The 144,179-nt window shown below is 35.3% G+C and overlaps 3 protein-coding genes and 1 long non-coding RNA gene across 11 annotated transcripts in view; 1 reads left to right on the top strand and 3 right to left on the bottom strand.

Annotated features, from left to right (window-relative positions):
- Positions 1-2,538, top strand: part of LOC136038805 (harmonin-like) — a 156,489-nt gene extending 153,951 nt beyond the window's left edge. For all 4 annotated transcript variants that reach the window (XM_065722187.1, XM_065722188.1, XM_065722190.1 and 1 more), the window contains one exon: positions 1,228-2,538. In XM_065722187.1, coding sequence (XP_065578259.1) covers positions 1,228-2,226 — 999 coding nt within the window. In that variant the 3' untranslated portion in view covers positions 2,227-2,538. The remainder of the gene's footprint in view (positions 1-1,227) is intronic.
- A 4,280-nt stretch (positions 2,539-6,818) lies between these two features.
- On the bottom strand, positions 6,819-10,583 carry LOC136038806 (uncharacterized). Its single transcript, XM_065722191.1, has 2 exons — positions 10,510-10,583; positions 6,819-7,728 (listed from the first exon to the last, which is right to left on the bottom strand). The coding sequence occupies exon 2, from the start codon at positions 7,713-7,715 to the stop codon at positions 6,879-6,881; it is 837 nt and encodes a 278-aa protein (XP_065578263.1). The 5' UTR covers positions 7,716-7,728; positions 10,510-10,583; the 3' UTR covers positions 6,819-6,878.
- A 6,490-nt stretch (positions 10,584-17,073) lies between these two features.
- LOC136038808 (uncharacterized) lies at positions 17,074-24,491 on the bottom strand. Its single transcript, XR_010620309.1, has 2 exons — positions 24,420-24,491; positions 17,074-18,008 (listed from the first exon to the last, which is right to left on the bottom strand). It is a non-coding gene; the product is annotated as an uncharacterized LOC136038808 (long non-coding RNA).
- A 3,779-nt stretch (positions 24,492-28,270) lies between these two features.
- Positions 28,271-67,773, bottom strand: LOC136038811 (uncharacterized). Of its 5 annotated transcripts, none has more exons than XM_065722192.1 (6): positions 67,654-67,744; positions 52,366-52,702; positions 47,347-48,393; positions 43,696-43,878; positions 41,048-41,191; positions 28,271-34,971 (listed from the first exon to the last, which is right to left on the bottom strand). In XM_065722192.1, exons 3-6 carry the CDS (start codon positions 48,343-48,345, stop codon positions 34,759-34,761), a joined length of 1,539 nt encoding a protein of 512 aa, XP_065578264.1. In that variant the 5' UTR covers positions 48,346-48,393; positions 52,366-52,702; positions 67,654-67,744; the 3' UTR covers positions 28,271-34,758. The 5 variants fall into 5 exon arrangements, with proteins under 5 accessions (XP_065578264.1, XP_065578265.1, XP_065578266.1 ...); XM_065722193.1 differs by having other exon boundaries at positions 67,682-67,712; XM_065722194.1 differs by lacking the exon at positions 52,366-52,702 and having other exon boundaries at positions 67,654-67,773.
- Between the last annotated feature and the right edge of the window lie 76,406 nt (positions 67,774-144,179).

The following is a 144,179-nucleotide window of genomic DNA, read 5'->3' on the forward strand; positions in this document are numbered from 1 at the left end:
CAACTGGTGCCGCAACTCGTCTTTGAGTGCCTAATTTGGATTCTATGGATTTGTGCCACTGGGATTTTAGGAGAACCAACAGTACTCCTTTTAGGAGGGCTTAATCCATATTCAGCAATAGGCCTAATACTTTATTTGTAAATAGGGAAACTATTGGTGGATGGTAACAAGGCTCTTGTTACCACCAAGTGGTATAAAAGAGTCTCACTCGGCTTTCTAGCAAAGGTGGATTAGGTCTGATCAACATGTATGCCCAGAGAGAGGTCAGATGAGCAAAGAATTTCAAAAAGACTAAAGTTTGTCAGCCCTCTGGATAGCTTCATCCTTAAAGATAAAGTTGGGATGTCGACTTAAAGCCCACTATTAGATCAATTTGGTGAATTTGTAACACATTAGCCTTGGACGAGTTAAAGCTGACTATCCAAACATCATATCACTTTATATCCCCGGGAGATCAAATTAGGTACAAGGGGGACAGCAGCTTGGACCGTGGTGTTGGACCCAAAATGGTGGGGAATGTTAATGGGATTGCTTCTTGTATCGTTGAAGTGCAACACCAAAATCGTGGGTCATAGGTTACTATCCTGATGAACCCCTGACTTTGATGGATACTCTCTAGAAGTAAGACTATTTAGCACTATTCAGAGGTCCTACACTAACATACACTAACACAAATACAATCCAAAGAGAGCTGGGTTCCAACCACCTGGCGTAGATCTCAGAACGCCACTTGTGCTGCACTATTCTGCCGCGCCTGGAAAAATTCCACCACGCTTGGAACACCCTCTGAAACGCTTGACACGCTCTCCAAAACACTTGACTCAGTTATGATACGCTCTGCACGCACCATATTCTATGCATGATTTCTAATAGAGAGTACTCCCTTGCAAAAATCCTACCATCTATTTTTTTATTTTATTTGATGAGTATTTGATTTTATGTACACCATAGTTGTCAAGCTGCTTTCCTGATTTTCAATCCCATACGCCACTCACTTCGTACCGACAGAAATAAATTTTTTTTTGAGCATTTAGTACTATTACTTCCACATAAAATCGGCCCCCAAACCCCATTTCATTTCCTAGCTCAAGGGCATGAAACGTAGATCAGCACCATCGGTAAAGACTGTCTTAGTTCAATGTTGTGTATTTCTTACACGTAAAATACCTTGTATATGCTAGCCAGTATGATTATACAATTTTCTTCTAAACGCTTCTTTTCTTTCAGCCATTAAGAAGAGTGTCTGCTCCGACAAGAATCTATCTTTCAAAGCCAACCACTTCATCCCCTGACCTAGTGGACCCATTTGCAACTCCAGAAAAAATGCCACCGCCCCCTCAGCCACCATCTACCTACTTTGATAGTTTCAAAAAATCAAAATCAACAGTTCAAATTTCGTTTGGGGAATATCCTAATCCAGGTCAGCTACCACCTCCAACAAAACTTGAATTCTTACCGCCTAAAGAAATGTCTGAATTCAAATCTGGAGAAGCACATACACAGAATATGCTTAAAGAAGAACTTAGCGAAACTCTTTCACGATCTAAGCTTAAGCAGAGAATGAGTGCGTACATGATTTCTGGTGAAGATGGACCAGATACCACTGCGGATAAAAATAAAAGAAGCGTGAATGGTACTCACAAGGAGGCTGCAGAGCCCAAAGCCCAAAGTGAATGTAAAACTACTTCATCGAACTATATTGCCAACCAAAATGGTTCACAACCATATAATCAAAAAATGTCAATAAACAAAACAGCCAAAATAGCTGAGAAAACTGTGTCCACTAGTTCTCTTGAACAGCAAAATGGAGCCCAGCAACAAGGTCAGCTGATACAAGAAGTTTTGCAGAAATTTAAAAAAAATGAAGGAAGACTTTTAAGTCGTACCGGTGAATTAAAGGTGTCAAAATTGAAAAACGATGATAATAAGAATTCTAATTTAAAGCCCAAAAGTGGAGCTGATGAAAACGTAAGTTTGAAGCAAAATGGTATCGAAGCAACGACATCTGCCTTGAGATCAAGCAGAGGAATTGAAAAAGGTAGTGAGAACACTGTGAAGAATCGACCCGAATTAAAAGATTTAGTGCCAAAAGTAGATATTTCAAATTTTAAAATTCAAACTTATGATTCAAGTAGTACACCTCATGTTAAAGAATTAGCTGGAAAGTTTGAAAATGGTGTTTTGAAAAAATCTGGTGAAAAGGTCACAATCATCATTAAAAAATAGTGAAATAGATAGTCTTTTAAGTTATTTCGTTGTATTTTCGATTCCGCTTGGAAGAAATTATTATAAAGACTTGTTTGTAAATTAAAGCAGCATGGAAAGTTCTAAATTTTTAGATATTATATTATATTTCTATTTATTCGTAAGTTTAAGCAGTAAGCATTACCTGAAGAAATCTATAAAGCAAAAAGCTGTAACCAAGCTCAGGCTTTGGCAAAGGTGGGTTATGTAAATTCCAGGTAATATTAAGTAATTAGTTAATTTATCAATTTTCATAGAAAATTAATGAATTACAAATAAATTTTGAATGAGTAATAGGAAGTATCAATGTTGAATCCGAACCACTTATTTATCTTCTTCTTTTTTTACATGTGAGGAAATGGCATTTTTTTTTAGTTTTGAACAAAAGAAAATACCTAATGAAAGTGTTTAGCTAATTGAAAAGCCCAAATATAACCCAAAAAGATGCTTCATATTCATCAAAGTATCAATCACTGCGTTGTGGTGTTATTAAATTTTGTTAATAGCAAATAATACCAGTAAGTTATTATTATTAAATATCTATTGTCACTACTAATAACTCCTGGTCGTTTCAAGCGCAATAAAACCAAAGGCAACAATACAGCCATTGCATTAAGAAAAAGAAACTAGAGTTGACGCTGTTAGAGACATGTTATTTAAAAAATTTTTGACCAAAACGTTACTAATACTTTCGATGAAAAAAAGGTAAAAAATACAGTTGTAGTTTGTAGTTTATTTCTACGCACAAAACCAAAAAAAGTGGAATACAAACAGTGATAAATTGAGTAGGTAAAAAAACATAAATCAAAACAAAAAAGACTTCAAACATTGCAGAAAAAATGTAACTAGCCTACTTCAGTAAGAAATAACTCAAAAAAGGGTCATACTCAGAAGTAACATTCAAAGTTCTCACGCCTGGAGCTTCATTAAGACAACTTATTTGTTTGAACCAAACGAAAAACTCATATAAACTCTTTGATACTAGTTGTCAGGTGATAGAATCAGTTCAAAATAATTTTTTGAAAAAATAGCTGGAAAATTAGAAAATCCGGAAAAATCGACAAAAATTGGGAATAATTTCTGGAACAAATTCAAAAAAAATTATAAATATTAGCAGGAGAAACAAATGTAATTTGATTCTGGCTTTACACCTAATAAGCTCTCACAATTTAGGCTAGATCAAAATACCAAGGCTTTAAAATTTTTATTGATAACAGATAGAATGTGTATCGATATTGTAAATTAAGAAAAATATTAGAAATAACAATATGTCAAAAAAAAAATACAACTAGTATCCAAGATGTTTTAAATCGGTTCAGTTAGGACTTGAAAGCCCCCATAAAAAGTTTATTTTTGAGTTTTTGGGTTTCATGTGGATTTGATCCAGCAATCAGTTATCTCATAAGCTACAGGCTAAAATCCTACATGCTTGAAAGAATTGTCGAAATATATTCAAATAGAAACATTTTGAAAAATAAATAATTTTCTTATTCTTTGGAATTCAAATTGCTTAAATTAAGTTTTTAGCAATAAAAAATCCAACCCTGAGACTAAATACCCAATTTCAAAGAAACAGTTACTGTTTTAGTGCAGTTTGCAGGGAGTTTATCTGGCAGATACATAGATTCTAATTGGATGTACCAGTTTAGGACGGGGGGGGGGCATTTCCACGTCCCAAAGATTGACAAAGGGAGTCAAAACACCTGTTTTTGTTTCTTCCTAAAAATCTCCTCACCCCACCCATGTTTTTGTAAATTGGCGTCCCTGAACCTAATTTACTGTAAAGTGGCGTTAAAATAGCCAGAAATGATTTATTCCATAAGTTAAAATTTTTTATCGACACACTCGACTTCTTAAAGAAATCCAAAGAGCTTTCTTTGTTCTTTTTTTACTGCGTACCGATTAATAATTCATGAAGCTTTGTCAGTGTTTGTCAGTCCTTGGGTGAGATTCTCCAGGATATTGGTCATCGGACACCTTTTCTGTAAATATGCAGTTGCGTATCTAAGTAGGGGGGGGAAGCAGGACAGTTACCCTCGGGAACGGCCTCTGAAGAGGGGCATGAACTGAGTGGTTGTTTTTTAATTATATTGTGGTAGTGATGAGGGGGTAAGATGTATGCGAAGCTAAAAAAAAGTGGAGTATATGCTGCCAAGAAGATTCACATTTAGAGGATTTATGAGATATTTCTCGAGTAAAAATATTTTCATGAATAGTCAAAATAAAAATTTTCATCTTGGATTACTTAGTCACGAAAAATGAGATTAAAAAAAAAGAATTTTGGCTAAAAAGAAAATTTAAAAAATGATACTTTGCATGTGTTGGAAAACTCATGCAACTCTAGAGGGCCCACCCCTCTAGAGTCTCAGGTGAGTGACCCAATTTGTTAGCTCAAACATAATAATTAATTCTGTTAAATGAAAATATGCCAAGTTTCTCCAAACGGAAGATGGCGCTGATAGTTTTTTGTCGATGCTCTTACCAGTTTCCACTTTTATAAGTTATTCATGCTCTTTGGACTATTCAATCAATTATATTGAATTATTCATGAAGAAAATAAATACAATAAAAAAAGGAAGCAAAAGAGCAAAGCATGCCCCCCCCCTGTATTGTTTCTTCAACCACATCCCTTAATTGTTGAAACTGAACTAACGTGGAAAATTTTATCTCCATTGGAAGGATTTGTGGATTCCAAATCGTAAAAATCCTATAAAATATAACTTATATGAATATCACTTGGGAAATATTGGTTCTAGGGCAATTTCTGTAACCGTCATAGCAGGTTTTAGTGTAAGTTTTCTTTTACCGCTCTTAGAGTATTCACTCCCTCCCCAATTGTGTGACTACGAATATACATTGTAGCTTATTCAGATGGCTGAGAACTAGAATCATCAATACTCCGGAAAAGTATTCATACCGAATTACGTGACTTTGATGCATCAACAAAAGAGCTTGAAGCCCTTCATGGTGGAAGACAATTAGTATAAAATGAATTTCCGTATAAAATTATGTCAATTGCATTTCTCACAGATGTATTTGTTGCAACAACTAATTCTTACATATTTAAAATACTTTAAAAAAAGTAGTGTCAAGCAGGGGTAAATCTCCAGCATTTTTGTTGGGGAGGGGGGTAAGAGGGGTCCATGTTTTACTGCTGATGATTGACACTGTATATGTGTCCGAAATATCAGTTAAAAATTTTATATTTGTTTCAAGTTCAATTAAAAGTTTTCGTCCCTATTTTGAACTGTTATATTTTCGTCATGGAAAGGCAGTGTGGTCTTCGAAGTTATCTAGACATAAAATAACTTTTTCTCCACTTTCTTGGGGATAACTGCCCCCCTCACTTCCTATCAAACGACGCCCCTGTCAAGAACACTTTCTACTACGGTCAGTCAAACGGGTACCCAAAACTACCTGTAGCCAATTCCTTTTGAAGACAGCTAACAAATCTTCCTCTGTCTTCTAAAGCAACCACTTTTCAGAACCATGCTTGACCACTGTCAATAATATAGCTTCCAATAAACATGTCCTGGTTCACAGATATAACTTCCTTTTTCGCCAAACAAAAAACCTGGACCTTCGCTATTTAGTTTTTTATATCTCCCCTACATTTACCATCTTTACTAATGTTATTACCCAGGTAAGTGACGCTATCCACTGGATAGATCTTCTAATTAACGAACATTAATTCTTCAGTTTTATTTATTCGTAGTCTAAGCAACTTAGTCTTCTTAACATTAGTTTTCTTACATATGCTTGCACCCCAAACTCTTAATACAATAGCCTTCATCACTTTTTCAATTTGTGCTTAAATAAAAAAGCTGAGTGTTAATAATAATAATTTTATTATTTTATTAATTTATTAATTTAATAATTTTTCTTTTATTAATTTAAATAATAATAAATAATTAATTTAACATTAAATAATAACGTTTCTTTTATTAATTTACTGAATTGTCACCTAGTTCAAGCTAGTAATTCTGGATATTCAACAGTTGGAAGAAAAAAAAATCATTTGGTAAAGGAAGTAGTTTAATTGTTGGATTCTTTAGCGCAAGAGTCTCTACTCTAGATAGGGACTGCAGGGGACTTCAGGGAGGCATTCCCAAAACAAAAATTCAAGGTTTAGTGACTTTTTGAAAATTTTTCACAGTCTTCATACAAAGTTTCTGTTCTGAATTTTTAAATGTTGAGCATCCCAACCACCGACCCACCCCTCTACCCGAAATTTAGTGTGCATTTCCTTGATATGATTCACTCTCAAATATGTATATTTTAATTAATATCATTAAAATTAAATAGTTATACCATAAAAGAATGTGGAACTGAATACCAAACAGAGGAAAAAGTATACCTGATTGATGTAGTATATGAATTAATCGATGTTTTAGGAAGAAAGTACCTGATCGAGATAAGAACTGCAAGGGACTTCAGGTTGGCACTTCCAAAACAAAATCCAATGTTCAGTGACCTCTCTATTATTTTTATATTTTTCATATTAATTAACTGTTTTCCAAGTCTTTATATCTTGTTTGTCTCCCCCCCTCCTGAACCAAAAATTTAACTTACACTTAAAAAAACAGATTTAATTTGAAAAGACAATCGAAAGCTTCTTGTTAGGAATTTAGTGGTTAAAAGAAAACCAGCAATCTATCGTTCGAGCTCAAATCTGACGCACATTTAACTTCTGCATTAATGTCAGCTAGTTTAAACATCAAAGATAGATGGTTAGGAATGTTAAACCGCCCTCTTATTTCATTTTGGAACTCTTGCCACCTCTGTGGATCATCACCTAAATTAATAATGGAGAAGCTGTTTGGAGAATTATAAGCCGCGACAAAGATCCTCTTCTGAACTTCCGGCTGAGATTCAATTGGCTGCTGAATAACTACTTGTCTACTTCCAACTTCCTTATTACTTCGTCTAAGCTCCCGGATCAGATCCGCTACTTCTGCTGGATTATCAACTATCAGAAGTGCTGTCGTTGACACAAACTGTAGCCTCACTTTAGATACCCTAAATATCGTACAGCCTTGGCCTCTGTTATCAACACCTACTTCCACAATGTTTTCATAATAATATTCTCCAGAATCAAGTCCTGTTGTTTGCGAACAGCAGCTACAGGGTGGGGAATATTCTTCAACAGAAATAATAAGTCGGTCGTTTGTGATGATATACAGGGTGTTTTTTAAACATTCTTTAATATTTGAAGCGGTGAAGCAGAGACACGGACCTACACAAATGAGGTGTGGCCAAAAGCAAGGAATAATTGCGAATGTCTTTAACTGAGCATAAGCAACAGTATTAATGGCACTTTCACTCGGACGAAGGGCAGCATGGATAATAGAGTCTGGCCCAACTAAACTTCGTGCTTTTATCATATCTTCCTCGGTTCCAAGAGTTTTCAGCTCAGGTGACCTCATACTTTGGTCGTAAGTAGGCGGGGCTGTTGAAACAGAAGACTTCATGTTGCTGTTAGACCTAAAAAGTACTAATATTTTTAATCATTCAAATTACATCATAACAATGATAATAAAAAGACGAAGATAACACTCAAAGAGGATTGCTCCAGAATCAAATACTTCACGGTAAGGAAAAGAGGGTGTGGGCTTACAAAATGAGTTTTAAGCCAAAATTATTTAATCTAGCCCAAAAAGAAGAGTGTTCTTCAATTGGGGAGAAATTTACCCCTTATCCTGCCTAATATGGAACTAAATATAAGTAATGGGAACTCTTATCTATCTAGTATCTTATCTTCCTGCCATTTTTTTGTGATAATTAACATCTATTTAAAGCTAGGTTAGCTTCATTCAAGCTAGGTCAAGTTTCATTAACCATACTAAGATATCTAACTAACGCGTGCACGCCCAAGACTTAACCATACTCTCATGGTACAATGAGCGTATGACAACAAATTAAAAAAAAATTAATTTTCCTTGTTATTAGACTGTTTATTATTTATTTCTTTTTTGCGTAGTTTTATTGTTTGTTTCTTAAATTTATTGTTTTTTATTGTTTTTGTTTCCTAAGTTTAATTTTAAGCCTTTTTTAAAGGTTTTTTTCTTACTTTCCCTCCTGAATACTTGATAAGCTGATTTAAAAACAAGAAATGACTACAACTGAATTGCTATTATTTTGTGTCTAAGAAAATCAGTTACGATTTTATGGTAATTTAATTGAACAAAGAATCAGCTTTTGATGATGCAGTTTTTTATTGAATTTGTTGTATTTCTGCAATCAATTGATTTCAGCTTAAAATAATACCAAAACAAAGCACTGTTATTATAATTAAATTCACTACCAGTTTTGAGGAAGTGCTGTAGCCAAATAGGTGGGGTATTAGCCATTCCCAGCAAAAACATATTCGAAGACCTTTCCTAAATTCAAAAGAATTGAATAGGACCCCCCTTCAAACAGCGCTGAAAATTTTCAACCTTTTTAGTCTTCAGAATGTCTTTTACAGCCTTTTGGATGTTTATAAAGTCCAAAATGATGGACAATTATTTTTGTCACATCAAAAGGGCTCTAGAACTTTTAATTTCTGGTGAAATGAGCCCTCTCTCGATATTTTAGAGTCATTGGTCGGATTTTTTCTTTGAATTAAAAAATTATAAACAATATTCTGTGACTACGGGCTAACCCTACTCAGTGACAGGAGTTACGAAATGGTAACTAGAAGAAATGTCAAATATCGACGGTAAAATATTAGAGCAGCTGTGATTGCAGAGGGTAAAATACTTGAAGTTCATTGTAGTTCAACCCCAAACGCATTCCTCTCTTCCCTACACCCTCAACGACCAGTTATAAACTGCCTGAATAAAGCGACCTATTACTTCTTAAACTGTTTCTCCTCCAAGTATGAAACAGGACATTTTTCAAAAATAGGTACTCGTCCCGAAGGGTATTCTAAGTTGGTCCCCTGCAAAATAACTCCTCTATATCTTCTATCATAATTTCAATGCGAGTTCAGGAGAAATTCCGGAGGGATAAAGCCAGATGTAAGTTTCCCTCCAATGTTTATTTTTCGTCTTCCCTTTTTCATAACAGAAACATTTCGTTCCAGGGATGGTTTTAAGGTGATTTGGAAGTTTGATACAAAATCAAACAAAAAGAAAGAATCATATCCAAGCATGGGGAAAGCAGGGGACTTAGTAGAGAGGTTTTTACAGCTATGATCGCGATCTTAAAAAGACTAGAAAGGAATTCTTTATAGAAGTATGGAATCTATTTAAAGCACTTTTAATATAAGGCGTAATGTTTGTTTATGACTTTGAACACAGTGATTAGCTGTTTTGTTTTATCTAAATATTTATTTTAACAAGGATAATCTGTTTATTTGAATTAGCCAAAGCATTTCACACTTTCAATAATTGTATGCACAGGGATGAATAAGCCATGCATGGTACTGCACAGTGGAGCTGCACTATGCATGGCACACCCTCAAGTGGTGTTTTCAAGATTTACACCAGGTGGTGAGGAGCGGGTCACCTCTCGCAATCACCGAAAAACTGTTAAAAAGTATTAAGGCTTCCATATCATAATAATTTTTTAGTTCATATTATAACTGTTTATTTTCAAAACACATTACACCCAAAAAGGCCAGACAACCCTCAAAAAAATCTTCCATCAATAAACCTGTTTTGAGCTGTTAGGAAATACATTTTTTTTTTTAAATTTAATGAATCGGTTAATAATGTTGAGACGGCTACATGCTAGTGAGGTCGTGAACTCTTTTACCCACTCAATCTACATTTCACTAGCAGCTACGTGTAATAGGTGTAATGAGATGTTCGTTTCGAGATGTACACCATGTGGTGAGAAGTGGGCAACCCCTTAGTTAAAGCTGTGGAGCTAAATCACTCAGCAGCATCAGCTTAAGTTTCAATATTAAGGGTTAAGTTTTGGAAAAAGGTTTTGAGTCTTAACATCAAGTTCTAAGTGTTTTAATAGTCACCTAAGTTTTTTTTACGAGTTTCAGGAACAACGGAACAAGACCGTTGTGCATAAGAACGTTGTCTCAAAACAAGAACGTTGTCTCAAATTTGGAGTGCCATATAATACTTATCGTACATGTAACATTATTTTTTGAGCAGAAGGTAAAAAGAAGACTAGAATATTGCAAAGTATTCATATTGAACTATAGCTAATGTACATAAATAAAGGTCATAGTCTGTTGGCCTCTTAAGTATTAACATGAACGAATAGCTAAGATCCTTACTCTAAAGTAAGGATTTCAGCGCATAATCAAAATGAAAACCATACCTCAAATGTTTCAGTTCAATGATTTTGTTCGCTTGAATTTCGACTGATTTTTCAACTTCTGCTTATTGCATTACTTGGCTTTGTTTACTCAGCTTATCTTATCGTAATATGTAGGATTGGAAATAGTGACTACATACACTAGTTGACATCATACACATTTACAGATTAGATCACCAAAAAAGTGGTGATATTTCCCTTGGAAATGTTTTTCTGTTGGGAAATGTTCATCTTTACTTATGGCGCTAGACATGGCTACCAACCTATCCTACCCTCCCTCACACTACTCTCTTTGTAACACTGCTAAGTTGTAGGGAACAATTGATGGAAGACAACAATTTTAGCAAAAGATATAGGCCTATTAATTATATTTTATTAGACGGTGTTTTATGGAATGAAAAATTCAAATAGCTGATTGATTTTGGTGAGGGAGCGTTGACTTCCCGTTTTCTGGTGTACATCTCGCAACACCACAAGTTCCGCATAATTCCACCACGTTTGGTACCTGTCTCAAAATGTTTTGGAGTGAGAGCGGTGCCATAGACTTTGACTTATTAAAAAAAAAAGTCCAATTCAAGGTCAAGGAACCATTACAGTAAGGTTTACTGTCCACAAGGAGTGGGCGTTATTCTTTAGACATTATTACTCTGCGGACCTTTTCTTTTTTTATGAAAAAAATAGTTTTCTCTCAGAATTTTTAACGGAATCCTGATTCGTTTGAATTATTTCGACCGTTTCGTTAAAACGAAAATGAAAATAAATTTTTGACTTTTTGAACCTGAACAAACTTTGCTTCGATTTTGAAAAGTCGACTTCTTGTTGTGGCACTCAGCTATGACTATAATCGACTTATTGAAACTGAAGGCCCATACAAGCGACAAATAATACAGGCTATATATGACACTTTGAAGAGAAGGTCATTAATAACTCATGTGCTACAATTTTACTTCACATAACCAGAAACTAAACTATTGTTAAGTTTTTGTGACACAAATTCGAATGAAAAATCCTGTCTGCTGGTTCTTCTAAAATGAAATTAGACAGACACAATTCTAAGGGACGAAATTAGGCAAAAAGTTGACCAGTAGTATATTCTACCCAAGGTTTTTAGGGGCTAGTGCTATGAAAGACATCATAAAAAAGGAGAACGACCTTGTCAATTTGTTCTGATTTTTTCCTCTCTTCCAACAGTTTTGTATTATGATAATATTGAATTAAATAATATAAAACGGGCTATGTAGGACACCTTGATGAGAATACCATTAATAACTCTTGTTCTACAATTGTACTTCAGATCAGTGGAAAAAACAAATTTGAATGGAAAATCCTGTCTGTTGCTTCCTTTAAAGTGAATTTCAACAGACACAATTCTAAGGGAAGAAACTATGTTAAAAATCAACCAGTAGCATATTCTGCCCAAGGCTTTTAGGGGTATAGTGCTGTGAAAGACATGGTAAGAAAAGGAGAACAAATTTGTCAGTTCCTTCCGATTTTTTCTTCTTTTCATATAGTTTTGTATAATGTTAATATTTGTACCACTGTACTCAGTTGTAAGGAAGGTATTCACATTCAAAGACGAAAATTTGAGGTCATAAAAGCCCAATTTCATCGGCAAATGAGCCAATATTGCTATGTTAGCTCCCCTGCCCCCCGCTTGTGTTTTGAATATGAGAAAGTTTAGTTTGAAAAAAGACTGGTAAATTGTGTCAAAAATAATGTTAAGCAAAACGTTTTGCACGATATTTCGCACGTGTAATCTACGACTAGTCTTAATCCTCAATCATCCAAAAGTATACGGTACTCTGCTTGTTTCTGATGCTTCTGATTTACTGGCAGTTTCTGATTCGTCCACAAATTCTGATTCTTTGACATCGCCAGAGTTAGGTTTTTTGTCAGGGGGGGGGGGAACAAGCACCAAGAGCATGCCACCCGAGGTGCTTGCCTCCTATAGCCCCTTAGACTTGGCCCTGGTCGTCGGTCTTGGGCTAAGGACGCTACAGTGTAAAAGAAGACCAGCATATGAGAGCGACTATAAATCGCGATGATCTTAACAGTTGTTACTAAGTCTCCTTTCTTTAAAGTGACTACGAATTTCCCATTGGAAACTCTTTCAGACGTACTGAAAGGAGTATCTATAGCTATAAACCAAAAATTAGAGTAAAACAGCTATGGCAAGGCTTTTTGACATGATAACTTCTTAGTGATGGACTAGTGAGAGCAAGCATTTCCTGACAGATTATTCACGTCTCTATCGCAGCTTGTGAGCATATCACAAACACATTCTCGAGTGTCTATTAAGCATTATTTCGGTTAACATAAATTTTCTTAAACTAACGTTGGAAAAGAGCGACATATCCAAAAATTGTCATTTTTTAAATATTTAGTACTCTAATAAAACGAGTGAGCTCCGAATAATATTTTTGTTCCCAGAGACAATGATTCCTCCTCCCTCCTGGGACTACTTTTGGTAGAAAGGGCAGAGATATGATTGTCATTTTAAAGACGACAGCGATTAATCAGCACTCTTAGATCTTTAAACGAAAGATGCAGTCTCTCTGAATCTCAAAACTAGATGTTTTTCCAAACATAGGAAAAATAAGCTCTAAGGGCTGTGAGAAGTCTAAAAATGAACGAAACAATCTTGAAGTTGCCAATCAAAGGTCAATCTTAACCTTTCCGGTAAACTAATTTGGAGTGCCGCGTTTGACTTTTTGTCAGTGCAGTGAAAATTATAAAAAAGCATGATGAAGTCGCGAAGAGAGCAGCCCAGTTTTTTCCAGGAAAACGACATTATGAAAGAAAATGAGATTCTATGGGAAAAAGCGAACTGTCCTTTATAGCAAAGAAGGTTGCTGTGAGTGACAATGACAACGACAATGTGTAGGAAATGATCAAACTAATACAGACTTGCCATGACGATAAAGTTACTCTGCCTACATTCCTTATTTTTGGTCTAAAAGAAGTCCCCTCAATCCCAGGTGAAATTACAGCACATGTTACACGGAAGATTACGGCAATGTGCAATAAATTGGTCATTTTGATGGAACATAACTTCTCGAAAAGCCTACAAATTACGAAAACGAACAGTCTGATGTCTGAACATGTCTGAACAGTCTGAGTTTGTACCCACCTTCAAGCTTTTAGGTTAAGTTCTTAAAAAAAGTAGCCTCTCAAAGGGTTATCGTCGGCGGAGATTTTAACGTAGATCTAAGAAACGCGATGTCTCCCTGGTAGCAACTCTTTTGGGGCTGTGTTCCTTCCGACTGTTGTGCCTGGCCTAAAAGTGATAAATTTTCATATATTGGGCTGTTATCCTCAACCTCTAACATAGAACATGTTGTTGTTTTGTTCAGTAGTCACTAGGTCAAAGTTACAAAAAAGGATTCTATTCGGACCCCCTTCCCATCTCTACTTGCTTTCTATCATCCCTGCCTATGGCTGAAAATAAAGAATCGCATTGGTTTTTATACTGAGATTGGAAAAATGTATCGAGAGAGACTTTCTGTAGAGTCTGTGAAGAGACACTGAGCAAAATCAAAGTGCTTTTCAATCTTTTATGCGATCATGCTGTTGTGCCTCAAATTGAAAAGAATACCTCAATTGACCTCACATCCTACTTGGCACAAATAAATTCCGGGCTGAAACTTGCTCAAATAAGAGCTGTTCCTCTTCGATGTGTTCGTAAAAAGTCTCAGGTCGAAGACTGGTCAAAAAACGGAGCTCTAGTAAATGAGCGTAATTCTGCTAAGCTCTAGCTTTCGATTTAAAATGATTATGGTCGCCCGTGAGATGGCTTAGTAAATGACCTGAGGCTCCATACGAAACAAAAATGTGATCGGTGTTGTTAAATACCACTCCAAACTCTGGAAGTAGAATAAGCCTGCAAAAGCCAACAGTACCAGTGTGACTGAAAAAAAAGTGGGAAGAATATTTCGAGAGCGAGTTTACGGTACCCGACAGAAGCAAAGAGGTGCTTAATGAAAAACGACTACACCTTGTTCTTTCAAATAAGACGAAATCTTTACTATTTGTGTCGCCAAGTGCTGTTCACTCTTTGATTCTAAAATTAAGAGACGAAATCTTCTTCTGGTGTTGATTTTATTTCAGCAAAGTACCTGTAACTTGCAGTTCCTTTAATCGAGCAACATATAGCTCTAATGTTTCACATGATCCTGGTCCACGGTGTAATCCCAATGCAATTTTGAATCGGACGAATAAATCCCGACCTTAAAAAGGGCAAGAAAGACGCTTCCATGTACAGCCCTTATCGTCCCCTTTACCGTCTCGTGTACTATGTTTAAGCTCTTCAAGTCATTTACGATAAAAGACATTGAAGTAAAATGTTCCACCCCATCTCGCCAGCATGGGTCCCAGCGAGGCTTAAGTAGAGATCACGCTTTCTTTCTAGTTGTAAATGTGCTAAAGGATATTGAGGACGAAATGATTTCTTGATTCTATGTGCCCTTGATGTTGCAAAGCCTTTTACTCGGATATGTTTGACCAGGTTTCACGTGAGGCCCATATGAAAAGTGCAAATATCGTGGAAATTATTTGTATAAGATATATGTATAGAAATCTGAAAGTTAAAATTAACGATGGTAGTCTGCTATTTCTGAGCTTGTAATTTCTACGCCAAGGAGCTCAGACTTCTCCAGCTTTGTTCAATAATTGTGTTGCTGGTGCTCAGTATAAACTGAACTATACATTTATCTTCAAAGGAGTTGATCTCTCAAAAATTACGTTTGTGGATGACTTACTGAACCCTTCCTGCACTTTCCAAGGATGCTCTTCGACTTTTGAGCTTTTCCAAGAAGAGTATAAGCACACTGGTTTGAGGTTTATTACTTATAAAACAGTTCTTCTGCCATTTAACTATAAAGGATATCAAAGTTTATTAAGTCTATCTGGCCTTGAAGATCCTTCTGATAGCATCTTTGCTTATCTGGGCATGCCCATTGGAGCAAATCTGAAAGAAACTATTTCGTATAGCACAACATTTCGTATAGCACAACTATTTCGTATTTATTTCGTAGAATTTATTTTCTGAATTATAACATTAGAAATAGATTGCTGGTCCAGCTGTATAGGGCGTAGTTCCATTGGATGGAAAGGACTCTTTGGAACCCTAATCGGGGCAAAATCATTAGAATATAAAAGTATTTTGAAAAAAAAATACCTTGAACAAAAAAGCAATCCCCCAAAAAAATTCTTAAATTCTTATGTAACGCTGAAGTGTGTACCGTCATTACGTAACATACCACGCATGTGCTGTCATAACGTAACACCCCACGTGCGCACTGTCATTCCGTAACACTCACTTTTGCCCCCCATCATTAGTTAATATTGGCCTGTAAGATTGCGCCATATCCCCCATGTGCACCGTCACTAAGTAATACCCCATGTCTGCGCTGCCATTACGCAACACCCTTGTATTCACCGCCATTACGTGACAACCACATATGCACCGTGTTCCGTTACAAGCGGGGCCCCCATGGGCCCCAGGTCTAGCTTTTCACGAGAGACAGCTTCACTCCCAATAAATCCATCTGTCATACAAGATAAATAGGGCAAATTTTCTCAGGCTCGTAACTTTTGATGGGTAAGACTAAACTTGATGAAACTTATATATTTAAAATCAGCATTAAAATGCAATTCTTTTGATGTAGCTATTGATATCAAAATTCAATTTTTTATAGTTTTGGTTACTATTGAGCCGGGTCGCTCCTTACTACAGTTCGTTACCACGAACTGTTTGATTTACTGAAGAGTCACCTAGTTCAAGCTAGTAATTCTGGATAATCAAGATTTGAAAAAAAAAAATCTTTTGGTAAAGGAAGTAGTTTAATTGTTGGATTCTTTAGCGCAAGAGTCTCTACTCTAGATAGGGGCTGCAGGGGACTTCAGAGAGTTATTCCCAAAACAAAAATTCAAGGTTTAGTGACTTTTTCGAAAATTTTTCATAATCTTCATACAAATTGTCTGTTCTGCATTTTTAAATCTTGAGCATCCCAACCCCCCATCCACCCCTCTACCCAAAAATTATTGTGTATTTCCTTGATATGAGTCACTCTCAAAATATGTATATTTTAATTAATATTATTAAAATTAAATAGTTATACCATAAAACTGAATGCCAAACAGAGGAAAAAATATACTTGATTGATGTAGTACATGAATTGATCGATGTTTTAGGAAGAAAGTACCTGATTGAGATAAGGACTGCAAGGGACTTCAGGGTGGTGCCTCAAAAGCAAAATCCAAGGTTCAGTGACCTCTTTATTATTTTTATATTCTTCATATTAATTACCTGTCTTCCAAGTCTTTATATCTTGTGTGTCTCTCCCCCTCCCTGAGCCAAAAATTTAACTTACACTTAAATATGTATATTTTAAAGAACTTCTTTGTCATAGACAAGGTCAATGAGTAGTGAATTATTTTTAGAGGTAAATTTTAAAAATACCCTCCCCCCTCTCCTCAAGAAAAGAAAAAAACAACCAAATATTAATATACCAAATCGGTTAATGTTTATTTTTCTTGCTGATTAATGTGCAAGTAAAAAGTTTAAGCTATCCATTCCCTAAATTGTATTTACAATATTTAAGAACAAAAATAAAACATATTTCATTTTAAAAGAAAATCGAAAGCTTCTTGTTAGGAATTTAGTGTTTAAAAGAAAACCAGTATTCTATCGTTCGAGCTCAAATCTGACGCACAGTTCACTTCTGCATTAATGTCAGCTAGTTTGAACATCAAAGATAGATGGTTAGGAATATTAAGGCGTCCTCTTATTTCATTTTGGAACTCTTGCCACCTCTGTGGATCATCACCTAAATTAATAATGGAGAAGCTGTTTGGAGAATTATAAGCCGCGACAAAGATCCTCTTCTGAACTTCCGGCTGAGATTCAATTGGCTGCTGAATAGTTACTTGTCTACTTCCAACTTTCTTGTTGCTTCGTCTAAGCTCTCGGATCAAATCTGCTACTTCTGCTGGATTATCAACAATCAGAAGTGCTGTCGTTGACACGAACTGTATCATGACTTTAGATACCCTAAATATCGTACAGCCTTGGCCTCTGTTATCCACTGCTACTTCCACAATAGTATTCTCCAGAATCAAGGCCTGTTGTTTGCGAACAGCAGCCACAGGGTGGGGAGTAGTCATCAACAGAAATAATAAATCGGTCGCTTGTGATGATATATAGGGTGTTTTTTAAACATTTTTTTATGTTTGAAGCTTCGTGTAAGCTACAGGGAAAACAAAGTAAAAATGGCCAAAAGCAAGGAATAATTGCGAATGTCTTTAACGGAGCATAAGCAACAGTATTAATGGCACTTTCACTCGGACGAAGGGCAGCATGGATAATAGTGTCTGGCCCAACTAAACTTCGTGCTTTTATCATATCTTCCTCGGTTCCAAGAGTTTTCAGCTCAGATGACCTCATACTTTGGTCGTAAGTAGGCGGGGCTGTTGAAACAGAAGACTTCATGTTGATGTTAGGCCTAAAAAGTACTACTATTTTTAATCATTCAAATCTATATATATAAAAATAAGTTGTATGTATGTTTGACGACTGACGTCATTATAAGGATTGAGCATTATGACGTCATGTATGTATTTTGTATGTTTGTATATGACGTTATTATAAGTTGACGTCATTATAAGTATATAAGGATGTGTATATGACGTCATTGTAAGTATATAAGGCTTGTGATTCAAAGAGAATAATTAGTATAAATCCTACAATGGCAGAAGAAACAGCCGAGGAATCAAATCGTGCGAGAAATTTTAGTATAAATCCTACAATGGCAGAAGAAACAGCCGAGGAAGCGGCTCAAAGAGATAATGCCAAAAGGATTGCGGCTAAAAGAGAAAGTAACAAAAGAAAGCGTGCCGAGGAATCACAAGAACAACGTGAAAACAGGCTTGCGGCTCAAAGAGAAATTACCAAAAGAAATCGTGCCGAAGAATCACAAGAGCAACGTGAAAACAGGCTTGCGGCTCAAAGGGAACTTACAAAAAGAAAGCGTGCCGAGGAATCACAAGAGCAACGTGAAAACAGGCTTGCGGCTCAAAGAGAAATTACCGAAAAAAATCATGCCGAGGAATCACAAAAACAACGTGAAAACAGGCTCGCGGCTCAAAGAGATAATGCCAAAAGAAAGCGTGCCGAGGAATCACAAGAACAACGTGAAAACAGGCTTGAGGCTCAAAGAGATATTGCCAAAAGAAAGCGTGCCGAGGAATCACAAGAGCAACCTGAAAATTATCGCCTGGCATTCAGGTACAGCCCAGTCGATGATTATAGCTTGAGTAGATGGGTTCAAATCGGGACTATGTCTAAAATTTGTCCCTATTGAGAGGCCATGAAATTTAATGGTGAAACAATTGGAATGTGTTGCGCCTCAGGAAAAGTTAAACTTCCTCAACTGGCTGCACCACCAGAGCCATTGAAGACTTTGCTTACTGGACCTACCGCAGAATCTAAGCGTTTTTTATTAAACATCAGAAAATATAACTCATGTTTCCAAATGACGTCGTTTGGTGCCCAAATCGAAAATGAAGATCAATTTATGCCTACTTTCAAAGTAAAAGGGCAAATTTATCATAAATTTTTACAACTGCACTTCATCAGTGATAGCAACTCTGAATTGAATGCACGTTACGAAATTTCTCCCGACGTTGAAAGGACTATCGTTTCCCAATTGGGACATCTTTTCCACGAAAATAATGATTTAGTGCGCCTATTCAAAACAGCAATCGATTTGATGCCTATTGATACGCATAAAATTGTTATTTCCGCTGACAAAACGCCTACTGGCGAACATGTGCGTATATACAATGTTCAAACTATCGACGAAGTGGCAATCGTTATGGTCCTGATCAGTTTTCACCTCGAGATATTATTCTTCATAAGCGAAATGCTCAGTTGGTAAGAATTGCTGAAACTCATCGATGCTACGGTACCCTACAATATCCTATAATTTTTTGGGATGGAGCCGATGGCTATCACTTTAATAATAAATTGATAGATCCATCCAGTAACAAACAAACGGATAAGAAATACAGCGCAATGAATTATAATTTATAGACTAATTCTGAATGAAAAATCACCATGCATGGCCAAAGGAAGGTGCACAAAGCAATATCCTCGACTTTTAGTACCCAACACAATTACTGGCAATGATGGTTACCCACTATATAGAAGAAGATCTATTGAAGATGGCGATAAAACAGCAATAATAAAGAAGTATAACGGTACCACCATCGAAATAGATAACCAGCGGGTTGTTCCATATTCACATTTATTATCAAAAACATTTAATGCACACATAAACGTTGAATACTGTAAGTCCGTGAAGGCAATCAAATGCATATGTAAATACGTCAACAAACGCAGCGACATGGCAGGTTTTGGCTTGCAGTTCGAAATCAGTGATATCGACGAAATCGTAGAATATCAGGCTGGAAGATACATAAGCAGTAATGAAGCTGTTTGGCGAATTCTTTCATTTTCGATACATGAACGAAGTCCAGCTGTTGTTCACTTAGCGGTACATTTACTGAATGGTCAACGTGTTTATTTTTCGGAATCCAACGTGCAACAAAGAGCCCTGAATCCACCGGATACAATGTTAACTGCTTTCTTTTCTTTATGTCAAAATGATTCCTTTGCAAAAAAATTGCTGTATACTGAAGTGCCTTCGTATTACACGTGGTATTCTAAAAATAAATCATTTGAACGTCGAAAACAGGGTAGTTCAGTCGACGGCCAACCTACGATCTTCAAAGATACCACGATAGGAAGACTCTACACCATTCACCCCAATCAACATGAATGCTTCTTTCTCCGCCTGCTTTTGGTGAATGTACCCGGTCCGACGTCCTTAGAGTATTTGAGAACAGTAAACGGTACTATACATGACACTTAACGTAGTACATGCCAAGCTCTGAATTTATTAGAGAATGACCAACTCTGGGATAGCTGCATCAATTACGCGTGCGAAACGTCAACTCCAAGTCAAAGTCGTGCATTGTTTGGAATTTTACTGACAACTTGCTCTCCTTCAGCTCCTACAGAGTTATGGGAGAAATATAAATCGAAAATGGCCGAGGATATACTCCATCGAAAGCGGTTAGAGACGTCAGATATGGCATTTGATTTTACATCATAAATTTATAACTACTCTTAAGTTATTATTGAAGATTTGTGCGTATGTATGGCAAACAAACCTCTTCAGGATTTAGGAATGCCTTCACCTAATCGTAACGCTGCTCTTTCGACATGTGTAGAATTGGATCGTGAACAAAGTTACAACACGAGTGATCTATTGTCGTATGTAGAAAATAATATTTCCAAGTTAACGTCTGAGCAAAAAAACATTTATGATAAGATAATGCATTGTGTAGATAACAACGTTGGAGAAATCTTCTTTTTGGATGCGCCAGGAGGTACTGGTAAAACGTTTGTGATAAAATTGATTCTGGCATCAATTCAATCAAAAAATTACATAACGTTGGCAATTGCGTCGTCAGGAATAGCCGCAACGTTACTGCCTCGTGGAAGAACTGCTCATTCCGCTTTGAAATTGCCTCTGAATTTGCATTCTACAGAAACTCCCACGTGCAATATTTCCAAATCATCTGGAATGGGTAAAGTATTGCAGCAATCCAAACTTATTATTTGGGATGAGTGCACAATGGCACATACAAAATCGCTCGAGGCTCTGGGGCAATCATTGCGAGATTTGCAAGGAAATTTGAAACCCCTTGGCAGCACATTAATATTGCTTGCGGGAGATTTCAGGCAAACATTACCTATAATACCTAGATCAACCCCTGCGGACGAAATGTATGCTTGCCTGAAAAATTCTAATTTATGGGCACACGTAAAGACATTAAAATTAACTATAAATATGCGTGTCCGATTGCAAAACGATGACTCTGGTGAAATATTTCCAGATCAATTCCTGGCAATAGGAACGGAAAGCTCCCAGTAGACTCAATTTCAGGACGTATACAACTGCCTGCTGAATTCTGTAATTTAGTGACGTCCAAAAATGAATTGGTTGAAAAACTATTTCAGAATATTCTAACCAATTATAAAAATCATAAGTGGCTCAGTGAGCGAGCGATTTCGGCAGCAAAGAATAAAGACGTCCACAAAATCAACAATATTATTTTGACCAAGATTCGAGACCAGGAAGTAATTTACAAGTCAGTTGACACAGTTCTGGAATCAAATGAAGCGGTTAATTATCCATCTAAATTTTTAAATTCCCTGGATCTCCCAGGGTTTCCGCCACACGTGCTATAACTAAAAATAGGCGTACCAAGAATACTGTTACGAAATATTAACCATCCAAAGCTTTGCAATGGCACGCAACTTGCCGTAAAAAAACAAAACAATGGAAAACGTAATAGAGGCAACAATCTTGACAAGGCCTTTTGAAGGTGAGGCTGTTCTTGTTCCTTGCATTCCCATGGTTCTAACGGATCTACCTAGACAATTTAAAAGATTGCAATTCCCAATTCGATTAGCATTTGCAATCACCATCAACAAAGCTCAAGGGTAATCATTAGAAAAATGCGGTATAGATCTTAATACGGATTGTTTTTCCCATGGACATTTGTATGTTGGATTTTCAATGGTCGGTAAACCTGACAATCTATTTATATGCACAGACAATGGGACAGCGAAGAATGTTGTATATTCGCAAGTTTTACGTAGTTAATTTATAGTGTATATGCATATCTATCTATCTATCTATCCATGTAGAAATAACTTGTATGTATGCATGTTTGTTTGTTTGTAAAAAGAGGGTTTGCATATGACGTCATTATAAGTATATAAGGCTTTGTATATGCACAGACAATGGGACAGCAAAGAATGTTGTACATTCGCAAGTTTTACGAAGTTAAAAACATATGTATATCTATCTATATTCACATGTGGGACGCAGGGACACAAATACAATGGCGCGTAACGACTTACGCGTGCGGGGGAGTTTGGGGTTGGGAGTCACGAAGTGTCCCCACCAACAGCTAGTTACATTATAAAAATGATTATAAAAAGACGAAGAAAACACTCAAAGAGGCATGCTCCAGAATCAAATATTTCACGGTAAAGAAAAGAGGGTGCGGGCTTACAAACTGAGTTTTAAGCCAAAATTACTTCGCCTAGCCCAAAAAGAAAGTGTTCTTCGAAGGGGGAGATATTTACCCCTTATCCTGCCTAATATGGAAGTAAATATAAGTAATGGGAACTCTTATCTATCTAGTATCTTATCTTCCTGCCATTTTTTTGTGATAATTAACATCTATTTAAAGCTAGGTCAGCTTTATTCAAGCTAGGTCAAGTTTTATTAACCATATTAAGATATCTAACTAATGCGTGCAGTCCCAAGACTTAACCATACACTCATGTTACAATGAGCGTACGACAACATATTAAAAAAAAATTAATTTTCCTTGTTATTAGACTCTTTATCCTTTATTTCTTTTTTTGCTTAGTTATATTGTTTGTTTCTTAAATTTATTGTTTTTTATTGTTTTTGTTTCCTAAGTTTAATCTTTAAGCCTTTTTTTAAGTTTTTTTCTTACTTTCCCTCCTGAATACTTGATAAGCTGATTTAAAAACAAGAAATGACTACAACTGAATTGCTAATATTTTGTGTCTAAGAAAATCAGTTACGATTTAATTGCAATTTAATTGAACAAAGAATCTGCTTGTGATGATGCAATTATTTATCAAATTTATTGTATTTCCGCAATTAATTCATTTCAGCTTAAAATAATACCAAAACAAAGCACTGTTATTATAATTAAATTCACTACCAGTTTTAAGGAAGTGTTGTAGCCAAATAAGAGGGGTATTAGCCATTCCCAGCAAAAACATCAAAATTAACGTAAATATATATATTTATCCGTTTTACACGATCTATTGGAAGACCTTTCCTAAACTCAAAAGAATTGAATAGGACCCCCCTTCAAACAGCGCTGGAAGTTTTCAACCTTTTTAGTCTTCAGAATGTCTTTTACATCCTATGTTTATAAAGTCCCAAAATGATGAACAATCATTTTGGTAACATCAGAAGGGCTCTAGAACTTTTATTATCTGTTGAAATGAGCCTTCTCTCGATATTTTAGAGTCATTGGCTCGATATGATCGCCCCTGAGACAAACGAAATAAATAAACACATACCCGTGATCTTTCTTCTGGCAAAAAATACTAAATTCCATGTTTTAAAAGAGGAAAGCTTGAAACCGCTACAGTTGAGTTCTCTGATATATCAATTCTTATGGTGGAATTTTTAATAAGAATCTTGTGAACTCTTTTACCAGCTCAATCTATATTTCACTAGCAGCTACGTTTAATAGGTGTGAAGAGATGTTTGTTTCGAGATGTACACCATGTGGCGAGAAGTGGGCAGCCTCTCAGTTGAAGTTGTGGAGCTAAATCACTCAGCAGCATCAGCTTAAGCTTCAATATCAAATGTTAAGTTTCCAAAAAAAGTTTTAAGTATTAACATCGAGTTCACCAAAGTGTACACACCATGTGTACACCATGAAGTGGGCAGCCCCTCAGTTAAAGTTGTGGAGCTAAATCACTCAGCAGCATCAGCATAAGCTTCAATATCAAATGTTAAGTTTCAAAAAAAGTTTTAAGTTTTAACATCAACTTCCATGTGTTTTAATAGTCACCTAAGTTTTTTTTTTACGAGTTTCAGGAACACCAGGACAAGAGCCCAGTGCATAAGACTGTCTCAAATTTCCAGTCCCATATTATAATTACCGTAAATGCAACAAAATTATTTTAGCATAAGGTAAAAAGAAGTCTATAATACCGCAAAGTGTTCGTATTGAACTATACCTAATATACTGAAATAAAGGTCATAGTCTGAAAACCTCACCTCAAATGTTTCACTTCAATAGTTTCGTTCGCTTGAACTTTGACTAATTTTTCGACTACTGCTTATTACATTACTTGGCTTTATTTACTCAGCTTATCTTATCGTATTATGTAGGATTGGAAAGAGTGACTACATACACTAGTTGACATCATACACATTTACAGATTATATCACCAAAAAAGCGGTGATATTTTCTTTAGAAGTGTTTTTCTGTTGGGAAATGTTCATCGTTACTTATGGTGCTAGACATGGCTACCGCCCTATAATGACTATGACTGAGTCATTACATTAATATGACAGATAATAAATGACCTTAGGCTCCATACGAAAAGGAAATTCAATAAGGAACTAAAAACCCTAAGCTAATTCTGATCTAGGAAAATGTGATCGCTGTTGTTAAAGACCACTCCAAACTCTGTAAATACAACAAGCCTGAAAAAGCCATGAGTACCAGTGTGTCGGAAAAAAAAGTGGGAAGAATATTTTGGGAGCGATTCACAGCACCCGACAAAAGCAAAGAGGTGTTTTATGAAAAGCGCTAGACCTTGTTCTTTCAAATAAGACGAAATCTTTACTATTTGTGTCGCCAAGTGCTTTTCACTCTTTGATTCCAAAATTAAGAGACGAAATCTTCTTCTGGTGTTGATTTCATTTCAGGAAGGTACCTGCAACTTGCAGCTCGTTTAATCGAGCACCATATAGCTCTAATGTTTCACATGATCCTGGTTCACGGTGTAATCCCAATGCAATTTTGAGTCAGACAAATAACTCCCAAAAAGACGCAAAAAAGACGCTTCCATGTGCAGTTCTTATCGCCCCATTACTGTCTGGTGATCATCCAAAAGCTAAAGACAACCCGTGCAAGAAACTTGTGAAATGCAGCCTATGTGGCTCAGGTGACCACCCTTCATACGCGTTTAAGTGTTCAGTCGCACAGGCTATTATTAATAAATGACTGATTCTACGATCCAAACTTTTTTCTCGAGCGTTAATGGTAGTATCTTGACGAAGCAACCTCTTCTAGTAAAGTTCATTCGACATGAAATAATTTTTAAGCGTTTTGTTTTTGATCTACGTTTAATGTACTACGTTTAAGCTATTCGAGTCACTTACGTAAAATGTTCCACCCCTCCTCGCCAGCCTGGGTACCAGCGAGGCTTAGGTAGAGAGTACGCTTTCTTTCTAGTTGTAAATGTTCTAAGGGATATTGAGGACGAGATGATTTTTGATTTTTTGTGCCCTTGATGTTGTAAAAGCTTTTTACTCGGATATATCTGACCAGGTTTCATTTGAGGCCCATATGAAAAGTACAAATGCTGTGTTAATTATTTGTATAAGATACATGTATTGAAATCTGAAAGCTAAAATTAACGATGACAGTCTGCTATTTCTGATCCTGAAGTGTGTACGCCAAGGAGCTCAGACTAGCTTTGTTCAATAATTGTGTTGCTGGTGCTCAGTATAAGTTGAACTGTACATTTATCTTCAAAAGAGTTGATCTCTCAAAAGTTATGTTTGCGGATGACTTACTGAACCTTTCCTGCACTTTCCAAGGATGTTCTTCGATTTTCCAGATTTTCCAAGAAGAGTATAAGCACACTGATTTGAGGTTTAATACTTATAAAACAGTACTTCTACCATTTAACTATAAGGATGTCGAAGTTTATTAAGTCTATCTGGCCCTAAAGTTCCTTCTACTAGCATCCTTGCTTACCTGGGCATGCCCATTGGAGCAAATCTGACAGAAACTACAAACCTGGGCCGGAGAAATTATGCTAGTAAGATTTGGGCTGCATTTGTATCCCTGGCTTCAAATGTTTCATACCGAAGAAGAGGTCATTGTTCTCAGTTATATACTAGCCTAACAGCTCCTCATCTACTTGATCTTACTTAATCTTATTTTTATTAACTGTGGTAAGAGAGAGCAAGTTCACTGCCTTTATTCTAAAATTGACGGAACTACCGACAAGGACAAGTAGCTCTTTTCTGCAGTGAAAATATCGATTGGTAAGCACAGCTGGGTTTATTGAGTGGCGCACCCTTGATTTTTCTGCTGAATGCCATGCTGACAAGGTATGTTTTTCTTTCTGTTATTTCTTGATTTTTATTCCGTCTTTTCTGGGCCCTGTCAAGATTTTTTATTTTTTACGGGTTACAAATAAAATGATGATGATTAGTAGCTACAAAAATAACCCTTTCGATTAACAAAAGCAAAAATTTTGGAAACAAAGAGTGAGGTTCTTTCTTAGAAGATGCATTTTCGCTTTTTGTATTTCGACAAAAATGGGTAACTATAAATTTTCACACGACCCCTTCCGGGATTGCTATAGGCCTTAGGTGCAGTAACTTACACCTTGGAGCTACGTTTTAGATCCTCTGGGTTGGTGTCAGTAGGAGTTCCTGCATAAAGTGGGTAATAATATCCAGTTCTTACCGACATTAATCACCAAAGCCTTTTTTTTTGTATTTCGACCTTTTTAATAAAAATGGGTAACTAGAAATTTTGACACAATCCCTTCCTAGACTGCAACGGATTTTGGTGCTGTAGCCCACCGTTAGGCTTCGATTTTTGGATCCTTTGGACAGCCAGAAAAAACAGGCATCCATATTCAGAAATGAGCCTAATGCAAAACCTGACCTGTACAGAGGGATGATTGAGTTGGATGGTAACAGGTTCTTAAAATGAATAATAACGTTTAGTTTTCTCTAGAAAAAAAGATCTAAATCGAGAAGATCCGATCAAGATGTGTGCCCTAAGACCGGTCTAAGGAGGCCTCAAAGACGGACTTTGTCAACTCCCTTGATATTTTTACCTTTGAATATAAAGTCAGAATGCCAGCGCGAGATCTTTGATTGGTTGATTAGCAGCTCCTTAGTCTCGAATGAAGATGATCACCCAGGCATCAGGCCCATTCTACCATCAGCAAATAAAATCATAAGGACAGGAAAGCTTATGCAGGGTGATTGTGTTTATGCACAGCGGTATCAACAAACCTTAGCTAAATGGTACAAGGGTTTATGAGAGAATCCCATATTAGGGTTTGATATCTCCCTGAGGAGTACTAAACCAATCGAGGACTACAGGCAAAAACAATTGCTTCTGAAACTTTCAAGATCATCAAGCAAACGACCACAAATTCTACGCCCTTGAAGTATTCTCAACAGACCCTTATACAAATTTTTGTTTAAAGCTTTTGCGATATCAAAATACAGTAGCCTATAATAATATAAGCAATCAAACTATGTCAACTTTTAAATATAGAGAAGTTGGCAGCAAAGATATTTCAATTTAAACATTGTAGACAAGATCAAAATTCACAGAAAAAAAAATAAAAATAGAAATAAGAATACTGTGTATCAAGTGCGAATCCTATTTGGAGAATTTGTATTTGGTCTGATTGCGCGTCAATGAGCCTATGACTGGATATACATGCCTTGTGACCTACCTTCAACTTTAATTGGGTAGCATACCCAATGAATAAAGGCTATCTGCATTAATGACTTCCCGACAGGGTTTACACTCTATCTCTAGTTCCGTAATATACCCGTCCTTGTTTTACTGATTTTTTTTTTCACAAAGCATTTTTGAATTTTCGGTAACTATGGTTTAGGGTTCCTTTCTCTAATATGTTACCTCTAAGGGAGCAGCCATGTTGAAGTTGGTTAATTCAACAATATAAACAGCATATTGGGTATGTATGTATTGCTATATATATTCGATTGCAACAACAAATAGGATGATGAACACAAACAGTCGTCCGATGAACAAAAAAACGTCAAACGAACGTCGAACACAAACATTCGCTCGATGAGCGAGGGAAACGTCTCTCTTCCAGTTCACAGAAAAGAAATTCAAAAAGTATACTTTATTGACATACATTAGACTTCATACAAAAGAAAAAAAAGCCTATCCCTATTAATCATATATTATGAAAACACATTTTCAAACAGGATATTAATTTTCACAAAATGGTACAAGGAATTCCGATTCATACAGAAGAAAAAAAAATATTGTCTAATTTCTCCTCACATTACAAGTAATCACTGCCTAAACTGTTTTATATCCTTAAATAATATATATTTTGGTTAACAGATACTTTTGCTCATTAGTTTAGTATTGTAGTAGACAAAATAGAACAAAACAACAAATAGAATTCTTAACTTCATAACCAGATCCAAGGCACAAAATACTGAATAATCATCACATAGAGGTGGACATTAAGAAAAAGGACAGCTACTCCTTTCAAACAGTTTTGTTCTGCTGACTTATAAATTATATTTGACAAAAAAGTCTATTTTACTTCTACAAGTATTTGTAATTAAGTTAACTATAATACGTTAACTACAATCAATTAAAACTGGAAAATGTCAAAAGCTGTGCTAGAACATCATAAAGAAAACCATAATTTAGCACAAAAAATATCAACTTCTTACTGAAAAAAAAACAACAACTTAAGAATAAAGAAACATACCAATAAACCTACAACTGAAAGTTATATAATAAACTATTCAAATTAAGCGTCTGTTTTTGCCAATAATTAGAAAATTATAGTTATTTGTCCAAGAATTAGTCACAAAGTTACAAAAAAGTGAGACATTCGAAGCTTTACCAAACATGAAAAAAATATCGTGAAATGAAATATACAAGCGAAATGAAATATAGAAATATACAACTGAAAGTTATATAATAAACTAAAAAAGTGATTTTTATGTATTTTATAATATATAAAAAAGTGAGATATTTGAAGCTTTACCAAAACATGAAAAAAAATATCGTAATATGAAATACATAAGGCTTATTAAGAAAATGGAATAAAAGTGCATACCTTTGATAACTATATAATACTTATAGTGCTGATATAATTTATTTTTAACAATAAATTGTGATTATTTCTAAAATTAAACTTTCTGCAGGGAGAAACATCTATTATACTTTAAAGAAGGTAAATTTTGTCAATATGTACTCAATGCAAATTTCAAAGGAAAATTGAATTTTATGGAATGTTGACTAAGAGGGACTATGAAAGAGATAAGCAAAGATAAAGTAAAGGTGATGGCCTGTTGTATGTCAAATTGAAAAGAAAGATATTGAATAGGGTGCATTTTTACATGTTTTTCAAACTGAATTCATCTTGGGGCAAAGAAAGGAGACTTAAATCCTAACTTGGACAACTGGCCCTAACTCCCTTTCACATCAACTACCGTCAGAGAAAATATCACCTCAGGCCTTTTATAAATATTTTTTAAAAGTGTTCTTGAAATAAATTTATTTTTAACTATAAATTGCGGTTATTTCCTAAATCTAAACTTCACGAAATAGGCGACATCTAATATACTTTTAAGAAAGGAAACTTTTGTCAACTTTCAACAAATGAAATTTTAATGAAAAAATTAAATTTTATTTTAATTTTCAAAATAACCAGTTAAATTTTCATTCAGATTGCCCTCTGTTTTTTTGTTTTTTTTTATTGACGAGCTATGAACCAGTATCTAATTACTTATGAACCAGTAACTAGTTTGAAATAAATAGTCAACACCCACTTATTTCATTCAAGATATGCTGAGTAGCCTATAAAAATAGTAGCTAAGGTCGTATCCATGAGGGTTAGGTCCAAGTTTATCCAACTCAAAAAACGTGACAAAATACTTACGAGCAAATTCTTGATGCGTTTTTAGTTCGTTAACAGAGATTTAATTTGCAAAAGCAAATCTCTAAAATATTAGCTAACAAGCTTCTGTTTTCTCGTGGAAACGCAGATGCTTGTAAAATTGGTAGCTATCAGTTTATGCCAAGATTTTAAGATCTTACCAAGATTTAAGATTTATGCCAGTTTATTCAGGAAATTTTGCTATTATTTTTTCTTCTGGTTCCAATTTGCTATTCACTCATCATTCCCCTATCAAACTACATGCTACTATCCATGCTACAACTTCAGTAGCTCTAAAATGGTCTTCATTGAATGCTTATGCGGATAAGCATTTTTGAAAAGATTCCTGGTGTTATAAATTATTTGATGGCACCATCTACCTGCCTACCCTTGCACCCCTCTATCTTTATGCTACGATAGATAATGCCCTCAGCTGTATCGCCAAAGTGGGGCTTATATTAGTATCGTGAAAGGGTATTGAAATTCGTTTTAGGCAAGAATTAGGTAGCAGCTTAGGGTTGCTACCAAGGCCATATCCAGGATTTTTTTTTCGAGGGGTTACAATAAGAAAATTTTGAAAGACGCATAAAAATACTTAAAATCAAAATTAACAGTTAAATGGCAAAAAGTAGGTAGCGAAAAGATAAACAGTCATAGAACAATTAAATAGAACAAGTTCACTTGATGTTACAAATAGGAAGAGAATAAAATTTTGAGGAATGCAAAAATATTTCTCCCACTGGTGCGGCCGTGATTCTCTTTAATCCTTGAAATGAGTGTAACTAGATGGCATAAAAGTGTAGGAACTCAAGGAAGAAGAGAAGACAATGCCAGGGAAGACAAATCAAGGGAAGTTAATGTAAGCTTAATTTTAATAATGAATTACAGAGCCTAAATGCAAAATGGTACCCTTTAGAAACTAACCAGTTCAAACACAAGACTTTTATCCTTGACGACCTTCTACGCAGTGACTAAAGGGCATATACTCATGTCTGATATCCGACATGATAACTGACCGTCAAATAAGGTTTATTGATAAATGTTTTCTGGTAAAGTTATTCAGTAATTGCGGTGTTGTTGTAATGCGTTGTCGTGGCCTTGATTTTGGATGGAATAGTGTTGACCCTAGATAATGTCAGAGGTTAATAAGGCTAACGTCACAAGTTAAGTATGTTTGTTCTTTACCATTTCTTTCACTATCACTTAATATTTCATAGTTGTTGGATGAAATTCAACACTTTGTGATTATTAATAGGAAGGAAATTGATTCTTTGTTAAAGAAATAGTGTTTTATAGTCTTAAATTTGTCTTTTATTAGAAGAAATTAATTATAAGAAGCTTTGTAACCAGTGGCGGTATTGCCGCTTGGTGAAAGGAATGACAAACTTATAGGACGAAGTTTACGGAGTTTCTATTGTAAAAAGAGAGCAGTGTTTTGAACTTGTTGTAGCGGTTTCTGTGCAAGCAGAACTTTTCTAGCAAAGTTCAAAGTTTTTCGAGAACTTTTCCAAAAAAGAATTGTTACCATTTACAATTTGGATTAACAGCTCTATATATGAACTACTTAGAATAAGCCCTTCCCCGTGTTGTCGCTAAGTTGAATTAATAGAAAATTTCTTGTGATCGCCGGTATATAGTAGTAAACCCGTCTATAGGAACTACTCCGTATGGGGATAAGTGCTAAGCATGCATGTATCTATGATTTTGTCATTGATGAACGTATGATTTTGATATTAGTCGTTTATTCAAGCCATTAATATGGCTTGAAAATATTCAAGCCATATTAATGGGGGGGGGGGCAGAAAATATTCTGTTAGTTCCATTGATAATTCGTATATTTTGGGGGGAAGGGGGTTGGATTGAGAAATATCATCTGCCGACAGCCCTGCTTCTTCGAACCTACAACTTCGGACTGGCAATATAATAAATTCAAAACGCGACTACTTAAATTTGCTCTTAAACTTGATATGTTTTGTTGTGGAACAATTAATGAAACTTAAAATATTCAACTGGAGTTATTGATCTTTTCAGATTGCTAAATAAGTTTGAAGAAAAAAATTTATTTTACGTCTGGTATACAGTTCATGGAGATCTCTGAGATGTGTACATAAAATCTAAGCTGTAAAATTACATAGATATTCAAGATGTCAAATACTCTTCGTAGTAGGCTTTTTTGAAAAAAAAAGTTAAATGTTGATATAGAGTAAATTTACAAAATTGTGGGGCTATGCTCGAAAACAAATATGTTGGTATCAAGACTGATCAGTTCTTAGTCCTATTCAGTTTTGATGCAGTAAAAACGAAATTTTTCCTTTTCTGAATCTATACTTTTCTAAAACAATATGTTGGTATCAAGGCTGTTCAGTTTTGGGTCGTATTCAATTTTTAATACAGTAAAAACGAAGTTTTTCCTTTCCTTTTCTGAATCTTTGCTTTTGAATTAGTGCCATTTATATGTAGTAAAGACAGAAGGTGTAACTGTTTGTCATTGTATTTGGGTCTATTGGTCTATTTGTCATATCGCCTTTGTCTATTGAATAAAAACAAAATTTTTATTTTATATTTACGTCTTATTTTCGCTTTTCTGAAAAAAAGAGTTAAATGTTGATACAGAGTAAATTTACGAAATGGTGGGGGTATGCTCGAAAGCAATATGTTAGTATCAAGACTGATCAGTTTTGAGTCCTATTCAGTTTTGATGCAGTAAAAACGAAGTTTTTCCTTTTCTGAGACAATATGTTTGTATCAAGACTGATCAGTTTTGAGTCCTATTCAGTTTTGATGCAGTAAAAACGAAGTTTTTCCTTTTCTGAGACAATATGTTTGTATCAAGACTGATTAGTTTTGAGTCCTATTCAGTTTTGATGCAGTAAAACAAACAAAGTTTTTCCTTTTCTGAAACAATATGTTGGTATCAAGGCTGTTCAGTTTTGGGTCGTTTTCAATATTTAACGCAGTAAAAACAAAGTTTTTCCTTTCCTTTTCTGAATCTTTGTTTTTGAATTAATTTCACTTATATGAAGTAAAGACAGAAAGTATAACTGTTTGTCATTGTATTTTGATCTTGTTGTTCATAGTAGCATAGTTATATCACGATTTTCAGCTTCTTAGTAATGTTAGATAGGCTTCTCGACTCAAAACAAAATGAAACACAATAAGCGAGAAAATTACCGTCAACAGGAAAAGGTTTTTTTTTTATCACATGTTCATTATATCAGACAAGTTAAATGAAGATTATCCGGGAAGCGATTGTCACCCTACTCGGCGATTTAGCCGGGCCCAAATATTGGTTTTGCAAATAAAATAACAAGCAACATTTTAATATTTAAAAACTAGTACCATTAGGTTAATAATGAAAAAAGTTTTAAAATCTAAGAGCAACTATTGCTTTCAGTTTGGCTAGTTGGATTGCCTGATAATCCCACTTCAGTTGAAAATTCTTGTTCAAAATCCAGTTCTTTTTTTTTCAAACAAAACATTTGTTTTGTTCAGAAAGTTCAAAAATATTTTTGTTGGAACTTAGACGGTTTTCCCAAGAGATGTTTATTTAATTTGGACATGATCAAAGCTCTTGATTGACTCGAGACGATTGATAAGGACATTTCTAAAATTGGGATTAGCATAAAAGAAATTACATACACTTTCAGTTGGAAGTGTATTGCGGTTGGTGAAGAACCAACAGCAAAATCGTACAAAATTTATTGTCATGAGAACACGTCTTGAGAACATTTGTGACACCTAATGGGTTTGCCCCTGTCCTAGGAAACTAGTCCTCGTTTCTTCATTATTTTTTTTTTTCATTTTTTTTTTCTTCATGTTGAGTAAATTCACATCTAGATTCAGCTCGTCTCTGCTGATAGTTTGAGAAAACTTATTTCCGTTAGAAAACTTATATCTTACGCCTGTGTAAGTAAACATACACGGACGAACATTTCTATTAATTGATATCAAATATTTACCTTTTATCTATCCTATTATTTACCTTTATTATATTACCTATTACCTTATTATATTATCTATTACCTTATTATATTACCTATAAATATTTACCTTTTATCCATCATATATTGATTTTTGATAGATTAATAAAAAACGTTAATACAAAAAATTGTTACGCATTCGTGACGGAAAGTGACTGCGTGGGACGTAATTAATTTTCTGGTGCGGAAGTGGTAGGATTTTGCGCTTTCTAAAATAAAGCACAGGCAAAAATCAAAAATTTGATTTAAAAAACCCGATTGTAATTTATCTTCTCAACTTTTCATCGGTTTGACCCGATCTTAAAAAGTTAAGCATGAACAATAAATCCTGAATTATGAAAAAAAGAAAACTCTCTGATACGAAAGTATTCCTAGCTTAGCACTACAGTTTTTACTTTTTCAATACATCAATTAATAAAAAAAATACTTAATTCTTACAACAAATAAAAGATAATTCCCAATTCTCCATAACAAAAGTCCAGATCTCGAAAAGAATATTTTCTATTAGTTCTTAATTTTCTCATCGATTTACGCTAAGATACACCCAAAAGATTATCACGGTTATACTATGACAAAAACATAAATTTAATTCATTTTTGGAAAAATTAATAAAAGTTTTTAAACAATCTAATGTTACACCTTAGGACATTTGTATATGTTACTGGCAATGTGTGAATATAAAATTGAAGCTATCATTAAAGAAGAAATAAATTATGCAAAAATTTCAATCCCTGCTTCCTTTTTCTTAGCAGCAGCACTAGCCCTCCGCATTTCAGCCAGCTTTTTTCTTGCCTCCTCACGAGATTTTGCTGCTTCCGCAGCTTTAGCAGATTTTGCAACAGCTACATTTTGAGTCTTCTCATTGGTTCGCTTTTTTGGGGGAGCTACAGCTCCTGAACTAATCGGAGCTATATGACAAGGTACCTATAATAAAGATCATATGAATAAAATAAAAAAGTTCCTATGAAGCATATCTTCTTAGTCAAGAAAATTAGGGGATATCTTCGAAATTATGTACAGAATACAACAATTTTTACTTTTTCCACATGATAGTACAGGCCAATAGGTTAAGGGTGGACACGGATAACACCAACACAGAGCTAACCCTGATATCCCCGTCTTAGCTGATTCAATGATCACAGATGCATGCGGTTCCGCACGCCATCTTCTTCATTTGCCTTGGGTACTTGACACACGTGTACAATATTTCTATCATTTTCAATTTCCTTTGTAATAAAGGAATTTCAGAACTTTGAGAAAAGCATTTTTGTTGGCCTCGGGGTAGGTAGCAATTTTAAGTGACAGTGCAGACAAATAGAGATAATGGAATGATTCTAAATAGCTGATAAGTTAATAATATAGTTGAAGTAATTACTGTTGTTTATTAGTGTTTTATTCTCAAACCTGTCAGGAGATGCAAAGGGTGTTAATCTTGCTCCACAAAAACTCTGACATGCTCCGACATGGGGAGTCGGATTTACCCCGTGTATACTGAGACAGAGGTATCACAGCCACATAATTTAACAAGAGTGACAACCACAGTGAATACTCATACTGATCAGATTACTATTTTACTGTTGGTTAGTCCGAAAAAGATTCGAACACACTAGATTTGAAGTGCTTCTCTGGGACTCTGCACACTGCCCTTCTCTTATAATCTCAGCATCCAGCACATCCATTGCTCGATGTCCTGGGATGGATCCTAGACATGAAAATGTCACATTTTCAAAAATTTGACAAAAAAAACATTCTAAGAGACTTTCTTCTATATACGTGATAAGACTGACTGTTGGAATTACCCATTGGTAAGCAGAGAAACTGTGTTCCGCTGTGGCACATACAAACCATTAATGAAAGTTTTTGTTTTGCATGGTTTTCCCGTGAATAGAGGTATCTTCTATCATGTCTTTGGGTGATATAGTTTTTATCTCTGCATTCATAGAATATACAGAGATGTGTGGAAAACTTCCTGTGTACATAAAAAGGTCGAATCGAACGATTATACCGCTCAATTTACTACTTTCATCAAGGGATCCAGCAATTAATATGGCGCTATAAATGTTTGCAAACGAACAAATATAGGTTCAAAATGAGATAAGAAAAGTAGTACATTTTTGAATCAGAAGAATATAAGGGATTCTATTGATATGTTAATAGGATATTGTAAATGCTTATTCATGACTACTTAAGCTCGTTAGTATTTTATAGAAAATCATGACCTAACTTACAATTTTAACCAAAATGCACTAAGTAAGAAGGTCAAGCTTACTACGAGACACGCAGTAGAAATTTTTGCCTAATTAATTTTAGTAAATAATTTTATTTACTTAGAATTGTAATTTAAATTCAAAATGCTTGATAAATAATGTTAGTTTCATTTCCAATGGCATACCATCTAAATACATCTGGTATATAAATTCAGTTTGATAAGGGGGTCCTCCACTTCTTCTAAAGAGGGTCCTCCTCTTCTGCTATGTCTGCATTAAATCGTTTACATTCGCATAATAAGAGTTGCTGTTATTTTCTGAAAATTATTCTGTTTTGGATCAAATTCTTGGTATTCAAAGAATTATTTTTTTATTTCTTATGTGATTCATATATGCATTACCTGCTGTTCTTACAAAAAAGACACCAAGCCCCGTGATTTAGAAAATTCGTCACACATTGGTCGAGCATTGTACATAGAAGCACAGCTAAAAATTATAGGGGAATCACAAAATTCTTCCTCCTCCAAAAAATTGTAATCAAAACTTGGATGTGAACCTAGTTTACCGAAGCTCGACAAATCCGATATTATATGGCTTGCGTGTGTCATATTTTTCCAGACTAGGAGGTAAATTTGACATCCCCGACATGGGTTACTTTCATGCAGTAACTCATGGAAACAACAAAACTTACGAACTTTGTTGATTGTGAAGAATATTACTAGGATGACCAAGAGCGGTGGCAAATACTTTTTATTTTATGAGCAACTCCAAAACAATTTTAGGACCACATTAAGATAAAAAACTCGATAAGGTGCCGGACTTACCCAAATTCACCCAACAGAGATCAAACTCAAGGATTTTTTAGTACCCGTTGCTGTAGTTGAGGTGCTCTTATGACTACAATCTTCAATTTTACCACAGTATTAAGAGCGTCAGGATAACCTTTGAGGGCATGCTTAATAGGTATTGTCTTTAGAATTTGAAATACAGGCCAGATGAACGATGTAGTAACGTATACACTTTATCATGTATACATTTACACCAACAATGAAATCTGATTCTTTAAATCGGTTAACTGGAAATTTTCACAACCATATAAGTCTTAAAAATTAGCAAAATCCAATGCAAAAGATGCAGATTTAACACTTAATGGGTGCCAAGTTTAAAAAAAAGAATGTGTATGAAAAATCAGCAGAAAATGAGCCAAAATATACCATGGTGGAGCTCTAGAAATAGTAACATTCCTGATTGCAAAGGACAAACATTGACATAAATTGGTGAAAAACTGTGAATGAAAATTCTTCAAGGTTAAATACTTCAGATTATTAGTTAATTTACTTACCTCAGGAATATATTCTTAAACCACTAATTAGGCTAAATAATTCAATTGTATTCATCCCTTTAGTTGACTATTAACATATCAATAGAATCCCTTTTTATTCTTCTGATTCAAAAACATACTACTTTTCTTATTTGAGCCTATATTATTGAGCCTTAAGTCTGAGCCTATATTTGATCGTTTGCAAACCTTTCTAGCCTTTCATATTAATCGTTGGACCCCTTGATGAAGGTAGTGAATTGGGCAGTATAATCGTTCGGTTCGACCCTTTTGTTTGTAAACAGGAAATACTTCCACTTGTTTCTTTTCACGAACTTGTGTGGCAACAAAAAGAAACTTCAAGCAACGAAAAAGATATTAATAGTTGCATCACAACAATAAGAAAAGTTGCAGAAAATCTCAGTTTTCACGAATGAATAGACCTAAGATAGGTTTAGGGGTAAAAACATTTCATTTTGATGTCCTTGCTACTTTCATAATCTCTCCATACGAGAACCAACATGAAAACAGTTGTTATGGAATTTTCATTTTCTCGAGTATGTCTTAAAACAAATAAATACATATATTTAAATTTTGTTACATAACAGGTATTGTTGGCAGGGAGATGCCATGTAAATGCGTAACCTGTCCATGGATTTTCTGAAATTGGGTTCATAGTATGTTAGTGCGGTAAGAAATGATTCCATTCAAGAACTATATATAGTAGGTATAGTATATATAGAAACTATATAGTATATTTAAGAACTATATATAGTATAGTATAGTATATATAGTATAGTATAATATGCAGGGAATGTGTTACACAACGGTGGGGCTAATGTATCCAAAAGGAGGAATGCTGAAAGTAAAAATAATGTCATTAAATAGAGTTGAGCCTATATTAGCAAAAAAAAAAACTACAAAATAGTGAATACACCTCTTTCGCGGTTGACAACAATGAACATGGGAAACTTGTAAAGGTAGAAACTGATACTAGTGTTTAAAGAAACCCCAACGCCATCTAGCGTTCGGCGGTTTCTTTTAGTGTTCAATATTTGTATTTTTGGGCAATTTAAAATGCAAATGAGGGCAAAGACAGCTATATTATACCCCCAATATATATACCATCTTAAAATCAACTAACCTGCTTAACTTACCAAGGTTTCCCAAGCTCACCAAGACCTACTTTCTGAGGACCACATTTAGACTTTAAATAAATATTAAAAATAAAAGTATTCATTAATTAACAGTGACAGAAAATGCTTAGCTTTGATCTTGTGGTAATGCTGATTATTTGTATAAATTATGGATTTTTCTTTTCTTAAATTTGCAAATTTTCTAAAGAAAATACGAAAGTGCCAAAAAGATAATTAACGCTACCTAGCACTTGGCGACCTTTTTTTAATCTAAACTGTTCAATACTGGTCTTTTCATGTAACCTACTTTAAATGCAAGAGAGGATAAAGTAAGCCAAATTATATCAGCATTAGGCATACCATTTCAAAGTCAACTAATCAAATCAAGACACAGGGATATTCTCGATTGGCCCTAGGACTTTTTCTAAGGACTAGATGTTAACTTTAAATAATTCTTCAAAATAAAAATGCTTATTAATTATCACTTACGGAAATTGTTTAGCTTTCATCTTATTGGAGATTTTTATCAATTATTAAAATTTTCTTGAAAATTTTCCACTTTTCTAATGAAAAGTCGAACGTACCAAAAAAAAATTATCAACGCTCTCTAGCATTTGGTGACTTCTTTTTAACTTGAAACTACTCAATGCTTGTCTTTTCAGGCAGCCTACTTCAAAATGTAGAAGAGGATAAACCTCCTTTGGCCTACTTTCTGAGGACTAGATTTTGACTTATAAGTAGTTCTTGAAAAAGAAAACGACGAAAGCTGTACCATGATTAGCCAGGATGTTGTTTGGGAGGGAAGTGCATTTTTTTTCCTTTACCAAGCACAAAAAAAATTGTTTACACGTATTTTTATTATTTTCTAAAAGTCGGACAATTTTTTTTTGGGAGGGAGGGGGTCAAACGGTATAAACATACCCCATAACCCTGGATACAGCACTTATTGGTACTGTTAAAACTTTAATCCCTATCTTCCCTTTTTAAATTGCCAAAGATCCAACTATTATAGATTATAATACCTTATCACAGGCTTAATTATACTAAAGTGGGCGATTCTGAAGACGTATTTGTTCGCTGTTTACCAGAGAAATTGTCTGCGGATTATTTTGGATACCAGTTTGACTGGCCATATTTCAACCAGTAGACTCTGCAAAAATATGGTTCTATCCCACTTTCTAGGGCTATACAGAGAAAAAGGTTAAAATGGCTAGGAGACACTATGCAGATAAAGAACAACAGATTGCCAAAGATTGCCCTTTTCAGCCTATCATCTAGGGCTATACAAAAGCGGATCATCTGCAAATGGGCCGGAAAGTGGTCGTAAAAAAAGAATTAAAGCAAATTGGAAATTCTTAGATGAGTGCAAAGACGGAAACCGTGAACAGGTTAGGATGGAACAGGAGCGTGGGCAGCTGTGTTGGCCTCAGGTGGCTTGGTGCCGTAATGAATCATTAGTAGTTGTAGTAGTAGCATAAGGTTAGTTATGCCTTATTGTGTGTTATAAATTTTCTCTTAATGTAAATTTTCAATCTCTTAATACTTTTTCTCAAATTTCCCTCTTTTTTTCACTTAGTCCTTTTTCTCTGAATATCAAATTTCTGTATATGAAGTGGAAATAGATATGCGTGTAAATACCTGTATTTCTTTTCTTAACAGAACTCTAAAAGATTTTTTTACGGGAATCCTTTTTCCTATACACAGCAATAAACTATGGGACTGTTTCATAGAAACTGTATAGGAAAGCAATTTGAAGAAAGAAGAAAAGTTGACATATTTATAATCTGGCATTACGGTAGATTGTAGCACCGGTGTGCGGCAGATAAAATTGTGTTTATTAAGCGAAGGATTCTTTATAATAATCAGTTACAGGTCAAAGCACAGAAAATCGGAAACACATATCCTTAGGACTAAAAATTGATCCTCTTGACAGACCCGTTTCAGATACCTGAGGACAAACTTGCAACACTGGCAAAAAAAATTAAGTAAACTCGACTTAAAAGAATTTCGAACAGGGACATCAATGCTACATTAGCAGGATATGAACTCTGAAAGCGCTTTTTATATATTTGCAAAGGACTTTCCTAACACATGGCCTTCATGAGCACATATCTTGGCCCAAAGACTATAGTGACCTTGAAAGGTATAGGAATATGTCCGAGTTTAGCGTTAAAAACAACTCTAGGTAGCTCCAATTGGGCCTTGGGGACCACCTTACCTGAGCATCGATAGCCTTTAAAAAGGCCAAAATTGTCTTTTACCATCAATTAAAATAGGGATTAGTGAGCTATAAAGTATGTCGAATTTACAGGATGAACTAAGTTTCATATGAAACTTACCGAATCAATGTTCCAATTCGCTTTTTTCAATTCTCGAATATCGTTAAAAAGACAATTCACATGATCTACCTGGATTGCAACCATATCCCAAAATCCAGCCAAATCACAACCAGTTGTAGGAAAAGGATCGTTGGAAGGTGGCTTCTATAAAACAGAAAATAAAAATTAGATTCAGAGCATAATATTCGAAATACATTACGGTTTCATTCGAGTGCTTATATCTAGAGTTATCAGCTGGAGTGTATTTAAGCTATTTCTATTTATTTGTTTAATGGTATCCTGAATTCCGACAGAACGCGCAACGAGACTAAAATAATTTAATTCCCTTCTAACAATAATTTAATTTTAAAAAAAATGGTTTTTGACATAGAAATTATTCCCATCAGTCGAGTTATCATGATTTTGGTTTTTGAATGGTCAAAACACGAATATTAGAGTAGAGACAAGGATGTTAGTCTAAGAGAACAGAAACATAGTCTCGAAGCAAAAGCAGTAGTTGTAATCATTACTTACAATAGTTCTGTTTGAGGGCGAGGCAAATTAAAACTGCAAAAGCGACCTTTGATTTTGCATCTGAATTACAAAATAGATTTCTCCGTCACGCAAAAATTACAGGTGCAGTACCACCAGGGTTGCCACCCGGTAAAAAATCACTAGATTTTTTGGTTGATTTAGTGATTTTCTTAAATAGTCTAGCGAGTTATGTGCTGATAATAGTTATTTTTTTATAATAGTTGATAATACTTACTGACAATAGTTTAATAGTTACTTTTTGTAGTTACTTTTTTAAGGCAATATAAAAAATCGCTATAAATAGTGATAAATCACTAAGGATGGCAACCCTGGACACCAAAATACACTGCGGCCACGCCCTCTTTTGAACTGCATGCACGTATTACGGTACATCGCTGATCAATCTATACCCTCCTTCTGGGTAAAAATGCGAAGAAAGAAATAAAAGCTAAAGTGAAAGACCTTATTTTTACAGGCTACAAAACCTGAAATAACCGATGGTTATAACAATCCCCTTCTGAAACAAGAATGCTAGATAAAGACTGGTATTTATAGCGAATTATCAGCTTTAAAGAGGGGATACGCTCCTTGATACTTTAATTTTTTTTAAATAATACTCCTCCCCCATCCCAAAACGAATTCCTGAGCACGTGGCTGTTTCTTGTACTTTCCATTTAATTCGTCTACTGTAGAGTTTTGTATTCAATTCGTTCGAAAAGGATGACTCAATTTCAAGCCAAACAGCTTTAGTCAAACAAAGCATGGTGAAAGGGACATCCATTTGAACGGTTCACATCAAACAAAAAGAAGCAACAGAAGTTGGGGGTTGCATGGAACTTGTAGGAAGTGAAACAGTAAAAAACACAAGGTCGTTTTGGCGAACTTTGGACAAGCTTATATGAGACAGCAAAATATTTAAAACAAACTCAAGATTTAGGATATGAAAAGAAACTGACAAGTAACGCTAATAAGAACGGTGCAAACGTTAAGGGCACTAAAGAAACAGAAGACGATTTTTAAAGGAATAGTTTAGGGTTAATTTCAGGCGTTAAGCACAACGTTCCAACTTTTACACATTATAAAAAATTGGTTGAAGGCAGGCGTATACAAAGGAATTTCTTTCCGGGGGGGGGATATAAAAGAAGAGTTTTCGATAATCTGAATAAAAAGTACCCATAATCTTGGAAAAATCTTGGAGGGTCTTGGGTACCAAGTCCCCCTTCCCTGCGTACATCACTGATTGATGGATCATGGTATGCGCATCATTATAGGTTTATAAAGAATATGCACAAGATAGACATCCTAGGGATGCTTTCACTAAATTGCACACAAGAAGGATATAGAGAAGCGGAAAGAGGTAGAAAGAGAGACAGAAAGCTAGTAAAAGAGGTTGTAAAAACAAATTATAATATTCAGGGATTTGTGTCGGAAGTTTGATGCAAGGTTGAATGGAGTTTTTGTCAATGAATCGGAAGATTCCACAGCTAGTTTGCAGCAATAGTAAATGTGTAACAGTAAATTCATGCAACAGTGAAAAGAATTGTCACAGTTCATATCATCAGAGACAATATCAATGATTAACACGAAAAAAAATGCAAGTCTCAATTTAGTAAATAGATTAAGGGGATTCAATACCTTCAAATTGTTTGTGAGTCTCAACGTTGGCTGACCGCCTCAAAGACAAAGGTCCATAAGCGAATTCCCCCGGGGGACTAGCCGCTATTGAGAGCTATGAGAATTTACGACTTGAATAAGAAATTTGTTTGAGATTTTATATGTTTGATTTTAAGAAAATTGTCCTAAACTTGAGACAAGTCTGCTCTGTTTAATCAAAAAAAGAATCAGATTTCCTAATAATGAAATTTTAAACTGAATCTATCTCCGTCAAACAAACGGGAGAGGTTAAAAGTTTTTTCAAGGTATTTCATTCATTTGGATCTCTTATCCAAGCGCTATAGGTTGTCACAAGACCGCTTAATCAATTCTGAATAATTTGGCCAAACAAACTAAAGGAATTTATGATGGACAAGATAGGGTGATCCTCCAAGGTATCGAATCCCCTTAAGCAAAAGAAAAAAAATGGATACGGTGTTAACGAATAAATTAATATTGATAAACAAATTAATTAGTCATACGATGTTTTTATGACACAGTCCTGCGAACTGCTCCATCTTCTGTGAAAGAAGCAATTTGGCCAATCCAATGGCAGCCCGAATTTTTCCAGTTACGTCTTCCATTGCTTCCAATTCAGGAATTTGCAAATAGAGCTCTGCTTCGGTGATTAGTTTCAAAATTCGTTCACGCTCACTGCTCAAGATCTGAGAGAAAAAGGATTAATTAAGTTTAATTTTACCAATTTTACAGTGTACTGTTTTTATTTGAATAAATTAATTTACTAATTCAAATCAAAACAATTCATAATATTTCAATTTTACTAAGAAAACTCAGTGATAGGAAGTTCGCATAAAATCAATCGACACTAGAAGCAGAGCTTCCAGGATATAACAAGAACAGGGTTGGATTCAAAATTAATATTTCGGGCGCAAGACCGAAACTTGGGATTTCTAACCCCTGTAATTAGCAGTAGCGTCAACTCACAAAAATTTAGGGAGGGGCAAAACGTATTTTTCAAAATTTAGGGGAGGAGTCGTTTCCTTCAGTTTTTTCAATGAATATAACAAAAAGGGCCTTTTCAATGAAAATACCCCCCCAACCCCCAAAAATGTATTTTTGGGAACTCTAGGAGAGAGAATCTAGGGAACACATATCACCACGCCTTCCAATTGACACCACTGGTAAATAGTTTAACTTTGGATCTTTTTTTTTGGGGGGGGGGGTGTCCTGAAAATCACCCCTGGTCCGTCTCTGCGCAAGAATAGATGTAGGAAAAAGTAAATGAAAGTAGTAAAAAGAACATGACGCAAGATATTACAAACTCATAAAACTATAAAGCAAAATAAACAGTTGAAAACAAAGGGGTTCGGACATAGATACAAAAATACCCAGAGCCAATATTTGGGAAGGTTATCAGAGAGGCGATTTATTCCACATAGGTACCTCGTAGTTACATTCATACCAGACTGTAACTGTATAGTTGACATACATGTAATTCCAACCAGAATCTGCATGAAAAGTGTGGTTCAATCCCATTTTCGATACGTATTAAAAGGAAGCTTGAAAACTGTTAGTTCATGTTTTATTTGGTTAGCGCAAAAGCATATTGTACAGTTAGCACTCTATTTAAATGCTTTTATTTAACTTATCCTGATTAGAGAATAAAATGGTCCCAAGATAAAATCTTCAAAGAAGACGAAGTACCCTTTAATATCCCAAATACGAAGACGAAATATCCGTTGATATCTCAAATACCCGGCGCTCATCATATCGTGCCTTACGCCTTAAGCTCGTATTTTAAATTTTCTGAATTTTGAAATTTTTGTGAAAAAACTGTTTGCTGAGACATTCAAAGTGTAGTTTTTATTTCGAACCTGCATCAGCTTTGAGGAATTCCAGGCTTTTTTACGAAATTTCTATAAATTTGTTTTCGCCATAAACTTTTACCATCAAGATTACTTGAAATAATAGTTACCATTTCTGGATTAGCTTCCAATGATGATTATTTAAATAGCTTTCCATTGAGCTTAACAGAAGAGATTAGCAAACATTTTTTGAAAATTACCTCAAATGCGTATGTCAGATGGGACCTTTAGGTCACTTACTCCCTAGTGATACCTCTTTAGATTAATCTGAACGACCTCTCATGAAAATATGAAAAAAATAACTGACAGAGACATAGTCTTAAATGAATCGATCAGTTCAAATAAAAATTTTTTTGTAACAGTCCCTCGTTTTATTAGGACTTCGCACATATTTTTTGACGAACTTGTCGCTACCACCATATGTTCACAGGAACCAAGAGATTTCGAACAAAGTTTTCTGTAGTCTTAAATGACGAGCTATCGTTGAATTTGCTTGATAGCGAAAATCGAACTAGTTTGGTCAGTTGGCGTTATTTGACCTTGTTTGGACCAGTCTGTTATTTTGCAACGACAGAATAATTGATTGTACCTTGGATTAGTCTTTTACATGTAGTTTAGCTTTTAATCGTTAAATCGTTAACTGTACTTTAAATCGTCAGTCTCTCAGCGAATTTAGAAGATTTTATCTAGAACATTCTATTCGTAAGCTTTAAAATTGATTGGTCCTTTGCATGTAGTTTAGCTTCTAATCGCTAAATCCATAACTGAATTATAAATCATTAGGGTCTGTTAACAAATTTAGGAAGTCTTATATCAATATTCTCTGTAAGCTTTACATTTGAGTGATTTTCTTTGTATGTAGTTTAGCTTCTAATCGTTAAAACCTCTGTACGAATTTATGAAATCTTATGCGAATATTCTGTTCTTAATCTTTGTGTTCGATTGCTCTTTTCCACGTAGATTAAAGATAATATTAACCAAGCTCTTACAATCGCTATAAAAAAATTATAATACATTTTTAACAAGACCAAATGCGAGTCCACCAAGCCTGTCTTGGTTAGTAAAAGTAAAAGGTAAAGACGAAAGTAAAACAGTTCAAAATGGGGATGAAACCTTTTTATTGACAATGAACAGATACAAAATTTAACTGAATATTTCGAACACATATACAGTGTTCATCATCAGCAGTAAAACTAAAAGACATCAATATAAACATCAGCAGCCAAGAAATCGACACCCAAGAGGGGACCGTCAGTCAAGAAAGCTCCCGCCAAGAAAGTGGCATCTAAAAAGTCAGTAGCTAATAAACCAGCTAAAAAGTAATGTGTGCAATAAGTTATCCTGCAGTATCAAATACTGCATCATCAGCAGAGTTTTACTGCTGATGATGAACACTGTATATGTGTTCGAAATATCCAGTTAAATTTTGTATCTGTTCACTGTCAATAAAAAGGTTTCATCCCTATTTTGAACTGTTTTACTTTCGTCATGGAAAGGCAGTGTTGTCTTCGAAGTTATCTAAAAGGTCAAGAATACTGCACTGGACTTATATTCTCTACCGGAGGAGCTGAACTCCTTTTTATGGCCTTTCAGTCAGATTTGGGGCCAGCCAACCTGCACTTTCGCAAAACTTTCCTGTTTACCTACCCAAGATTTTTTCAGGAATCCCATTTGAGCAGAGTAAAATCTGGCTGAGGCTTTGAGAGTCATGCCGCTGACCCCCCCCCCCCCCAAATCATATAGCCAGAGACACCAAGACTTGAATCCCCGTCATCAGGGACAAAGGATGTCAATTCTAGCGCACTGACCATTCGGCTAGGATGGCTCGTAGAACTACTTTACTAACAAGAAAGTAGTATTTTTGTTGATAATGGCTGTTAAGTGAGCTGAACTTCTCATGTTCTTGAGCGACGTGTTTTGATTGAATGCCAATTTTTTATTAATACAACAATACATCTTTTTTATTAGGATATATCATGAAATTTAAGTGTAATTTCCACCTTTTAAGGTTAAAGACTAAGGGGTTGAATTGTAATACATACTTAAATGGCCCGATTTTCGACAAGAACAGGCCCTTAGTCTTTTTTCTTTTTTTTTGGAAAGCACAAATGCACAAAAAAACGATTTTCCATTTTTTCCCGTTTCCTTTTTCTTTTCTTTTTTAGAGTATATTACCATTTCCATTTTAACCAAAAAGGAGTATTTCCAACTACTCTAGGCTAGTAATAGTACCAATCAATCAATCTAGGCCAGGAAAGCCTAGGATAAGATGAAAAAAACCCAGCCTTTAAGAATTGTTCCCCTTACCTTTAAGAATTTATGTCCTTCTGGAAAATCAGTAAATGCAGTAGATGCCTCAACATCCAAACTCTTCACCAAAATCTCTCCTGCTTGTCTTTTACTTTCAATTGACGTTCCGTCAACTTCAGAAGTTAGAGGAAGCGACTGTGTCTCTTGAGGTGGGAACAATTTCCTAACTGGTTTCACCGGGGATGTTCTTTTGACAGGTAATTGTTCACGGAATTCTGGTCTTAAATGTCTGAAGACAGGGGGCGTAGCACAGCCTTTCATAGAATTTTCCACTTTTTCTTCCTTAGTATCACTAACAGAACTGGATTTAACAGTGGATCTTTTTGGTGCTTTGACAGGGGTCAAATAATTTCTAGCCAAAGCTCCAGGTCCGTAAAGTCTTTCTATTCGTTGCTCGATAAAACTTTTCTTTCCAGTCGAATGGCTAGTATTTCCATTGTCAGTAACACTTACAGGGGTCACGAAAGGAACTTCTAAGGTCCTAAAATTCCCCTCTTTATGATCTATCCTATTTCTCATTCTACCTCTCTCAGGGATGTAAACTTCATTCACTCTAACTACGGGTATTTCAACACCAGCTTCATCGTTATTGTTATTTAAAAATGATGAAAAGAATGTCTGTCTTTCACTTCTTTCTTTTCTCAAATAACCTCTATCAACACTTTTGCTTCTCAGAGGCCCACTACATTTTGACGGAGGATGAGTTGGATTCCCTCTTGAAAATTTATTATTTAACTCCATAACAGCAACAGGACTAAGAAGGCCACCAAGAGTAGTTAACGGAACGGAAGGTATTTCCCCAGGTCTGAGAGGACTACCATCCCTGCTTTTGTTTAACAGCAAAGGTAACCGATCTCTACTATTTTCCCGGGACCTTAGTTCTCTTCTGATATCAGAGTTATAACAAGTTAATTCCGAATATCCGTTGACTGAACAGGAGATGTTGACATATGAGAGAGGGCGTGACTTTTGAGATGTTTGATTAGAGCTCTCCATTAGAAAGTACAATAGATGATTGCCAAACGCATATGCGTGTTCTTTTACCTAAAATAGAATAAACACCATTAGCAATAAAGAAAATCATTATATTTGACTTTTCCCCTAGTTTGGCTCTTTTAAGAACATATTAAGAGTATAATCATTTTTTGGAATTCACTATTTGTAGAGAAAAAATCCATTTTTATACGTACAGATGAATAAAGAATTTAATTAAAAGGAAGAGGGGGGGGGGTCTCTTCGTAAATGAGCATTTCCAAAGTTTTAGTTTAAGTAGGTTTATGTATTACAAACAATATATAATAATTAACAAATTGCCACGAATATCTGGCAAAGAGTAAACCCTTGTTTTGTTTGGAGACTGGAGGATCGATTTGGAACTCTTAGTAACTCATCTTTCAATCACGAAAGAAGGAATGAGCCAGGTGAAAAAATCCTATGATAATTTTACGAGGTGAAAAGACCGACTTTTGTCATCCAAATACTGCCATTAACTCTAATCAAATAGGTCAATTCTCAAATTTTCGCTTTCCGTCCCACCTTGGTTCTCAGATAATAATGTAAAAAATAAGCAAAAGTACTTAGGTATTATGGTTACAACACCCAAGAAGTAAAGTTAGTTTAACAATAATGAAATGTACCACAATATGACGAAAATATAAAATTTTAGTAACACAATTATGGAAACTACAACAGAAAATTACGACTAGCAGACTGCCCAGAACGCATTGCATTCAATACCTAACCTAACCCTCCCTATGCATTAACTATTTAATTGAAATATACCTGTACAGTACTTTATCCCACTCAGACTCGGCTAATTATCTCCAAATGCAGACAGAAAAACTGGTTTTACTCAGATCAAGAACAACAGTGTGGCTGCTATAACATGTAGGTACCAAAATATATTCAAATAACAGGCTATATGCTCAATATGGGGTGGGAGGATTAATTGCATATACTAGCCAAGGTCTTATCCAGGAAGAGGAGGGTCTTGCCGGGTCCCAACCCCATAATTTTTGTCCGACTTTTTAAGAAGTAAAAATATGCATACAAACAATTTTTGAAGCGTTCTGTCAATTATTTTTTATAGCCCACTACCCCCCAGAAAAAAAATACCCTAACAAAATCCTTGATATGCCCTTGATGCTAGCTCAAGCTGAAACTGTGCTAAAAAAAAATATCTTAATTATATAAAAGCGAATATTACACTTTTATAGGAGCTTCCATCCAAAAACGTATGATAAAGTTAGACAGAGAAACTAGCAACTGCACTTAGAACAAATCCACTAAAACTAAATCATAACAACATGCAATAACTGTATGAAGGAAACATGTTCAACACGCAAAAGCATGATGTACAAAACTGCATGACCTCTCACGATAAATAAAAGACAAACTGAAGGTGACGCCATCTTTATATTAAATAAAAAAACAAGTTTTTTAACTGAAAGTAAGGAGCGACATTAAAACTTAAAACGAACAGAAATTACTCCGTGTATGAAAGGGGCTGTTCCTCCCTCAACGTCCCGTTCTTTACGCTAAAGTTTTACTCTTTCTCTCAATTTTACTTTATTAAACAGTAAATAACTTTAGCGTAAAGAGCGGGACGTTGAGGGAGGAACAGCCCCTTTCATACACGGAGTAATTTCTGTTCGTTTTAAGTTTTAACGTCACTCCTTACTTTCAGTAAAAAAAACAACCTTTTTTTTTATTTAATTTCTGAACGTTTTTGAATTAATGCATTTTTTTTATTTTGGCTCTCCCCAAATGAATAATTAAACGAAATTTGCGTATTAATTTTTTTTTTGATAAATGGCTTTCTCTTAGTTTTGATAAGACAATTTTGAGAAAAGGGGTGGGAGAGGAGGCCTAGTTGCCCTCCAATTCTTCGGTTACTTAAAAAGGCAACTAGAATTTTTAATTTTTAACGAACGTTTTTATTAGTAAAAAATATATCACTTATAAATTAACTTACGTAACGAACTTCAATATTCGTATATTTTTATTATGTATATGAGGGGGTTTGCCCCCTCATTAATACCTCACTCTTTAGACTAAAGCTTTAATTTTGTCCCAATTCTTTAAGATTGACCCCTGAATCACAAAGGCTGTAGAATAAATAGTTGATATTACTAACAACACTTTAGCGAAAAGAGCGAGCTATTAAAAAGAGATGCGCCCCCCATATGCGTAATAATCTCTGTTTGTTTTAAGTTTTAATGCTGGTCCATACTTGCAGTTGAAAAAAAACTTTTTCATATTTATTTTTCATTGTTTTTTTTTTAAATACTTCTAGAAAGTCCTGCGCCCCCTTCATGGAATTTCTTTTCTCCCATGACAAATTCCTCCAAGAGAGATCCTCCCACATATCCCCCTCCCCTCAACCCCCCAGCCAAAAAATCATCCTGAAAAGGTTTGTACACTTCCAAATAATCATTACCGAATGTAAACGGTAGTCAAAGTTTGTAACTTATAGCCCCTCCCCTGGGGACTGTGGGAGAATAAGTCAGCCCCAAAGACATAGCTATTATGTTTTTCAACTATGCTGAACAAAATGGCTATCTCAAAATTTTGATCCGTTGACTTTGGGAAAAAATGAGCGTGGGAGGGGGCCTAGGTGCCCTCCAATTTTTTGGTCACTTAAAAAGGGCATTAGAACTTTTAATTTCCGTTAGAATGAGCCCTATCGCGACATTTTAGGACCACGTTGCAGATCCGATCACCCCTGGGGAAAAAAAACAAACAAATAAACACACACCCGTCATCGGTCTTCTGGCAAAAAATACGAAGTTCCACATTTTTGTAGATAAGAGCTTGAAACTTCTACAGTACGGTTCTCTGAAACGCTAAATGCGATGGTGTGACTTTTGTTAAGATTGTATGACTTTTAAGGGGTGTTTCTCCCAATTTTCCAAAACAAGGCAAATTTTCTCAGGCTCGTAACTTTTGATGAGTAAGACTAAATTTGATCAAACTTATATATTTAAAATCAGCATAAAAATCCAATTCTTTTGATATATCTATTGGTATCAAAATTCCGTTTTTTAGAGTTTCGTTTACTATTGAGCCGGGTTGCTCCTTGCTACAGTTCGTTACCACGAACCATTAACGTAAAATAGCATGACTTATTTATAGTTGACTATACTTTTTCACAGTGGCAGCATGTTGAATGGCACCAAGAGGTGATATAAAACTAAAGGCTGCACATTCTCTTCCTTATATGTATAAGTACTCTGTGCCTCCAAAATTATCTTTATTTCAATATCGCCAAAGAATACTCTACAGATAAGTCATGCAGTATAGAAATGTGCCACGCCTGACGCGAGGAGGCACACCATCCCGTTAGTGTGTCTACACGTGTCGTCAGCGTTACCCGTGTGGAAGAACAAATGGCAATCCGAATATATAGCAGGTGGGGGATAATGGGCAACCCCTTATGTATCCAATGATGCACACGGGTTCAATGTCAAGGAGGGAGGGGGGAATGATTGTTTTTTTCTAAACAGCATAAGCATGAAAAATGGTTAAATCTAAGTATGAAAAGAGTTTACCGTGATCTCCCAATTTTCTCCCCTCCTTTATTATAGTAATACTAAAAAAAATGCGAAAGTCAAATGACGACTTTGACAACCAATAAACAATTTTCAGAAAAGATTTTATTGACCTTAAGGGGAGGGTCGAATAAACACAAATAAACATAACATAAATCAGGCAATATAAATATACGCCACATCTTACCTATAATTATCAACTATCGATTATAATCAAAGCAAAAGAGTAATCATTTAAACATTTCAGCATTTATCAAAATATCCTTTCGTGCACACTTCGGGGGGGGGGGTATTCCCTTTCCCTACAATTCAGCCTTCCTTTTTGTCAGTTCTAAAATAGAACTGAGTTCAAACATCAATTTAACGGAATGAAAAAAGATAATTAATTCAGTAATTAAATAATCCTCTGGTTGATATCTTATTGCATTATTTTTTTATGTATCCAAAGATATATTAAACAAATTACCTTAAACAAATCCAATATCCAAGGATACAATGATTCATAAAAACTCGTGGTATCCTTCCTTTTGTCAGTTCTAAAATACGACTGAGTTCAAGCACCAATTTAACAGAACGAAAGAAAAATCATCAATTCGGTTTGAATCAGTACCATGAATTCAGTAGCGAATTAATCCTTTGGTTGGTATGCTATTGCATCATTTCGTTTACCTTCGTATTTGAGCTAATTCACCAAATCTTTTTTTTAAATAGTGGAGTCAATCGAAAATCAATTGCTGATTTTTCAAATATTAAACAATTCGAACAAAAATGCACGTTCTCTGTATCTCTATTTGTTGTCAAGCCTGGAAAAAATTAATTATTTATTTTTATTCTTATTGTATCTCCTACCGATTGTAGAAAACCTTTATCATTAGAAGTAGCAAAAACCATTCCTAATTGAAAAGATTACTCGGGTAGATAAAACGATATTCAGCAAGATTAAACAAAAAAACGTTCTTTTATTTTTAACTTAAGTACTTTCTATATAGGATTAGGTCAAACATTTATGTGCACGAGAATTTTCTCCGTGGGAGGGGGGATAGTAAGAAAATTGATAATTTGGATAAAAAGTACCAGAAAATGGAGAAATACAGTAGTTGGGGACCAGACCCTAAGCCCCCCTCATACGTGCCTGAATTGGGTCCCCAATCGTCCTTCCTGAAAATACTTGTATGTGTGGCCAATTTAAATTTGCCAAAGCAAGAAGTATTGTAAAACATCCCCTAAGTTTCAACATGTCTTAATTTTTCACAGCCCCCTCCCCCGAGCAAAGAAATCGAACTCTTAGTTTGAATATATTCCTTTGAATAAAGAGACGTGAGCGGAAAAAATTCCAACCTACTCCACATTTCACCAAGGCTTGCACCTTATTTTAGTGCTATTACTATGATACACTAACATTTTGGCCCTATGAGCATTTGGCCCTCACTCTTATCACCTAAGGGATAGGGTTTATCCCTATCCCTTAGGTGATAAGTGATATCACCATAGGGTTTTTCTAAAATTGCTAGGTACTTTTCCTTTTCCGAAAATAATAATCGTAATCTTCGGAAACTTTTTTTTAACCTCTAACAACCGTGTTTAAGAAACTCATTTTCTGCACTATCAGTACCTTGGGCCATATTGTTTTTTAATGCCTTTAATACTGTCAATAATTCTTCTTCACAAAATATATCTTCCTTCACATCCAAGGTGCCAAAAACTTATTCATTCTACTATAAATCTTTGTCTCTAACTCTGTCATGGTTTAGCATATTCTCAAAATGTTCTGTTCATCTCTCTTTAACTCTTACCTTATCACTAATTGTGACCCTGTTCCTGCCTTTACTGAGACATGTCCAGATTGACTACTCCCTCTCAATTTATGAGCATACCATTACAACATTTTACTGTTATGACCTCTAGCTGCATCTTTTGGATTCTAAGCAATTTCATCCATGGCCTCCACTTCACAGCTCCCAAGTTCACTTTTAGTTCTTTCTTGACTTTCTTTATATTCCTCTTATTTACATATGATCTATCACTCAGACAATTCTGGTACAAGCCCATCCTCCTCTCTATTAAGCATAAAGCTGTTTCACTGATGTTCCTAACTGCGTTCCTTACTTTCAACAATAAGATAACATCAGTGACCTCAGAAACTATTTTCCTAGAATTATTCCATCCATTTCCCACGTTGCAAAATTTTCAACTGTTCACCTGTTCCTGGAAAGTTCTTCTTAAATTATCATCCTAGAGTTTACCAACGTCATAGCTCCTAGGAAGGTAGTTACCCTTCCTAAATTTCAGCTTTATATTATCCCTAGACGCTACTAGATGGTGATATTTACTTTTAACAGTACTCCTATATACCCTAGTAAAATCTTCCAGTAAAAACACTATATTTCTACCTAGGGTAAGTAGAATGAATCTCAGACACTGGTATCAGTCGGTTCTACAGGGGCAAATACTACTATCACTGATACCCCGCATTTGTTAGTCATAAAATGAGCGAAAAGTATTCTACTGTTAATATCTTCCCAACCTAAATAAGACTTAGCAGTTTCCTTATCCTTCATGAGCACTACTCAATAAATAAATTCTTTATCACCTAATCTGATGTTTCCTACCCCTGGAATATGACTTTCTGAAACTCCTCACAAGTCCAGTTTGAAGTGTCTGAATTCGTCAGTCGGAATAACGAAGCGATAGTTATTTTTTAGCGCTGTTACATTTCAAATTGCAATATATCTATTCTTTCGAAAATTTGCTGCTCGATTTGATAGAATAGGGCCAATACAATTTTCCCGTCTCTAAGCATATTAAACTTATGTCACCAGTAATGTCACTAACGTATAAAACGTAAGTCTAACTTATTACCTTTGTTCATTTTCCAAATGAATTTTTCTATACAAGATAAGAAGCCTTAAAGTTCTACCAGTCTGAAAATTCAAAACCGTCCAGTATAATTCACCATTACCACTAACAGAATTTAGATCATCATCGTTCATTCATTTCCGGGTTTTAATTTCCTCTTGAATCTTGCAATTTATTACGCCAAGGAAAAAAAAAAACTTACTATGTAATATTTGTCTGGTAAAAAAAAACCATAAAAACTCACTTTTATAGAAAGTATAGAATAGTTAATCTAGCTTATTCGTGTGGTACTAAATTGAACCTACGTGGTGCAAGCCCTGGATCAGGGACGGTATTACAGGCATTTTCCTTGAGTAGGAGGGGATTCCCTAAAAAGGGACTGCATTTTCCCCCTTGTGCAATACAGTCCTCTTGGCCCTAGGGCTTAATAATAGAAGTTTCAACCCTATACAAAAAACACTAGATTTTTTTCTGTATTTTTGGGGCCCCCAAATTTTGTTGTAAATTACGTTTCCCATACCCCAGGTATTTGTGACTGTAAGCTACAAACTGATCATAGACGAAATCTTTTCGTGGCCAATTTTTGGACCTCCCTCTCCCCACCCCAAGAAAAAGGGTCATCCCTTTGATTTAGGACACAATCACTGGAAGTTTCGAGTCAGCCAGAACACCAAAATTAAACATGCCTGCCTGTCCCCAGCTATAAAACTTATATGTAAATAATGAGTAATTTGCATAACTTAGGGCTTTTCCCCTAGGGACTTAAGGGCTCACATTATCCCTAGAGGCATATATAGTTCAACCTTTCCACTATTCTGAATAAAATGACCATCTCAAAACTTCGACCCAATGTCATGCAACAGGGGTCCCCCCAAGGCAGAAAAGCGTCCTTACCAAGCTTTCAAGACCCCTCCCCCTCTTCCATACAAAGTGACCAAGGGAAAAAAAATAAGCAATAAAAAATAACACATCAGAGGCATATCATCAAACAGTTCGTGGTAACAGACTGTAGGAGCTACCCGGCTCAATAGTAACCGATACTCTAAAAAACAGAATTTGATACCAATATATACATAATAAGAATCGGATTTTTATGCTGATTTTGAATATAAAAGTTTTTTCAAGTTAAGTTTCACCCATCCAAAGTTACGAGCCTGAGAAAATTAGCCTTATTTTCGAAAAAAGGGGAAAACACCCCCTAAAAGTCACACTAATGAAAATCACGCCATCAGATTCGGCGTATCAGAGAACCCTGTTGTAGAGGTTTCAGGCTCCTATCTGCAAAAGTGTGGAATTTTATAATTGTTTTTTGACAGAAGAAAGATCACGGATGCGCGTTTTTGTTTCTTTTTTTTCCCAGGAGTGATTGTACCAACCCAGCGGTCCTAAAATTTCGTGAGAGGGCTCATTTTAACGAAAATTAAAAGTTCTAGTACCCTTTTTAAGTGATCGATAAATTGGAGGCAGCTAGGCCTCCCTCCCACGCTCATTTTTTCCCAAAATCATCGGATCAAAATTTTGAGACAGCCAATTTTGTTCAGCAGAGTCGAAAAATCTACTAACTATGTCTTTGAGGACGACTTAATCCCCCACATTCCCCTGGGAAGGGCTACAATTTAGGACCTTTCCCTATTGTTTACATATAGTATTGGTTATTGGGAAGTATACTGACGTTTTCAGGGGGAGTTTTTCTGGTTGTAGAGGGTCGGGGGGAGGGCGTTACATGAAAAGATCTTTCCATGGAGGATTTTATCATGGGGGAAGAGAATTCTTATGAAGAAGGTGCTGGATTTTCTAGCGTTATTTAAAAAACAATGATAAACTAAATAATAAAAAAAACAAGTTGTTTCAACTGAAAATAAGGAACAACATTAAATCTTAAAACTAACAGAAATTATTACATATATGAGGGGTTCGTCCCCTCCTCAATATCTCGTTCTTTACACTTAAGTATTTTTTAGTAATTTCAAAAGAGTTATTTATTCTAGTTAAACAGTCTTTGTGATTCAGGGGTCATTCTTAAAGAATTGGAACAAAATTCGAACTTTAGTGCAAAGAGCGAGGTATTGACGAGGGGGCGAACACCCTCAAATACGTAATAAAAATATACGAATATAGAAGCTCGTTACGTAAGTTAATGTGTAAGTTACGTATATTTATTACTAATAAAAACATTCGTTAACAAAATTAAAAGTTCCACTGGCCTTTTCAAGTAACAAAGAATTGGAGGACAACTAAACATCCTCCCCCACCCCTTTTTTCTCAAAATCGTCCGATCAAAACTATGAGAAAGCCATTTAGCCAAAAAAGTAATATTAACATGCAAATTTCGTTTTAATTATTCATGTATGGTAAGCCAAAATCAAAAGCTGCATTGATTCAAAAACGTTCAGAAATTAAATAAGAAAAACAAGTTTTTCTAAACCGAAAGTAAGGAGCAACATTAAAACTTAAAACGAACAGAAATTATTCCGTATATGAGTTCCCTCCTCAACACCCCGCTCTTTACGCTAAAATATTTATAATTTTAAAAAGTAGAGTTGACAGAAAGAGTCAAACTTTAGCGTAAAGAGCAGGGCGTTGAGGAGGGGATCGCCCCTTTCATATATGGAATAGTTCACGTTCGTTTTAAGTTTTAATGTCGCTCCTTACTTTCAGTTATAAAAACTTGTTTTTCTTATTTAATTTTTTACTAAGTCGAAACTAGTCCATTACCTCTGACATGATCGCTTACAATAATATTTTTATTTCTTTCTTTCTTCAGTCGTCAGTACCCATGCCTGGATACAAGGATGAGTGACGAGGAAATGAACATAGGTTATGAACATGACTTAACCTTTAGTGATTGGAACAACCAGAGGAATTGGGTTGAAACCAACTCACAGCTTGTAGCCTACCTAAGATATGGTCATCTATGATAAACCTAGTTCCAATACTTGCTGGTATATTCATTAATGTACTTTCTTTTCATCAAATTCTACTATTCAAGTAGGTTTACCATTTGGCAGTTTAAACCCAACATTCATTCTCAATTATTCACCCGTTACTTGATTGTACACAACTTAGAAACCTAACTTCCCATATGGATCAGTCTACTTTTGCTAATAAATTGGGAATTCAATTAAACCAATCTATACAACGCCCTTAACTTGTGTAAAGGGTGCCACGAGGTGCAAGAAAAGACAATACAGGGTTTGATGTTAAACTTACAAATTTTTGGTCTTTGGAATGAGACCATAGCTTCCATTTAATCACTAATCTTCAGCCGTACCTGAAACATATAGGCAAGCATTTCTTAGCCAGTAGATTTACACATTCTCACAAGATGCTGTCACAAGATCACTATATGCTGTTTTTTTTTTATCTTTCATCCGACAGAATCTTTGGCTATTTATATAATAAAGCATATATTTAAAACAAAAAAAAATATCAGTGTATTAAAAACAAGCAAGCTCATGTAATAAGGTTTGAAAGAGGTGGATCAAAAAAAGTTTAAAACCCCTGAGTCACGGGATGGGGAATAAATACCCACCTGAATAAATCCCATGCCGCTTCTTGAATTACGCCAAAACACAGCTTTTTATAAAAAATGCATCTTACTAAAACCCAACAATTTTTTACTCTTAAAAGGGGTCTAGAACTTTCAATTCCAAATCGAATGACCCCTCTTTCAAGTTTCTACAACCACTCCTTCTATGCAAAATAGCTGAAGGAACAAAAAATAATACATTGGAGTTACATCGTTCTTTACTGTGTCGTTTACAGGACGTACTTGATACGTCAGAATTGGGCACTAATCTTTCAGAGTGCATGGAAAATAGCTTTAAACTAAAATATACTTAAATAATAAAAAAATTATTTATGATACAACTTATTTATGATATTCTTTTTAAAAAATGAACCAAAAGTCGATGGGGGAATTAAAATTTTACACAATCACCAGGGGACAAGATTACCCACTAGACCAAAAAGAGTTGCTTCAATGTTAGCTTACAAGAGGATTATTTCGCAACAGAATAATTAACTAAGTTTCAATTTTCATAAATTTTTCCTCAGTTGCTCTTTGATTCTCATTGAAGTAACTCGCATAGCTGCTTTTCCCTACGTGGATAAGTAGCGACAATTGTATTTATTATATTTGGTGGTGGTTTTTATTTGTTTTTAGATTAGTTTTCTTTTAATTTTCTATCTTGTGCTGAAGACGCCTTGTTTTATACAGGCGAAATATCCGCGTTGTTTTAGTCTTTTAATTCTACTGGCCGTCGTCTCGTTTGAAGTTTTCTTTTTGTAGAGTTTTATCTCTCTTGATTGTTTATTGAATAAAAGTACAAAGAGGGTTTTATTTACCAGTTAGCTGAGGAGGATCAACTGACAGGAGGGGGTGTATTTTGCCCTCTAAGACCTTTAAGAATACGTTTTTGGTAATATCATCAAAAAATGCTTTTTTTCGTATTTTTCATTGGAAATATACAAAAATCAACAACAACCCCACTCCCAAATACATTTTCGGAAATTGACTGCACTGAACTAACTTACAAATCATTCATCACTTATATCAAATGCAAATAAATAAGTCCTTTCATATTTTCACACAACAAGAAAAATAAAGTCAAACTTGAGCAAAAGGGAGGGGGAGGTGAGGCCGCATCAGTGCCCTCATATATGGAACAGCTTATGCTCATTTAAGTTTTGATGTCACTCAATAATTAAAAAAAGATCCTTGTTTCACTATTCAGAGATATCAAATACATGGGGGGAGCTGTCATTCCATTAACCCCCCAAATCTTTTGATCATGTTCCTCTTTGTTACAAGAATGGACATATACAGTACCTATTTTATACAGTAGAGAGAATTATCTTTTATGGGATTGAATCAAGTATCACACCTATTCCAAGTTCTAAGCCAAGTTCTAAGATATGAACCTTGTCATAAAGGATAGGGTATCTTTTTACTAATTTCTACTAGGCACATATTAGCTGTTTTGCTGGTAAATTGGATTAAGGTAATGATCATGACATCTCAAACCCCAGTCATGTATTTTAATACTTTAACGTTACTAGAAATATTTAGAGTTTTCCTAAATTTCCTAATTTTTTAAGAGCAACTAAGACCACACTGCCTTTCGATCTGAAACATCGACAACAAGAAAAACAATAGGGAATTCTTTTCGCAAGACAGTGGAATTCTATATTTGAATAAATATTAATCAGAGACACACTTTTTGGAAATGGGTTTCCCATTTTACTTATTGGTAATACAAATAGCCTTAGACTGAAAAGACACTCCCTACAATCAAAGCTATTTTACCAAGTGAGAATCCCAACAAGCCCTCAGTTATAATCTACCTCCCATACATCCCAAAAATCATTACAAATTTAAAAAGGTTTGCACACAAGACAATCTATATGTAGTTACTACATATACGCCAGTTACTTACAAAGAGGGGTTTATCAAATACCATGTGACTGTGGCAAATACTATGTAGGTAGAACCCACCAGAATTTCGAAAAACACCTAAAACAGCATAAACATGATATCACCAAAGCTTTAAATTCTAATAGTAGTAATACTTCTTTTGATTCTGTGTTAAGCAGCTATGTTTTTGAAACCCCAACCAGAAAATACTTTTTGTAAAATCTGCCCTTAATAGCAATGACCTAGGCATAAAATAGTTAAAGAAGTTAGAGAAGCAATTGTAATACGACTCAAATAAATACTAATCTTTCATTAAATAGGGATTTGGGGGAGTACTGACTAAATGCTTTATACATAAAATTAATTAAAAAGATTTTACCAAAAAAAGCCAGTAGACAGTAACACAGAGCCAGTTACAAAAAGACCTTCAAGGTAAGCTGCCAAAAAGGTCAGATTAGCAGCAGAAGTATATTTTTTAATTATTTTCCTTTCACTTCAATGAATTGCCTTATTTCACCTTGTTTATTTATCAGTCCTGGTTGAACTTCACTTAAGTAAGGATGTTGGGACTGTTTTAAAAGATTTAATAATAGTTTTAATGTTCATATTTTATTGCAAGTCTCTTTTCTTTTATATATTTATGTTCTGTAGAGGACAGCCCTGGGATATATGGTCAAGATATTCATTCAAATATAGAATTCCACTGTCTTGCATACAGAATTCCCTATTGTTCTTCTTGTTGTTGATAATTATTTCTATTTTTTTGTTTACTAATGATATTAGCTTTCTGACCATCAGTCCTTTATCACTAACATCAGGGTATGGGGTAGAGATGTTTCTTACACAAACCTCTTTTATCCTATCTTTTGTCACTGGGTCTTTTTGAGAATCTTTGTCACTGAGATCTTTTGAGAATGGCTGAGAAAATGTCATTTTGTGATAATGTAGGAATTGTACTATTGACATTTTCTATGTTACTGTTAACCTCAGACTGAGAAGGATGCTTAAACGGGGGACTATAGGTTTTCTTGACTTCCAGAAATGACTTCTTTAGGGCAGTTCTTATTCTACACCACCCCTTTATGACAGGAATAATTATTTTAAACTGACTATCTATATATATATATCTATATATATAAAAATAAGTTGTCTGTCTGTCTGTCTGTGGATCAGGTGACGTCATGTTTCTGTGTCGGCTGACGTCATGAAATTAGTTGTCGTCATTTTTGCTTTGACGGTGACGTCATTAAAAATATTTAAGACATGCGTTCACGGAAAAATGTTTAATTGTAAAATGACTGAAGAACCTACAATGGCAACAGCCGAGGAAGCTGCTCAAAGAGTCTATGCCAAAAAACTTGCTGCTGATAGAGAAAGTAAGAAAAGAAAGCGTGCCGAGGAATCACAAGAACAGCAAGAAAACAGGCTTGCAGCTGATAGAGAAAGTAAGAAAAGAAAGCGTGCCGAGGAATCACAAGAACAGCAAGAAAACAGGCTTGCGGCTAAAGAACGCAAAACCGCGCAGTTAGATGAAAATCCGCCTGGAAAGCGAGAGACAAAACATATCAAAACTGAAAATGATAGCGATGATGATTGGGTTTGGGATTTTGACTTGGATAAGGTCATCAATGCCTACCAGATTTAAGTTAAAAAACATAGGTTCGGCGATATGTACTTCATAGTGACGCTGAAAAATAAAGAAGAAAAAAAAACTGAAAAAATGTAAAAAACTAAAAAAATCTAAAAAGAAAAAACACTCAAAGATAAATTACAGACCGGGACACAAATGACGACCGACACAGAGGGAATATAAATGACGACCGGGAACCTCAAAGAAAAATTACAGACTGGGACACCCGGACACAAATCACAACCAGGAATATAAATGACGACCGGGACGCAGGGACACAACTACAACAGGGACGCCGGGGGCACAGGCGGGATATATAATTGACGACTGAGACACAGGGATTGTTTGAATAGAAATTACAGACCGGGACACCGGGACACAAATGACGCCCGGGACACTGGAACACAGGGAATATAAATGACGACCGGGACACTCAAAGAGATATTACAAACTGGGACACCAGGACACAAATGACGACCGGGACACAGGGAATATAAATGCTATTTATATGCACAGACAATGGGACAGCGAAGAATGTTGTATATTCGCATGTTTTACGTAGTTAAAAATATATATTTATATCTATCTCTATTCACAGGTGGGACACAGGGACACAGCTACAATGGCGCGTAACTAATATGGCGCGTAACGACTTACGTGCGCGGGGGGGCTTGGGGGGCGCAAAGCGCCCCACCAACTAGGTGTTGGGGTGGCGCGAAGCGCCACCCCAACAGCTAGTATATATATATAAATAAGTTGTCTGTGTGTGTGTGTGGGTCTGTTGGGTGACATCATGTTTGTGTGTTGACTGACATCATGTTTGTTGACTGACGAAATTACAGACTGGGACATCAGGACACAAATGACGACCGGGACACCGGCAAGCACCAGGACACAAATGACAACCGGGACACAGGGAGTATAAATGACGACCAGGATATAAGTAAAAAAAACCTAAAATACCTAAAAAAAAGGTAAAAACTACAAAAAAACTAAAAAGAAAAAAAAATGAAAACTAATATAAAAACTAAAAAAGCTAAAAAACTAAAAATACTAAAAAAAAATAAAAAAAGGAACAAAATGAAAAATAAAGGAGAAAAACAAAACTAAAAAAAATAAAAAAAACTAAAAAGAAAAAAAAACTAAAAAGAAAAAAGGGGAAAAATACAAAAATATATTTCATCATATACCATTTCAAAAACGAATGCATATACTGACCGGGACACCGGAATACAAATGACGACCAGGACACAGGGAATATAAATGACGACTGGGACACAGGGACACAACTACAATGGGGACGCCGGGGAGTACAGGGGGATATATAAATGACGAAGGGGACACAGGGAATGTTCGATTAGCAATCACCATCAACAAAACTCAAGGGCAATCATTAGAATCATGAGGTATCACTAAAAAAAAAGGTAAACAACTAAAAACTAAAAAAAGACCAATTCAAAAACGAATGTATATACAGACCCAGACACCAGGACACAAATGACAACCAGGACACCGGGACACAAGGAATATAAATGACGCCCAGGACACTCAAAGAGAAATCACAGACTGGGACACAAATGATGACCAGGACACAGGGAATATAAATGACGACCTGGACACAGGGACACAACTACAACGGGGACGCCAGGGGGCACAGGGGGATAAATAAATGATGATGGCGACACAGGGAATGGTCGATTAGCAATCACCATCAACAAAGTTCAAGGGCAATTTATTAGAATCGTGAGGTATAGATCTGAATACGGATTGTTTTCCCATGGACCATTATATGTTGCATGTTCAAGAGTCGGTAAACCTGACAATCTATTTATATGCACAGACAATGGGACAGCAAAGAATGTTGTATATTCACAAGTTTTATGTAGTTAAAAACATATATATATATAATATATATATATATCTATATTCACAGGTGGGACATAGGGACACAACTACAATGGCGCGTAACTAATATGGCGCGTAACGACTTATGCGCGCGGGGGGGCTTGGGGGGGGGGGGGCGCGAAGCGCCCCCACCAACTAGGTGTTGGGGTCACCCCAACAGCTAGTATATATATAAAAATAAGTTGTATGTGTGTGTGTGTCGAGTGACGTCATGTTTGTGTGTCAACTGACGTCATTATAAGGATTGAGCTGTATGCGTCATGAAGTTGTTTGTTGACTGACGTCATGTTTGTCAACTAATGAAATTACATACCAGGACACTGGGACACAGGGAATATAAATGACGACTGGGAACCTCAAAGAGAAATTACAGACTGGGACACCCAGACACAAATCATGACAGGGACACAGAGAATATAAATGACAACCAGGATACAGGGACACAACTACATCAGGGATGCCAGGGGCACAAGCGGGATATATAAATGACGACCAGGACACAGGGATTGTTTGAATAGAAATTACAGACCGGGACACTGGGACACAAATGACTACCAGGACACCGGGACACAGGGAATATAAATGACAACCAGGACACTCAAAGAGAAATTACAAACTGGGACACAAATGTTGCATGTTCAAGAGTCAGTAAACCTGACAATCTATTTATATGCACAGACAACAGGACAGCAAAGAATGTTGAATATTTGCATGTTTTACGTAGTTAAAAACATATAAATATATATATATCTACCTCTATTCACAGGTGGGACACAGGGACAAAACTACAATGGCACGTAACTAATATGGCGCATAACGACTTATGCACGGAGGGGCTTGGGGGGGGGCGCGAAGCGCCACCCCAACAGCTAGTTAGATATAAATTCCAAAGAGAAAACCAAGTCAATGTTGCCTCTAGACTTGGCATACTGAACAATTTATGCTTTTATTGAATTTTTTTTGCAGATTGAAGACATTTGATGCATAATCAGAGGCATTGTTTGGGAGCAAGGCCAGTTGCCCCACCCCCCATGATGCAGAGAAAATTATTATATATCCCATGTCCCTTGACTATCCAGGTATGGACTCCTCTTACCCCCCCCCCCCCCCCCAAAAAAAGTACTTTGAGCCTTATACCTTTGTTTGACCTAAATTTAAAGATCTTGAAGCTTTGAATATCTTTCTCTTAAATTTAGGGAAGGGGGAACCTTAGTACAACTTAAAATCCTGCTGAAACAGTTGGAATCACATTTTCCAGAACTAGAGCTGATGCAAAGGAACCAAAAACACAAAACAATTGCCATAGAAGATAGGAAAGAAATAGAGCAGGAGCATGAGCTACTCCATAAAATAAACACAATACATTGCTTTATGGATAGTTTATTTTTGAAGAAAAAGTGGGAAGTAGTAGGCCTATACCAGAATATGCCTGATCTGGACAAGCAGAAAATCAGTAACCATTTGGGTAGGTGTGCTATTTATTTATTCATTTTATTTTTCACCCACATAATACATAAAGTAAATATGGTGGAGTAAGAATAAATATAAAGAACACAAAGAGGAAAACAAACACACATACAAAATCAACAAAAAAAAAACAGATAAGATAGTGGTTAGGGGATAGGTGCACAGAAGCTATACTGGAGAGTTTTCTGTCAGGAATCTCCAACTTTAAAGTTATATCAGGAACTGAGATTTTCTAACAAGAGTCCAGTTCTTTGTCCAAGGTGGAAGATACAGAAGAAATTTGCAAAATTTGAAATAATTTATCCAAATGCTTTTTAAATTACCATTATTAAGAAGGGAGAAAAGACCTGAAGCATAAAGGACAGAATAATCACAGAAAGTAGAATCAAGTTTGGCCAGCACACATCTATTATACTTCCCTCTGTTTGCAACAATTTTTGCATAACCAACCTGAATCTTTTTACTTTTATCACAGACAGTGCACTGACATAAGCTCAAAAGATTGTTAGTAATAGAGATACCAAGCCAATGAATACAGTCAACAAGAGGGATAGTAAAGTGCTATATATAGTGAAGTGATAGTGATAGTGGGATATGGTGCTCTAAGCAAAAATGTTTGGAATAAAATAGGCTATTAAAACACTGATCCAAAGGATTATATAGGTCAGAAAAGGGATGACATTTTAGTAGACTTTGCTAAAAAGACTTTTACAAATCTCCTAGGGAAACTTCCTAAACAAACAACTCAGCTGGTTGTTGTAGCACACCATTATGAAGGACTATTCAAAGACACTCAGGGTTATGAAGTTGTTTTGTTGAAAGACCAAAAAGGTTGCCATGAATGGCATGAAAACAGGCCTAGAAAGTCTTTTTCAATTCAACTGAATATGGTTCTCAATAGCTGCAACTATCCTGCTTGATATCCAATGTAAAACAAAACTTATAGAATGCACTGACCACAAAGTCTTTGCTTTTCTAGTGTACCTATCAGGAGGATTAGATAGAACTAGAGTAGTTCAACTATTTCCAGGTAACCAGACTATAAACTGTTGGAAATTTGCCAATGAACCAAACAGCAAACATGAAGAAGTGGATAACTGTGTTGCTCTTCAAACAGGTTTCTGTGCCAGGACAGGGTGCACAGTTGTAATTGTTGAAACAAATAACACAGACATTGTAGTCATCTTGCTGCAGTCTTTTAAGAAGATTAAAAGGCAAAGCCATGCTACCCTTAATGTTTTGGGGTGTATAAAATGTGTATTACTGCATATAGCAAGATTCTGATGACCAAATATTGTTTCTTCATCATTATCAGAGAAGGGCATTCATTTCTTAGCTTTCTAAAGTTTCTCTCTAACAAGACTAAAAATGCATAAAGTGAGCAGGGTTTTGAAGCTGAGAGAAATGTTGGGGTTGGAAAATATGAATGAATAATGACCTAAAAATAATATGCAACCATCAGAACCTACCTATATGCAGTAATTAAAAAAAAACTAACAAAGAACTAAATATCCTGCCTTCAAACTTTTAACACCACAGATTCATCCCTTAACTACCTGCAATTTCTGGCAAAAATAGGGTCACAGTGATAAAACATCATGAAGATAATAAACAAGGCTTAACCAATCAGCAAAAAGTAGGTCATAAACATCAACTAACAATTCAACCAATCAGAATACAGACCCTAATGCCCATATGGCTCATGGACTCATTTGCTTTACTCTATAAATAATGTTACTATAAGCTAAATTGGATGTTTGTTTTGTTCAAACAGCTGACTAGTTTAAAATCAAAAGTGAACAATTTTGGACATTCACATTAAGGGATGCATAAGTTTTTTAATTATGTTTTGACTTCTTACTATACAGAAATTACTAGTGATAACTAGAATTAGCATTTAAAATATAATTTCATTCATATTGTACAACCTCAACTATTCCCTTGGCTTCAAAACCCTGCCCACTTTACACATTTTTAGTTTGCACAATGGAGGAGGATGGTCAATCAGAAATAGATGCACTTCTAAACTTAGGATTTCTAAGTAATATAGTATAACTATGCTACTTTACAGCATAGTTTCCAGTTTAGACAGCTTGTGATGAAACTAAACAATTACCTAGCTCTGAAGTTGTTATATCAATTCTCAAAGGCCTATCAGGTAGCATACCAGTATATGCATAGAATTTACCTGCCAAAACCAAACAGTGCATAGGGGTTTCTATGAGGTTAATATAGACTAGATTTGTTATGCTGGGCCATAAAGAGCTGTTTCCAGTATATGCCAAGAGAAGAACCTATAGCAAAAGAAACATGTTAAGAAAACAATCCATACTTCATAATAGGCCTATGCAGAAGAATTTTAGCTAGCAGATCCTACATGTAGCTCTGGATAGGCTGGTTACAATGCCACAAGTATTGTATAGTTCTATAAATGACGTTAACATAGTTTATTTGCAATTTTGTCCAAATAAAATACTTACTACAGTTTTACTAATACGGATTATTTACTTATTTATCTTATTTTTCTTCAAGTTGAAATTTTGGGCTGATATCCTAACTGAAATATGCTGTTTCTTCATTAGAATGAATAGTCTGAATAACAGACATCTTTAAGAACGTGAAACAATACCTAGATAGTAGATAAAACGTCTAATATAGCCGTATTATGAAAGTAGATTGAATAGAGATGTTAAAACATTAAGCTATGTATCAAACTAGAACTGTATTCCTTCTGTAGCATTAATTTCAACAACTATTATCCGAGATACACCATTTCAAAATTATGGTATTGAAATAAGCTTAAAAAGGAGCAGACATAAGTCAAAGTTAATCAGCGGAACTTACTAAAATGAACAGAATTAAATTGAAAACTCGTAGAATCAACAGGCATTCTGGAATAGTTATGAAATAGGTCCTAAATTTTTCAGTTTTTTAATTTTTCTGGGTAATATATTTCTGTTTACTTTAAAGTGCATTTGGAGACGCCAGTTTTTTTTAAAGTTTTATTTACCCATTTCAATAATTAAAAATAAACAGCAATGCTAAAATATGAACTGCGGAAACGACTTTCCTCACAAAGAGATAATACATTTTTTTCACGTGAATATTTTTAATGCATATACTGAATAACATTTTCAGTTTGGACAGCATAATCATAACATCTATGTTATGTAAATATAATCAGTTAAGTACATATTTTTAAGCCTTTAATGTATATTTCAAGCATTAACTGGATAAAATACATTAAAAATTATGGACAGCACTCATATTCTGGGGATACAGCTAAGTTTGCCAAAATCATCGGAATTATTTTAAATTTAGTTCTGGGGGCTGGGACTTCTTCTGGAAAATTTTACCTGCATGCTTTTTTTAGCTCAAAAGTTCCCAAACTTCTATCCTCATAGACCACTTGAAGGTTTTGCTGGTTCCAGTTTACCCCTTCAGCTAGGTTTACACCGTGTTTCCAAAACTCAATAAGAAAAATATGAAGATTATATCTAAATATCAAATTTTAGTTGCTGCTAGGTTCCAACCACACAGTGTTCAAAAAACAAACTAAGAATTGATTGGTTGATTAATTGTTGTTGTTTGGAATTTGACACATTCGACCAATAAGTCAAATGTGTTCGTATCACTTGATTGTATTGTGCCTTTTGTAATCACTGGCTTGCTTGGGTGTCACTTCAGTCAAAATTCACTGAACCAGATAATATATCACTAACCGTGCTATAGGTAGGGGGCTATTCACCTGCAGCAAATGCCTGTGTTGAAAAACAGAAATCAGAGTAATCCGTTAATTAATTAATAGATCGTGTCGTGAATGGATCAAAACAGTACAGTAGGCCATTCAAAAAAGGAAACTATCCTACCTGACTTTTTCCTTACATCTACTCACAACACAAAAAAAAACAAATAATTCCAACTTACCCTATTTGGAATACTTCCGGTTAAAGTGGTAAAAATAAAAAAAGGAATAGTATATTGTTTTGTGTTGTATTTATTCAAAAATTTAATGAAGACACTTTTAATTATTGTTGTTTCCATATTAAATTGTTAAATGATAACAGGTGTATTATAATTAAAATTAAACATCAATAGTTCAATGTAACTTCTACGTTGACAATCACAAAATACTCATTATTTTAATGGGAAGGATGTGCTTGATAGATTGAAGGCAAATTATCAATATTTGATTTGAGTTTTGTTAGAAATAATCACAAATCTCCTTGTTCTGTGACACTCAATCTGCTTTCTTTTTCAAGATTTGACAAGGGTAAAGCTCAAAAGGATTATCAAGCTTCTCCGCAGTCCAGTATATTTTTTGGGTGTTTCTGTCTACAGCCAAAATATTTGACAACCTCTTTGAAATTTGACCTTAATCCAGGGCCACGTTTAAAACGTTGACACTTCTAGACCCAAGCGTTTTTGTCGCTCCGTTTTTACGAGATTTTCGGGGAATGCCCTAAAAATTTGGGGATAGTGGAGGCGTGAATGCAATTGATGAGCCCAAAAAACTGAAATAGATAGGTGATACCGAGCTCACCGCTGCTTCAGTTTGAATGCTAAGCTTGAGTAGCTCTCTTTGTAGTACCATGTTCTCCACTTCCATCTTATTGAGCAGATTTATGATCCATGGTTGTATTTCCATCGTTAGAATGACTTAAATCTGATTTTGAAGAAATCCTACAGGCTAATTAAATGTTAAACGTACGTTTGAATATCCTCTACAAACTTTTGCAAACTTATATTTTGCTTCATAAACTTGAGTTTCCAAGACACTCTTCTTTTATATTAAGGCTGTCCCCTTGCAAATTTAAGTCATATCGAATGCATGATGTACATTTTTAAATTTATCAATTTGTTTTTAATCTCGTTCTTTACTTTTCAGAAACTCTAAAAATTGATTAAAAAATTGAGTGAATTCTTATATACATACACCTTTTATCAACCGGCGTCCTTCAATATGTAAGGGCAATCATTGTAAGTATTCCTCACACAATTTAATTAGCAAAAGAATACTCAATTTTTTACTTCTTATTTTGATTATTGAATTAATCACACATTGAAGTGATTGGCACAATCTATAACTCTGATTCTTGCTACTTGGTGTTGTCAGGAAATAACACAGTAAATAACGGTTACTATTTTTACGATCAGCAGTTGCTGAGCATCTTAAAATATTAGCTGGCTGCATTGATTGGTGAAGTTAAACATATAAACTTTCATAAGCCCCCTTTTACGAATTATGAACTCCTATTTTAATGTCATGGCAGTGTTGACTTCTGACGAGTCTTGCTTCACCTCTGTGGTACACCTAGATCACTTTAGCAACCATTGCCTTGGCTAGATCAACCACGGACACTTGCATAAACTCAGATTTTGTATTCTTATGAATTTATGATTTTGGTTCTTGGTGAGAGTAGGGGGAGGAAATAAGGTATGAGATAAAAAGGGATATATGTTCCCAGTTTCTTTCAACCTGTATCCAAAAATCCAAAATTTTACTAGATTTCTCTTTACTTTTTATTCAAAAAATCAAATATATTTATTATTATTATTCTACCAACCCCCTTCCCCCTGAATCAAAATATTTTTTTGTGTATCTGGATGTACTTATCGTGCCATTTGTAGCTACTTTAATGGTTTCCTGAGTACCCAAACTACCAATCAGCAGTCCTGATTTCAGGTACATGGTTTACATACATAGTTTAGATATATGTTTAAAATTTTCGAAAAAATTTCGAGAGGGTTCACAACCGATATTCTGAGATAGTGGCATATGGTTGTTCATTCATTTCTAAAGGCACAAGTAGTCTTAAAAAACAAACGGCTTACATAGACATTTATTTTAGCCAAAATTATTGCCTCAGAACAAAGCGGTGGTTTTAGCCACTTTCTGGTGCAAAACATCAATTCTAGCCAAAATAAGTTTAAAATGCTATTGTGTAAAAATTCTGAGACAGTCAATTATTAATAGACTATACGCATATTGAGCCTCGGGTTTCAGAGGCAGCAGTGCCGCAAGGTAGCCTATTGGCTTCTAAAGGTGCAGGTAGTCTTACAACATAAACATCTAACATAGAGATTTATTTTAGCTAAAAAGAATGTCCCTCAACAGAGCGTGTTTTCGGCCATTTTTTGATGTAAAACAACAATTCCAGCCAAACAAACTCCAAAATGCTATTGCGTTAAAATTCTCAGATAGTCAATCGATTTAGAATTATAAAAAAAAACTATAGGCATAGTTAGCCTAGAGTTTCAGAAGCAGTTATGCCGTACAGTGGTGCATTCATTTCTATAGGTGTAAGTAGTCATACAAAATAAACGGTTAACATTTATTTTAGCTAAGAAAACTATTCCACAACAAAGTGGTGTTTTCTGCCATTTTGTGGTGCAAACCAACAATCCAAAATAAATAAGACAAATATGCTACTGCGTGAAATTTCTGAGAGAGTCAATTGAATTAGAATTATCGAAAAACTATACGCATACTGAGCTTTGGGTTTCAGAGGTAATAAGGCCATACGGTGGCATATTCATTTTATAAGGTGCAGGTAGTCTACAAAATAAACGGTGAACATATACATTAATTTTAGCAAAAAATACTGTCCCACAGCAAAGCGTTTTATCAGCCATTTTGTGATGTAAAACAATTCTAGCGAAAAGAATACCAAAATGCTATTGCGTGAAAATTCTGAGATAGTCTATTGATTTCGAATTATCGAATAAACTATACGCATATTGAGCCTCGAGTTTCATAGTCATAATGCCGTACGGTGGCGCATTTGTTTCTAAAGGTGCCAGTAGTCTACAAATAAACGGTTAACACAGACAATTCTTTAGAATATACATAGAAATATACGTAGCTATTTATTTTAGCTAAAAAGGCTGTCCCAGAGCAAAGCGTGTTTTCAGCCATTTTGTGATGTAAAACAACAATTCTACCCAAAAGAATTCCAAAAGTTATTGCGCGAAAATTTTGAGATAGTAAACTGATTTAGAATTATTGAAAAAACTATACGCATATTGAGGCCTCAAGTTTCAGAGGCAGTAATACTGTACAGCTGTGCATTGGTTTTTAAAAGGCGCAGATAGTACTATAAAATAGACAGCTAACATACACATTTATTTTAACGCTTTATATAACTAGATGATTCAGTTGTGGCATAAAAAAGTTGTGTACGCGCTTGGAAAAAATCACATATCTTGGTCCTTCAGCACCTTTAGACCATTATTACTGCTTTAAAATCTTTCTATTGATTTTTACGCTTTGGGAGATTCGATTTGGATTATTTTAGCCTTGCTGTCTATTAACTCCATAAGTTACTCCAGTTGCTTCAAAAAGGGATTCAGATCCTTGTAGATAATGTACTGGCGCTGAAATTTGCCATCTCCTGGTAGAAGTGGTTGCCAGGGGTCCCCCTGTGGAATTGGATCCTATGGGGGCCGGCAGTTTTGAATTCTAGGGGCAGGGTGGAATTGAATGCCATTGCCTCTGCTGACATTGTTTGCTAGGGTTCTCACCTTTCTTTAATTTATGGTTCTTTTTGTTTGTATTTTATAATTTATAACCTTTTTTCACATTTTGTTCTTTCGCTTTTTGTGTTTTAACTGCTTTTATATGTGTTTGAATAATGCTTTTAAGTTGATTTTTGTCAATAAAAGATGTATACACAACAATCAAAAATCTTTAGATTTCTTATTCCAGAATTAATCTTCAATATATTTTACTGGTGCAATTTAAGCATCTTGTAGCCTATGTACATAGGTATACTCGCTTAAGATTGCCTCTAGATTAAGTGCTAAATTCTTTGAAGTAAAGTGGAAAAAAGAGAATTTTGATCCTATATGAAGGTGTACAATATTCTAGCTATAATGATTTTCTGGCTTTTATTTCATCTGTGATAACATCTTCAATTTTCAATAAAGTAAAAGACTCTATTACTAAAAAATGTCTTATGAACAAGCCCTAATATTATCTGATAATATCCTCTAAAGCATTACTTCACATGTTGGTGCATAACAAATGTAAGCAATTTCTGCTAATCCATTTCCCCCTTGCATGTCCATTATTGCCATATGGAAACAAACAAATTATTTAAATGTCTTCAAAGGTGGACAGGGATTTCTCCGTGCTTGCTATAGGTTATCGTGTAGAAAGTATACCAAATTCCTAAACTTGGAAAGGCATTCATAGTCCACCTGTCTAGCGCTCCATTTTATGACAGCCTTATCCCTTTCGAATCCTAATCCGGACGAACATCTTTGGTTATAAATATTCCCTGAGAAAAACACCTTGAAGAAAAAAGAACACCTTGAAAGAAAATGAAACCCTGAAGGAAAATGAAATCCTAAAGAAAAAAATCTTTTAAAGCATTATGTAAACACCTTGAAAGAAAATGAAATTCTGAAAAAATGTAATCCTAAAGAAAATATATCTTAAAGCATCATATACAAGCCCACGTGTGTGTCCCCCTCAGTTTACGACCGGAAATTCCCCGCTTGACTGGCCGACTCTAACAAGTCCTATTACGTAACAGCCAAAAGTAAACAAAACCCATTACGTAATAAGAACCTTCTTTGTGAAATTACTCGCTAGGACCGCCAGTGGAATTGGTTACTAGCGGCCTTGGTGGGGTTGTTGAAAGGACCCTAGCGGAGTTGCTCGCTATGGGTCCCCCGTTGGAATTGGATGCTAGGGCCCTTGTTGGAAAAGATTGCTAGGGGCCTCTCTGAAATTCAATGCAATGGGCCTTGCTGGAAATGGATTCTAGTGCCACCCGGTTGGTAGGTTAGGTTATGGGGCCCAGTGAAATTAGTTGCTAGGGGCAACTTTGGAATTGCTCGCCAGAACCCCGGTTTGATTCGTTGCTTGGAGCCCCTGGTTAGAATTGCTCGCTAGGGCCCTCTCGGAATTGACTGCTAGAATCCCTCAAATGGAAAAGGTTGTTGGGGCCCAGCTGGAATTGCTTGCTAGGGCCCCAGATTAAATTGGTTGCTAGGGGCCTGGTGGATTTGCTCTTTAGGATCCTGCATCTTGAAGGTTCTCCACTAAGAGGCCCTGAAGGTGTTTTTTCTGGCCTTCGTAGGTTTTTTAAGAAAAAACACTCTATGTTGCGTAACAAAAAAACCCGATTACGTAAAAATCAAAGAAATCCTCTTTTGGTGGGCCACTGAAGTATTTTACAAAAAAACATACTTGGAAACTATGATGTAACATCCAAAGAAACTCTGATTTGGCGGGCCTTCGTAGGTTTTCTAATCTTAACAATCAAGAAAATCCTGATTTGGCAGTGCCTCTGAAGATTTTTGAACACTCAAAGAAACTATTATATAACAAAAACCTGCATCATTTAGAAAAATCCCTATTACTTAAGGTGCATCTGCGTCTTACCCTGAGGGGTTCGCAGTTAAACCTTCTTCGTCATCTCAAGTCATTAAAGGCAGAAAATAGTAGTGGTTGTGGGCCCGCTTAAAACTGGAACCCCCTTACTACTTAGATATATCAAAAGAATTGTTTTGTTATGCTGATTCCAAATACATAAGTTTTATTTAGTTTAGTGTTACCCATCAAAGGCTAAGGGTCTGAGAGAATTTGCCTGATTTTTGAAAAAGAGGTGAACTATCCCCTAAAAATCCAAAAATCTTAAGGAAAACACATCATCAGATTCTGTATATAAGAGAACCCTCTAAAGAAGTTTCAAGCTGTTATCTCCAAAAATCTGAAATTTTGTTTTTTTTTTGCCAGAAGAAAGATCACAGATGCGTGTTTATGTGTTTGTATTCTTCCCAGGGTTTGTCGTATCGATTCAGTAGTCCTATTGGGAAAGGGCTCACGGAAACTAGATGTTTTATTGTCCTTTTTAATAGACCAAAGATATTCCAGTGTAACTAAGCCCCATCCCATGCCGCTTTCCCCCCAAAATCGTCCAATTAAAATTTTAACATAACCATTTTGTGTAGCATAGTTGAAAGGCCTAGTAACTATACCTTTGGAGATAATGTGCGCTCTCATAATCCCTGGGGAAAAGTCTTTAAGTTATAAAGTATGCCTATTGTTTACGTATAGTGGGCTATTTGTTATTGGCTAATATGTATATATTTTTTTGGATTTGGGGGGGGGGTATTTCTGCTGGGGAGATTTTCAAGGGGAAAATTTTCCTTGGGGAGGGAAATTTTTGAGGGTTAAATTTCACCAGAAATTTTACCCTAGGGGAATTTGCCACAATTCTTATTCGGAATTCCTTTTATATGTCTTGCTTTTGCTTTGTTGACTCAATTTTGCGCGTGGAGATGTTAAGGGTAATCGTCCGGTAAATTTTCACCAGGATTGAATTGTCTAGAGGATATTTCAGTGGGCGTGGGGGAGTTTTCTGTGGATATGAAGCCAGATTTACAGGCATTAATTAAAAAATGATCAGAAATAAAATTGAAAAAAACAAGTTTATTCAACTGTAAGTAAAGAGCAACACTAAAACTTAAAACGAACAGAGATTATTACGCATGACGGTGGTTGAACCCTCTTCAACACCTCGCTCTTTACGCTAAATTTCGAATTGTGTCCCAATTACTTAAAAACGACACCTGAAACATAAGGGTCGTTTAATTAGAACAATAAGAAGCTTTTTTAAAAGTACCAAAAACTTTAGCGTGAAGAGCTAGGTATTGAGGAAGAGGTAACCTTCGTAATATACGTAATAATCTCTGTTCCTTATAAGTTTTAATGCTGCTCCCTATTTTCGGTTGAAAAAACTTGTTTTTTATTTATTTATTTGTGCTTAGGAACCAATATACCACCGTGTAGCAAGTTCTACTTTGAAGCTGGAATGCTCTGTGCGTAGCTTTTCAGTAGATCTAAATGGAATGTTCCCATTCCGTCCGTTTTCATTTGATAGCATGCATGTTAGGCCGTTCTGTGGCATATTACAGTTCTGTGGCATTAAACGACAGAAATTGGTTGCTCTCAGTAGCATAAAAAGGAAGAAAATAGACAAGTCAGCAAATTAAATGGTAAAATTCCATACGTTTTACATATATGAACTTGGAACCTCTGGTAAACTTAGACGTGCTTTTTTTGATTGTCTAGATTTTCATCAATATATCTTGTTCCTTACAAATAATGCAAATTCTACTAAGCTAGATCAACGCTGTCTTTAATTCTAATGAATTTTATATACTTGAAATCACCTAAAAATGCCATTTGAGGTTTTGATCATGACTAGTTTCCCATTTTAAATAGTTCCATAGCAAATAAAAGCCAAATTACATTATATCAAAAAACTGAATTAGGTTTTCAGCCAAGCACAAAAAACCCTCTAACATGAAAAACGAGACGGGAAGTGAGGTGGGCTATTTATTTCTATTTGTATTAATTTTTAAGAGCCGTTCTCCGTTTTTATTTAAAAGTATTTTCTTTATTTTTGGTTTTGTTGTAAAATTTGAAGGTGTAAATAGAGCATAAATAATGGGTCCACACTCAATAAGGGTCGACGTACCTTCGACTAAGGACATTTTAGCATGGCTTGCTAGTATGTATCAATCCCTAAATGAACTAAAGAATTCAATCACATAGTTTGTGGTGACAAACTGTAGGTAAGGAGGGATTCAGGCGAATACTAACCAAAACTCTACAAAAACGGACTCTTGAACAACAATTAAGACATCAAAAGAATTGGGTTTATATGCTGGTTCAAAATATATAAAATTCTTTCATGCAACCCATCAAAAGCATTGAGGCTGAGAAAAATTTATTTCACTTTGAAAAAGAGGGAGAACCCCCTGAAGTGGACGTGACCTTAGTAAAAATTACACCATTAGATTCAGCATATCAGAGAGCCCTACCGTAGAGGTTCCAAGCTCCTATCCACAAAATGGTGAAATTTTACATCCCCCCCTCTCACAGAAAAATGCAAGAAGATGACGGCAGATTTCTGAGAAGGCCACGGAGTCGTGATTATTTGATTAATTTTTATTGTTTTTTCCCACAGATGATCATATTAAACAAACAGTCACAGAAGATTAAAAAGGGGCTCGTTTGAAAGGAAATTAGAAGTCCTATTGGCCTTTTTAATTAACTAAAAATATATTGCCGCGGGAAAATGACGTTTTCTGCCATGTCACGGCACTAAACTACGATTTTGCCTTAAATAGGACCAACTTTCTATTGATTGAAAATTCTGAAATAGTCAATGTATCTAAAAAAAACAAAACAACTACATGCTGAGTTTGACTCTTTGTCACAGTTCTTCTTTTTAAAACAATAAAAAACTTTAGCATAAAGAGCGGGGCGTTGAGGAGGGACAGTCCCTTTCATATACGGAATAATTTCTGTTCGTTTTAAGCTTTAACGTCGCTTCTCACTTTTAGTTACAAAACTTTTTTTTATTTAATCTTAATTAAGCCTGGGCTTGATTTGAAAAGCAATCAGAAATTAAATAAATAAAAAAAAACAAGTGTTCATACGGAAAGCAAGGGGCAAAATTAAACTTAAAACGAATACAAACTAATTCACATATGAGGGGAACTGCCTCCTCCTCAACTCCTTACTCTTTATTATTTAGATTAAAAAGCTTTTGAAAAGCACTAAGAAACTTAGCGCGAATAGGGAGGAGTTGAGCAGGGACCATCTCTCCACATAAACAGAATGATTTCTGTTTGTCAAAAGTTTTAATGTTGCTCCTTACTTCCAGTTGAAAAACTGTTAAAAAGTCAGAAGAAAAAATTACAACATCAGTCAAATATGCTAGTTAAGAATGGTCTACTATGCTGCGCAGAAATGTGGACCAAACTACATGCAGTCTCCAAGTTGCAAATCTGTATGTATATATATATATATATATATATATATATATATATATATAGTTTATAGGCTCTGAAATACAGAATTAATCCCCTCCATAAGAGTGGGAAGGAGTATAAAAATAGGCAAAAGGACAGTGAACCAGAGTCCCCAAAAACTCCTGAGTAGATATCGTTTGTTCCTGAGCTGTAAAAAATAACCTTTTTCTTATCTCCCTATAGACTTATAATACAGATGAGTCATACGAACCACACATAACTCAAGATTTAGGTGAAGTTGTTAGGGTCAGCATTATAGCACCTACCACATTTAGTGTACGACATGCACTGGAAGCACCATCTCACTATCACCTATACTATCACTTATGATCAAACATAGCATTGGAAGTTTAAGGACATCACGAAGACATGTGCTAATTTTACCAACTTCCAATACAAAATCTCTCTCCGAATCTTCAATTCCATAATCTGTTGGTAAATACAAACTTATTACTACGCACTGGCCTACTTGCACAGCTAAAAACTGTCACTAGAAAAGAAAACACTTAAATTAAGATCGATGCTACATAAAACTTTTGAATTTTAGGAACTTTAATTTAAGGAGCTAAAATTTAAGAAAGTTTCAAAAGCTTTTTTAACAACAGCTTCTTTTTTTTTATCTAATGAATTCTAGTTGTATACCATCTCATAAGGTTTGTTGTCCAAAATTAGAAAGCTGCCGCGTCCAGTTTATTGGATATTTAGACAGGATTTTTTACCCTGTCAAACTTGGGGGTCTGAACAATTTTTAGATTTAGTGGTAATTTAAGCAGCTTTTTGGCTCGTAAACCTTGCTGTTTTGAACTACCAGGCTAATACAATCTAATTTGTATACCGTCTAATAGGGTTTGTTGTCGAAAATTAGAAAGCTGCCACGTCCAGTTTATTAGATATTTAGACAGTACTTTTGACCCTGTCGAACTTGGGTATGAGCAATTTTTAGATTTATTGCCATTGAAGCAGCATTTTGGCTCGTAAAATCTGCTGTTTCGAACTACCAGGCAATAATTATTCAGTATTTTTTTTTCTCAAAATAACCCTGGCAAATGACAAAAAAATAATCAGGCTCTTCTTTTTTCTATTACATTAGAAATGTGTAAATAAAATAGATTTACTGCCCGCCCACATACCACTGCTATTCTGGTATCAGACCACCCCCTGAAAAACTTTCTACAGGCGCCCTTGAGAGATTGACCTACACAAAGGGTGTTCAGGAATTCCTGCTCCCTAAGAATGGTTCGAAGGCACTATTGAAGAAGTTTGAAAAGCTATCGGTTAATAATACTACAATTATTTCAAATTTTAACTCCAAATCTCCTCTAGGAAAAATACTCCCATGTTTCCCAAGAATTAGAACTGTATACACCAAGTTTTCCAGTCTTTGGATTTTTGTTAATTTACAAGAAGGATTATGATCTATTTACTTTAAAAATTGAAAATAATATCAGCCTATCTTTTTTCCAGTGGCACGACTACCGCTTTAAAAAAATCATTAAAATTCTATTAAAAACGTTCAATTTAATTTATGTCCACAGTCGGTCGGGTTGAGCATATTAGGTGGAACATTAAGATATTTGGTGGTATTCGGTTTCACATTCATAGGATACGCTTCTTTTGTTGCCAAGTTTCTTTCTCCAAAGGACGATTTGCTAAACACTTCGAGACCAAATCTCAAATATCCCTATTAAATAAAATAGCAACCCAAAGCTTTTTTCAAACAGTTCGTGGTAACGAACTGTAGTAAGGAGCGACCCGGCTCAATAATAAACGAAACTCTAAAAAACGGAACTTCGATGCTGAAAGATATATCAAAAGAATCAGATTTTTAATATTTAATATGCTGATTTTAAATATATAAGTTTCATCAAATTTAGTCTTTGTCATCAAAAGTTACGAGCCTGAGAAAATTTGCCTTATTTTGGAAAATAGGGGAAACACCCCCTAAAAGTCAAAGAATCTTAACGAAAATCACACTATCGCATTCAGCGTATCAGAGAACCCTATAGCAAAAATTTCAAGCTCCTATCTACAAAAATGTGGAATTTCGTATTTTTTGCCAGAAGACAGATCACGGGTACGTGTTTATTTTTTTTTTTTTCCCAGGGGTCATCGTATCGACCAAGTGTTCCTAGAATCTCGCAAGAGGGCTCATTCTAACGGAAATGAAAAGTTCTAGTGCCCTTTTTAAGTGACCAAAAAAATTGGAGGGCACCTAGGCCCCCTCCCACGCTCATTTTTCCCCAAAGTCAACGAATCCAAATTTTGAGATAGCCATTTTGTTCCGCATAGTCGAAAACCATACTAACTAGTTTTTGGAATGACTCACTTCCCCACAGTCCCTGGGGGAGGGGCTGCAAGTTACAAACTTTGTCCAGTGTTTATATACAGTAATGGTTATTGGGAAGTGTACAGACGTTTTCAGGGGGATTTTTTTTATTTGGGTTGGGGTTGAGGGGAGGGGGCTATGTGGGTGGATCTTCTTCTCTTGGAGGAATATGTCATGGGGGAAGAGAAATTCAATGAAAAGGGCGCAGGATTTTCCAGCATTACTATAAAAAAAAAACAATGAAAAAATAAACACGAAAAAGTTTTTTCAGCTGAAAGTAAGGAGTAGCATTGAAACTTGAAACGAACAGAGATTTTTACTTATATGAGGGGTTCTAAAAATACTTTAGCATAAAGAGAGAGGTATTTAGGAGGAGATAAATACCTTGCTCTTTATGCTAAAGTATTTTTAGTAATTTCAACTATTTATTCTACGGCCTTTCTGATTCAGGGTATTCTTAAAGAATTGGGACAAAACTTAAGATTCAGTGTAAAAGGCGAGGTATTAACGGGGGCACAAGCCCCCTCATATAAATAATAAAAAATAGAAGAATATAAAAGTTTGTTACGTAAGTTAATCCTTAAGTTACCTATATTTTTTACTAATAAAAACGTTCGTTAAAAATTAAAAGTTCTTGTTGCCTTTTTAAGTAACCGAACAATTGGAGGGCAACTAGGCCTCCTTCCCCACCCCTTATTTCTCAAAATCGTCTGATCAAAACTAAGAGAATGCCGTTTAGCCAAAAAAAAAAATTAATATACAAATTTCATTCTAATAATTTATGTGCGGAGAGCCAAACTCAAAAATGCATTAATTCAAAAACGTTCAGAAATTAAATAAAAAAAATAGTTTTTTAAACTGAAAGTAAGGAGCGATATTAAAACCTAAAACGAACAGAAATTACTCCGTATATGAAATGGGTTGTCCTCTCCGCAATCCCTCGCTCTTTACGCTAAAGTTTGACTCTTTGCCACAATTATACTTTTTAAAACAATTAAAAAATTTATCGTAAAGAGCGAGGGATTGCGGAGGGGACAACCCATTTCATATACGGAGTAATTTCTGTTCGTTTTAAGTTTTAATATCGCTCCTTACTTTCAGTTTAAAAAACTATTCTTTTGAATTTAATTTTCAATTAAAAGTCAAGTTTAAAGCTTTTTCACTGTAGAAATTTCTATGTATTTTGAAAATGTGTAATCAATATTTTCAATTTGGAGCTCTTTTTTGTAACATTTCTTTTCCTGAAGGTGCTGGTTGTATTGTTGGTCTTACAAATATGAATCCATGGAGATGGCAGCCCAAACTTTATACTGAAAGGTTTCAGTTCTAATCTTAATTTTGGTTTCTATTTTTGTTGTTTTTATTTCTTGTGCTTCTGCTCACTCTCAGTATACGACGAATATGTTTTTATATAGATTATTTATGACATTTTCTATGAACGTTCTTAGTGAACGTTCACTAAAGGCTCAGGTATCAGGTATTAAGGTGAAGCAATCTATTTAGCACTTAAGGAACTGACTTAAAAAGACAAAAGGAAGGTGAACTATATAGCAATATTCAGCAATAATAAAAATAGCAATAATAATAATAGTAATAATAAAACATAATAATAGCAATAATAACAATTTTCATTCTTTTTTCATGCTCTCAAAAATGATGATCCAACTTGGATCAAGCAACTGCTGTCAGATTTCTTTAAAGCAGCACAGATGGACGTCAATACCCTCTCCGTATGTATTTTTAAGACTTTAGAACATTATAATAACTGAGATGTAAATAGGGGGCAACTTACCCCCATGTAACCCCTAGAAATGCCTAGATGCATATTCTGGATTGCTGCGAAGATACTCTTTTTAAAACTACTTTTACGAAAAAGGTACATTTTAATCAAATCCAAATGGTTGTTTGTAGATAAGAATTAAGACCTTCGTAAAGAGAGCAGTTCCATGACAGCAAAGTTTAATAAACTGTCTACGGAAAAGCTCTCTTATCGACGATCATACACACAATTCCAGCGACGATCATCACAATTCCATCAAACCTTTACTGACACGCTTCCAGACTAACTCTAACTAACAATTTTTCGTGCCTTTGGGTTTTTGTGTTCCTATTTCCGAGGCGTGGAACGGAATTAATTTCATCGAAACCAAAACTATTAGAATTCAAACTGCAACTTGGACTGAATGCAATAAAAATGCAGGATGTAAAAAAGAAGATGCATTATAAGTAGATTTATTGTATAAAACTTAAATTTGGAATTTGTTTACGATAGACTACATCGTGTAAATTATGTGTTGGAACGTTGGAAGTGGTTCGGTGGTAAGCACACTAAATGTTGGCCCAAAAGGAGTCCCTCCCTGGGAACTTCAAAAATGAGCGGCTGAGTGGACTTTTATCTTATTTTTGCCCATTCACTTATCGAATTGAAAAAATTATTTAAACATAAAAAGAGTTTTTAGATGAGTCTTTAGTCAACTGAGATTACCTATTAATTATTTATTTAATTAGTAATTAATTAAACTAAAAAATTAAATTTTGTTTTATTAATTAATTTTTTTATGTTTAATTTACGCTGGTTAGCTTATTCAGTTTAAGATTTGAGATAAGTTTAAAAAAAAAGTTTTTAGAAACAATTTTTCGAAAATTGAGAAACATTACTTAGTTTTTACCCGCTCATTCACGCTACATGCACATACTGACCCCAAGGATTTTCCAGAAAAATAAAAATGGTGGTCATTAAATACGCTTTTATTGGAATTCCACTCCCTCCCTACGAAGAAATGTCTTAATTATGTCAGAACTTCGAAACTTCACACTACAAATTTTCTAAATGAGGCAAAAATAAACATTATTGCCTTTCTCATGGGGAAGAGCCAACACATTTTCTGGAGAGAACAACACAACAAATGAACGCATATTTGAACACTTTTAAAATTATCTTCAATTTGTGTCTAGAAATGGGTGTATTTTTGCTATAAGGTGGCTAGATAATTTATAGGGAACTAGTAGTGCCAAGCAAAGAGAAAATAATTTTTTTCTATGAAAATAAAAAAATAAAAAATGAAATGTTATTTATTCAGGTTTTGAGCAAGAACCAATTCCAAAAAATGTTGCTCTTTAGACATTAGACTAAATGGATGTAATTTCAAGTTGATTTCTTTAAATTGTAAAATCAGTTCGAAGTAACGAAATGTAAATACAATTACCAAAACATTAAGTATATCCTGGCTGTCACAATCGTAGGCTATATATGCAAAATCTCAGAAATCAATTAGAGTATTAAATTAAAATCTTAAAAAAAATTGAGAGAGATGTGAAACTAAATTAAAACACACATTATGTACCCAGATTGTCTAAAGGATGTATATGCAATATCCAAGAGACCGCAAAGCTGCTTACGTTGAAACTTTCAGAGGATTTTGAGAGAGTTCTTAAACGAAGTAAAAGCACACTATGTACATCCAGGTTGTCATCTGCCACATATCAGGAACGGTTCAAAGCGTTAAGTTGAAACTTTCAAGGCATGTCGAGGGGGCTCTTGAACTCAACCAGAACATTGTGTGCATCCTCGTTGTCAAAAGGCGCAACTGCAATATTTAAGGTTTGGATAAGGCTATTAATTTGAAGCTGTCAGGACATACTGAACTAAATAAAAACACATTGTGCGCTTCCAGGTGATCAACAGCGCGTATTTGCAGCATCTCAAGCACGGCTAAGGGCATACATTAACAGCTTAAGAGACTCAGCTGAAAACATTGGGGGATTATTAGATGGGAAGACAGAGTATATTCAAATCTTGACCTAGGGGGACCGAGGGGGAGCTTTGCAAATGATTTCTTTGGTTGATATGCAATAGGGGTTTTTTGTTATGCAAATGTTACCCAATGGAGAGTGTTACTTACTTAAAAATATTTCAGGAGATCTCCAAAATCAGAATTTCTTTGGCTATTACATCATAGAGATTGGGTGTTACATAATAGAGTGTTTTTTCTTGAGAGCCAAGAGGGCAAGCAAAAAGCTTCAGGGGCCCCCTCAAGTAAGGACATAACCCCCGATTCGTCATCATTCCAATATTTTCATGCTTGACACACAGAGCCATTTCGTGTCAGCAAACAAGAGATTTTTCCACCATTTTCTATTACCAGAACAGTTATAGACACTAGATATCATGAAAAGAGAAATCACCAATGCTACAGCACAAACACACAAAAAAAAAAAAAAAAAAAAAAAAAAAAAAAAAAAAAAAAAAAAAAAAAAAAGGAGACAGAAGGAGAAAAGGAAGACTGTTTTCCTAAATTAGTGATTAATATAGACCAGCACTTGAATGAGGCCTTAACCCTACTCATCCATACAATCACATAGGTCAAACAGCATAGCCACACACAATCAACCATAAAGAATAATCCATGGACAGGCAGTCATGTCGTCAATAAGTATAAGTCGTCATTTACCAAACCATAGAAAAAATAATATAGACAAATAATTCAGAGGCAACACCCAACATAAGGGCTCATCAGGAGAATACACTGGCCTATATAGGGTTTCGCCACTCTAAATTCTCTACCCAGCACAGTGTTGTGGCTACCACAGAATATCCATGGCATCCCCGCGTCAGGTATCACCCCCAAAATACATGTATATGAAAAAAACAGCAAATGTAAAACAACCAAGTAAAACCAAAACAAGCTTAACCTGTTAATATATCCCTCCCTTTAGCAACAATAGGTAAACTAAATTGGTTTTCATGGAACAAAGGCTTGTTGGTAAATAAAAGGTACTCCGTTATTTCCGAGAAAAAGAAGTGCCATGTAATTCTTTAAACGGGAACCAAGTAATAATCTATTGTCCCGGGGGAGAGGGGTTATATAAAGGGTATTGAATGAACTTTCCTATCAGGCTTACATAAGGTTTGGACGTACAACAAGGATTTTTAAAAATGAATGCTGCCAGAAATTTAAGAAAAATTTGATTTCTGCTTATTTGCTGGTGAGTCTCTTTCTATATACCCCCTACCAAAAAATGCGGTGCGCATATCCAAATTTAGCCAACTATATATTCAGTTCGCATTCAGCAGTCAATAAATAAACTTGTCTGACTACTTTTGGCCGGATACAACGGTTGCTATGCCATGTTGTAGACTTGTGTGAATAATAGCGGGAAAATTGCTTAAATTAATTGTTACAATATAATCTTGGGTACAAAGGAGTGAGCTCTGTGTTCGAGCTAGTTCCTGAGGAATCGTGATGTGGGTGTTAGCCGTACTCTTTTAACAGTTTATGCAAATTGCACGCTGTAAACTAGCATGGGTAAAAAATAAGTTTTTGCAAAGGTAGGTGACACATTGTTTTGATAAAGTCAGGATGGGAAAGGAAGCTAGACCCAAACGTAACCGGAAAGAAGCTGAGTTATCGGATCCGGTTATGAATTCTACTAGTAATTCGGATACGAGTGTTAATGCGGACTGCCAGAAAATGATTCAGAGAATATCATTAAAATTTTGGAAATGGTTCAATCTATAAATGTGAACATGGAAATCCCAAAGCAAAATGTACTTGAAATTCAGAACGATTTGAGTACAGTTAAAAGTCGTGTTATGTTGCTAGAAAATAAAAGTAATGCAACAGACAATGAAATTGCAACAGTCAAATTGGAATTTCTTGCTCTGCAAAGTATTGTAAAAGCCCAGTCACAGCTGATTAAGAAATGCAATGAGGAAATGAATGTGGTTGTGTCCCAGTCTCTTGTTCATAAAAATCGGGACAAGTTGCATAATTTGCTGTTTTGGAGCCTTAATGATGTACCCTTGAATGAGGCTGCTTCTCGGGTTTCTGAGATGATTGTAGCTGGTTTGTCACTCCCACCTGACAAGTTTCCACCATTCACTGTGGTTCACTGTTCCAAGAATTTTGTTAAAATTAGGGTGGACAGTGTCCAGGCAAGTTTCTTGATTCTAAATAATGCGAAAAAATTAAAAAAGAAAGAGTTCGGTGTTTATGAGTCTGTTTTTATTAGTGATGATGTCTCATCGCGTGTGCGGGTTTTGCGTAAAGAATTACTTGGGCTACGCAAGTGTTTGGCGGATAAAGGTGTGGAATACTGGGTACCTCCTACCCTACCACCCAGTATCTCTGTTAAAAAGGACAACCGTGTTATTAAAGTGCCTTGGTACAATGCTAAGAGTTTGCTGGATTCTTATTATTTTTTTTTTTTTGCTGTTGTTAGAGCTAGTGAGCGTTTATTTGTTATTGAAAGGACCAATTAAAAAAAAATAATAAAAAAATTAATAAAAAATAAAAATCGCTATTTTGTCTTAATAATTATGGTTGTGTGATTGTGCGAATTAGTAGCCGTTGTATTTGGTAACTTGTATACGGATTCTTTACGGGAAAATGAAATACGGTCTGTTTCTTTTTTTGTTTGTTTTTTTCCGAGATGGAAAGTGTAATTCTTTTGTTGTTTGTTATATTCTTTGTTTTTGTTTAGTTCTTTTTCTTTTCTTTTTTGTTTTGTTGTGGAGATGAGGCCATATTACTTTGTTGTAAAACTGTATGAATATGGTTGATGGTGATCGTGGCACCCCGGGCAACAGCCGTCTTAAAATTTGGAAGTTTCATTTGTGGATTTTGGTAGTATGTTTACGGAGCAGCTCCACCGGAATTATGATATTGGGATTGCTGGTCAATATGTTTCTTGTAATTCAAAGTACCTATTCAAAGATGGTTTGAGGTCCGGGAATAGTGGTGGTGATTCTGAAGATCTCAGAGTTTTCCATCTTAACTGCCAGGGTTTGAACTCATCTTTTAATTTTATAAGCGAGACATGTGAACTTTCCATTTTTCAGGTTATTGGTCTCACTGAAACATGGCTAAATGAGCATAACTCTGCTCTCTTGGATATTCCAGGGTATATATTTTATCATAGGAATCTTCAATTTCGTCAACATGGAGGTATTGGAGCTTATATACGAAGCGATATCGAGGTTTTGGTAAGAAGTGATCTAGTGCTGTTTCACGAGATGTTCTTTGAGCCACTTATCCTTCAGCTCAGGCATAAGCCAAAAGATGTTTATGTTGTTGTACTATATAGACCACCATCTGGGTCTATACCCGCCTTTTTGGATATTTTGGAGGAACAGTTGGATAAACTACCTACTGGTTCACACCCATTCTTCATGCTCGGGGACTTTAATATTGACCTTAACGATATGAATTCGAATACTCCTATGGACTTCCTAAAGCTTTGCATGTCATATAGTTTATTTCCCACTATTAATATTTTTACGCGTGTTACCACTTTAACGGCAAAGCTACTTGATAATATTTTTTCTGATTCTAAATTTTCAGATCCGGGGGTTATTGTTACTGATGTTTCTGACCATTTAGGGATTTCGGCAGGTTTTAAAGTTTGTTTCCCGAGGCAGCAAGGCCCTAGACTGAAAATGAGTATGTTACCTGTGCTAAACCAGGGTAACTTAGAAAAGTTTAAACAAGGGATTTCTAATGTTGATTGGAATAATAAAGTTGAAAATCTAGATAATATAAATATAAGTTTTCAGAGATTTTATGATACATTGATTTCTATTTTGAGTAAAACTTGTGTAATGAATCGGACAAGGTCAAGGAAAAAGATACCCAAAAAGCCCTGGTTGTCACATAGTCTTCTGTGGTGCATAAATAAGAAAGACCAGTTATATAGGGATTCAATAAGGAATGAAAATGATCCAGTTTCCACAAGAGTTTATAAAAATTATAGAAATGCTCTTAATGAACTTTTGAGAAACGCAAAAAAAAATATTTTGAGCGTAAATTTAAAGATGCTTGTGGTAACCCGGCTAAAACTTGGAAAATTATTAAAACTGTTATATCTTCAACAGATCCGGTTCTGCCTGATGAAGTTATTACAAGTGATGGGTTAAAATTGAATGAGCCTGATGTAATTTGTAGTGCCCTTTCGGAACATTTTGTAACTGTTGGGGCTCGATTTTCTCGTACTACAGTAGCTTCTGATAAAGATCCTCCGCTTGAGACTTTTATGGGTACTTCTGTCGCTGTATCAATGTATCTAAGACCTGTCACTCATGATGAAGTTTGTAAGATTATCTTTGAGATGAAAAGTTCTTCGGCTGGGAGTGATTCCATTAACCTTCTTGTTTTAAAAGCCGCGTTTCCAAGCATTTCACATATATTAACATCCCTTATTAATGTTTGTTTTAAGCAAGGGAAGTTCCCCAATTGTCTTAAAATTCCAAAAATAACTCCTGTGTTTAAGGGTGGTAATAAGAATGATTTGGGGAATTATAGACCAATCTCATTATTACCTGTTGTTTCACGAGCTTTACAAAAATGTATTAATATTAGAATCTATGAGCATTATGAGTGTCATAAACTTCTACGTCCAAATTAGTTTGGTTTCAGGAAGGGCAGAGCAACAGAAATGGCGATTTCATTTATTACTACTATAATTAATGATGCTCTTGATAAAAAGCTTATGGTAGCTGGTGTATTTTTTGACTTAATTAAGGCGTTTGACACTGTTGACCATTGAATATTAAAAAAAATGTGAATTTTACGGATTAAGGGGTGCTACATTGGGCTTTCTTTGCAGTTATCTTCAAAATAGACAGCAGTATGTCAATTTACAAGGATTTTGTCTAGTAAAAATGTTGTTAATTGGGGGGTTCCCCAAGGATCCGTACTGGGTCCGACTCTGTTTTTAATTTTTATTAATGATCTACCGCATGTTGTGAAAGCTCTGCCCAAAATTGACGACTTTGTTGACAATGGTCCGAGTAAGACCCAGCTTATTATGCCCATATTTGCCGATGATACAACCTTGGTGTGTGTTGCCCCTACAGAACAACTACTCATGTCAACGATAAATGCAGCAATGAGCAGGATATGTACATGGCTTAAAATAAACCACCTTCACCTGAATATAGATAAGTCAAATTTTTTTATTTTCTCTCTATCTTCGAATTTTTACCCTTGGTTTACGGAAATAATTTCGGAGCGGGGAATTATTAAACGAACAAAATTCACCAAATACCTCGGAATCAATGTTAATGAAACCCTATCATTTAAAGATCATGTGAAGTCAGTTTCGAAAATATTGTCACGTAGCTTAGGTATCATGCGCAAATTAAAACATATTTTCCCCCCAAATATTCTACGATTGTTATATTTTTCCCTGATTCACTCTTACATTTTGTATTGCTCGTCCATTTGGCTTGGTACTTTCCCGTCGATAGTTCGTCCAATCCGTGTGATCCAGAATAATACTATCCGAGTTTTTGTGGTGTTGGAAACCAGGAGTCTTTGAGTTCTGTGCATAGAGATTTAAATATAATGCCTGCAGCTGGATTACGTGATTTTTATACGTTGATTTTTATATATAAGTATTACAGTAATAGCCTTCCTGATTGTTTTACAGGAATATTTTGTGAGAGGTCTGATGTTCACCACCACATTACTCAGATACGAGGTAATACTGAGGTTCCTCGATTAGTTTCAAGTAGGTCTTCTTTTTCACTTATTTACAGAGCTTCAAAACTTTGGAATAAACTGAGTATAGATATCAAGGAAATAGGTATCTTTGGCCAGTTTAAGTCTGATTTACGTGTGGAGTTGCTCGGTAGGTATGCTTTTGAAACAGATTAACTAAAATAAATTTTACTTAGGTTATTCATTTGTAATATTTATGTAGTTTTTTTGTTTTTTTTTGTTACCTTGGGGTCACGCAAGGTAGTGTATTGTTTATTTTTTTGTTTTGTTTTATTGTTGATTTCAGTATATGGTCTCATTGTCCATATTTTCTTATTCTCCATTTTGTCTCTTTATTTTCTTTGAATTTAGCACAGCCTCGCAAGCTTCGCTTATGTTGTGCAAACTAACAGCTTAAGAGACTCAGCTGAAAACATGGGGGATTATTAGATGGGAAGACAGAGTATATTTCAAATCTTGACCTAGGGGGACCGAGGGGGAGCTTTGCAAATGATTTCTTTGGTTGATATGCAATAGGGGTTTTTTGTTGTGCAAATGTTACCCAATGGAGAGTGTTACTTACTTAAAAATATTTCAGGAGATCTCCAAAATCAGAATTTCTTTGGCTTTTACATCATAGAGATTGGGTGTTACATAATAGAGAGTGGTTTATCTTGAGAGCCCGAGAGGGCAAGCAAAAGGCTTCAGGGGCCCCCTCAAGTAAGGACATAACCCCCGATTCGTCATCATTCCAATATTTTCATGCTTGACACACAGAGCCATTTCGTGTCAGCAAACAAGAGATTTTTCCGCCATATTCTATTACCAGAACAGTTATAGACACTAGATATCTATTGGTTTTCATGGAACAAAGGCTTGTTGGTAAATAAAAGGTACCCCGTTATTTCCGGGAAAAAGAAGCGCCATGTAATTCTTTAAACGGGAACCAAGTAATAATCCATTGTCCCGGGGGAGGGGGGTTATATAAAGGGTATTGAACGAACTTTCCTATCAGGCTTACATAAGGTTTGGACGTACAACAAGGATTTTTAAAAATGAATGCTGCCAGAAATTTAAGAAAAATTTGATTTCTGCTTATTTGCTGGTGAGTCTCTTTCTATATACCCCCTACCAAAAAATGCGGTGCGCATATCCAAATTTAGCCAACTATATATTCAGTTCGCATTCAGCAGTCAATAAATAAACTTGTCTGACTACTTTTGGCCGGATACAACGGTTGCTATGCCATGTTGTAGACTTGTGTGAATAATAGCGTGAAAATTGCTTAAATTAATTGTTACAATATAATCTTGGATACAAAGGAGTGAGCTCTGCGTTCGAGCTAGTTCCTGAGGAATCGTGATGTGGGTGTTAGCCGTGCTCTTTTAACAGTTTATGCAAATTGCACGCTGTAAACTAGCGTGGGTAAAAAATAAGTTTTTGCAAAGGTAGGTGACATATTATTTTGATAAAGTCGGGATGGGAAAGAAAGCTAGACCCAAACGCAACCGGACAGAAGCTGAGTTATCGGATCCAGTTATGAATTCTACTAGTAATTCGGATACGAGTGTTAATGCGGACTGCCAGAAAACGAATGCAGAGAATATCATTAAAATTTTGGAAATGGTTCAATCTATAAATGTGAACATGGAAATCCTAAAGCAAAATGTACTTGAAATTCAGAACGATTTGAGTACAGTTAAAAGTCGTGTTATGTTGCTAGAAAATAAAAGTAATGCAACAGACAATGAAATTGCAACAGTCAAATCGGAATTTCTTGCTCTGCAAAGTATTGTAAAAGCCCAGTCACAGCTGATTAAGAAATGCAATGAGGAAATGAATGTGGTTGTGTCCCAGTCTCTTGTTCATAAAAATCGGGACAAGTTGCATAATTTGCTGTTTTGGAGCCTTAATGATGTACCCTTGAATGAGGCTGCTTCTCGGGTTTCTGAGATGATTGTAGCTGGTTTGTCACTCCCACCTGACAAGTTTCCACCATTCACTGTGGTTCACTGTTCCAAGAATTTTGTTAAAATTAGGGTGGACAGTGTCCAGGCAAGTTTCTTGATTCTAAGTAATGCGAATAAATTAAAAAAAAGAGTTCGGTGTTTATAAGTCTGTTTTTATTAGTGATGATGTCTCATCGCGTGTGCAGGTTTTGCGTAAGGAATTACTTGGGCTACGCAAGTGTTTGGCGGATAAAGGTGTGGAATACTGGGTACCTCCTACCCTACCACCCAGTATCTCTGTTAAAAAGGACAACCGTGTTATTAAAGTGCCTTGGTACAATGCTAAGAGTTTGCTGGATTCTTATTTTTTTTTTTGCTGTTGTTAGACCTAGTGAGCGTTTATTTGTTATTGAAAGGACCAATTAAAAAAAATAATAAAAAAATTAATAAAAAATAAAAATTGCTATTTTGTCTTAATAATTATGCTTGTGTGATTGTGTGAATTAGTAGCCGTTGTATTTGGTAACTTTTATACGGATTCTTTACGGGCAAATGAAATACGGCCTGTTTCTTTTTTTGTTTGTTTTTTTTTCCTAGATGGAAAGTGTAATTCTTTTGTTGTTTGTTATATTCTTTGTTTTTGTTTAGTTCTTTTTCTTTTCTTTTTTGTTTTGTTGTGGAGATGAGGCCATATTACTTTGTTGTAAAACTGTATGAATATGGTTGATGGTGATCGTGGCACCCCGGGCAACAGCCATCTTAAAAATTTGGAAGTTTCATTTGTGGATTTTGGTAGTATGTTTACGGAGCAGTTCCACCGGAATTATGATATTGGGATTGCTGGTCAATATGTTTCTTGTAATTCAAAGTACCTATTCAAAGATGGTTTGAGGTCCGGGAATAGTGGTGGTGATTCTGAAGATCTCAGAGTTTTCCATCTTAACTGCCAGGGTTTGAATTCATCTTTTAATTTTATAAGCGAGATATGGGAACTTTCCATTTTTCAGGTTATTGGTCTCACAGAAACATGGCTAAATGAGCATAACTCTGCTCTCTTGGATATTCCAGGGTATACATTTTATCATAGGAATCGTCAATTTCGTCAACATGGAGGTATTGGAGCTTATATACGAAGCGATATCGAGGTTTTGGTAAGAAGTGATCTAGTGCTGTTTCACGAGATGTTATTTGAGCCACTTATCCTTCAGCTCAGGCATAAGCCAAAAGATGTTTATGTTGTTGTACTATATAGACCACCATCTGGGTCTATACCCGCCTTTTTGGATATTTTGGAGGAACAGTTGGATAAACTACCTACTGGTTCACACCCATTCTTCATGCTTGGGGACTTTAATATTGACCTTAACGATATGAATTCGAATACTTCTATGGACTACCTACAGCTTTGCATGTCATAGAGTTTATTTCCCACTATTAATATTTGTACGCGTGTTACCACTTTAACGGCAAAGCTACTTGATAATATTTTTTCTGATTCTAAATTTTCAGATCCGGGGGTTATTGTTACTGATGTTTCTGACCATTTTGGGATTTCGGCAGGTTTTAAAGTTTGTTTCCCGAGGCAGCAAGGCTCTAGACTGAAAATGAGTATGTTACCTGTGCTAAACCAGGGTAACTTAGAAAAGTTTAAACAAGGGATTTCTAATGTTGATTGGAATAATAAAGTTGAAAATCTAGATAATATAAATATAAGTTTTCAGAGATTTTATGATACATTGATCTCTATTTTGAGTAAAACTTGTGTAATGAATCGGACAAGGTCAAGGAAAAAGATACCCAAAAAGCCGTGGTTGTCACCTAGTCTTCTGTGGTGCATAAATAAGAAAGACCAGTTATATAGGGATTCAATAAGGAATGAAAATGATCCAGTTTGCACAAGAGTTTATAAAAATTATAAAAATACTCTTAATGAACTTTTGAGAAACGCAAAAAAAAATATTTTGAGCGTAAATTTAAAGATGCTTGTGGTAACCCGGCTAAAACTTGGAAAATTATTAAAACTGTTATATCTTCAACAGATCCGGTTCTGCCTGATGAAGTTATTACAAGTGATGGGTTAAAATTGAATGAGCCTGATGTAATTTGTAGTGCCCTTTCGGAACATTTTGTAACTGTTGGGGCTCGATTTTCTCGTACTACAGTAGCTTCTGATAAAGATCCTCCGCTTGAGACTTTTATGGGTACTTCTGTCGCTGTATCAATGTATCTAAGACCTGTCACTCATGATGAAGTTCGTAAGATTATCTTTGAGATGAAAAGTTCTTCGGCTGGGAGTGATTCCATTAACCTTCTTGTTTTAAAAGCCGCGTTTCCAAGCATTTCACATATATTAACATCCCTTATTAATGCTTGTTTTAAGCAAGGGAAGTTCCCCAATTGTCTTAAAATTGCAAAAATAACTCCTGGGCTTAAGGGTGGTAATAAGAATGATTTGGGGAATTATAGACCAATCTCATTATTACCTGTTGTTTCACGAGCTTTAGAAAAATGTATTAATATTAGAATTTATGAGCATTATGAGTGTCATAAACTTCTACGTCCAAATTAGTTTGGTTTCAGGAAGGGCAGAGCAACAGAAATGGCGATTTCATTTATTACTACTATAATTAATGATGCTCTTGATAAAAAGCTTAGGGTAGCTGGTGTTTTTTTGGACTTAATTAAGGCGTTTGACACTGTTGACCATTGAATATTAAAAAAAATGTGAATTTTACGGATTAAGGGGTGCTACATTGGGCTTTCTTTGCAGTTATTTTCAAAAAAGACAGCAGTATGTCAATTTACAAGGATTTTGTCTAGTAAAAATGTTGTTAATTGGGGGGTTCCCCAAGGATCCGTACTGGGTCCGACTCTGTTTTAATTTGTATTAATGATCTACCGCATGTTGTGAAAGCTCTGCCCAAAATTGACGACTTTGTTGACAATGGTCCGAGTAAGACCCAGCTTATTATGCCCATATTTGCCGATGATACAACCTTGGTGTGTGTTGCCCCTACAGAACAACTACTCATGTCAACGATAAATGCAGCAATGAGCAGGATATGTACATGGCTTAAAATAAACCACCTTCACCTGAATATAGATAAGTCAAATTTTGTTATTTTCTCTCGATCTTCGAATTTTTACCCTTGGTTTACGGAAATAATTTCGGAGCGGGGAATTATTAAACGAACAAAATTCACCAAATACCTCGGAATCAATGTTAATGAAACCCTATCATTTAAAGATCATGTGAAGTCAGTTTCGAAAATATTGTCACGTAGCTTAGGTATCATGCGCAAATTAAAACATATTTTCCCCCCAAATATTCTACGATTGTTATATTTTTCCCTGATTCACCCTTACATTTTGTATTGCTCGTCCATTTGGCTTGGTACTTTCCCTTCGATAGTTCGTCCAATCCGTGTGATCCAGAATAATGCTATCCGAGTTTTTGTGGTGTTGGGAACCTGGAGTCTTTGAGGTCTGTGCATAGAGATTTAAATATAATGCCTGCAGCTGGATTACGTGATTTTTATACGTTGATTTTTATATATAAGTATTACAGTAATAGCCTTCCTGATTGTTTTACATGAATATTTTGTGAGAGGTCTGATGTTCACCACCACATTACTCAGATACGAGGTAATACTGAGGTTCCTCGATTAGTTTCAAGTAGGTCTTCTTTTTCACTTATTTACAGAGCTTCAAAACTTTGGAATAAACTGAGTATAGATATCAAGGAAATAGGTATCCTTGGCCAGTTTAAGTCTGATTTACGTGTGGAGTTGCTCGGTAGGTATGCTTTTGAAACAGATTAACTAAAATAAATTTTACTTAGGTTATTCATTTGTAATATTTATGTAGTTTTTTTGTTTTTTTTGTTGTCTTGGGGTCACGCAAGGTAGTGTATTGTTTATGTTTTTTTGTTTTGTTTTATTGTTGATTTCAGTATATGGTCTCATTGTCCATATTTTCTTATTCTCCATTTTGTCTCTTTATTTTCTTTGAATTTAGCACAGCCTCGCAAGCTTCGCTTATGTTGTGCTATTGATTAAGAAATGTTTATTTCTAATAAAATTGTTCTACTACTATAATTCTCTATATTTGAATAGCAACTAAAAACCCATCCCCTCCCGCATAAACCGTTATGTTGCCAATAGATTCATCTCATTTTTATCACGAAATCCATTTCTCCTATTAAAGCGCTTTCGAGCATATTCTAGCAGGTGGGTAAAAAAGACATAAAAAGATATTTTCACTAACCTTAAATACACCAACAGTCAGGTGAGGGTTAGCTTTCAGAAAACAGCCGGTCTTGCGATAACTGTATGAAAAGATGAATTTTTACTAGCTGCTAGTTTTGAACTACCTGATTTTAAAAGTAGATCATAATTTAGAAATGATGATCAAATTGGCAAGTTATGTTTAAACTTAATCTAAGATTTCTTAGGTATGCGATCTAAATTCTAATTACTCTCATTTTAAGCGGTCAAAATAAGCTATTATTACTACTTCATTGTGAAAAAGGGCCGCCTATTTTCCTTTACTGTTGCTTATTATAGAGAGAATAAAAGCAAAATTTAATAGCGGATTAAAAATAATTACGATCAACGATGCTCGTTAATTCAAAGTTTTCTGTCAAAATATTCCACTTTTTCTGTATTCACTACATAACTCGCCTTCACTTAGCTAGATTATTCAATTCCATTTTAGCTCGTTTTTGGTTAGTTAAATTCCTCACTATTCTTTGGTTTCTTTTACCGTCACGGTGCGTGAAAATTAGGGTTTCAAGCACCGATATAGAAGGGATGGGGTGCAGTAGGATGAGTTAAATTAAGTCGTGGCACCTTGAAATTAGACTCAAGTTATTTGGAAAAAAACAAAAATGTTTTATTTTTCACTACAAGAATTTTGATGATATTATTAAGGACAGAAGCAGCTATGCGTCAGCTACAAGAAGCTCAATAATGAAATACGTGTAAAAAATGTTTTTTCTTTTACTATATTATTGAAAGAATTAAAACGCAAATGAAAATACTTACGGTTGGTGATATTCGCTAATTCAAATTTTTCTTCTAAATACCCATTTTTGGCTTACCCACCTTGCAATGAGGTTTATTCTGAAGGATATGAAAATAAGATGTATTTTAGCCCTGTATGTTCTTTTTATGAAATGTAATTTCCATAAATGATCAAATATAATGTGTTTATCAGTTAACGGAAAACTAAATATTTCTTTTTACGGAAAATTCAGAGCAAGAAGTTCCTTCCTCAAAAAAGCAAGGGTATGCAATCAGATTAGGACGCGGCCCCCTCAAGATCATCAGACCCTTTGAGACCAACAGGCATCTTTTATGGCAAGAATGCCACTCCTTTGGTTCCCATACAAGGTGGAGTTTCCGGACCTTCTATGCTCCCCATGCAAGATGGGATTGCCAGACCTTCTGTATCATCCAACCACAGAAAAGTTGACTGCCCAATAGTAAGTAAAATTATTGATGTTGTTTCATAAAGATTATTAAATTGGGCGATAAAACGCTTATGATTAAGACTTATAAAACGATTTAACGCTAAAAACTAAATTTTTATGCGAGAGAAATTTCTCACACATATAGAACATTGATGCTATACCACATACTTAAAAAGTTATTTTTAGTTTAGTCTAGGGCCTTCTTGATATTTTCGAAGGATCTTTAAGATCCCTACGGCCTCCTAAGAAAGAATAGCTAAGCACATCCTATTCTTTCCGGATTATTTAAGAGTACTGACCGATGCTGCTCTTGCCAGTCCTAAAAATACTAAAATAGTACTTTATTTTCAGGTTAATAAAGGAATAGTTGAGAACCCTGCTCGTTAGTTCTGAAGGGTTGAGGAGAGCCACTATGCCCTTAGATTCATGTTCTTCTTTTTTCGGGATAATAATATACTCTTTTCAAATATTAAAATCACAAAGGCTTCAAGAGGATAACAATTTTTTATTATTTTTTCAGACACCCAAAAATGATGTTCCAGCTTGGATCAAGCTACTGCTGGCGTATTTCTTTAAAGAAGCACCAATGGACGTCAAGACCATCTCCGTATGTATTTTTAAGACTTTTTAAGTCTTAAATTTAAGTCTTAAATTTATAACTCATAGTGGAGGTATATGGCTACAAAGGGGCACTTTGGGGGTTCATGAATGATTTACTTTCTGATATAGGTGGTAGTTTGGTCTTAACACGTCCGAAGCGTCACTTTGGAGCCATCTGCGGAGTAACTTCGCGTCATTAAACCTTTAGTTGGTAGTGTTGTATCAATACATCTGAAGGGTCACATTACCATGTCAAAAAGTTTTCATAATAATATGGTATAATCTTTCAGCCTAATGTAAATTATTTTTCAGAATATAATCAAAAGTGCTTCAATGAGCTAATAAACTCTTATTATTTTCTAGTTTAACATACTAGCATTACCACCTACACCAGGGGCCTCAACCGAGAACATATTTTCCCCGTCAGTCCAATTCGATGGCAATTCATGTATGACCCAAGTGGAAAAGTAACTTGAGGGGGGTTATAGATTATAGATTGGGGGTGAGCCCTATTATTACGCCTTCCCCCAACTTTGATCCAGATAGTTTCGAGAGGGATCTCAGCCTTGATATGGAATTTTTAGAAAATCTGTTAGAACAAATGTCATCTAGTGAAGTCTTGAGGGTACTAGAAGAACAGGTGCCCGCCAATATATTGAGTAAATGCATTTGGGCTACGACGTAAAAGATACATGCAATAGTCCAAAAATGGAGACTCATTTCGTTTGATATCGCTAAGCATTTTTTAAGAAAATATTTTCCTTTGAAAAGATAACTAGAAAATTATCATCTGGAATCAAATGGTTTTCCAAATCACTAGATTTCGTATGATTTCTTGGTTCTCAGATCCAGTTATTTTTAATCCTGACTTTCTCACTATCATTTATAGACTAACAAGGATTCTTTCTCGTTAGTTTAAAACTTGTTCCTTTTATATAGATTGATTCAGATCGTTGTCTTTAATATATTTCACTAATGCATTTAATCCATCTTGTAATCTTTGTAGATACATAATATTCACTTTTGCTGCAAAGCATAACTGTTTTTTCGATTTGAAATTCCATAGTGATATTACCTATTGCACAAACATCTCGTCCCGTTCTAGGGTTAACCGACAGCCCCTTATAATTTCCACTGCTTCGTTGGGCACTCTAGGTTTCATTTCGCCATTGCTAGTGGCTTCAATATCCAATAGAGTAAAAGCATTCATTACTAAAGAATAATATCCTCGATGTTGAAACACTGAACTATTTTTCAATTCTGAGGCAAATGAACAATAAGATCGAACAAATCATGTGTTGTTGACCTTCAAAACTAGTTTTTTCCGGATTATAAAGGTCTACCATAACCAAAATAAGCCAAGTTCAATTACGACACCCTCATCTGTAAATATTGGGCCAAGATAATTTTTTTACATCCAGGACTTCCGCACTTGACTAACGGATTCTAGCAAGTTCTATTACTAACAAGCAAACCTAATTATATAACAACCAAAGAAATCATGATTTGGTGGGCCCTTGAAGGTTTTTAAACATTCAAACTCAAAGAGAGTATTAAACAATTAACACATGCATCGTTTTGAATACACTTTCCATTATATAACATCTGAAGCAAACAATCCCCCGTTACGTAACGTACAGGTGTACTATACCGTTACAGGTGCGCTATAGCATGTGTAAGACCCAAGTGTGCGTAATAACGTCTTGAGGGGCTAATAGCCCCTTTTGTATAACCCCTTTGTGTCTTTCAGAAAGCAGTGAGGCCTTACTACTAGAATTTAACAAAATAAGATTCTTACAATCACAAGATTGACCAATATTCGTCAAAATTCAGGGTAGTAACATGATGGGGAGTCAAGCTGGCTTCCACCTCATATAAGGCCAAAAATTATGTTGGTTTTCAGTAAATGTATTTGAACAACAATTTCCCTGCCCACACATCCAATCTTCTATAGTATAACTATTTTTGAATTTTTGCAAGATCTTGTTCAAAACATAAATAGCCTTCCAAATCCCAATTCCTTATGAAAAAACCTGGAAACTTTTATTAACCAATACGAAGAGAACATGACAATTCAAAACGAACAGAAACTAATTTAGAAAAAGTTTTCCAAAAATAAAATTTCTAACGAAAAGCAAAGAATATAAAATTATACCAAAGACGAACAGAAATAAAATGAAATAATTATAACTTAAAACAAACAAAAATCACTGGCAATATATAAATAAGACTCAAAACGAATTGAAATTCCAATAAATAATCAAGTCAAACTTAAAACAAACAGGAATTGCGACAAAAAGAAGAAGGGAAAGTGTCTCCTAAGCCTTCTAAAGGCCGAAGCGTCATTTGCACTTTACTGAAAACAAAATATATTTTGAAAATTTACTCTTTTACAAAGCTAATGAATCCAAGATTTCAGAAACTTCAAGCAATGGAAACCATTTGATAATTCTCTCTCAATCTACATTCATTAGTTCTTATTACAACCATGGCTATAATTATGGTCTTCTTTTTTTATTCATGATACGACAAATACAACCCTGCTAGAGAAAAGCATTCTTTTCCGTAAGTAGTTTAGTTAAATAATAGGACTGGCTTTAGAAAAGCATCGTGCAAGTTGTTCGTCTTTTCATTTTTCTAAATCTGGCTCAGGTTTAAACCTTTAATTAAGTCCAAGGCTTTTATTCAGTCCGAGACTTCAATGCCTCAAAAATTTCTGCTAATGGTTAAACCAAGGTAGTGCGCACCAAGCGTGGAAAAAACGTGCCAGGCTTGAATGAACTGTTCCAAATATGGCGGAACTGTATGATGTATGTGGCGTTTCAAGAGGTACACCAAGGGGTCAGAAGTGAGATCTAATAACTGGAAAAAGGGAGGGGCATAAGGCTTATTTGTGGCAATATCTGTTTGTCTTAAGTCTGGGTTGGTTGTTTTTTGTAACTTCTCTTTATTTTAGGTTTAATATCTTCAGTATAGAAATTTCTCATCCTTTTAAGTTTGATATTTTTTTGTATTAGCTAATTTCTGTTTTTGTTTTAAGTTGTAAAGTTGAGTTTATCTTTTACGGAAATTAAAAAGAAAAAAATATGCTTTTTTAACAGACAGTAAGGAGTAACATTAAAACATAAAACGAATAGACATTATTCCCTATATTAAGGGGCTACCCCTCTTCTCAATACCTAGTTCTTTACGCTGAAGCTCTTAGCACTTTTAAACGGCCCCTGTATTTGAGCTTTCAAATTAAACGGGCCTTGTGACAGACAGTCAAACCTTAGTGTAAAGAGCAAGGTATTGAGGAGGGAGTAATCTTTCAATATACGGAATGATTTACGTCCGTTTTGAGCTTTAATCTTGCTCCTCAGTTTCAGCAAGAATTATTATTGTTTTTAGTTAATTTCTTATTGTTTTTCAAATAATGCCGGTAAATCTGGTTCAACCTCCATGAAATATCCTATTCTCTGTAGAAATTTCTGATTCTTGAACAATTTCTCCCACGTAAGATTACCCCCCCTAAAAATCCCTTCTCTAGTCGTTTTCTCGATCACTCCGGAAATCCCTCCTTCCGTGTAAATTTTTCCGGAAATCCAAACACACTGTAATTTTGTTAAATCATCCAGTATAAAGTTTCCCCTCAAAAATTCAGCCCCCCCAAAAAAATTGCCTAGCTATTGGATCTTTTAACTATGCTGAACAAAATGGCAATCTCAAATTTTGATCAGATAATTTTGGGTAAAAAATGAGCGTGGGAGGGGGGCTAGTTGCCCTCCAATCTTTTTTAAAAAGGGCCCTAGAACTTTTAAACTTTGGTTGAAATGCCCTCCCTCCCGATCTTCTATGACTCTTATTTCGATACGATGACTTTAAAAAAAAAAAACAAATTAACACGCATCGCGATCTTTCTTCTGGCAAAAATACAAAATTTCACTCTTTTATATATGGAAAGGTTAAAACTTCTAAAGTAGGATTCTCTGATACGCCGAATCTGATGTGATTTTCATTAATATTACTTGACTTTAAATGGGTGTTTCCCCTCCATTTCAAAAATCAGGCAAATTTCCTCAGGCTCGAAACTTTTCATGAGTAATACTAAACTTGATGACTTTTCGCTACCACAAACTTCTTGAAACTGTGTGGTTTTAAAATTTATTGCAACAACAAAAATCACTTTTTGGCCTAAATAGATACAAATGAATAGATTTTTGCGTAACAGGTCTCCATAATTATTTTCACAGTTGAAATGTTGCATAATTAGACTTAAATTAACTTCAAATATCGTGTCACTGAGCATATGCACAACAACTTAAAACACCCCTACCAGCTTGTCTTCCTAATGTATTGGTGCCCAAAGATTTCAAAGGGGGAATGAAGCTTCAAAGTGTTTCCAGGGGTAAAATGGGTGGGGCAAAGGACTTGAAAAAAACGTGCATTGCGACAGTGCCATATTTCTTCAAAATTTCGTAAAAAGTCTCACTGCTTGTACATGTATAGGCTTTTAAACTGACATAGTGCAGTAAACAATCCGTCTTCCAAGCCGAATTAGATCAGTTGGTAGAGCGCTACACGGAATCTATGAAAATAGATGGGAATCCGGCATTGTAGAGGCCCCCGGTTCGAGCCCGGGTTTCGGCAAAATTTTGTACTGTGGTGGTGCAGTGGATTTGACCTTAGCTTGGTAATACGGGACCCAGAGATCGAATCACGCTGCAGGAATGCACTGCAGGGTCGACGCAGGGACCATAGTAGTCAAGAAGCGTCGTTAATTCTTAAATCCGTCTTCCCCTTTCACCTTTTAAGACGCCCATATTCTGTTGGCCATACGTTTTTTTTGTTTTACTATTTGATACGACGTGGAAGTAACTAACTGTCAAACTAACTATCAAACTAAAACACATGAAAATGCTAGGATCTTGTTTTATTTTGGTCAGTTGAAGCTAGAAGTCGTATTTTAGATATTATCGTTCTATACGTCACACCTATATTATTTCAAAGAAAATCTTTCTGTTTATTTTGACCATTCTGTGATGGTCGAAATGACCATTAATGACCATTCAAACGTCTTTCATTTCGACGTCATCTCATTCCTTTGTTATTTCGAATAAGATTATTCAATCGACTATCTTCTAGCCCAGCCACAGCAGGTTATTTCTAATTATTCCCCATTTTCATCACAGTCATCACAGACAAGCTATATGACCTTTTTTTTAATTAAATCAGATAAATGAAAAAGCATTTCATACCTCAACGATAGCTGCAATCTAATGAAGAACAAACTAAGGCCCATTGTAACCAAAACTGAAAGACGTGTATAAAAAAAAAAACTTGCTAGCAAGAATAATTGTTATTTTAAGCTGATTCAGGAATGGTAATCATTATTTCGATGAGTCTTAGTTGTTAAAGTTTATTGCAAAAACAAATTCATGGTAATTTCGAAAATTGCCTGAAACGTCTCGAAAAGGGGATTGGATTCAAACAAAAAGTACATCATTGGAATTGCCATTTTCGAAAACTCAATCTAGGAGAGTCACAACAGCCCCCTTGATCATCAAGTAAAATCACTATTTTGCACGGGTTGTACTTTTTTGTCCTTTTTATCGTCACCACTAACGCGTAGCTGGAATATCTACATGATTCGTCATGTAATACAACATAATATATAGGATATAAAACTTCAAGGGCAATAATTCTTTATCGAAATAAACTTTTTGTCATTATTTGCTGCACAGAGTAAACAAAGTTTCAATATTTTCCACTTATTGTAATGGTGATGTAACAAGGTTATAGGACTCACCCTAAACTAATTTATAGGTGACGTTAATCCTGACTAGGGTCAAAATTACAAATAAATTTCAAATTTTTTCAAGGTTTCTTTATTCAGCAGGATCTTAGGAGGTCAGGGGTTGTTTGACTTTGCTTTCAAAGCATGGCGGTCCGTTTATTTTAGGCACAAGAGGGCGTTTTGTCTGTCGCTCACTATCTATGGAGCCTTCCAATTCAGAATCAAAGGTGTGAATAGTCCTGTTGTTTTGGGAAAACCATAATTTTTTCGTATTCTTTTTGTCTTTATCTCCTACCCGTGAGCCTAATTGAAGGTTTGCAGGATTTGTAATGATAAGTCTAACATGGATGTCTGATTAACGGGGTTGGTGGGTCGCACTCCGGTAAATATAGATGACCATTATGGGGTATAAAACCTTTTTTTGTTATGCGTGAGAAAGAAAGTAGTTCACATATTTTCCGATCTATCAATGGATAAAATAGTCTTAAAGCATAAAATTTACCCTTACAATGTTAATATAGACTCAACTTCATTTTTGAAACCAAACATTCCTTTAGTTTTTTTTTTGCTTTTCTATATTTTATATACACCGGGTGCGAGATTTTTATATATTATCTTTATATGTGAGCAAAGATTGTGTATTTATTTAAGCATTTTCTCGAAAACGGTTCCATATTTTTTCGGAAAAATTGGTATCCTGAGATATTCTGACCTGATAAAACAATCTAGATAGGTCAGAAATCTGAGAAAATTCGTAAAGAACCTTATTTTTGGAAAAATGTTTACGTAAGTGACGTCGTTTTTATATAAATCTGTATTGGGATGACATTGTCGTACTTGTCACACTAATGTCAAAAATTGAAGATTTTCATGTATGTCAAAGTTTACATTTCATTGCTTAAGGAGGAAAAAATAAGTAATTACTAAAATATATGTATATATTTTATCAAAGGATTAAAACAATTCAAAACCATAAAAATGAAAACCAAAAGTTTGAAGCTTAGTATAAATCGTTGTTAGAAATCAGACTTGGTTGAATGACCAAATATGTTTGAAAAGGTTTAGTATGAAAAGACTTTAAATTGTGCTAAGAGCAAAATACTGGTTGTCGCAAAAGTTTTTGTATATATTTTGGCAAGCTATTACAACACTTTAAAATAAAAAATAAAACCAGAAGTTTGAAGTTTAGCAGATAATCGGTGTTAAAAATTGGATTTGCTTCAATGATCAAACATTTTTCAAAATACTCCAGTATGAAAAGACATATCAGTATGAAAAACTTGTCTAGAGGAAAACCTAAAAAACCAAAATTTTTAAGTGTTATAAATGATAATTCTTCGGAAGAAAAAGATGTTTTTGTCCCGCCACCTGAACGATTAACAAATCTACAACCAGGAGCCCCAACACCTAGTTGGTGGGGCGCGTGAATATAGATAGGTGGGGAACTGTGAATATAGATAGATTTATATATGTGTTTCAAACTACGTAAAAATTGCGAATATACAACATTCTTGGCTTTCCCATTGTCTGTCCATGTACAAAGCCGTATGTACTAATAATGACGTCATATGCAAACGCTCTTTTTACAAACAAACAAACATGCATACACACAACTCGTTTTTATATAGATAGATAGATAGATAGATACAATACAAATTAACTACGTAAAACTTGTGAATATACAACAGTCTTCGCTGTCCCATTGTCTGTGCGTATAAATAGATTGTCAGGTTTACCGACCCTCAAAGATGCAACATACAATTGTACATTAGTAAAGCAATCTGTATTAAGATCTATACCGCATTTTTCTAGTGATTGCCCTTGAGCTTTGTTGATGGTGGTTGCAAATGCTAATCGAATTGGGAATTGCAATCTTTTAAATTGAAAAAGCAGATCCGTTGGAATCATGGGAATGCGAGGAATAAGAACAGCCTCACCCTCATAAGGCCCTGTCAAGATTGTGGCCTCTATTAGGTTTTCCATTGTTTTTTTTTACGGCAAGTCGCGTGCCATTGCAAAGCTTTGGTGGGTTGATATTTCTTAAAAGTATTATTGGTACACCTATTTTTAGTTGTAGCACGTGTGGTGGAAACCCTGAAGGATCTATGGAATTTAAAAATTCAGATGGATAATTAACCGCTTCATTTGGTTCCAAAATACAAAATAACTGCGTAAAACTTGCGAATATACAACATTCTTCGCTGTCCAATTGTCGCTGCATATAAATAGATTGTCAGGTTTACCGACCCTCGAACATGCAACGTACAATTGTCCATGGGAAAAACAATCAGTATTAAGATCTATACCACATTTTTCTAATGATTGACCTTGAGCTTTGTTAATGGTGATTGCAAATGCTAATCGAATTGGGAATTGCAATCTTTTAAATTGAAAAGACAGATCCGTTGGAATCATGGGAATGCGAGGAATAAGAACAGCCTCACCCTCAAAAGGCCCTGTCAAGATTGTGGCCTCTATTAGGTTTTCCATTGTTTTTTTTTACGGCAAGTCGAGTGCCATTGCAAAGCTTTGGTGGGTTTATATTTCTTAAAAGTATTATTGGTACGCCTATTTTTAGTTGTAGCACGTGTGGTGGAAACCCTGAAAGATCTATGGAATTTAAAAATTCAGATGGATAATTAACCGCTTCATTTGGTTCCAAAACTGTGTCGACTGACTTGTAAAGGACTGCCTGGTCTCGAATCTTGGTCAAAACAATATTGTTGATTTCGTGGACGTCTATATTTTTGGGTGCGAGAATCGCTCTTTCACTTAGCCATTTATTATTTTTATAATTTTTTAGAATATTCGGAAATACTTTTTCAATCAATTCATTTTTGGACGTCACTAAATTACAGAAATCAGCAGGTAGTTGTATACGTCCTGAAATTGAGTCTACTGGGAGCTTTCCGTTTCCCATTGCCAGCAATTGATCTGAAAATGTTTGACCAGAGTCATCGTTTTGCAATCGGACACGCATATTTGTAGTTAATTTTAATGTTTTTACGTGTGCCCATAAATTAGAATTTTTCAGGCAAGCATTCATTTCGTCTGCAGGAGTTGATCTAGGTATTATAGGTAATGTTTGCCTGAAATCTCCCGCAAGCAATATTAAGGTGCTGCCAAAGGGTTTCGACTTCCCTCGCAAATCTTTCAAGCATTGATCCAGAGCCTCGAGCGATTTTTTGTGTGCCATTGTGCACTCATCCCAAATAATAAGTTTGCATTGCTGCAATACTTTACCCATCCCAAACATTAATAGATTTCTACGTGAACATATGTCTTAAATATCTTGAATGACGTCACCGTCAAAGCAAAAATGACGACAACTAATTTCATGACGTCAGCCGACACAGAAACATGACGTCACCTGATCCACAGATCCACAGACAGACAACTTATTTTTATATATATAGATATATATATATACTAGCTGTTGGGGTGGCACTTCGCGCCACCCCAACACCTAGTTGGTGGGGCGCTTCGCGCCCCCCCAAGCCCCCCCGCGCGCGTAAATCGCTACGCGCCATATTAGTTACGCGCCATTGTAGTTGTGTCCCTGTGTCACACCTGTGAATATAGATAGATTTATATATATGTGTTTCAAACTACGTAAAAATTGCGAATATACAACATTTTTGGCTTTCCCACTACTGGGAGCTTTCCGTTTCCAATTGCCAGCAATTGATCTGAAAATGTTTGACCAAAGTCATCGTTTTGCAATCGGACACGCATATTTGTAGTTAATTTTAATATTTTTACGCGTGCCCATAAATTAGAATTTTTCAGGCAAGCATTCATTTTGTCTGCAGGAGTTAAACTACGTAAAAATTGCGAATATACAACATTCTTGGCTTTCCCATTGTCTGTGCATATACAAAGCCGTATGTACTAATAATGACGTCATATGCAAACGCTCTTTTTACAAACAAACAAACATGCATACACACAACTCGTTTTTATATAGATAGATAGATAGATAGATACAATACAAATTAACTGCGTAAAACTTGCGAATATACAACATTCTTCGCTGTCCAATTGTCGCTGCATATAAATAGATTGTCAGGTTTACCGACCCTCGAACATGCAACGTACAATTGTCCATGGGAAAAACAATCAGTATTAAGATATATACCACATTTTTCTAATGATTGACCTTGAGCTTTGTTAATGGTGATTGCAAATGCTAATCGAATTGGGAATTGCAATCTTTTAAATTGAAAAGGCAGATCCGTTGGAATCATGGAAATGCGAGGAATAAGAACAGCCTCACCCTCAAAAGGCCCTGTCAAGATTGTGGCCTCAATTAGGTTTTCCATTGTTTTTTTTTACGGCAAGTTGCGTGCCATTGCAAAGCTTTAGTGGGTTGATATTTCTTAAAAGCATTATTGGTACGCCTATTTTTAGTTGTAGCACGTGTGGTGGAAACCCTGAAAGATTTTATGTGTGCATTAAATGTTTTTGATAATAATGGGGAATATGGAACAACCCACTGGTTATCTACTTCGATGGTGGTACCGTTGCCATTGTAGGTTCTTCAGTCATTTTACAATTAGAAATTTCTCTTTCAACGGTGTTCTTACAATTAAAAATTTGTCTTTGAACGATATTCTTAAATACCTGTGTCCTGGTCGTCATTTATATTCCCTGTGTCCCGGTCGTCATTTGTGTCCCTGTATCCCAGTCTGTAATTTCTCTTTGAGTGTCCCGGTCGTTATTTATATTCCCTCTGTCCCGGTCGTCATTTGTGTCCCGGTCTGTAATTTCTCTTTGAGTGTTTTTTCTTTTTAGTATTTTTTAGTTTTTTACATTTTTTCTTTTTCAGTTTTCTTTTTCTTCTTTATTTTTTAGCTTCACTATGAAATACATATCGCCGAACCTTTGTTTTTTTAACTAAAATCTGGTAGGCATTGATGACCTTATCCAAGTCAAAATCCCAAACACAATCATCATCGCTATCATTTTCAGTTTTGATATGTTTTGACTCTCGCTGTCCAGGTGGATCTTCAACTAACTGCGCGGTTTTGCGTTCTTTAGCCTCAAGCCTGTTTCCTTGCTGTTCTTTTGATTCCTCGACACGCTTTCTTTTCTGACTTTCTCTATCAGCAGCAAGTTTTTTGGCATAGACTCTTTGAGCATCTTCATCGGCTTTTGCCATTGTAAGTTCATCAGTCATTTTAAACTTAAACATTAATAGATTTCTACGTGAACATATGTCTTAAATATCTTGAATGACGTCGCCGTCAAAGCACAAATGACGACAACTAATTTCATGACGTCAGCCGACACAGAAACATGACGTCACCTGATCCACAGAACCACAGACAGACAACTTATTTTTATATATATAGATATATATCTATATATATAAAAATAAGTTGTCTGTCTGTCTGTGGATGGATCAGGTGACGTCAAAACTGAAAAAACTAAAAAAAGGCAAAAACTACAAAAAAAACTAAAAACTAATAAAAAAAAAAGCTAAAAAACTAAAAAAACTAAAAAAAGGCAAAAACTACAAAAAAAACTAATAAAAAAGCTAAAAAACTAAAAAAACTAAAAAAAGGCAAAAACTACAAAAAAAACTAAAAACTAATAAAAAAATAAAAAAGCTAAAAAACTAAAAAAACTAAAAAAACTAAAAAAAGGTAAAAAACTAAAAAAACTAAAAACTAAAAAAAACTAAAAAAAAAGGAAAAAACTGAAAAATAAGCTAAAATAAAGGTAAAAACCAATAAAAAACTAAAAAAAAAACTGAAAAAACTATAAAAAGGCAAAAACTACAAAAAAAAACTAAAAACTAATAAAAAAAAGTAAAAAGCTAAAAAACTAAAAAAAATAAAAAAAACTAAAAAAAGGTAAAAAACTAAAAAAAATAAAAAATAAAAAAAAAATAAAAAAAAAGGAAAAAACTGAAAAATAAGCTAAAATAAAGGTAAAAACCAATAAAAAACTAAAAAGAAAAAACGGAAAAAACTAAAAAAAATTTTCATCTAAAAAACTAAAAAAAACTAAAAAAGGTAAAAACTAAAAGAACTAAAAAAGAAAAAAATAAATGACGAAACTCAAAGAGAAAGCGACCAGGACAAAAGGAATGTTCGATTAGCAATCAACAAAGCACCGGGACACAGGGAGTATAAATGACGACCAGGACATAAGTAAAAAAAAAAAACTATCTATATATATAAAAATAAGTTGTCTGTGGATCTGTGGATCGTGGATCAGGTGACGTCACCTGAAAAAACTGGATCAGGTGACGTCAAAACTGAAAAAACTAAAAAAAGGCAAAAACTACAAAAAAAACTAAAAACTAATAAAAAAAATAAAAAAGCTAAAAAACTAAAAAAACTAAAAAAAGGCAAAAACTACAAAAAAAACTAAAAACTAATAAAAAAGCTAAAAAACTAAAAAAACTAAAAAAAAGGCAAAAACTACAAAAAAAACTAAAAACTAATAAAAAAAATAAAAAAGCTAAAAAACTAAAAAAACTAAAAAAACTAAAAAAAGGTAAAAAACTAAAAAAACTAAAAACTAAAAAAACTAAAAAAAAGGAAAAAACTGAAAAATAAGCTAAAATAAAGGTAAAAACCAATAAAAAACTAAAAAAAAAACTGAAAAAACTAAAAAAAGGCAAAAACTACAAAAAAACTAAAAACTAATAAAAAAAGTAAAAAAGCTAAAAAACTAAAAAAACTAAAAAAACTAAAAAAACTAAAAAAAGGTAAAAAACTAAAAAAAATAAAAAATAAAAAAAAACTAAAAAAAAAGGAAAAAACTGAAAAATAAGCTAACATAAAGGTAAAAACCAATAAAAAACTAAAAAGAAAAAAAGGAAAAAACTAAAAAAAATTTTCATCTAAAAAACTAAAAAAAACTAAAAAAGGTAAAAACTAAAAGAACTAAAAAAGAAAAAAATAAATGACGACACTCAAAGAGAAAGCGACCAGGACAAAAGGAATGTTCGATTAGCAATCAACAAAGCACCGGGACACAGGGAGTATAAATGACGACCAGGACATAAGTAAAAAAAAAAATTAACAAAACTAAAAAGAAGGTAAAAACTACAAAAAAACTAAAAAAAAAAAAAAAACTAAAAACTAATAAAAAAACTAAAAAATCTAAAAATCTAAATAAACTAAAAAAGAAAAAAAAAGGAAAAAAATAAAGGAGAAAAACAAAACTAAAAAACTAATGTATATACAGACCGGTACACCGGGATACAAATGACGACCGGGACACAGGGAATATAAATGACGACCGGGACACAGGGACACAACTACAACGGGGACACCGGGGGAAACAGGGGGATATAAATGACGACCGGGACAAAAAAACTAAAAAGAAAAAAAAACTAAAAACTAATAAAAAAACTAAAAAATCTAAAAATCTAAATAAGCTAAAAAAGAAAAAAAAAGGAAAAAAATAAAGGAGAAAAACAAAACTAAAAAACGAATGTATATACAGACCGGGACACCGGGATACAAATGACGACCGGGACACAGGGAATATAAATGACGACCGGGACACAGGGACACAACTACAACGGGGACACCGGGGGAAACAGGGGGATGTAAATGACGACCGGGACACCGGGACAGGGAATTGTCGATTAGCAATCACCATCAACAAAGCTCAAGGGCAATCATTAGAATCATGAGGTATAGATCTGAATACAGATTGTTTTCCCATGGACCATTATATGTTGCATGTTCAAGAGTCGGTAAACCTGACAATCTATTTATATGCAAAGACAATGGGACAGCAAAGAATGTTGTATATTCGCAAGTTTTACGTAGTTAAAACCATATATATATATATATATATATATATATATATATATATATATATATATATATATATATATATATATATATATATCTATATTCACAGGTGGGACATAGGGACAAAACTACAATGGCGCGTAACTATTATGGCGCGTAACGACTTACGCGCGCGGGGGGGCTTGGGGGGGGCGCGAAGCGCCCCCACCAACTAGGTGTTGGGGTGGCGCGAAGCGCCACCCCAACAGCTAGTATATATATATATATATATATATATATATATATATATATATATATATATATATATATATATATATATATATATATATATATATATATATATATATATATATCTATATATATAAAAATAAGTTGTCTGTCTGTCAGGTGACGTCATGTTTCTGTGTCGACTGACGTCATGAAATTAGTTGTCGTCATTTTTGCTATGACGGTGACGTCATTAAAGATATTTAAGACATATATGTTCACGTAGAAATCTATTAATGTTTAAGTTTAAAATGACTGATGAACTTACAATGGCAAAAGCCGATGAAGATGCTCAAAGAGTCTATGCCAAAAAACTTGCTGCTGATAGAGAAAGTCAGAAAAGAAAGCGTGCCGAGGAATCAAAAGAGCAGCAAGGAAACAGGCTTGAGGCTAAAGAACGCAAAACCGCGCAGTTAGATGAAGATCCACCTGGACAGAGAGAGTCAAAACATATCAAAACTGAAAATGATAGAGATGATGATTGGGTTTGGGAATTTGACTTGGATAAGGTCATCAATGCCTACCAGATTTTAGTTAAAAAAAACAAGGGTTCGGCGATATGTATTTCATAGTGAAGCTGAAAAATAAAGAAGAAAAAGAAAACTGAAAAAAGAAAAAATGTAAAAAACTAAAAAATACTAAAAAGAAAAAACACTCAAAGAGAAATTACAGACCGGGACACAAATGACGACCGGGACAGAGGGAATATAAATAACGACCGGGACACTCAAAGAGAAATTACAGACTGGGATACCGGGACACAAATGACGACCGGGACACAGGGAATATAAATGACGACCAGGACACAGGTATTTAAGAATATCGTTCAAAGACAAATTTTTAATTGTAAGAAGACCGTTGAAAGAGAAATTTCTAATTGTAAAATGACTGAAGAACCTACAATGGCAGCGGTACCACCATCGAAGTAGATAACCAGTGGGTTTACGGCCAACCTACCATCTTCAAAGATACCACGATAGGAAGACTCTAAACCGTTCACCCCAATCAACATGAATGCTTCTTTCTACGCCTGCTTTTGGTGAATGTACCCAGTCCTACATCCTTTGAGTATTTGAGAACTGTAAACGGTACTATACATGACACTTACCGTAGTGCATGCCAAGCACTGAATTTATTGGAGAATGACCAACACTGGGATAACTGCATCAATGACGCGTGCGAAACGTCAACCCCAAGTCAAATTCGTGCACTTGCTCTCCATCAGCTCCTACAGAGTTATGGGAAAAATATAAGTCAAAAATGTCCGAAGATATACTCCATCGAAAACAGTTAGAGACGTCAGATATGACTTTTGATTTTACATCAGAAATTTATAACTACACTTAAGTTATTATAGAAGATTTGTGCGTACGTATGGCAAACAAACCTCTTCAGGATTTGGGAATGCCTTCACCTAACCGTATCGCTGCTGTTTCGACATGTGTAGAATTGGATCGTGAACAAAGTTACAGTACGAGTGATCTATTGTCGTATGTACAAAATAACATTTCCAAGTTAACTACGGAACAAAAAGACATTTATGATACGATAGAATCAATTTCAGGACGTATACAACTACCTGCTGATTTCTGTAATTTAGTGACGTCCAAAAATGAATTGATTGAAAAAGTATTTCCGAATATTCTAAAAAATTATAAAAATAATAAATGGCTAAGTGAAAGAGCGATTCTCGCACCCAAAAATATAGACGTCCAAGAAATCAACAATATTGTTTTGACCAAGATTCGAGACCAGGTAGTCCTTTGCAAGTCAGTCGAAACAGTTTTGGAACCAAATGAAGCGGTTAATTATCCATCTGAATTTTTAAATTCCATAGATCTTTCAGGGTTTCCACCACACGTGCTACAACTAAAAATAGGCGTACCAATAATACTTTTAAGAAATATCAACCCACCAAAGCTTTGCATTGGCACGTGACTTGCCGTAAAAAAAACAATGGAAAACCTAATAGAGGCCACAATCTTGACAGGGCTTTTTGAGGGTGAGGCTGTTCTTATTCCTCGCATTCCCATGATTCCAACGGATCTGCCTTTTCAATTTAAAAGATTGCAATTCCCAATTCGATTAGCATTTGCAATCACCATTAACAAAGCTCAAGGTCAATCATTAGAAAAATGTGGTATAGATCTTAATACTGATTGTTTTTCCCATGGACAATTGTACGTTGCATGTTCGAGGGTCGGTAAACCTGACAATCTATTTATATGCAGCGACAATTGGACAGCGAAGAATGTTGTATATTCGCAAGTTTTACGCAGTTAATTTGTATTGTATCTATCTATCTATCTATCTATATAAAAACGAGTTGTGTGTATGCATGTTTGTTTGTTTGTAAAAAGAGCGTTTGCATATGACGTCATTATTAGTGCATACGGCTTTGTATATGCACAGACAATGGGAAAGCCAAGAATGTTGTATATTCGCAATTTTTACGTAGTTTAACTCCTGCAGACGAAATGAATGCTTGCCTGAAACATTCTAATTTATGGGCACACGTAAAAATATTAAAATTAACTACAAATATGCGTGTCCGATTGCAAAACGATGACTCTGGTCAAATATTTTCAGATCAATTGCTGGCAATTGGAAACGGAAAGCTCCCAGTAGTGGGAAAGCCAAAAATGTTGTATATTCGCAATTTTTACCTAGTTTGAAACACATATTTAAATCTATCTATATTCACAGGTGGGACAAAGGGACACAACTACAATGGCGCGTAACTAATATTGCGCGTAACGACTTACGCGCGCGGGGGGGCTTGGGGGGGGCGCGAAGCGCCCCACCAACTAGGTGTTGGGGTGGCGCGAAGCGCCACCCCAACAGCTAGTATATATATATATATATATATATATATATATATATATATATATATATATATATATATATATATATATATATATATATATATATATATATCACAGGTGGGACACAGGGACACAATTACGATGGTGCGTAACTAATCTGGCGCGTAACGACTTACGCACATGGGGGGGGGGCTAAGCGCCCCCACCAACTAGGTGTTAGGGTGGCGCGAAGCGCCACCCCAACAGCTAGTTTATATAATATTTATATAATATTTATTTAGCTATTCGATAAAAATATTGAATATTTATAAGCGTACATACCAGGGACATACAGATTCCTTATTAGGGTGGGAGTGAGTTCACATATCTTGGGGAGGCAAAACTTCATAAAAATTATGCTTAACATAAAGACGGCCAAAAATAATAAATATCCATATTTCACCACGGTGATGTATTTGTACTTGAATCTATTCTGCTTGAATCCTCCTCAGTCGTGCTTTTGCTTTTGTAAGTCGTATAACTGGCCATACTTTTGTTTTGAACACTATAATACTTAGAAGACTCTTCTTCGAAAAATTTTCCTGTTTGCTCTTTTCTTCTGCGAAATTGTCTTAATTCCTTGACAACACGCACCAGAATATCATCCGCAGAGATTCCAATTTCTTCTAGAAAGAAATGCATGGCGAGCCCGGCGGCTACGCTTCCTAGGTATATAAATATACCTCGTGTAATTGTGTAGATCATCCTTGTTCCACTTGTCACTCATATAAAATGACGTAATGAGTTCGTTGAATCAAAAGGAAAAAAAAATACTTAAAAATTTTTCAGGCATATCTCTATTTTCAATTTAAGAATTAAAACTATTGCTCAGGCACCATAAATACTTCTGTAGTTTACACAATTACTTTAGCAATTCTGGACAGAAAACTAAAATAAAACTAATTTATTTTGAATTTTTATTACTAGTTTCAATTCACAAATCAATTTTTTCGTTAAAACCCATAAAAAGTTACTGCATTTTACATAGCTATATCTACATGCTTTTCATAATGTTCAAAATACTATTTTGATTTTGGTGTGCCCGAAGATGTTAATAACATTTTCTTCTACGGTGTTCTAGAATTATGCAGTTTTTCGAAAAAAAAAATGATTCTTTCTTTCAAATGAGCCATTAGATGGCTCTCAATGATATTCCAGTGCTCAGCTATTTTGGAACAGCAAGAAAAAAAGATGCTGTGGATGCATAATATAGCTAATGCAAGCTTTTAAATAAGCTAACGCAAGTGGTCGCATTCCTGGAATCTTCGCAATACATTCCCAGAATCTAATCATATTCACTAGCCCTCAACTTCTTCGCAAAAAAAATCAAAAATTTTCTCTACTAAATTATCAATTTTGAAGTTATTTCCTAGCCATCTCCATGGTTTGTCCGTTACTAGGTTCCAAAATATGCATAATATTTAAAATAATTTTTTTCAGAAACTGAACCTACATATGCAAGATGATGTGATATTGGGTATGATGTCATAGTTGAGTGACTACTGCCTGATTCCCTGGTTTTCTTTGTTTACGAGAACCCTCAAATACTTCCTGTATAGAGCTTTTTACTAGTACTCCTTGATCTTTTTCTAGCGTTACTCTCTAGGACATATTCTGCTACTTCATAAGCTATGTTCTTAACATTCAATCCATCTTCTGTATTGTCAAATTTTAGACTCTCCAATTTCATATTCAACTGTTCCTAGATAGTTTCTCTTATATTATCATCCCGGAGTCTATCAGCGTCGTAGCATTCCGGGAGGTAGTCGCCCTTCTTAAATTTCAGCTTTGGATTAACTCTAGGCACTATTAGAGGGTAATTTTCAATCGTGGCTTCAAAAGCAGCACTCTTATATACCTCAATATCTTGCATCAATCGCGCCAGTCTCCAATTTACGATATAATAACCAATAAGATTGTTCATCTTATGATTACCATATACGAAATAATATAACACAAGAATCTCTTCACAAAGGGTAAAATAACACACGCATCTTTTAAAAAGTTACTTTTCTGGGGTATGGCGTCACCCCGCTGCCTGACTCTCTGCGGTTTGTTGTTTAACATATAGTACTGGAAGCCCAAGCTTCGCCTGGGTCTTGATACTTGATACGCAACAGGCTTGTATATATTTCTTTCTCTAATTACGTATTAGCAGAATCATCGCGGTATTCTTTAGTTTTAAGTCACGAGGTGACAAATCAGTAGTATCAATTGAACTAAGAAATTCTGGCATAAATTCAATTCCTTCTTTCTGTTACTGCTTCAAAGAATCATTCATTTTATTGGATATGTTTCTCCCGGGACTAGTTTTGATTCTCAGTTGTGATCCACAGATTTTGTTTACGATTTGTTTTGATTATTTTTGTACGGTTTGTTTTGGTCGCTTATCTTCTAAAGGCAAATTTCTTTGTCCAACATTTTCAATTGGATTGGTTGTGATGCTTGTTGTCGCATGTCTTCCCGACACAGATGATGGTGCGCTTTATGTTCATGCATCACTACATCAGATGTTTAACCATGCATTTTGCTTTAGCTGTTCGGATACATCTAAAATCATATCTAATTTCACATGATGTCATAGAAGCTAAAAACTATTTACCAGCTTTCCCCACTCGTTACATATTTTTTTTTCATTGCGTTGTTATATAATTCAGAAACAGCGAGGAATATTCCAATGCTTGTGAGTGTTCCACGCTGAGACACTAAAAATACGCATTGGCATAATGATCGTTTTATTCCATAATTTCATGTGTTGGAAAATTAGAAATTTCAGTTGAATTACGAAATTCTGACGTGAATTCAATTCCTCCTTCCTTTTTGTCCTTTATAAATTCTAATTTCAGACGTTCCTTATCCCCTTACGATGTTTGAAATATCTAAATTATGCAATAGCAGCCAATTGTCATCTTTTATTATTTTATTACACGAGTCATAGATATTACAAACGATACGGCCACATTGGGAGGCGGGAGTAATTATGTAGTTTTCGCTCTTTAAATTTGACGTCACTAACTTGATTTTTGTTCTTCCATAAATTCAATTTCTCTTCCCTGTTTATCCTTGACAGGCGCCACAGAAACTGCATTCCATTCCAGGGTGGTTAGGAAACTCAGGCGCGAATTCATTTTCTCCTTCTTGTGTATCTTTTGAGACGCTAGAATAACATTTCTTCAATTTAATGTAATATAACTCACAAGAGATTTTTCTTCAAAAATTAAGGCTCTAAATGAGCTTTTTCAACCTCGGGACCTATCAAGATCGTTTTTTTGGGGCCAGAAATCCCACGGCGCCAGCTAAAAACAAAAAAAACTATGGAGCTGTTTTCATGGAAATGTATGCATACATAAATACTCAATTGCTCGGTTAAAGGGTACTAGTGGGTCCAGGGGGGAGACCTCGGGTCCTTCAAGATTTTTCTGGCGCCCTGATTCCTTTTTTTTCTGCTTTTCGCTCTTTTTTTAATAAATCTTTTTTTTAAAATCTTGAGGAAAAGGGAAATTTCAAAGAAAAAAACTTTTGAAAGAAAAATGAAATCCTGAAGAAAAAATCTCTTACAATATTATGTAACTTCCCATGAGTACATCGCCATTACGTAATACTCCCTTGTGTGCCGGTATTAAGTAGCACCCACTTTTGCGCTGTCATTAAGTAGCCCACGTGTGTGACGTGCTCAGTTATAAGCTTGGAGTTTTCCACGGCCCCTGAAGAAACAAGTCAAGCAAGAATGTGTCATCTTTAACACATGTAAACATTCCCCTTTACGTAATAACCAAAGATATCTTGATTTGGCGGGGTCCTGAAAGTTTTTCCTGGCCCTCGTAGGTTTTTTTACGCATTTAAAAAACAACATCCCCTATTATCTAACAAACACCTGGATATTGAAAAAAAAGTCCCCATATTATGTAACAGACACCTACATATTGAAGAAAATTAATAACACTTGCGTAATCGCCGCTAAACTTCTTCGAGATCTTAAACCATTAGGGAAGAAAAGAGTAGCGGCTATGCGTTTTGTCGAAACCATTTTGGCGTCAGTACTTAATTTTTAGTCTAATTTGAAAACGAGTTCAACCATTTTTGTGTGGTTTGTTTGACTGTGTTTTTTTTACTTAAAAAAGTATTTAGTTTTCTCTAAGATTAAAATTTATGTAAATTAAAATTCAAATCTAAGTTACCACGGCCTCAGTCAATTATTCTAGCCGTTGCAGTATCAAGTCTTGTGTAATAATGTTTGTTTTATATTTTTTGCTCTGCCAAATTTATCTCTTATTACCAGGATGATACTTCAAATAAATCCATCAGCAAAACACAGCTATTTTCATGTTTCGAAACTTTCCCTGCTTATGCTCAAGGCTTTCAACATTCAGGAGATCTCTAATTTCAGTCGGCAGAAGGTTTGTCAAAAATATTAATGGGAGGTAAAATATAAAAGAGGGTGAATTTGGACGTTTTATTACAGCACTGTCATCAGAAGTTCACGTGCTGATAAAATTCAGAAGTAATTGAATATTCGGATGTGGTAAAGCAATTCCAGAAATTCATGTGAAAAACACACAAACAAATAAATATGCAAAACGATGAGTTGTGGAAAACGAGTTAGAAATTGAAATAAAATGTATTGTTAGGATCATAAAAAGTGTCTGAAATAAACTGAATGTGTGTAAAAGTTTCAAGCTACATTATTGGTCAAAGTTACAATATTAGAATATGATCTCTGAAGCAAAGATAAAACGCTGTGTCTCTATTTTGTAACTTTCTTGTAACATTCGCTAAAGAGTATCTAATTATCTAATTAATAATCTCCCAGTTCTAATCAATTATCTAATCCAATTATAAGCTACAATTTAATTATCACCCATTGCGTATTTATTTTGTATGTCGTTGTATTTGTTTTGAGCAAAGTTACAACTCTTTATGAAAATTTATAGAAGCTTTTTTATTTATAGAAGCAAATTTATAGATTCTTTTTTAAATGGGGTATTTCACTATAAACAGTGTTTTGTTTAAAAATTACACTGATAATTATGGGTATGACAGATTAATCACTGGCCCAATAGCACACACAGGGTAACAGTTTCTGGATCATGGAGTTTACAAAAAGTAAATATTATATTGTTTAATATAATGATAAGGAATATCAACATCAGTTACTCCTAGCTTTCCTAATTTAGATGTTTTAATGGTGATTATTTATAATTTTTTAAAGTGCTACTCGTATATTGCAAAACAGCATTTGTGAAACAGTGTGCATTGTGCTTTTTGAGTCAGGACATCCACACTACAGTTTTAGTGATTTTCAATGACCTACTTGACTTGAATTATGGCTCCTGTTGGTCCAAGGAGTTCGTGCAGAGAGCAAATGTCAGTTGGGTGCCTGGTTGGTAAGTAACTGTAGTTGGGTGTTGGAGACGAAGTCATACCACTTAACCCTTCAATTCGCCTGAGAAACTTGGTTTAAGTCACGTCTGTAGTGTTTCGGACTGAAATCGTTTTCAATGATTCTAACGAATGGCAGGTTCAATTACTCGTAGTATTTATTGACTTTCTCAAGGCCTTCGACTCGATACACCGCGAGACCATGTGGAAAATCTTAATACATTACGGGATCCCGATTAAAATTGTAAATATAATTAAAGCGCTTTACCTCGATATTAAGTGTGCAGTACAAACCGAGGGTGGCCTAACGGACTGGTTTACCGTTCAGTCGGGTGTAAGGCAGGGCTGCATTCTATCGCCACTGTTATTTGCCATAGTCATAGATTTTGTGCTTCGTGGATGTAGCTTCAGTGAGGGTCTACAATTAAACCCACTAAGAACCCTCCATGATGGTGTTTTTGCGGACGATATTGCACTCTTCGCTCACGAATCAGAAGATATACAACACAATATAAATGAACTTGAGCGTGTGGCAAATGCTGTTGGACTCTCCATAAACGCTAACAAGACTAAATCAATGTCAAATGCAGTCATTCCTGACTTAGCTGAGGGACTTTTGGTCAACAATGAGGAAATTGAAGTAGTGAGAGAGTTCAAATATCTAGGCAGCATTCTTACGCAAGATGCCAATCCTGAAAGAGAAATTTTGTGCCGAATAGCATTGGCTGGCTCTGCCTTCAATTGTCTCAGAAATGTTTGGAGAAATAGTAAATATTCCCAGAAGCTAAAACTCAGAATTTAAAAGTCCTCTCCGTCCTTACAAATGGTTGTAAAACTTGGAGTATCACTGCGCAACTAGGAAAACGACTATGGGCATTCGATAATAACTGCTTGAGATATATTTTGAATATACATTGGACTGAGAGAATAAGAAATGATGAGATTTATACCATAACAAATCATACCCCCATCCTTGATACCATTAGAAAGCGACGATGGATGTATTGGGGGCACATGGTGCGAATGGGTGATGGAAGGCTACCTCATGACATATGGTGTTGGATACCCCCCGGCCTCCGCAAGTCAGGGAGACCCAAAATGACAGTTGGCAGGATGTTAGAGAAGGAGGCGAAGCTGGCGAGGTCTTCGATGGAGGAGCTTTGGTCGAAGGCTCAGGACAGGTCGTCGTGGCGAACCACTGTTGCTGCCTTATGCGCCCTCAGGCGTGGGAGGACCTAAGTCTAAGTCTAAGTCCCAAAATAATCCTTTAATGATTGAAGTACAATGGTTTCTGTGCAAATTTTAGGAATTTGGAGAGGTTATATGAGCGAACATGGACTTAGAGCCCCGCTTTATGTCCACCAATGATACAGATTAACATACTTGCATGACTTTGTTTTCTTAAAAATATATATATATTTTAATAATAAATATAACAAAATAAAACAAAATATAATATAATATATATTATAAATAATAATAAATAAAAATAGATATTATATATCTGTAATACATAAAACTTTGATTTTTCTACCAAATGTGTGTCTCTTACGCCTCTTTTTTATAATGGACTCGAGGGACTTTTGGACTAATGGACTTTTAATGGACTTAAAGAAATTATAAAAACCGTTTGGTTTAAAAATACACTGATCATTATTGTTGTGCCGAATTAAGCACTTGGTCAATAGCACATGCATGGTATCAATTCCTGAATCATGAGGTTTGTAAAAATTAAATATTATATTGCTTAATATAATAATAAGGATGATGAACATCAATCACAACTAGTTGTCATAACCTTGACAGCATTAAGAAATAATAAAGGGATTTGACTTGAATATTCCAATGGGGTGTTCCTTTCCACACGGAAAACTAATCCTCTTGGGATCGTACAAAATCCATGTCCTATTTCATCATTTGTATTTGATCATAACTTCTGAAGAAGTTGACAAGGAAACGCCTCCGTTAAATGATAGTGTCGATTTTATTGTCTCACAACCCCCCTATTGTCCTTTCAGTAGGGGCTACATACTTTAAAAAAACATAGTCTATTTTGGTTTGTGGTGTTGCTAAATTTCACTACAAAACGTGTCCTAGGCACTACATCAGACCCAAGGTCACATCCAGGATGTTTCCATGGGGGGTGGTATTTTTGTTCGTGGAAGACGTACAAAAAAACTTTACAAAACACAACAAAAATTGGTTTCAAGTGTTTTTCTTACATTTGTACCAGGTGAACAAAAATTTCCGGGAGGGGGTTCTAACCGTGTAACCTTCGCACCTGGATATGGACCTCATTGGACCCATGATGAGGCATACATGAAACCTTTCGGACCCATTATATGGAGCTCCAAATCTTAGGGGTCAGAACATGAAGATCCCCCCCTCCTAGATTTTGAAAAAAAACATCATAATTTTATTCAAAAATGGTTCTTTTTTATTTTCACTGCCAAACGAAACTGAAAATAAATACTTCCAGATTTTAAGAATAAACTTATACCCCTCCACCTACATTTCCTTGAATCAATACCACTAATAGTTTGTAGAATAGGGAACACTTTAGCAGAAAAATGTATATAGAAAAGAAAAAACTTGAAGTATCGATAAATTAGATACAGATACAACAGCTCTTACTGCTTCTGATAAAAAAAAATTTTACGAAGAGAATGATTAGTTTCTTACATAGAGACTGCTTCTTATGCTAAGAAAGTTAATATGTTGGCCAGGTTTCCCTTGGTTTTACCTTGTCATCTTCAACTGATCAAATAGCTTGAAAAAAATTAATGGCTTAAAAAGCCTCGAAAACCTGAATCTATAACCCAAAAGCCAGCCTCAATGCCTGATTTCAATGGCGATTCCTTTTAAATCACTCATAGTACTTGAAAATTAAATAATTTAGACTATTGAGTTTTTACAACTTTATTACTACATAATAACAAAAAATAACGATTAATATCCCTTTGTTTTATACAGATCGTTTATTCACATTCGAAAATGGTAATATGCCAATTTTCAGAAAAAAAAACTATAGGCCTGTTTTCATAAAAACATTTACAGAAATAAATTAATATATGTATATGCAATTATTGTTTAAAATAAATTCATTAAAAAATATTTAATTTCTTTTGCAGACTAGCTGAATTTCATTTTATTTGTTTGCTGTAGAAACTAAGGCCATTAGTTTAGCCTATTGGATGTCTGGTTGTTTGTGACATCATTCATATGAAAAATATAATTTTAAAAATTAAAACCCTCAATGAATTTTCCTGAAGTCTGTACCTATCTAGATCGTTTTCCACAGCAGAAAATGGCAGTCAGCTGTTCCAAGACTTACATTCAAAAGTTTACATTTAGAATCATCTCAAACAAAAGTATACGCCAAAATTGACTAGTTTATGTAACTCGCTATCTAACTTAGTTCAAATATTACAATATTCTCTAATTGTATTACATGGTACCTAGCGGCACAATACACAATTTTCTTCTCTCTTAAAAAGCTGACACAACTAATATTAGGACAGAAAGTATTATTCATTTACGACAACCCATCAATCCCGAGCAAGGATACACCCATGAGTCTCTTTTGAGCCAAATAAATTTTTAGTATTACATATTAACGTCAAAAGGCTTGAATGGTTTCGTTCACAGGCGAAGTGCAAAGTTTGCACCCGTTTTTCATCGGCAAACCGAAAACGTACCACGCCCACAAGAAAAAAGAAACATGTCACCCTCTATATTTGACAAATTATCCCTGTCACCCTCTCCGAGCCAATTACCAAATTTTTCGATTGAACTAACCGCTTTTGTTTGCAGTGAGGCTTTTTGATGGGAGAATGAGGGGTTAGTAATTTTTTTCTTTTTTTTTGTTATGTTTTGTATCTATAATCTCATTATAAAACTATAGCAAAAAAAATTAGCTTTCCAAATTCAATTAGTTAAGTGTTTTTCGTGAAATATATTTATATAGAAGATATTATATATCAAGCCGTAGACTTCATGGTCCATTTTTGTTCTTGTTTACCTCAGTAAGTTTTTTCCGCACCTTTTGTTTTAGATTCAAAAATCATCTCATTTAAATATGAAATTATAAAATCCTCGTATGCAATGCACTGCAGCCGCGTTTCTTAACTACTCAATTCTCTTTTGCTACCTATTCCTTGTCAAAAAATTCCTGATAACAAACTATAAGTATGGAGTGACTCAGGCCAATCTCACACTTTAAAAAATGGCATTTTGATAATGACAAATATATCAAGAGAATCGACTTCTAATGCTAATTCTAAATACATGAAATTCATGACATTTAATGCAGCCGATCAAAAGCTACTAGGTTTGGGAAATTCGAGTAATTATCGGAAAACGTAAGACCTACCTCCTGCTACAATCAAGTGATTTGAATGATTATCACGCCAATGATTCAGCATATCAGATAACTATACTATATAGGGTTCAAATAAAAACTTGGATTTTTTTAATTTTTTAAGAAGACAGATTACACAATTTAGTAGGGGGCAGCTATCCTCGTATACGGAATGCTTTCTGTTTGTTTAATTTTATTACGTTGATCCTTGATTTCGGTTGAAAAAGACGTGTTTAAAAAAAATATAATTCTTCCTTTGGATGAAAGTATTTGAGAACATGTTTTCCCTTGAATAAGAACACCATCAAGGAAGTGAAGGGTAAGGGGACTCCTCCAAAATTTGTGAAGTATTTGAAAATGGATGAATATTTCGCTGGAAATGGTTAAAGGTAGTTTCCTTAGTTCTGTTTATCTCCAGGTAAGATTATTGACCTTTAGACTCCCCTAGCTCTTAACCTTAACCAAAACCTGTTGACCTGTTTTAAAAATTTTTAAAGGATGCTTTAATTTTGAATCAAAAGGTTGTCTTCAGTAACCAAATCCTGTCTGATGTGTAAGGACTAAAAATTATTCAAAAATCGTTATTACAATATAAGCGGTGGCGTCAATGGGGGTGGGGGGCTAGACCCCCTGTTTTCTGAACCCCCCTTCCTTTTAGACGTAGAAAATACCTTTTTGATGGGTTTTTCATCGGAGAATGCCCTTTTCAGTATTTTAATCGAGTTGTTGAAAGAAAGCAAATTTGCCCCCCCCCTCCAACCTAGATGTTGAACAAATTTTCTCCCCTAAATTTCCTTTACTCGAAATCTCTGAATAAGAAATGCTATTTTCAAACTAATTCTCCGAGGATAATATACAGCTTAACTTTGAAATGCCTATCTTTTATTGAAAGAGTTTTTATTTTCTTTAAAAGGACAAATTTCAATTTTGGATGCAAGGTAAAAAGTATTCAAAAGCACTGAAAAGTATTTATGGTATTCATTAGCATTTATGGTCCCATATCGAGGCTCGGGAATTATAGCATTTTGCTATGCATATTATTATAGCATTTGCAGGGATTGTCATTTTTAATAAATTTTTTAAATATAAATATATGAGCTAAAAATATATTAAAAAATTAAAAATATATTTCTGAAAAAGCATTAAATGTCTGCCCATACGGAAATTTTGTTGGTTAAAAAAAATTAAGCACATTTTGCTTTCTTTCTAACAGCTGATAAAAAAAAAATCTTATTTAATAAAATTCACCCTTGATTGAGATAGAAACTCCAAAGAAAGTAAAGTGTGAAAGTCCCCCCCCTTTTCAACTAATTTCTGTTTATTTTAAGTTCTGAATAAGGAACTTTGAGGAATCCTATTGATAATAAATACACTACAAAACACATTAACATAAACAAAATATATAAAGGGGTCAATAGTGGGGTCAAGCTCAATGAGTCTACTTTATAAGAAAAGGAAAAATTATGCAAACCCGACTAAAAGAGAAATAAGAAGTGAAAAAAAAGTGAAAAATAAACTGATTATAAGAGAAACAAGAGGTAAGAGCTCACATGGCACTTGTGACGAGGCCAGAAGAGCTAAGAGCCAAGAGCTCATATGGTATGAGCTCTAACAAAATTCTAAGAATCAATAGATTGATTTAAAAGGAAAATCACAGGCTTAATGCCGGTTGGGATTTAAAATAAGAGCTCTGAGTTACGATGTCCTTCTAAATCTCAAAATTCATTAAGATCCGATCACCCTCTCGTAAGTTATAAATACCTCATTTTTTCTAATTTTTCCTCTCCTTTTAGCCCCCCAGATGGTCGAATCTCGGAAAACGACTTTATAAAGTTAATTTGTGCAGCTCCCTGACATGCTTACTGATTTTCATCGTCCTAGCACGTCCAGAAGCACCAAACTCGCCAAAGCACTGAACCTCCCCCAACTCCCTCAAAGAATCCATTACAGTTACATAAATCATGTATCTATGACATTTGCTTATTCTATACACCAAACTTCATCCCGATTCCTCCAATCTAAGCGTTTCCAAGATTTCCGATTTCCCCCTTCAACTCCCCCCAATTCCAACAGATCTGGTCGGGATTTGAAATAAGAGCTCTGAGACATGAATTTCTTCTAAATATCAAATTTCATTAAGATCCGGTCACCCGTTCTTAACTTAAAATACCTCAATTTTTCTAATTTTTCCAAATTAACACCCCCCATCTCCTTCAAACAGAATGGATACGTTTCAATTATGTCAATCACGTATCTAGAACTTGTATTTATTCTTCCTATCAAATTTCATTCCGATCTCTCTGCTCTAAGCGTTTTCCAAGATTTCTGTTTCCCTCCTCCGACCCCCTATGTCCCCGGATCCAATTCGAGTCAAAAATGGAGCACCTGAGACATAAAATCCTTCTATATATCAAGTTTTATTACGATCCGATCACCTATTCGTAAGATAAGAATACCCCAATTTTCACGTTTTCCCAGAATTCTGGTCTCCCCCTCCAACTCCCCCAATGTCACAGAATCTGGTCGGAATTTAAAATAAAAGCTTTGAAGCACAAGATCCTTCTAAATATCAAATTTCATTAAGATCTGATCACCCGTTGGTAAGTTTCAAATACCTCATTTTTCCGAATCCCCCCCACTCCACCAAAGAGAGCGGATCTGGTTCGGTTATGTCAGTCACGTATCTTAGACTTTTTATTCTTCCCATCTAATTTCATCCTGATCTATCCGCTTTAAGTATTTCCTAAGATTTCCGGTCCCCGCTCCCCCCCCCCATGACGCTGGATCCAGTTGAGATTTAAAGCACGAGATCTGAGTTACGAGATCCTTCTAGATATGAAGTTTCATGAAGATCAGATCACTCCTTCGCAAGTTAAAAATACGTCATTTTTTCTAATTTTTCAGAATTAAAAAATTCCCCCAAATAGAGCGGATCCGTTCTAATTACGTCAATCACGTATCTAAGACTTCTGCTTGTTTTTCCCACCAGGTTTCATCCTGATCCCTCCACTCTAAGCGTTTTCCATGACTGTAGGTTTCCCCCACCAAACGCCCCCTAATGTCACCAGACCCGGTCGGGATTTAAAATGAGAGCTTTGAGACACGATATCCTCCTAAATATCAAATTTCATTGAAATCCAATGACCTGTTCGAAATTTAAAAATACCTCCCCTTTTCTAATTTTTCAGAATTAACCCCCCTCCCCAATAGAGCGGATCCGTTCCAATTACGTAAATCACGTATCTAAGACTTCTGCTTATTTTTCCCGCCAAGTTTCATCCCGATCCCTCCAATCTAATCGTTTTCCATGATTTTAGGTTACCCCAAACTCCCACCAATGTCACCAGATCCGGTATCCTTCCAAACATGCAATTTCATGAAGATCTGGTCAACCGTTCTTAAGTTAAAAATACTTCATTTTTTCTATTTTTGTCCAAATTTACCCCCCCCACTCCCCTCCAGATGGTCAAATCGGGAAAACGACTATTTCTAATTTATCTGGTCCGGTCCCTGATACGTCTGCCACATTTCATCGTCCTAGCTTACCTGGAAGTGCCTAAAGTAGCAAAACCGAGACCGACAGACAGACCGACAGAATTGCGATTGCTATTATTCACTTGGTTAATACCAAGTATCACAAAAATTTATATTTTATTTATGCTTGCTTTAAACATCATACTCGAGGTTATCGTATTGACGCCGATCCCCTGCATAACCCCCACATCGTGCAAATGGTTAACTTTTACATTAGAAATAAAAAGGGTTCATTTAGATACACAACAATTTTTTTACACAACAGATTTAAATTATCCTAAATATGGGAAATCTTTACCTTTAGAAAAATATACCACAGAAATATACCATAGAAAATATAGGAAATGCTATGATTTTTTAAAACAAAACAATTTCTGTTGAAAATGGAAACTATAGTTTAGATTTCTTGGTCGTAACAATCTCTTAGCGCTCTAAATATAAGCTTTGTTGGAAATCAAATGCTGTTTGCGTGGAAAATATATTTGGTGTGTTTTAATAGTGAACTGTCATTTTATGATCCAATAATTTTCAATAATCAAATTGTTGGTAATTTAGGGTAAAATACTTCCTGAAAGATCATGAGTCGAAAGAGATTCAGCATGTCTCAACCTGCCAAGATAAAAGAATGGTTGGTAGTGAGGGGGTCCCAGTTTTAAACGCACCCCTATTCCACCATTCCATGACAACCCTATCCCTGCTTTTAAATATATTTTTATTTTACGGATAAAAAGGATCTTTATCCTTTTTATCCGTCATTTCAACGACAGCCAGCAGGTTTATAGTAAATCATAGGGAATTCACACCTAGGTCTGGCGTAATAGTATAGCGCGCGTGTATACTACTCCTACGTAATAGAAAACGTTTTCTTCAAGATGCAGGTGTCTGTTACATCATAGAGAGGGTTTACTTTGGTTGTTATATAGATTTGGGATGTTAAATAATCAGACTTGTTAGAGACGATTAGTCAAGCAGAGAAGTCCCAGTTGCTACTGAGGGGAAACACAAGTGGATGCTACATAGTGACAGTACGCACGTGGGATGTGATGTAATCTTGCTTGCGTTGCAAGATATACTGGGGGTGAGGTAATCTTACATGGCTTGGTAGTTTTATTGGGATTGACGTAATAGCATCGCATACGCGAGTGTTACGTAATAACGATGTACATGTAAGATGTTAAATAATAATTTATGAGATAGTCCTTTTCATTCGAAAAGTTTTTCTCAGGAAACCTTTATATTCCAGAAATTTTTTATCCACATTGAGATTCGAAGGGGATTCCCCCTCAACGGAAAGGAGCGCTAGCCAGTTGGTCTATGAAAGTCTTTATAATATTTTGATTCTACTAATGAATTTTATATGATAACATACTGTACGCTAGGAGAATCTCTTTGCACATACTAGAATGATTAACAGAAATGCGTGTTCTCATATGGCTGCAATGACTGACATGCGAAGGAGAAAATCGATAACTACAAATTGCTTAAATTTGGTATCCACATGCGTGTTCAATAATGCTTTAGAGAGTGTTGTCAAATAATGTTGCGGTTTGTTCATAATATGTTTTCTCGTAAAAGAATCTACTACTCTATTGGAACTTGAATGTGATATCAGAGATGAAATAAAAGTGATAGTACCATTTTGGATACAATACGACACACCTTCACACATGATCCAAAGCCTTTCACTACCTCTTCACTGCACTGAATTTTACACTTATATTAGATTGATATCTTGAACGAGCATACCAATGTACATGGGTTACAAGATACTTAAATTGCACTAGTGAAATATATTGAAGTTTTATCCTGGAACAAAAAATCTAAAGGACACAGTCTTTTATTGTACATACAAATTTTATTAATGAAAACAAATTTATAAGCATTATTAATACAACGAAAAACCAATACAAACTCAGAAAAAGGGAAAAATCAAAATATGAAAAGGTTTATAAAGGACAAAATGCATGCAAAAAGAACAACGAATTAAAGAAAGGTGGAGTTCCACCAACCAATTCAAGAGAGGAAGATTGATTATTAGAAGTAAATGTAGGCCCTATTAAGAGCTATTTCTGAGGGATTATAATGAAAATGTTCCATTTCTGTGAGCCAAGACTAAGCATATTCCCACCACCATGACAATATGTGGCTGGTCCAGCCCCTTACGAACCAATTCCAGAGGAGGGGGGCTTGTTAATAGAGATAAATTTAAACCGTGTTAAGAGGTATTTATGAGAGATGTTGATGAAAATGCTGCGTTTTTCTTAGCCAAGACTATGCATATTTACACCACCGTGACAATATGTGGCTAGCCCAACCTAGCAATTATTAGATATAAATATAAACCTTATCAACAGTTATTTCTGGGGAGTCTTAATGAAAATCCCTCATGTCTTTGACTTTTCATTCATTTAACACATCCCACCTTGCACAGACACGTTTTGATTGTAGCTGCAAGTATTTTATTAATTTAAGATTTCTATGATACCAAGCAAGATTTTTTCAATAACTTACAAGATTTTAATAATATCCTGTAAGGCTTTGATAATACCGTAGAAAAGTTTCATTACACACATCGAAATATTGATAATGTTGTTCAATACGTTTGATAATATCAGACAGGATGTTTATAGTACCACACATTATTTTGGTAATAGTTGACAATTTTTTGATAATCTTGATAATAGTAGATACGATTTCATTGTACTACGTAAACTTTAGTTATAGCAGACAGGATTCTGATGACACCATTTTAGATTTTGACAATAAAAGACAAGTTTTGAAAGTACCAGAAAATATCCTAATAATGCCAGGTAAAATTTTGATAAAACCGTGCAAGATTTTGTTAATAACTTGGATGATTTTCATGACACCTCTTCAGGTTTCAATAATGCAATAGAGGATTCTTGTTAAATAGGCAAGATTTTAATAGTGTAGGGCAAGATGTTTGATAATATCAGACAAGATTTTGATAACACCAAAGTAGATTTTGGCTATGGCTGATAAAGTTTCGATAGTAACAGACATGATTCTGCTAGAAGCATTCAAGATTTTGATAATAACTTGCAAGATAAAGGATTCTCATAATATATCAAAAGACTTTGATATTACACGAGAAGATTCTGTGATATTTCACATGATTTTGGTAATATCATGCAAGACCTTGATAATATAAGGTAAGGTTTTGATGAAATTTTACAGGAAATTGTTAATCTTGACTATACCACACACTATTTTGATATTACTACGTTAAGTTTTGTTAATAGATTGCATGATTTTGATGGCACTATATTAGATTTGGGTAATATGAGTAACGTTTTGATTGCTCCTGAATATATTTCGCAAATAGCTTGTGATAATACGATAATACGATGTAAGATCTCGCTAATAACTTGTATGATTCTGATAGTATTGTGCTTAGGTCTGATATTGTCATAGAGTATTCTCATTGCATCAGTCAAGAATTTGGTAATTTCAAGATGTTGCATTATATCAGACAAGATTTGATGATATCATACATGGGTTTGCTAATACTTGGTAAGACTTTCATAACATCATGTAAGGTTTTGATAATATTTGCCAAGATTTTGATAATCTTAATAGTAGCAGACACGATTTTGATGGCACTACGTTGAGTTTCGTTAATAGGTAACATGATTTTGACAGCATCATTATAGATTTTGGTAATAGTAGTTACCTTTTGTTTGTAGCTGAAGATATTTCATTAATAACTTGCAAGATTAAGATAATACCATATAATATTCTAGTAATAGCTTGCATGATTCTGATAGTATATTGTGCGGTTTTGCTAATGCAATAGAAAATTCTACTTATATTAGGAGAAATGTTTTCGGAATGACGAGAGGATGCAAGACGGCCAGTAATGAAAGGGCACGGTGGTTTGAATTGAGATGGTGTATCATGGAGGGTTGCTTTGTAGAAATGTGAACCAATAAAGTTAATGCATGATTTTTAACAAGAAAATTTCTGTAAATATCTTAGCTAGAGAGTGCCAGAGAGTCACCGTGGGTTGGCTTTCAAAAACATGAATGAATTGATTCAATACATGATTTTTAACAAAAAACATCTGGAAAATATATTAGGAATGATTCGGGGTGCTAGTGGGTGCCAAAGGGTCAGTCATAGTGTGGCACGATGGTTTTAGTTGATATGGTGTGTCATGGGGGGTTGGCTTGCAAAAACATGAAGCAATGGGTTTAATGCATAATTTGTAACAATAAAATATCTGGAAAGTGTCTTAGGTATGACGAGGGGGAAATAGGGTGCTATTAGTAGTGTGGCACAGTGGCGTGAAATGAAATAGTGTACCTTTGAGGGTTGTTTGCGAAAACATGAACCAATGGATTTATTGCATGATTTTAACAAGAAAATATCTGAAAAACGTATTTGGAATGACGAGAGGATGCAAGAGGGCCGGTCATTGTGTGGCACAGTGATTTGAATTGACATGGTGTATTACGTGGGGGGCTGGCTTGCAAAAGACACGAACCATTGGATTTAAACCACATTTTTACCAAGAATACATCTGGAAAATTTCTTAGAAATAATGAGGGGGTGCTAGAGAACTAGTAGCAGTATTGCACATTGGCAGAATATTACATGGTGTACCTCAGAGGAATGGCTTGTGAAAAACATGGATCACTGGGTTTAAACCATATTTTAACAAGAAAATACCTGAAAATATCTTAGGAGTGATTAGAGGGTGTTAGAGGGTGCCGGTGGGCCAGTCATAGTGTGGCACGGCGGTGTGAATTGACATGGTGCATCACGGAGGGTTGGCTAGTGAAAACATAAGCCATTTAGTTTAATGTATGATTATTAACAGCAAAATATCTGGAAAATGTCTTGGAAATGATGAAGGGGTGCCAGGGGCCAGTTATAGTGTGAGACGATGGTGTGTATTGACAAGGTGAGTCACGGAGGGATGGTTTGCGAAAAACATGAATCAATGCATTAAAATCATATTTCTACTCTGAAAGCATCTGGAATGTGTCTTAAGAGTGATAACTAGGAGTAAACATTCAGATTAGTAAGTCCTGCTATTAAAATACAAAACGGCGTAAAAAAAAGACATTTAAGAAGATGTATTAGCCCTCCGAAACCATAAACGTTTCCTACAAAATAGATGTATTTGGTTAAATGTATCATAGTTAGGAAAATTGCTATATCAGTTGGTGTAATATGTGGAACCACCACATCTCCCCCTTTTTATTTACCTTCGTTTGATACATAATATTTATTTGGATTTTCCATGCGTTGTGATTTCAGACAGTAAATGTCGAAAACTCCTTGTATAGAGAAGTTGATCTACCATTTTGTTTCACTTTATTCTACTTGTTTATTTTACTCATTCAATCAAACAAAGAGAAAAACTATTAGGCCTTGTTCCGCAAGAGCTTGAGCAATCAATTAATATGCTTCGTTTTTCTCGAATTTTATGCGATTGCTGAAATAATCTCAGAGTCAATAGCTTGTTAGCAAATATTCAACATAACCCTAGCAAATATATTCTTTTTAGTTGAAATTTAGAAATAGTTAGTCTAGACCATAATACAGGTCACCAGGGCCTTATCCAAGATTTTTTTGGGGGAGGGGGGGGGGGGGTACGAAAATATTCTTTTCCAGTGGGTGGGGTTGCAAAAGAAAGACAAAACGACTCTAAAATTTGTTTACATTCATTTGTGTAATGTTTGTGTGAGTCGAACACAAATTTCGAGGGGATAGGTCAAACCCCCTACCCCCTTGAGACTGCATTACCCATCACATTCCAGCCTTCTTCAACGAGGTGGAAAAAAATTGAACCTGATAATTGCCGCAAAATGTATTAAGTCACAAAAACATCTGTTAGTTAAAGTTTCCTCCACTGCAAATGAACTTGATCCTCAGTGGAATGCTATCTTGGTTATCAGCCAGGAACGTATGCTGTTTCTAATCCCACTCCTCTTTGAAATATTCTCTGATTCATAAACTGACCCATAAACTGACCTGGAGAGTAAATACGCTTTAAACCACTTCCCCTGAACATAAATTTGCTTAACACCCCCTGCCCCTCCAAACCAGACAAAATTCTGAATATGACCCTGCTATGAGTCTCGGATACACAAGGCTGATTACAAGACGAAAACAAGGCACTTATAATAATGTCGTATCATTCATCTAAAGTTCAAGGACCATAAAATCATTTGACATTGGTATTATCCCGTCTCGTGAACACCACTTATCTTGAAGAAATAGTGAGTCTGTCGCCGGTTTTTACCAGGAGTAAGGAAGAATTAAGTCAATGGACAAGTGTTGTCATCTGTAAATGAAAGCCGATTTGCAACTGATGCTTTCTGAAAAGCCTTCGAAATCTACGCAATCGATTTCAGGAAGATATGAAATTTGGCTTCTAACATAGAGTATAAACTTATTAGAAAGACAATTCTGTAAAACGGACATGGTTTTTTGTTAATTTCAGTATTTTGTTCTCAATTTATTGATAAAATAAGCAAATCTACTCCTGACCTAGTTTTACTGTATCAAATATTAATTTTGCTGATCCTAATTTTGCTGAATGTCCTAAATTTGAATCTGATGCGTTCTTGAGGGAAAAACTTATCCTAAACTGAAAAAGAGAAAGTTTTTGGGGTAGGAAAAGCATCTATGCTTCCTAAGAATAAAATATAATATTCATCGGATCATAACTTACAACCCTTGCCCCCAGGGCTCAGGAGGGCTGTACCAACCCCGGTGTCAGTTCATATGATCTTTGGACAATTATAAACAAAATGGCTATCTCAAAATTTCAATGAAATGCAATTAAGGAAAGAGGGTTTGAGGGAGGACTAATTGCCCTCCAATCACTTTTGACTCTTAAAAAGGGAATTGGAATTTCCGATTTTTAATCGGCTGAGCCCCTTCAAAGCTTATACGATCACTCCTTAAAAAAACTTATGTACACTGGGGCATAGCTTATGACCCTTTTCCCAGGCTTGTGAGGCTGTGACTACCCCAGAGGCATTTTATATTGTATTTTAACTATTTTGAACATCTCAAAATTTCGATTGGATGCATTTGGGGAAAAAATAACGTGGGGGAGCTGTTTTCCCTTCCATCGCTTTGGTTCTTAAAAAAGGAATTAGAACTTTCAGTTTCCATTCAATTGAGCCCACTCTGAACTTGATACAACCACCCCTTCCTTAGATACGTTATATGGCCCCGAGGCATAACTTACAATGCTTGCCCCCGGGCTCAGAGGGGTTGTATCGATAGCGGAGCTTTTGTTGTCTGATCTTTGGACTATTCTGAACAAAATGGCTATCTCAAATTTTGGTCTGGAACCTTTGGAAAAAGAGGCTATGGCAGTTGCTAGTTGCCCTTCGATAGCTTTTGACTCTTGTGAGGGCCCTAGAACTTGAATTTTCAATCGAATGACCCCTTAGAAGTTTATGCGACCACTTCTTCCACCTGTATGTGAAAGTGAGTGAACAAATGAGTTTGAATGAGTTTGTGTGCGGGAGTGAGTGAATGAGTGTGAGTGAGTGAGTGAGTAAGTGTAAGTGAGTAATCAAGTGCCATTGGGTGCAAGCAAGTGTGAGCTACCTGCGAGTTCAAAAGCTTACACGATCACCCCTTGCATAAAAACCTTGTCAGGCAATCGGGGCATAACTTACAACTCTTACCCCAGGGTTTCGCGGGGTTGTGTTAACTACACAGACATAGCTATATGATCTTTGGACTATTTTGAACAAAATAACCATCTCAAAAATTTTATCGGATGTATTTGGGGAAAAGAGGGTGTGGGGAGGGGGATCTATGCCCTCTGGCTACTTTCTGAATCCCCTCCAAAGCTTGTACGACCACCCCTTCCATAAAACCTTATATACCCTCCAATCACTTTCGACTCTAAAAAAGGGAACAAGAACTTTCAATTTACAATCAAACGTGCCTCCTGAAAAGCTTTTACGGCTACCCCTTCCGTAAAAACATTATGTATCCTCGGATCATAACTTGTAACCCTTGCCCCTGGGCTCAAGAGGGTTGTGCTGACTCTGGTGCCACTTTTTACGACCTTTCGGCAATTTTGAACAAAAAGGCCATTTTAAAATTCCGATCATATTCATTTTGGGAAAAAAGGTGGAGTGATCTTCAATCACTTTTGACTCAAATAGAGCATTAGAACTTCCAATTTTTAATCAAATTAGCCTCCTCAAAAGTTTATATGACTACTTCTTCCATAAAAACCCTATATACCCCCAGGGTTTAGCTTACGACCGTTGTCCCGGGTTTTAGTCAGCCCCAGAGGCATTGTCATATTATATCTGGACTAAAATTTTCATAGTCAAATTTATCCAAAATTTTAAAATGAAAATGGTCACAAATACTTCAATAGTTTTAATAAATTTGGCTGGAGATGAATATATGTGGTAAAAACATCTTAAAAAGCACATTAAAATTTAATTCGATTCCCAAAAGGTCATGAAAAATAAAGGTTTATATTTATGAGAAAGGCTTGCCAAATATACAAAAAAAAATGAAATTAAAGTTCTTAAAACAACTGTCTTTCTGTCGACCAAGTTAAGATTGGTCCCCTGTATTTAATCTAAAGTAACCAAATAATTTTTAGCAGCCTAAAATGGAAGGAGGACAACCATACTGTTCGTCATATTTTTGTTCAGGCTGAATTCAGACACGCACCATTTAGATAAACATCAATATAAGGAAGATGGTGAAAAAGATACTTTTGCCTTTTTATAACAAAAATTTATTAGATGAAAGAATAGTGATTCTACATTTAAATAAATAAACGAAATAAAAACAATCATCTTTAATTAAAACCATAGAACATTTCGATTAAATGGTGTAGTTACGACAAAATTGGTAGAGTGGAGACGTGGCATTCGTTCACATATTATTTAATTCGATAATTTCTTATTATTTTAGGCTTTTTTTAATGACATGTTGTTCAAACCGACGTTAAAAAATAAAAGGAATTATTTAAAAAATAAAGCATTAAATCTTGAACATTCAGCATAACCGATTTTTTTTTATACAAAAATTTTCAATAGAAAAAAAAGTGAAAACTCACAGATCCAAAATAAAGTGAAGGTTCTACCTCTTTTTAAATATGTAATTTTGCTGGAATACAATTCAGGCAATGACCAGTGAAAAGTGACCCTCTGCGGGTTCTGTCACGGTTATGGTTTTCAGACGATACTCTGTCTGCAAATTCAATCCACATTGGAAGAGAAAATAAAATTGTCGGTACAGAAACTGTTCCTTGAAAATATAAGCTAACCAAAGACCAATCGTGTAGTAGTGATCAATCAGATTTAAGATCCCTGTCAAACTGATTCGAGATCCGAAGTGTTTAAAGCTCGTTCTAAGACTGGACCCAGTGTCTGAACATCCCAATGGTGGGCTCAAAGAGTTTGTCATCGTAGAATAGCTACCCATAATTGAGTGCTTTCACTCAAGAAGATAATAAAATTGAAAAGCTTTTTTGTCATTAAGTGGATGAACTTGATCGTATCCTAAGTTAGAATAAAATCCTACTTTCCATGCTTTAACTATATATGCACAAGAAATATCATTATCATTCAGAGTGACTAAGCAATTACTTTAGAATTATTTTATGACAGAATACAAAATTTATCTCTCATGCCATACAAGTCATAGACTTTCTACTATCTGAGATATATCATGGTGACAGTAACGCCCACTTTCGTATTCCCAAAGCGATATGGAAATAGGAACACAATGATGGTATTGTTTCCATTCTTATTGGGTTTGCTCACCCCCTAATCTGAACATATAGGTGTGAAGCTTTCTTCCTTTTTTTGAAGACTTGAATAACGATGGACGCAACAGATATATTGAGGCAACAAAAGTTACCACTATCATAAAATTCGTTGAGAATCGAAAACAGTTATTTTTCTTATAGTTCATTTTGTTTAATTGAAAATCTTCCTTTAACATTTGCCAAGGACCCAATCTGAAATTTTCAAGAGTGAAGGCAAGTCTGAACAAAGTCTCATGGGGATGGTGTGAAGGTTTCATACAAATATTTGTGAAAATATTGCGTAAATTTGCGTATTTTCCCAATGTTAGAAAGCTACCCAAAAACATCAGATGACAGGCATAAGAAACTGTAGCGTATACTATCTTATGAAGAACGGAGAAAAAAACATTTCGCTTATTTTAATAAAACGCAGAGTTTATCCTTTTCCTCCTACCCCCTCCCCTAGAAGTTTCCTTAAAGTTTTGACTAGATCCCCCATTAGTGCGGCAAAACAAAATATACTTACTTATTACTATCACTACTACGACTACTACTACGACTACTATACTAACAACTCACCGCAGCACAAAGCCACCTGAGGCCAACACAGCTACGCACGTTCCTCCTCCATTCCATTCAAAGCCTCCCTCTTTACACCTTCCCAGAAAGTTTCTATTTCCTTTAAATCTTTCTTTATACCATGCTCCCGCCCCAGACGAGGACGACTTGCTTTCTGTTTAGCCCTACACGGTTGGCCAAAAGGACAATCTCCGACAATCTGTCCTCCTCCATCCGCAAATCATGCCCTAGCCATCTCAACCTTTCTTTCATTATAGCCCTAGAAAGCCGAGTTGAATCACATTTTTCTTACAGTCTACAGTTTGAAATATGGCCAGTCAGCCGCGTAACCAGAACAATCCGTAATCAATTTCTCTCGAAAATATCTAGTAAATTTTCATCTGCTTTTGGGAGCTCTAATTTTTCTGAGCCATATTTGACCAGTTTCCTCACTGTAGCTTCCAATATTCTAATCTTGGTTTGCAGACTTATCTTTCTATTCTTCCAAACTTTTTTTAACTGTGAAAAAACACCCTGAGCCTTAGCTATTCTACTTTTAACATCTTCACTGCTCCCACCATCTTTACTACCAAAGTAGGACTACCAAGGTAAGTGAAGTTGCCCACTTGACCAATCTTATTGTTACCCAACGTCACCTTTTCCTCTTCACTTATTCCTTTCCTTAGTGACTTAGTCTTCTTAACATTAACTTTCACACTTATTCTAGCACCCTGAACTGACAGAACCTCTAAAAGTTCATTCATTTTGCTCAAACTTTCACCTAGGATGCATAATCATTAGTATAATCTAAATCCAGGAGATATTCCCTTCCCCATTTGATTCCGTGGTCTCCTATCCCCTTTCCTCTGCTCCTTAAGACAAAGTCTATCAAAACATTCCATATACAGGGGGATAGAACACAACCCTGCTTAACTCCTGATTTAATACAAAACCAGCTAATAACCTCATTTCCTAACTTGACCGCAGCAGTGTTATTCGCTGACATATTTTCGTACACTAATCACTTTAATGCGTTTGTCTGGTAAAACATGCAAGGACAAGACCTTTGCTAAAGCTCTTCTAAAAACAGAATCGAACGGTTGCTCATAATCTATAAAACTGAAGACCAAAGGTGCTGGGCAACTAAGGCACTTCTCAATTATTAATCTAAGAGTGAAAATTTGGTCAACGTATCCCCTACCGTGTCTAAAACTGCACTGTTCTCCTCTTAAAACTTTGTCTACAGATTCTCTCAGTCTAAAAGGCTTCATATTATTAAGTAAGCTACTACTTAGAGGGACTAAAGTAATGCCTCGATGATTACGACACTCACTCTTATTCCCTTTCTTATTCAGTAATTTAATTAAGGTTTTCACAAAATCGTTAGGTAATTCCCCTTTTTCAAAAATCATATCCATAATCTTAAGTAAATTATTCTTAGCCTCAGAGCCACCACCATATTTAAGAAATTCATTTGCCACATTATCAGCCCCTGGTATTATGCCGACAAGCTGCATCTTCTAGATCCTCCGCAATTTTATCCATGGCCTGCACTTCACACCTCTTTAGTTTATATGTTAATGCTTTCTCCACGTTCTTTGCATTCCTTTTGTTTTCATATGATCTATTGCTTAGATCGTTCTTGTGCAAGCCCCCTCTCCTCTCTGTCAAACATAAAGCTTTTTCACTAATATTCCTAGCAGCAGATTTAACTTTCTTACCTATATCACTATCTTCGTGCAGTTTTAGCATTTTCGTACAAATGTCAGAGATTGGGCTTGCGTGGCTGTAAATCATCATTCGCAAGTTCTATTGGCCCAAAGTAATTTCTTTATAAGTTTTCTAGTAGATCAGAAAGAGAGAGCATCCTGCTTACCTTTCTGCAGAAAAGTCACTGGTCGAGAGACAATTTTGAAGGGCCCAAAGGCTATTTTGTGCCTCCAATCATACACGTTGAAAAGCCTTGTGTGATATCATTTTGAACAAGGTCAAAGGCCTCTGATACCAACTGAGCCAGTAAGCAAGTAGTATCCCTCCTTGGTTTTAGTGACACCCATAGCAACTACTCTTTTCCTCGTTTAATGATTTAAGTTGAAAGGCGATTCTCTCAAGATCCAGGTGTTATAAAAGTTCTTCAAGATGTAGGTGGTTGTTACCTAATGGGGAATGTTTTTTAAGAGACTCAGGTGCATGTTACGTCATATGGCACATAAAAACCATATGGTACATATGGTTTTTGAGGGAGATGTTATTTTATGGGACTTAGCAGATTTATCGAGAATGACATAATATCGGGGGGCATGCTAGACTTCAAGGGCCCGTGGGGAGCCTCCACTTGTAACAGTGGAGGGCGCAAACGTCGGTGTTACGTAATGACAGTGTAAAGGTGGGACGCTACGTAATGACGGTGCACATGTGGATGTTACGTAATGGTAGGGCATGCAGAGGCTTTTAGATAATGACGGTGCACATATGGATGTTAAATAAAAAACTTTAGATTTTTTCTTCGGGATTTCCTTTTTTCAAGGCCTTTTTTTTGCATTTCATTTTCTTTCAATGCGGTTTTTTCTTTAAAGGGGTTTTAGTCGGGGAAAATTTATTAGCTAAAGATTTTGTCCACAGCTAAAGATTTAAGGGACTGGAATTGAGGGTTAGCCCTTTGGACTACGAAACCCTTCTTATTATTTGTATTCGGTTATGCATTCTACTTGATGGTCAGTAGAATGCAAGGAGAATCCCCCTTTTTCCACATACTAGAGCGATTAAGTAACTCGAATGTTCCCAACCCTTTCCAAATGAGAGCAGAAGCATCCCCATTGCAATTAATTTTTGCTATATTAGACAAGCCTGCATGTTACGTTACATTTGTGCTCTAATGTGACCTAGACAGGCGTAGTTTCGTAGCAGGTTTTACATAGCATTGACTTTAGATATTTATTACGTAAATGATTACGTATTGAAGTTTTATTCTGGAGCAAGAAACCTGAAGGTCATAGACTTTTGTACATACAAATTGTATTAATAAAAACAAATTTACAAGGCATTATTGAAACACACAAAAAGCAGTTAAAACTAACCAACGGAAAAAACAAAACCTGAAAAAAGCCTGACATAGGATAATATATAAGCAAAAGAAACCGTGAATTAAGGAAAGGTAGAGTTCCTAGCAACCAATTCCAGAGGCGGGAATGGAGGGTTTATTATTAGAGATAAATTTAATCCATATTAATAGCTATTTCTGAGAGCTTTTAATGAAAACGCCCCGTTTCATTGAGGCAAAACTATTCATATTCACGCCACCATGACAATATGCGGCCAGCCACCCTAGCAGGCAATTTTATAGGAGGGAAGGTTGTTATTATAGATACATGTAAGCAATATTAAGTGTTATATTCGGGAGGTCGTAATGGAAATCCCTCAATTTCTTCAGACTGAGTGTTAGATTTTAATCCCCCGCCTCCGATAAATTGATGTAACACCTCCCACCTCAACTTTAAGCTATAGAACATGTTATCCCAAGCAATTTACACAACTATAGCCATATGTGGCCGCCCAATGGCACCCCTGTGATATATATTATCATTCCGAAGAAATTTTGATCAGAAATTTTCATGATGAAAATATTATTCAAATCCAATAATTCAAGTGTTTTTGCAAGCCATCCTTCTGTGATATTTCTCAATTCACATCTCTATGCCAAACTATGACTGGCCCCCTGGCACCCCTTCATCATTCCTAAGACATTTTCCAGATATTTTTTCGTTAAGAATCATGAATTAAATCCTTTGATTCATTTTTCACAAGCCAACCCTCCGTAATACATCATATTATAATCACAAAACCGGGCCATACTATCACTGACCCTCTTGCATCGTTGGGCACCCCCTTATCATTCCTAAGACATTTTTGAAGACCCTCTCTCAATAAAATTATGCTTAAAGTTCATTGATTCGTGTTTTCGCAAGTCATCATTCTGTGATCCACCATCTCAATTCACGCCACAATCTCACACTATTACTGATCCTCTGGCACCTTCTGACACCCTTCACTTTCCTAAGACATTTTTGAGATGTTTTCTCGTTAAAAAACATGCATTAAACCCAATGGTTCATATTTTCACAAGCCAACACTGTCAATACACCATGTCAATTCTCACTGCCGTGACCCACTATTAATGCCCCCTCCAACACCCTCCAATACCCCCTCATCATTCTTAAGACATTTTCCAGATATTTTCTTGTCAAATATATGATTTAAATCCAATGATTCCGTGACCCAATGATTCCAATGATTCTGCGTTCCAATGATGCCAATGATCCCTCCGTTGTACACCTTCTCAATTCACACCATCATGCCACACTAAGACTGACCATCTGGCACCTTCTGGCACCCCCTTAATCATTTTTACGACATTTTCTAGGTAATTTACTGTTACAAATCATTCATCAAATCCAGTAGTCCATAATTTTGCAAGCCACATTTAACGTGATATACCATCGCAATTCACGCCACTGTGCTACACTATGAATGGCCTTCTGGCATCCTCTAGTACCCCTAATCATTTCTAAGATATTTTCCAGAAATTTGCTTGTTAAAAATCACATTAAATCCAACGGTTGGGGTTTTAGGAATCCAACCCCAAACATGATGCCCCTTTGACAATTTTCAGCACTGTTGCAAACTAAAAATGGCACACAATGCCATCTGGCATACATTATCACATCTAAGGTTTTTTCATTCGTTTTCCTAAGAAATATCCCTTTACACTAGAATCGATCATTTAAACTTAATGAAAAATTTCTAATAGCGTTTCTTTTGATGCTCCTGACAATTCATTCCGCCATTGTTATATGTGATATACCTGTGGAATCCCTGTGATGCACATTATCACACATTAAATTTTTTCAACCTTTATCCAGCAAAAAAAACTTTGTGAACTAAACAATATCGCATTTATTTAATTGCATTTATTTGGACAGCGGAACCTTGCCATTTCACTATTAGATTACGACGTTTTTTTTACATTTCACATCCCCCTTCTCCTTATTTTACAGTCATTTTTTAAACAAAGCTCCCCTAAAATAACATATAATATGAAATAAATTCTTGTTTAAGACTTTTCCTTATTCCCACAACATTTAGAAACCCAGATAAAACCTTAGACATCAATACGAAGCCAAAGAAAAACAGGGAAACTCATAGAAAGCATGACCAAGCTGTAGAAATCGTGGGCAACATCTGAAATCAAGACTAATACATAGAAATAATAGCCAAGCCCTAGAAATCCAGACGAATTCAACAAAATCATAGTCAAACCAGAGACAAAAACACAGTCAAAAACATAAAGACAGACACAGAGACATGCAAAATAGACGCTCAGTCACACAAGCATGCTGGGAGAGAGACAAAAACACACGCAAAATACACAAAATGGGAATACACAAACACACAGAATCAGACGTAAAAAACACAAGGACAGACACAGAAACACACAAACAAACGCTCAGTCACACAGGCACGATGAGAAAGAGAGAGTAAAATTACACGAAAAACACAAAGTCACGAACACAAAAACACAGAGTTAGACGCACAAAAACACAAGACAGACACAGAGAGATGCAAACAGATACTCAGTCACACAGACACGGTGAGAGAGAGAAAAACACACACAACAAAAACAAATTGCGTCACGCAAACACAAACAGTCTAGACACACAAAAACACAAAGACGGAAAAAGAAACACGCAAACAGACACTCAGTCAGGCACGATGGGAGAGAGAGAAAAACAAATAATACAAAGTCAGACACACACAAAAACCATACACAGAGACACGCAAACAGAAGCCGAGTCCCACGATCATGGTGAGAGAGAGACAAGAAAACACACACACAAATAAAAAGTCAGACACACAAACGCAGAGAGTCAGACACACAAAACACAAAAACAGACAAGAGACATGCAAACAGAAGCTCGGTGACACAAGCATGGAGGGAGAGAGACAAAAAACTCTGTGTCTCTCTTTCTGAAATAACCCTTAATAAAG

This window comes from Artemia franciscana, chromosome 18 (genome assembly GCF_032884065.1).
Source record: "Artemia franciscana chromosome 18, ASM3288406v1, whole genome shotgun sequence".
Taxonomy (NCBI): domain Eukaryota; kingdom Metazoa; phylum Arthropoda; class Branchiopoda; order Anostraca; family Artemiidae; genus Artemia; species Artemia franciscana.

Excerpts from the sequence above, each read along its gene's own strand:
- LOC136038806 (XM_065722191.1), bottom strand. The coding sequence starts at position 7,715 with ATGAAGTCTTCTGTTTCAACAGCCCCGCCTACTTACGACCAAAGTATG.
- LOC136038811 (XM_065722194.1), bottom strand. The coding sequence starts at position 48,345 with ATGGAGAGCTCTAATCAAACATCTCAAAAGTCACGCCCTCTCTCATAT. Across the intron at positions 43,879-47,346 it reads AAGGACATAAATTCTTAAAG|ATCTTGAGCAGTGAGCGTGA; the intron begins GTAAGGGGAACA and ends TTTTTCTCTCAG. Across the intron at positions 34,972-41,047 it reads CGAATTGGAACATTGATTCG|GTACCTTGTCATATAGCTCC; the intron begins GTAAGTTTCATA and ends TCTTTATTATAG.